The sequence below is a fragment of the Heptranchias perlo genome, chromosome 18 (assembly GCF_035084215.1).
Source record: "Heptranchias perlo isolate sHepPer1 chromosome 18, sHepPer1.hap1, whole genome shotgun sequence".
Classification (NCBI taxonomy): Eukaryota; Metazoa; Chordata; class Chondrichthyes; order Hexanchiformes; family Hexanchidae; genus Heptranchias; species Heptranchias perlo.
The window spans coordinates 26,426,866-26,571,044 of NC_090342.1; the positions used below are offsets into that span (position 1 = coordinate 26,426,866).

Consider the following 144,179-nt stretch of genomic DNA (forward strand, 5'->3'; position numbering starts at 1 on the left):
TGGGGGTGTTGGCCCTGCTGCTGACCTCCGCCGCCACCTCTGCCCATGCCTTCCTGGTGGCTGCGGCAGGGCACTTGCGTCCATCTGCAGGGAAGAGCGTGTCCCTCCTCCTCCTCCTCACGCCCTCCAGCATCAGCTGCAGCGCAAGGTCCGAAAAACGTGGCGCAGCCTTTCCCCTCGGGTGAGCCATCATCTCTAGCCTACTGATTGCAGCAGGAGGGGCTTTGGGAGACTGCCCCTTTAAGTGGAGCTCCTCCATCGCGAAAACGGTAGTGCGCATGCGCAGCCCGCCGGCACGCAGCTGGGGAGCGGAGAACCCGGAAGCAGGGCTTAAGCAGTTCAATTATCCCGCGATCGCGCGGGGGACGCACGCAATTAGCCGTCCGCGTTTTCCACGCTCCCGGAGGACCACCCGCTGGGAACCCGCAGGCCTGCTAAAATCGAGCCCCATATCTCTCTCTCTAGAGGAGACAGACTGTTGGAGAGCACCAAGGATGTCTGCTTCTGCCGCACTACATAACCATGGCTTCTAGCCCACTTTCTAACAGAGGCCCACCATTCTCCTCTAGGTGCTAAAGTCCCCTCTCCTACTCTGACACCCAGCATGGTCTTCTCGTTTATAAAAATTTGTCCCTACTAATATTTTGATGTATCATCTGTTGCTAACGAAGGCTGATCACTTCAGCCTAGAGTGCATCGCCCAGCTTGCAGATGAAACCCTCCAGAATCAGAATACAGAAGGAGGCCATTCGGCCCATCGTGTCTGTACTAGTACCTGATATAGGACCTGGAAGGCAAACATCTCAATGCACTCCTACAACTCACAAAGTATTCTATCCTTGTGCAATTTTAAAGTTTTAAGCTGGTTTGAAAAGAAAAAAAACTTGAGAAAAAAGACAAAAGATTAACTCCCTTCACTACTCCTAAGTAGTTATGATCTGGAATGCGCTGCCTGAAAAGGTTGCAGAAGCAGATTCAATCATGGCTTTCAAAAAGAAATTAGATAAATACTTGAAGGGAAAAAAATTGCAGGGCTACAAGGAAAGAGCAGGGGAATAGGACTAACTGCATTGCTCTTACAAAACACTGGTACAGGCTCAATGGGCCAAATAGCCTCCTTCTATGCTATAACCATTCAATTATTCTGTGAATTAAAATTCTTGATTTCCCCCTTTCTTTTCCCTCAGTCCCTCTCCCATCCAATTCCTGTTTTAGACATCTTCACTCTGTTCTCAGCTATACTTTCTAGTAGACTAAGCACCTAAATATCAACCTATATATACCTTTCAAACACAAACTAGTTCAACTCGTCAGTCAGCCCCCAACCACATAGTGTCTAATTAACACCTGGCTAGCTATCAACAATACTAAACAAGATTGGAAATATGCACAACCATGAAGGTATGGGTAAGGAAATAAGGAAAATTATTTTCATTGGTCAGTGGATTGACAACCAGAGGGTATAAATGTACAATCAGCCCCCAAAAGGGCAAAGGATAAGGAATTCACCACCAGAAAAAAAAGAGAGTTTTGGAGGGACTGCAACTAAATGGCTCTCAGCCAGTGCAGCTGTGGTGGCCAAATAGCCTCCTTTGCTGTAAAATTCTATAATCTCAAGAGAAACACCCTGGTGGAGTTATTTTAACCCATATAACTTAATTCATTAGTAAGGAATCATTTAGAATATTATGCTCAATTTGGGTGCCCCATCTACAACAATACAATGAAAAATTTGAGTGAGTTCAAAAAAAGAAAAAATAATGGCTAGTGGATTTGAAGCTGTAAATTATAAGGAGTGGCTTAAAAAAATTGATATTTTCTTGGAGATTGAGAATGGACATGATTTGGGAATAGAAAATACATTGATAACATGGAAATAATTTAATTAAGATGAGGATTGCAGAACTAGAGGACATGAATAAAAATTGGCCTACCTCATGTAAAACTAAAGGTTAGAATAGTTTCCTTTCTAAGCCACAAAAGTGGGATGAGCTCACTTTGAAAGTAGTTAAGTGATTCATCAAACTCCTTTTAGAAAAAAAAAAGGAGCTGGATGACTATCCAATTAAGAATTGAGTTGAAGATTATAAAAAAAAAGTAGTGAAAGTTGATCAAATTATCATTGGAATCTCCATGGCTGCAGTCTTGCCAGGACTATGAAGATGCAATTCAGAGTGAGTGTCCAAGTTTTTGACTGTATAGTGCAAATTGTGGGGCTGCCAAGGCCACGTATAAAGTTTAAATCCACCTTACCATTACTTTACATTAGAGTTTATCCATCAATGAGGCAACAGTGTTAAAACAGGCCTTTCCAAATCCCCAGGGCCATAAAATATAAATAGGACAAATTAGCAAGAAAGAAATATTAATGCAAGTAAGAATCAGTTGCCTGGCTCTGAGAGACAGATTACTAGGGCTGGGAGGCTGTATAAAGTCTATAAGCTGCATTTCAAGCACTCTGAGTTAACAACTCATTGTTGCCAAGGAATGATTGGTAATTATTTAAAACCATTCAAGCTAATAATGTTAAGAGCCTATGAAAACTGTACAGTACCTGGTGTTCCTTCTCCCTTTTTCATGATGAATTTGTCAAGTTCTTGGTGATGCACTCTCTGGGCCAATAGTATAGAGATAGCCTATATAGTTTGTTTCTTCTATCATCTATGAAGTCTGATAATTATATTTCCATGAAGCTTTAATGATCTGCAAACTTATGCACTACATTAAACAATCTTTGATAATCATTATCCACATGGCATAAAAGGCACAGGTGAAACTTTTCTACCAGCCTAACAAATACCCAGATTTCCAGTAACACTTGTGAGCAAATTAGACTACACTATGGGTGTACGGTAAAAGCCGTTTACTGTGATGAAGGCATTTTTAGGCCTGCAGGTCTCTCTGTAGCATAAAATACCTCCTATGCATTGTTGCTAAGCCAAGTGAATGGCAACAGTGGAGCACAGAAGGGAAAGAACTGTGCTACAAATGCTTGTGTTTATGGTTATGACTCGTGTGATTCCCATGCTTCGATAACCAAAACGACCTATATGGAGGATGGCTGATGGCTGAGGCAGAGATGGTGCGTTAAGGACCACTTGTGAATCGTTCCTCCTAATTTTTCATTCCTGCTCCCCACCGTTTAAAGAAGTGGTTCGCTTCTGCTTTGTGCATCCCAGCTGTGGCGTGTTTGAGATTAGAAATTTATCGTGTGGGGAATTGAAAGTACAATCCTCATCACACCCTTCAGTTGGAACTCCTCTTTACTGTTTCAAACCTTGGTGTCAATTTGCATGGAATATTGGGGGAGCAGGACTAAGTGTCGGATCTGACACTTGATAATCAATGTCAAATTTGCCTTAGCATTTGGTAATGGTGTTGCCTTCCACACTAGGGGCATAAAAACAATATATTTTCACCTTAAAGTGAGGGCCACTGCACCACATTGGTTTCCGCATAAAGCTTCTCCCAACCACATCCTAGTCCTATCGCCCTGCTGCCTACAACTCCACATAAACATATGCTGACTCCTCCTGTCAGATGTCCTTCTTTTGGCATCAAATGCAGTGATTCATTGCCCTTATTGCTGTACATTAAAATAATATTGCCACTTAGGTATGGCAGAAATTCAGTCATTCTACTGTATACAATGATAAACTCACAGATCAGGTAGCAATTTGATACCAGCAATGCACAGCCATTTAAAGAGTAAGAGCATTACCATCTCCAGTTCTCGACTCCTCCCCAACCTGGTAAACCACCAGAAAGTCCAGCATCACGCGGGTGATTATAGTTCCTACGGGTCCCACAAGAAAAGCTTAGGCCTCCCCTGCCCCAGGCTCCCCCATCTTCCCGAATGTGAAAACCTCACGACATGGAAGCCGGTCCTACCACCAACCTTGTGTCGGCAGGTGACCTCTGGGCTACATGATTTTCTACTGCTTCCCTCAGACTTCCTGCCCGTTCTGGGTGGTAAGTTGGCCAGTGGGATATAAAATAGGCCAGGACTCAGTCTGCCACTGGTGGATGTCAAATTGACTCACTAGCGCAGTTTTGTACTGGAAACTGCTAGCAGTTAAAGTCCAGGCCTGGGAGTCAGTTTAATAATTGAGTTTTTAGGAGTCCAACATTATGATCTTTTTCTATTTTTTTTTCTTAAGGAACTGTTGTGAATCATGAGAGTAAGGCTCAGTCTTTAAACATTCTTCTTATCGGTATAATGTTAAAAGGTAACAGCTGCCTGGTGTTAAATTGCAGCTATTACACGCCAGTTGAGTGATGCCACCAGCAGTTAAACTACAAAGCAGCTTACTCGGCCAAACTTTTGCATTAATACCTTTCAAAGACAAAATTGTATCTAAGAGAGTTAAAAAGAATATGATCTAGTTGTTTGATGGATGGGGTCTAATCCCTGATAAAGTCATGTATTCTACTTAATTAAAATATAGAATACCATGGGATAGAAATTGCTGTAAGTGTGTTTTCGTGCACAGAATGGGTGCCATGCTTGGAGAGCATGCCCGATCAGCTTCTTTGACAGCACCTCCCAAACCCGCGACCTCTACCACCTAGAAGGACAAGGGCAGCAGGCGCATGGGAACAACACCACCTGCACATTCCCCTCCAAGTCACACACCATCCTGACTTGGAAATATATCGCCGTTCCTTCATTGTCGCTGGGTCAAAATCCTGGAACTCCCTTCCTAACAGCACTGTGGGAGAACCGTCACCAAACGGACTGCAGCGGTTCAAGAAGGCGGCTCACCACCACCTTCTCGAGGGCAATTAAGGATGGGCAATAAATGCCGGCCTTGCCAGCGACGCCCACATCCCGTGAACGAATAAAAAAAAAGTGGCCGCAGAGATGGCCCCAACTTTGTGCCCCTCATTAATTAAAACAAAGTAGGTGGGCTGCCAGTGCTACTCGTGCTTCTCATTAGCAGCTCTCCTAATCAGGGGCATCAATTTTGCACGTTGCTGATGCCATTTAAAGGCAGCCTGCACCTCTTAAAAGTGAAGATTCTGCACAATGGCAGGCATAGCAAAAGCTGCAAGGGCCCGCACCCCCCCCCCCCCCACCCCGATTTTCTGACACTGCGAAAATGGAAGAAAGGATTGTTGGTGCTCGAGGCAGGGGAGGAATTGTTCAGGAGAATCGCTGCTCATTAAATTGGTACCTTACAACTCTGGCAGCTCGCTGTACTGCTACACAGTGGTCTTCTTCTGCATCATTCGGCTCCTCATCCCCTTTTTCATCTTCCTGCTCCAGTTCCCTCTCCTGAGGCAGGCTCATGGCAATTCCCCTTTGGAAGGCAAGATTGTGGAGCATGCAGCAAACGATAATGAATCTTGATACTCGTTCTGGACTGTACTGATGGACCCTTCCCAAACTGTTCAGACTGTTGTTTCAGAACAACAATGGTTTGCTCAATTAGAACTCTTGTTGCTGCACGGCTCTCATTATATCGGTGCTCCGTGTCTGTGCCCGGGTTCTTGACAGGAGTAGTGAGCCAGTTGGTGAGGGACTAGCCCTTGTCCCCCAATAGCCAGCCTACCACCTATCGGTCTGGGTGGAATAAAAGGGGTATTGAGGACTGACGCTGAATTAAAGCGTCATGACTACTGCCAGGAAAGCAGGCACAGACCTGCAAGTCCATGAGAGCATAAGACCATCATTGATAGGAGCAGGAATAGGCCATTCTGCCCCTCAAGCCTGCTCTGCCATTCAATGAGATCATGGCTGATCTGATTTTTACCTCAAGTCCACTTTCCCGCCCTTTCCCATATCCTTTGACTCTCTTGCTGATCAAAAATTTATCTAACTCAGCCTTGAATGTATTCAATGACTCAGCCTCCACAGCTTTTTGGGGTAAAGAATTCCAAAGATTCATGACCCTCTGGGAGAAGAAATTCCTCCTCATTTCCGTCTTAAATGGACGACCCCTTATTCTGAGACTATGCCCCCTAGTTTTAGATTCCCCCATGAGGGGTAACATCCTCTCAGCATCTACCCTATTGAGTCCCCTCAGAATCTTGTATGTTTCAATAAGATCTCCTCTCATTCTTCTGAACTCCAATGGGTATTGACCCAACCTGTTCAATCTTTCCTCATAAGACAACCCTTCCATACCCGGAATCAACCTAGTGAACCTTCTCTGAACTGCCCCCAATGCAAGTATACCATTCCTTAAATAAGGGCACTAGAACTGTAAACAGTACTCCAGGTGTGGTCTCACCAGCACCCTGTACAATTGTAGCATGACTTCCCTGCTTTTATACTCCATCCCCCTAGAAATAAAGGCCAACATTCTGTTTGCCTTTCAAATTACTTGCTGCACCTCTGTTGATTTCTTGTGTTTCATGTACGAGGACACCCAGATCACTCTGTACCATAGCATTTTGTGGTATTTCTCCATTCAAATAATATTTTGCTATTTTATTTTTCCTCCCAAAGTGGATGACTTCACATTTTCCCACATTATATTCCATCTGCCAAATTTTTGCCCATTCACTTAACCTGTCAATATCCCTTTGCAGACACTTCGTGTTCTCATCGCAACTTGCTTTTCCACCTATCTTTGTATCATCAGCAAATTTGGCCACAAGACATTGATATATATTGTAAATAGTTGAGGCCCCAGCATTGATCCCTGCGGCACCCCACTAGTTACAGATTGCCATTTTGAAAATGACCCTTTTATCCCGACTCTTTGTTTTCTGTTAGTTAGCCAATCCTCCATCCATGCCAGTATATTACCCCCAACACCATGAGCTCTTATCTTGTGCAGTAATCTTTTATGTGGCACCTTATTGAATGCCTTTTGGAAATCCAAATATACTGCATCCATTGGTTCCCCTTTATCCACCCTGCCCGTTACTTCCTCAAAGAACTCTAATAAATTTGTCAGACACGATTTCCCCTTCATAAAACCATGTTGACTCTCCTTGATTGTATTATGAGTCTCCAAATGTCCTGCTACTACTTCCTTAATAATGGATTCTAGCATTTTCCCATCACAGATGTTAGGCTAACTGGTCTATAGTTACCTGCTTTCTGTCTCACTCCCTTCTTGAATAGGGGTGTTACGTTTGCGGTTTTCCAATCCTCTGGGACCTTTCCAGAATCTAGTGAATTCTGGAAGATTACAACCAATGCATCCACTATCTCTACAGCCACTTCCTTTAAGACCCTCAAAGCCATCAGGTCCAGGGACTTGTCAGCCTTTAGACCCATTAGTTTACCTAGTACTTTTTTCTCTAGTGACAGTGATTGTTTTTAGTTCCTCCCTCCCCTTTGCCCCTTGATTTTCTACTATTATTGGTATGTTATTAGTGTCTTCTACTGTGAAGACAGATACAAAATATCTGTTCAATTCCTTTGCCATTTCCTTGTTTTCCATTATTATTTCCCCAGTCTCATCCTCTAAGGGACCAATGTTTACTTTAGCTACTCTCTTCCTTTTTATATACTTGTAGAAGCTTTTACTGTCAGTTTTTATATTTCTTGCTAGTTTATTCTCATAATTTATTTTCTCCATCTTTATTATTCTTTTAGTCACCCTTTGCTGGTTTTTAAAGTTTTCCCAATCTTCGGGCTTACCAGTAATCTTTGCCATGTTGTTTGCTTGAGTCTCACTGCCTGTGATCACAAAGAAGTTAAACATTGAGCGAAGGGAAGCCCTTCCTGTTGAGAAACAGTTAGCTTGTGATGGGGAGCATGCAGGGCTATGTGTGTGTAGTCTATGATGCCCTGCACCTGTGGGAATCTAGCAAAACGGGCAAATCCCAGTACTCTTTCTTTCTGCTTGTCAGCCTCCATGGGGAAGATAATGAACTAGTGTCACCTTGTAAATAATGCATCACTGACCTGCCCGATTGCTGTGTCACAGCAAACTGACTGACGTTGCAGATGTCACCAGAAGCTGTTTGGAAGAAGCCAGAGGCATAAAGGTTTATAGCCACAGTGACCTTCACTGCCACAGGCTGTGCAGTACATATCCAGGTGTGTGGCTCCAATTCTCGCTCCAACAGGTGGCATAAGGAATTGACTGTCTCCTTGTTGAAACGCAGCTGCTTTACACACTGCTTCTCTGTGAGGTCCAGGTATGATGTTCTGTTTCTGAATGCCCACATGCTCTAATGCCTCCTGCACCCAAGTGTCCTTTACCCTTTTCTTGCAGCTTTGTGCAGGTCTTTGCTGCAGCTCCTCCTCCTGATTTGAGAGCTTCAATGGTAAGCCCAGCAGCATTCCCATGTTCAGTAATCAAGAACAAGCAAATGCTGTGAAACAGTTCTTGCCCTCCACAAACTCACTCTGCAAAAGTGTTAAACAAAGAAGCACTGACAGAACAGCCAAAGAAATGGTCCAAAAGCACCCAGAAGTCTAAAACGACTAACCAGAGATTTACCTTGATGATGGTCATGATCCACTTAAATACCACTTGTGAAAGCTGCTGACCAACTGTTCCTGCAAATGATTTGCTGGGCAGGTTAAGGAAGTGACGTTTCAGGTGTGCACAGACACCAATTTAACAAAAGGGCCCTTATTCAGGTGGAGGACCCTTATTGTCATATTTAAATGATGCCTGCCTTTGATGCAGGCAGCCGCCGTGGATGCCCTTAGAATGCCAAGACCAATATGGCGTCACGTACACTTCTGGCGGTGTTCTGGAACGTCGGCTGCTGTATTAGATTTTGTCACGCCCGTTTTGGACAATGAAAACATGCGAAATGAATCACAATTTCCCCCATATGTTTTCTTAAAGGGATCATGTGTAAGAGCATTCCAAGAACCTTTTAAAAGAAAACTGCCTTAGCTGATAACTGATTAACCATCTCTCCTTTCTTTATTCTGGCACTGAATTGACTGGATCTCACATATTAGGTAGAGCTGTTATACCATTGCAAATCATGACTCAGTCACTTTGATAAACCTACAGCAGATTTGCCCTTAGTCTTCCATTATTACATTACATAAATCTGAAAGCAATATCAACGCACTTCGCTGTATCATTGGTTTTAGCGATTGACATCGAGTTTTAGAGGAAGAGCGAATTCAGCACATCAAAATCAAATTGAAAGTGACATTTATTCCAACAGATTCAGCTTTCTCCCCAGTTTTTTTTTTACCTTACAGTCCCATTCAACACTACATGGATACACCTATACTCTAAATACTGACATTGTATTGTTGAAACTGTAAGTTTTAGCAAACGGAAGTATCAAGACTGGTTTGATGACAATGACATAGAAATATTAACTATGCAAGAAAATAAGAATTTTGCATGATGTGGCTGGCAATGTGATCACCCTCCTTAAACCAAGGAAACCAAGCACACCAAAATACATTACAAAGTGTAGTCTAACTTTTAAATGCTGCAAGCTAAGTGCTTGGGACATCAAGAAGCTAAAATTGAAGAATGTATCTGATCAACAATCTCCTGGGCTGTGATCCTGCTAACTAGTGCTGAGTGCTTCACCCTTTGCAGATTCCTCTAACTCAGTATCTATTCCACCCAGGGTGCCGATTTCCACGCTTGTACTTGAGAAAGACAGAGCGAGAGCCAATACTTCCAGGTCATCGGATGGATCTAGAAAAGGGAAGAGGGACATGGGTCAGTACAACATGGGAAGTTTTATCAGTCCCAGATGAGTGGCAGTGCAATACCCTACCAGGTGGCCATACTGCCTGTCTGTATGATTGCTTAAGGGAAGCGAAAAGGTACGAGAAATAGGCTGCCACCCTGATAGACGTAGCCTGCAGCCTTGCCATTCCTGACCGTCCTCCTGCAGCCTGCGCCAAGGATCTGCAGAGCTCCCTGCTCCATCTGGGTGAGGGATTGAACGGAGGTGGGTCTTCCCTTGATTCAGGTCCTCTCACAACTGTCATGTACCAGCCTGTCCTGTGGAAAGAGTGAGATCAAATTACTGAGTGGTTCTTGTAAAGGGTTGTGCAGGTGTGTGAGGTGGCTTCATATTTTTGTGCATGCTAAGAGAGAGAAGCAGCTAGTTGTGTGCAAGATGCGGAAGTAATAATGGGGCAGAAATTGCTCGGAGCGGCAGGCCAACAGTGCTCGCTGCTCCATACATTTATACTAACCCACTAACTTACCACGGTCTTTACTTCAAGCACTTCCTCGAATAGGAAGCAGAGAATAGCCCAGCGTCAGTTCAAGCGAAGCTAGAACACGTGGGAGATGCGCGAGGATCACACTCTCCCCTCGACCAATCAGATTGCAGCATTTTTGACACGCTGCGTTAACTGTCTCTGCAGGCTTGGGACGTGGAAACCAGGAAGTGAAAGGTACAACATTAAAATCAGTGTAAAAACAGTTACAGAGAGTGGAAAAAAGAAAGTGAGAAATAATTGTAAGAGACAGAAGCGAAAAGTTAAAAAAAAGTTTTAATTTTTTTTTTTAAATTTCAATGATCAAAACTATTAAAATAAGGAGTAATGAGACTCTAGATTTTTAAAAGTTAATTTTTAGTTGTTTGGCAGTCATTAAGACTGTTAAAACTTAGTTTAGACCCGATATATTCTATAGATTACGGAACAGTTCCTGTAGATTGGAGGGTGGCAAATGTAACCCCACTATTTAAAAAAGGAGGGAGAGAGAAAACAGGGAACTGCAGACTGGTTAGCCTAACATCAGTAGTAGGGAAAATGCTAGAGTCTATTATAAAGGATGTGATAACAGGACATTTAGAAAATATCAACGGGATTAGACAATGTCAACATGGATTCATGAAAGGGAAATCATGTTTGACAAACCTACTGGAGTTTTTTGAGGATTTAACTGGTAGAATAGATAAGGGAGAACCAGTGGATGTGGTTTATTTGGATTTTCAGAAGGCCTTTGATAAAGTCCCACATAAGAGGTTACTGTGCAAAATTAAAGCACATGGGATTGGGGGTAATATACTGGCATGGATTGAAAATTGGTTAACAGACAGGAAACAGAGAATAAATGGGTCTTTTTCGGGGTGGCAGGTGGTGACTAGTGGGGTACCGCAGGGATCTGTGCTTGGGCCCCAGCTATTCACAATATATATCAATGATTTGGATGAGGGAACCAAATGTAATATTTCCAAGTTTGCTGACGACACAAAACTAGGTGAGATCATGAGTTGTGAGGAGGATGCAAAGAGGCTTCAAGGTGATTTAGACAAGTTGAGTGAGCGGGTAAATACATGGCAGATGCAGTATAATGTGGATAAATGTGAACTTATCCACTTCGGAAGGAAAAACAGAAAGGCAGAGTATTATTTAAATGGTGATAGATTGGGGAATGTTGATGTACAAAGGGACCTGGGTGTCCTTATACACCAGTCACTGAAAGCAAATATGCAGGATCAGCAGGCAGTTAGGAAGGCAAATGGTATATTGGCTTTCACTGCAAGAGGATTTGAGTACAGGAGCAAGGATGTCTTACTGCAGTTATACAGGGCCTTGGTGAGACCACACCTGGAGTATTGTGTGCAGTTTTGGTCTCCTTATCTAAGAAAGGATATACTTGCCATGGAGGGAGTGCAGCGAAGGTTCACCAGACTGATTCCTGGGATGGCAGGACTGTCATATGAGGAGAGATTGGGTCGACTTGGCCTGTATTCACTCGAGTTTAGAAGAATGAGTGGAGATCTCGTTGAAACATATAAAATTCTGACAGGGCTAGACAGTCTGGATGCATGGAGGATGTTTCCCCTGGCTGGGGGGTCCAGAACGAGGGGTCACAGTCTCAGGACACAGGGTAGGACATTTAGGACTGAGATGAGGAGAAATTTCTTAACTCAGAGGGTGGTGAACCTGTGGAATTCTCTACCACAGAAGGCTGTGGAGGCCAAGTCACTGAATATATTTAAGATGGAGCTAGATAGATTTCTAGACACAAAAGGCATCCAGGGGTATGGGGAGAGAGCAGCAATATGCTATTGAGATAGAGGATCAGTCATTATCATATTGAATGGCGGAGTAGGCTCGAAGGGCCGAATGGCCTACTCCTATTTTCTATATTTAAACGTACCTGTTTTGTGGCAATATTGGCTACTTTCCAGCTGGGCAGATGAGCAAGTTGGCGCTTTTCCAATGATTTCTCTAATTGCAGGGGAATGGGTGAACACATGGCAGATGAAATTTAACCCAGAGAAGTGTGAAGTGATGCATTTTGGCAGGAAGAATGAGGAGAGGTAATATAAACTAAATGGTACAATTCTAAAGGGGGTGCAGGAACAGAGACCGGGGGTATATGTACACAAATCTTTGAAGGTGGCGGGTCAGGTTGAGAAAGCGATTAAAAAAAGCATACAGGATCTTGGGCTTTATAAATAGAGGCATAGAGAACAAAAACAAGGAAGTTATGTTGAACCTTTATAAGACACTGGTTCAGCCACAACTGGAGTATTGTGTCCAATTCTGGGCATCACACTTTAGGGAGGATGTGAAGGCCTTAGGGAAGGTGCAGAAAAGATTTACTAGAATGGTTCCAGGGATGAGAGAGTTCAGTTACGTGGATAGACTGGAGAAGCTGAGGTTGTTCTCCTTACAGCAGAGAAGGATAAGGGGAGATTTGATAGACGATCAAGAGAATACCATCATGTCCAAGTTCCCTTCCAAGTCAGACACCAGCCTGACTTGGACATATGTCGTCATTCCTTCATTGGCGCTGGGTCAAAATACTGAAATTTCCTGCCTGTCATCATTGTGGAAACACCATCAGCACAAGGACTGCAGAGATTCAAGAAGGCCCACCACTACGTCTGCAGTACAACCAGGGATATATATATATATGTGTGTGTGTGTGTGTGTTACTGTGTTAAAGTCACAAAAACATGGGCCTAGAAATTTGGGTGCGCCCATTTGCCAGCATGCGGGGGTGCAGGGTGCCCAAGTCGGTCATTAAGAAATGAAAAGAAAGAGACAATAAAGCAGTTGTAAAGGAAAGCTTCAAAATTATTTGTTCTCCACAGAGTTCATTCCTCTCCAAGTTTAGTTTACCCTCACTTTGGAATTCACTTACCCATGAAGTCCTGACTGCAAGGACATTTATTATGATTGATAATAATTGTTATTTCTTTCCTTACATGAAAAGCATCCATCTTCCAAAGCTTCTAAAATTAAAACTATAAAACAGCAATTCAGGTTTCCCTTGCTCATATTATATTCTCTTGCCTCAAATGGTCATTTAAAAATATGAATATTCTGAAATCAAGCTCAAAATTATAAATTATTCCAGAGATATTAAAATTTGCCAGCAGAGGGTGCAGTTCAATTTTAAATGCCATCTGTCAGATACACTTATCTTGGTAATTCATGGGATTATAAAAGGTCACATGATACTTACATCTACATATATTTTGCAGCTCTGGATGAGTCACAGTGCAGGGGTTTAGATGAATAATACAGAATACCCTCGAGTTCTCAAAATTAAGCAGAGGATCACTTCCCTAACTGTTATCTGTGCGCCACAGCTTAATGTTTATAAATAAAGGCAACATTATCGCCCTCTAATAATGTTTTAGCAACAACACATGTGTACCCAATACTGGCAGTACTATACAGTAATTATGGAATAATGCACCAATTCAAAATTGTACAAAACGTGCCAATCTCCGGCCGAGAAATTCGTGTAGCGCTGGAAACCAGTGCAAAATGGCCATCGCGCCTAGAATGCACACCCGAAGATGTCGGCCTGAGGCTCGCTGGAAATTGGGCCTCAAACCACATTTCCATAAACCGTCGGGGTCTTGGAAAATTCGGCTAGTACCTGCTATTTGCTGCTGTGTTTAGCTTTCTCAAGGTATACTGGAACAAAGTTAATGCATGTGGCTGAAGTGAGGAATGCTTTGTAAAATGCATCCAGGACTATTAGATCAGTATGTTTCTAGCCCAACAAGGACAAACGTAGTGTTGATTTAGATAACTGATATGAGTAGGAGATCAATTGGAATATGCATGTCACTGGGACACGCACGCCATTTTAACTGTGCGCCTGACTATGGCCCGCACAGTCTCCAGCTCATCAGCATGGATCCAGGCTGAGCTAAGTGATTTTTCTGGCCCCACAAGGAAATCTTGGGCCCCGCCTGCCCTGAACTTCCTCCGTCTCCTTCCATCCCGGACTTGTCAACCACCCTCCCCACGCCCATTCTTTACTTACCTTCCTTTGTTTCCATGGGTTCCCAGTGGCAGCTTGACCCCCCCACCACTCCAGACAGGAATCAGAGTCAGGGAACGTAAAGGAGGCCCGGGACGTAAAATCCCGCACCCTGATTCCCGCCCCGAGTTAAAATCGGCCCTTTAGAATCCATAATTCAAGAGAGAATTAGTAAGCATTTCGAAATGCACGGGTTAATGTAGTGTATATGGATTTTCAGATGAGTTGATAAAGTTCTCAAATGAGGCTTGTTAGAATTTGTGTAAGAAAAATAGATAGAAAATGGTTGATGGACAGGAAACAAAGAGTAACTCAAAAATAAAATACTGCGGATGCTGGAAATCTGAAATAAAAACAGAAAAAGAGTAGCTGATTGTTGCTCAAACTGGAGGATTGAAAGTGGTTTACCGCCAAGGGTCAGTGCTGTGTCCACTTTTCTTCTTGGTATATACAGATAATTTAGACTTGGGAACACAATCTCAAAGTTTGCTGATGACACAAAAATAGGAGGTTTGGCACAAAATGGTGAAGATAACTGTAAAAGACTTCAGGAAGACATAGACAGATTAATGAAATGGGGCAGGCAGGAGGCAGATGCATTTTAATGCAAATGTATGGAGTAATACATTTTGGGAGAAAAAGCATGGAATGGGAGTATACACTTAAAGGAAAGATACTGAAGGGCATGGATGAACAGAGAGACAAACTCCACACTGAATTTTCCCTGAGATCAAATCTAACAATGTAGATTTCCTATAACTGGTGTACAGATGATAACACTATGGCTAACACAAACCAACCACTCCAGGCATGTGTGTTGTATCAGAGGGTTTCCTTCCAAAATCAGAGTACTCTCAGGTAATGATGCAGCTCAGATTGAATCACAAAGAGTGCTGGTCCTCTGAGATGAGTTTAAAGCAGATCCTGATTCCAACCCTCCCTGTAATTATGCCTTACCACCTATGCATGAAAAGTTCATACTATGATTAATCATTATTACCTCTTGCTTATTTCAGATACCATGCAAAACGACTAACACCAGACTATTGTTGGATTGCATTACTCAGTGATTGATGCATTTGTCAGGTGAGTGGATTCTGATATCTGCTTCTCTCAGGAAACAGCAATTACAGTAGGCCCAGTGTGAATTCTAACAAATAGTAGGCCTTAAAATGTCCTGAGGCTAATCAATTGTCGACAAATAATTCACTAACCACCATTCCATAACTGTGTTCTTTGGAAAAACCATGCTGTTCCTGATGCTAAATGTAAAATCACTTTTCAAAACCAGTTATTGTTTCTTCTGCTCCTCCTGTGTAGGTGGTCCTCTCCTGATGGTCCATACCAAGCTAGTTATATGCTTAACTGAGCCTGGAATTAAGATGCATGGTTGGTGAACAGCCGATGGAGCTTTGCTGCATGCTGTAACCAAGCTGGCAGTACTCAGGAGTTGCAGTGATAAACTGTTGCATTCCCCAGTTCTGGAACTCCTCACCTAATGAGTGCAAAAGATTACAAAAAATAATAATAAAATTCCGGTATTGAAACTCTAAAGTGATGAGTGGTTTTACATTGTTGACATTTGATTCTTTTCTGACTTGCAAGCTATAATTAGGAACTGCTCAACAGAAAAGCTGAAGTACTTGATAGTCACCTCTGCACACATTCTAAAACATCCAGCAGAAGTGGAGGTGGTTTAGCGTTTTGAGAATTTGGCTGCTCCTGGGACATGTTAAAATTACATTTCAATATAAATCTGAATAAATACAGCAGTGTAGGTTATGCTAAAATTAACTCAATTATTTTATTTTTGTTGTAGCTAAAGTATTCTTAATTGAGTTTGATGCAATTCACTTTGCTGACAACATCAGAATTGGGATAATTAACTCATAAAGGCTGATTGGTTTTCGCAGGTTGATAGGGGTAACAGACACATATAGGTCTGGCAGAGGACAGCTACCTGGTATTCTGATAAAACATAGCCTGCTGTGATTTGTAAAACAATTCCTTGTAATTAGATGCAGTATGCCCTTGTCTTTGTTTTTAGCAATTATCCACCTGAGGCAGCTTTGTTTTTGAATTCTCATCCTAACATTTGTGGTTCTACAATTGCAGCAAGAAAAATATGTCTAATTGAGGTGAGACTAGAGCAAAATTTCCCAAGACCAGTGGGGCCTCAAATGTTGAGGGTAGCTTATCTGGTTGCAAATGTTTTCCATGCTTTGAAATAAATATATACCCGCTAAGTGCCACTAAACACTCAAGTGCCAGAATATGTCCCCCCCCCCCCCTCATACAATGACAGACAGCACCACATTTCCCTCTTTTTGGCATTTTCACACATAATAGTGGGCTCAAATAATGGGCGGGTGTTCCCAATTTTGCTGGAATAAGTTTATGCAATATGAATTTAAAAGTAGGAATGAAAAAAAAATCTGGCTAAGCACAGTACACCATTCCTAAAAATATTACACTCCTTTGACTCTTCTCAAGCAGATAAATTGCCACTTAACAAGTATCACTGACAAATTTCCATTTGTGGGGCGGGAAAAGCTTGTATGTGATGGTTACATGAAAATGTAGAAATGCCAATCTACCTACAAGGTTTAATCTTTCTGAAAGGAAGTCAAAAATCAAAGAGGTTGCGTTCTCCCTGTTTGAAGAGATGCTGCTCTTTTTAACTACATTATAATAGTGACTACACTTCAAACATACTTCATTGCCTGTGAAGTGCTTTGGGACCTCACCTTGAGGACATGAAAAGCATTATATAAATGCAAGTCCTTTTGTTTTTACGCAAAATAATGCACTTGACTTGGCAGCAACAGGAACTCAATGGATCCCATAACACACATATTATACTTGTTTCTTCTTCTCTATAGAGTTAGTTTTGCAGTCCAGGTTAAATAGGATCGAATGCCAACTGCACAGTGAGCTGACTGCCTGCAATTTTGTGAGGTCAGTTCATTTGCATCACTATTTATAGCTGCTTGCGTAACTGTGGCCTTGTAAAGGTTCCTAGCTAATGGAGTAAATTGCAAAATAACACTTTGCCTAAAAGTTAAAGTGATGTGGCCATATTTACTGCTTACCCATATCAAGCCTTCATACAAATCTACAGATTTTACTTTACATCTCATACATACCCATACATCAACAGGACACACATTCCAGATCCATCGTACAATTCAAAGCCTTGCCATACTCACATATTTCAAGGTCATCACACTCAAGTCATTGAAATACAACCTAGCTGTATGATGTATGGTCAATTATTGGCAGCCAGGTTGTCCTGCAGATTGGGCACATGTCTGTCATTACTTCAGGATCACTTTTCTGCTTGCACAACACGAGCAGTGCGCGCCCGAACCGAGAGGCCCGAGGATTGATGGAAATTGTTCCTCGGGCCTCATCAGCACCTCCACAGGCAGCTTGCCCAAGCGGATATCAATGTCGGGCCACCTGCCCCACCAGCAGCGGCCCTCAGGTTGTCCCGGGAGAGGAGATTGGAGCGGGCTATGGGGAGGGGCCAATCACAGTTCCTGTGGAGTCAGAGGAGCACTGGACAAAGCCAAACTTTTAGAATCTTTCACCGGAAGGAGTTTTTCCATAAAAGTGTACGAAAGAGGAAGAACCAGACATTAATGGTGAGGACCAGATTGGTCTCATCCTCCAGCTGACAGTTCTTGCAATGCTTCTCAGTATCTGTGGCCTGTAAAAACATTATCTGTTTCAAAAGAAGTCTGTCAATGTCAGGGAGATGAGCTAGTTGATCGTTTTGTTTAGCAATTTCTTGTACATCAAAGTAAAGGGTTAGGTAAGCAATATCCCAACTTGAGAACTTGGGAGAAAAAAGATGGATGCAGTGGGGTAAATTTTAACCCCGAAGAACAGGTGGGTTGGTGGTGGGGCGGGTGGGGCAGTAAAAATTTTAAAAGGTTGGAGTGGGAACCAACCCGCCGAATTCCACGTTTCATCCAGATGCATCTGGGTGTGCACGTGCTTCAGAAACCCAGAAGTCCTGCCGGCTTTTAAGGTATTTGAAGTAGTTAAATGAATTAAATTTTAGTGTATTGAGGCAGATAAACGATTTTAACTCTACCTGAACATGTCTCCCGTGGCCTCTGAAATACGCCATGGAAACGGAGGCGAGTTGCAGCCGGTAGCCATTTGGATCTTGAAACCAGTGATTGACACGTGAAGAAAAGGTGAGTTTTTGCAGCAGGGCAATCAGCTCTTGCAGATAAACCTTTGGCTGGGAGTTCTTTGTGTTTAGACTGAGATTTTTTTGTTCACACTCAGAATTCTTGCGTTTACACATATTTATTTACATTTTGGACTCCCTCAAACTAATACCTTCAGGATGGGGGGGTGCAATGGATGTATTCAGCAGTACATCTGAGGAGGAGGCACATCAGCATCCGCGACAGGCACGGCGTGCAGTTCTGGGAGTTGCAGGTCCACAAGACAGTGTTGCGCCACAAGGACCTGGAGAAGAGCAGAGAGGGGACCAATGGAGGGGCCAACATCACAGGATGCATTACCCTCGCGAGAAAGTGTACAGGTAGAAGCTGAGCTTCCTGGAGCAGTGCCCACAAAGGCTTGGATTAAGTTGCTAGGTGGTTGCAGACATCTGCAGGCTCCTTCATGCAGAGCTGCTTCCGGATGGGCCTGGTGGGCATGCATTGCCCCCGTCACAGTTAAAGTCACCACTGCCCTCAACTTCTTCGCCTCTGGATAATTCCAAGGTGCGACCGGTGACATCTCCAGAGTCTCTCAGTCACCTGCACATAAGTGTATACGACAGGTCACGAATGGCTTGTTTGCCAGGGCATCCCACTACGTCAACTTCCCCTGCAACGACATCAGCCAGACTGAGAGGGCAGTGGGTTTCCACTCTCTGGCTGGCTTCCCACGGGTACAGGGCACAATTGATTGCATACACGTAGCAATCCAAGGACCTGCACATGAGCCAGGACTGTTCATCAACCGAAAAGGATACCACTCCATCAATGCGCAGCTGGTTTGCAACCACCAGAATTCCCTGGTAGCTGCCAAGATTCCTTCATTCTGTGTGAATCCAACATCCCGGTCCTCTTCCATGCACAAGACAGCTTTAAAGACTGGCTCCTTGGAGACAAGGAATACCCCTTGCAGACGTAGATCATGACACCTTTGAGGAACCCCACCTGCGAGGCACAGCAGCGTTACAAAGACAGTTACATCACCACCAGGTCTGTCACAGAACAAGCCATAGGAATGCTGAAGATGTGCTTCCGGTGCCTGGATGGATCTGGGGGAGTCTTTCAGTACGCACCAGTGAGGGTGTGTAGAATAATCGTCGTGTGTTGCTTCCTGCATAACATCGTTCAACAGAGAAGGTTACTGGTGGATGAGGTCCATGAAGCAGACACATCTGCATCAACATTGAGGAGGAGGAGGAGGAAGAGGGGGTCAATGGGCGAACTATCGGCAGAGCAGCATCTCACCTGGCTGCTCCTAATGCCGGGGAATCACTCATATTTGATAGATTCTCATAGGGAGATCCGCAAAGTGACGATAGTGAAGTACTCAGACCACTTGGAACGACCACCATCACCACCACCAATAACACCAACATGGCCCTCCCACCACTTCCAGGTTGCACAAAACAGTCCTGCAACTACTCATACACCCATTGTAAATGTACCCAATGGGTGGTATCAAGTCTCGCCGTTCATTTTGAAGCACATGAAAGGATGCTATCACAAAAGGGAGTCAAGAACGGACAAGACATGGCAGTGGTGGTGAGAATCATAACATTTAATGTGCATTTAACATAAATTAAATATGAATGAAAAACATAACATTTTTTTCAAACACCCTTGTGCACACAAGGGTGATTACAAAACCTTAGACTTCCTCTTCCTATCGCTTCTACGTGTTGCATCCCCTGTGGCTGCAACAGAAGTTATGGCAGGTTGCTCAGATTCATGCCTGGACTGCTTAGATGCTTTTGGTCTATGACCTCTGGGTTTTGGAGCCCATGAGGGCCCCGCCAAAGACTGCTCCACCTGCACCTGTGCACGGGCAGACTCAGCCATCTGGAGAGGAGGCAGCATTGCAGGTATTGGTTGAGGGGGGGGGCACCAGGTGAGATGTGGGAACGCTTTGAGTGGAGTCCTCACTTCCATGTCCTCTTTCACCATCATCCCTCTCCTGGCCCAGGGCCACATCACTCCTACCACTCTGCTGGACAACAGCTTAGAGGACATGCGGGATGCTTTGTAAGGCCTGTGCTAATGTATCTGTCTGCCTGTTTAAGGTGGCAGAATGTTGTTCACCCTGAGTCTGCACAGCCATTGCCAGGGCCTGAATGGACTCATTTGTGAGCCGTGCTTGAAGCTCAATGGAGGCTGCCATTCTCTCCATCACAGGCATTCCCGCACTTACCTGCGTCACTAGTCCACTAATGCTGGAGGTGAACTCCTCCATCCTCTCCGCTGTTGTAGAGAGTGTGCGTGGCATGTCTTCCACTACATCACAAAGGTGTGTCTGTACCTCTATCATTCTCTTTTTCAAGGATAACCCCCGGGATTCAGCATCAGTGCCAAGCTGAACAGAGCTTGGAGAGGAATGCACCCACTGACGCGGACTCTCCACTGCTGCCCCTGCCTCCAGTGTCTGCTCATACTCACTTGTGTGTGGTGACTCACCAGGTGACAACCCAACCTCCTCTCTAATAGTACCCACCAAGGTGTGAATATCTACGCTGGTGCATGGCTCACTCATGGCGCCCTCAGAGGCAGGGAACTCCTCTGAGTAATCACCCTCGCCCACGTCTTCAGTCCTTGATGGCCTAGAAAAGAACATGATGTGGAGATGCCGGTGATGGACTGGGGTTGACAATTGTAAACAATTTTACAACACCAAGTTATAGTCCAGCAATTTTATTTTAAATTCACAAGCTTTCGGAGGCTTTCTCCTTCGTCAGGTAAATGTTCAGGAGCTCCTTGAAGCCTACGCATTTATACATATAGAACAATACATGGTGTTTACAGACTGCCCCTGCAACTGCCCGTTGCCAAGGCAATCACCGTGTTCAGACAGAGAGGTGTCACCTGCAGAACCCCCGAATACACATTCAACAAAAAAACAAACAGGAAAAAAAAAACAGAGAGAGGCAGAGACATCCGGAAGGCAGAGAAAGCCAGCAAATGACCCATTATATTAAAAACAGATAACATTTGTTCGCTGGTGGGGTAACGTGTAGCGTGACATGAACCCAAGATCCCGGTTGAGGCCGTCCTCATGGGTGCGGAACTTGGCTATCAATTTCTGCTCGACGATTTTGCGTTGTCGTGTGTCTCGAAGGCCGCCTTGGAGTACGCTTACCCGAAGGTCGGTGGATGAATGTCCTTGACTGCTGAAGTGTTCCCCGACTGGGAGGGAACCCTCCTGTTTGGCGATTGTTGCGCGGTGTCCGTTCATCCGTTGTCGCAGCGTCTGCATGGTCTCGCCAATGTACCATGCTCTGGGGCATCCTTTCCTGCAATGTATGAGGTAGACAACGTTGGCCGAGTCACAGGAGTATGAACCATGCACCTGGTGGGTGGTGTCCTCTCGTGTGATGGTGGTATCTGTGTCGATGATCTGGCATGTCTTGCAGAGGTTACCGTGGCAGGGTTGTGTGGTGTCGTGGACGCTGTTCTCTTGAAAGCTAGGTAATTTGCTGCGAACGATGGTCTGTTTGAGGTTAGAAAAGAACATACAGCAATATTAAGATTCATCGCAGAAGTAATGTTGCAATGAACATACTGAGGTCAATCCATGTTGTGTGTAAGGGATGTTAAAGTTTTGTCACAAGACGTTTGCGGGGTGCCAGTCTCAGCATCCCCAATGGCCAAGCACGCCACCGTTTGGCTTATTTCCAAGGCCTCCTCCTCCGCCTCTGTGAGGGCCACGATTTGTGGAGGCCCCCCTCCAGTCCGACTCCTCTCCCTTGCATTTTGTGCACTCTTCTCCTACGACGGGAGACTGTGCAGACGTGTGAGTGAGTGAGGGTGACGGGGTCACCCAATGGATGCATTGTTCCGGGTCAGGCTGACAATGAATGAGATGCATCAGAGGGTGACTATCAGACTGATTGATCACATTGCATTAGGATTGGGGTGAGTGAGAGAGGTGGGTGCACAAATTGGGGGGGTGAAGAAGTGCACAGAAAGAGAAGGTAACTTGACACTGAGCCTTAAATGGGTGTGAGGAGTGATGTGATGGAGTAGGCTTCACAGGGCAGTGAGTGGGGATAATGTTCACAACAGAGTGCAGGTGAATCAGTAACTGTACGCACTTTTCCTGACCTGGTTAGGTCATTAAATCACTTCCTGCACTACAGCCACAATCGGGGCATTGCGCTCCTGCTGCTGACCTTTCCTACCACCTCCAGCCATGCCTTCTTGGTGGCAGAACCAGATGTCTTCTTCCTGTCAGGTGGATATAGCACCTCCCTCCTGTTTCTCACAGCAGCCAGTAGTATCTGCAGGACGGCGTCCGAGAACCTGGGTGTAGGCTTTGCTCCATGACGTTCCATTGTGCCTTTTTCCCCTTTCACCTTTGAAATGCATTGTTGCCATGGCCCTTGAAGTAGTGGGCTTTAAATCGCGTCAGGCGTGTGCGCAGTACGCCCGCTGCGCAGCTTGAGGATGCGGAAACCGGAAGTTCAGTTACGTGGCTTCATTTGAGTCACGATCGCTCGAGACTATGCACAAAAATTATTTCCAGGTTTCGCACCTGCTTATTGACCTCCCTGCTGAGGTCCCGTCTCATTGTTAAAATTTAGGCTAGTGTCTCAGAATGCAGCTGCTTTCAAAACTGTTTTTATTCTTTGATCTCTATTCAGTGATTAAATAACTTAGCAATCACTGTGAGAAGTTAGCAGTGTTGGGTGTTTTGACCGTTTTAAATCAAAAGTTACATCTTATCTTCATGAAGGATGGTTAAAATATAAATGATTAAACCAGTATGTAATTATCCCTTTTATCTATCGTAGTAAAATCAACCAGTAAATGTAAAACTAAAACAGTAATGTAAAGGGGTATACAGGTGATGCTTACATTTTATTGAAAATTAGTAAAAGCTTCAATTAGGACATTATCCCTTTAAAACAGCATAAAGCTTCTTTGTTCCATCACTGTCTATTATGGAGATGTGTATATTTTTTTAAGAGAACAGGTCAATTTTATGAATTTAGTTAATGTAATGCTGCTGACCTCTGCTATTTGACTTTCAGTTCTGGCTCTGTGATTGAGAGGAATGCAGGGTTGAAGAGTAGAGGCCATCTGCATGAATATATTAGCTTGAAACTGGCAGGGCTGAATTTAATCGCTGATGCAGTGTACACTTAAGAACACTGAGTAAAGCGCCAGTCTTGCCAGGGAAACAAAAATAAGACACCCTTGGTACCTGGGCATTAGTGACATAAGAGGAAATTTGGGCACATTGTTATAGCTTAGAGACAAGCAAGAACATCGAGATTCAAAATCATAAGTGTGCTAGTGTCATAAGGGCAGAAGGCATTTCTACATCCCATAAATAAACCAGTTGTTTTCACATGGATAGTCTGAGTTTCTGCAACTGTTTTAGTACCTTTCTTTATATAAAGCACTGGCGTGTCTCTCTCTGCCACTCACACACAGATTAAGAATGGGAGTCAGCTAGGTGTCGTTAAAACAACTTTTATTTAACCACAGAAGTGGTTTCATTGAGGCCAGACCAAAATGGGCAGCTACAAAACTCAAATGGGCAAAAAATTCCATTGGATTAGTGGCTGGATTTTTTTAGTGAGGATCAAAACGATAAAAGTTAAGAAATGATTAACCTAATTTGCATATTTCCTTCTTTACCAGATATTTCCACAATAGGGTACACTATTATTCAAAATGTTCTGCTTATAAAACATGCTTAAGTGCCTTGGGATGTTTTACTACGTTAAAGGCAAGTTGTTATTGTTAAATTCAGGTCTTTTGTTCAAAACTCTTCCTGCAAACCTGAATAATGGGTGAGTCTTTCATGATTTTCCAACTTTAAGTTAACATTTTGCTGCTGTTCTTCTTTTGTGTTCCATCCCAGATACCATATTTACAGAATTAGTTTGAACCAATTTTTGTTGGAAAGATTAGAAATTTAAATAAAGTGTTGATTCACTCAGCAATGTGGGGATAGTACATGGAGAAAAAGGAGCTCAACAGTAAAAACACATTTTGTTACTTTGTAAAAAACCTGACACTCAAAGTCTTTTTGCTGTTGAATGCACCCCATCTTCACCTATATCAATTTTTAGCAATAATACGGTGTATTACAATGTCTTTGTCACGTTTATAATAAGCCCTGGAGTCTTAATCCACACTTAGTATTCAAAGGTTGTGCTTAGGGTTTCAGTGGAGCTACACTTTTCACATTGCTAGGCAGCTTAATTGAAAAATAAGTTTCTGTCCTCCCACATCTGGATTTAATTTTCATTAAAAGTTTTCACAAACTCTTTTTTATTTTGGGAAGGAGACAAACCAGAAGAACCAGAACATTTTCATTATGATGATGTTACTCACACGTTATGATGATTCATTGCAGCAGGATTTCCAATATCACCTTGTGCCTATGTAAACAAATGTACAACAGTTTTGCCAAATTCTGCTTTCTGGAGACAATGTCATTGAAAAAAAACCCACATATATGTATTTTTGTAACTTTTTAAATTTTACTTTTAAGTATACCAGCAGTGGGATATGAGAGAGAGACTGCTGCTCGCAAGGGGGGAATGGTAACAGGATGGTGGAGAATGCAAGAATTCAAGAAGCAAGTCTGCCTGCCAGTTTACACTAGTTGCTAGCTGTATGTCTCAAAACTGATCTCGGCATCCTGTTGAAAACTACAGAGATTTCACTGACCCACAGCTGATTTTGAACTATTGTAAACAATTTTACAACACCAAGTTATAGTCCAGGTGACGAAGGGGGAAGCCTCCGAAAGCTTGTGAATTTAAAATAAAATTGCTGGACTATAACTTGGTGTTGTAAAATTGTTTACAATTGTCAACCCCAGTCCATCACCGGCATCTCCACATTTTGAACTAGGTTGCCTATAGTATCAACGTGAATTCAGAGAACAGGATGAATTTACATTAGGCAATACAGGCAACTGAATATATTTCTTCTTTTTCATTTGATAAGCTAGGCAGCAATGTTAGCTTGTGCAGTACATTGTTGTTTTATGAAGCAAGAGCAGTGATGCTTTGCCTATGTCATACAAATTATGTGATTACAGATTCTGGTACAATGATAAACTCTAGCAAGCAACCAGAATATACAAATATAAATTAGATTAATTTGGCATAAATAATGTTTACTATTGTGACAATGATCCAAGATATGACTCAATTGTGAATCTAGTTTCTAATTAACCTAATTTGGTCAAAGATGTGGGTTTAAGGAGGCCTTAAAGGAAGAGAGGGAGATGGAGAGGCAGAGGGGTTTAGGGAGGCAATTGTTGTGTGGGGCCTAGATGGCTGAAGTCTGACATGATGTATTTTGGCAAGAATTGAGCACAGGCTGATTAAATAAAGCCCACAACAAGATTTTATCCTTCAATTGCTTTCCTCATCTCCCCGCTAAAATAAATATATATGTTAGTTATTGGTATTTGATCATATCTGGAAAAAGCACTAAAGAAAATGGCACCTTTGAACAAACTGAGACATTTATATATGAGAATGACACTAATTTGTACCGCCCGACATTTGCTGAGTACTGAACAGGCAGTGATCATGCATGTTCATTTGAAATTTAAGATTGTTGTAGCATGACTTCCTATTGCAGAGAATAAACTTGTTACTTGTTTGGGGCAATTTATTTGTATAGCTTCTGCCAACTTTGTCCAGCTTTCAAGTTACTTTTCATCTTTTGAACAAAGATCTGCAATTACAAATATATTAACAGAGTCTGCAGAGATTAGCTGCATGGATGCATTAAGTGCTGGCACAACAGATACAATGCAGAGTAATTAAATATTGAAGGTTCAATTAATACCAATTAGCAGCATCTCATGCATTACAAAGTAAGAAAAATAACTTAATCTAAGAAATCAAGCTACTGTACATGAAGAGTGTTTAGTGGCTTCTGTTTCAATTTAGAATTGAGGGGGAAACAAAGGTTTTTCTCTCACAATTATATCAGTGAGCTGCCAGTGCTGAATTATGATTGACAGGCAGCTTACCAATCAGATGGGTGGAAAATCCGGTGGCTCCTCTGCAGAGCTGGGCTGGAAGTGAGTCCTTAAAAGTGGGGAGAGGCAATCCCTCCAGGGAGAGTGGGGGGATCACATAGGGACCAGCAATGGGTGGGAATTCAGGATGAGCATTCAGGTATTGTCAGACTGATTGTCCGACAAAGGAACAGGAGTAGGCCATTCAGCCCCTCGAACCTGTTCCACCATTCAATTAGATCCCTATCTCTATAACCTCCTCCAGTTCTACAACCCCCCTCCGAACTCTCTGTTCCTCTAACTCTGGCCTTTTGTGCATCACCTCCTCCTTTTGCCTCACCATTGACAGCCGTGCCTTCAGCCATCTAGGCCCCACACAACAATTGCCTCCCTAAACCCCTCTGCCTCTCCATCTCCCTCTCTTCCTTTAAGGCCTCCTTAAACCCACCTCTTTGACCAAGCTTATGGTCATCTCTCCTAAACACCTCTTTCTTTGTCTCAATGACAATTTTTTTCCGGATTATGCCTCTGTGTAGCACTTTGGGACTTTTTCTAAATTAAAGGCACTGTATAGCAAGTTGTTAGTGTTATGTAAAGGGACACTACGATTCAAGGGGAGCAGGGCTCGCTAACAGCAGTTGTCTTTGGAGCTGAGGGAAAAGTTCGCTAAAAGTCTAAATCATAACGCCAATCACCTCCATATATTGTTGCATCTCCACACATTATTGTCGACATTTTTAAGTAAAAAAACTCTGCCTTGTTTTGCCGATTTTCTCGCAGTGTCGTTCCTCCCTCTTCAGGAAAAGTGAGGTGTTGAGTTCTGCTCAGGTTCGATTAACGCTGATCTGCGATTGTCCAAACACAGATGTTTCTTCCTGCAACAAGAACAACTTGCATTTATATAGTGCCTTTAGCACAGCAAAACATCTGTCAATTTTCTCTTAGATACAACACTCTAGTCAAGAACTGTCCAAACTGGCTCAATGAGGAAAGGGGAGTTTGAATAGTCATCAGGACCAGGGTCGAAAATCAGATCTCCTTGTTTGAAATTCATTGTCATACTGCTAGAGCTATTAGTTCAACCCTCTCGGTAGTGAATTTATAATGCCTAAATTTATAATATAGAAGTAAAAATACAACTATAGGACTCAGAGGACTTTACATCAAATAAAGAAATACTGCACCGATACTTAGAACTACGGTAGAAAATCTCAAAATGTGAGAAAGTACATGCTGGATAGTTTTGTGCCCAAGGCACATCTATTTGAAATATGTTCACATGACAGGCAGCATAAAAATACATAGGAAACTGTTTTTGTTAGTTTCCATTTTTTTTGGAAGAAAAATTGCCCATATTATTTCTGTGCACAATGTTTCATGAATCAACTCACCAGATTAAATTCTGGCTGATTTACTCCAGAATGGTTTTAAATAAAAACTACAGTTTATGTGAAGTAAACAACTCACCTGGAATACTAAATTATTTCTGTCATTTTGTCAGACTCAGTTTCCTTACTTTATCCTTTACTTTTTTCTCCTTCACTTCCAACCTCCAATCAGAACAAAATAAGTTCTACTGTTTTCAAATATGTCCAATATGAAGTGTATCTTCCAATTGCAGATGAACATTCTTGTTACTTTCTCTTCAAAGACAGAAAAAAGACAACTGTTTTTAGTTGCAGGTATGCACCTGCTTGTAAAGACAAACGTGATCCTCTTCTGATTTATCTCCTTTGCTAGTACTCTCAAATCATTCAAATCCTGGGCTGGATTCTACTCTGTGATCCAACAGGCAGGATTGCCAACAAATAATGAAGAAAAATGCAGACAGTGAGGTTGACCGCTGTATTTCCCTCCATTTTCCTCTGTTGGGACCGCTGTTGGCATCTCCTTTCCCATCCACCACACGTACATGGCAGGTTGAAGAGGCAGGGCCCGGAGCCCATTGAAGGATCAGAGACTCACTGAAGAATCGGAAACAGAGGGAATGACTCAGTGAAGGATCAGAGACAGAGGGAGAGACGCACTGAAGGATCAGAGACAGAGGGATAGACTCTCAGAAGGATCGGAGACAGAAGGAACGACTCAGTGAAGGATCAGAGACAGAGGGAGAGACTCACTGAAGGATCGGAGACAGAGGGAGACTTGCTGAAGGATCGGAGACAGAGGGAACGACTCACTGAAGAATCGGAGACAGAGGGAATGACTCAGTGAAGGATCAGAGACAGAGGGATAGACTCTCAGAAGGATCGGAGACAGAAGGAATGACTCAGTGAAGGATCGAAGATAGAGGGAACGACTCACTGAAGGATCGGAGACAGAGGGAGAGACTCACTGAAGGAGGAGAGACAGAGGGAGACTTGCTGAAAGATTGGAGACAGAGGGAGAGACTCACTGAAGGATGAGAGAAAGAGGGCAACTCACTGAAGGTTTGGAGACGGAGACATAGACTCACTGAAGGATTGGAGACAGAGGGAGAGACTCACTGAAGGATCGGAGACAGAGGGAGACTCACTGAAGGATCGGAGACAGAGGGCAACTCACTGAAGGTTTGGAGACGGAGACATAGACTCACTGAAGGATTGGAGACAGAGGGAGAGACTCACTGAAGGATCGGAGACAGAGGGAGACTCACTGAAGGATTGGAGACAGAGGGAGACTCACTGAAGGATTGGAGACAGAGGGAGACTCACTGAAGGATCGGAGACAGAGGGAGAGACTCACTGAAGGATTGGAGACAGAGGGAGAGACTCACTGAAGGATCGGAGACAGAGGGAGACTCACTGAAGGATTGGAGACAGAGGGAGACTCACTGAAGGATTGGAGACAGAGGGAGACTCACTGAAGGATCGGAGACAGAGGGAGACTCACTGAAGGATTGGAGACAGAGGGAGAGACTCACTGAAGGATTGGAGACAGAGGGAGAGACTCACTGAAGGATGGAGACAGAGGGAGAGACTCACTGAAGGATTGGAGACAGAGGGAGACTCACTGAAGGATTGGAGACAGAGGGAGAGACTCACTGAAGGATCGGAGACAGAGGGAGACTCACTGAAGGATTGGAGACAGAGGGAGACTCACTGAAGGATTGGAGACAGAGGGAGAGACTCACTGAAGGATCGGAGACAGAGGGAGACTCACTGAAGGATTGGAGACAGAGGGAGAGACTCACTGAAGGATTGGAGACAGAGAGAGACACAATGAAGGATTGGAGACAGAGGGGGACTCACTGAAGGATTGGAGACAGAGGGAGAGACTCACTGAAGGATGGGAGACAGAGGAATACTAACTAAAACAAAAGGACAAATTCTTTTGGATTTCTGAGCCTTGTTTTGTGGAGTACTTGTGTTTGGTGGGGTTGTTGATCTGATGAGGTGTGACACCTGTGGCTGATAGTTGGTTAATTGTAACATTTTATTGTAACATTAAGTTCCCAAGTGTACTGAGCATAAATTTTTAATATTATTTTGGTACAATGCACCTACTGTAAGAGAGAAGGTCCTCTGTTTACGACCAGAACATGTCTCTTCTAATCTCTGTCATGCCGATGTAATCCGAATTCCGTCTGTGTCCTTTCGCATGTACATTTTGGCTGCTACTCTGAATCTGAGCTCATTACTTCTATCTGCCTTTTCATACCTCTTGGCTATAACCAGGCCCTTCTCGCCTGTCTCCTCCCTTTCCTGTCACCCACACTTCCTTTCTCCCCTCTCAGGTACTTTGCCCTTCCTCCACCAATCCCCACCCCAACCCATCACTAGTCTGCTTTCCTACTCTTCTGCCGCCATCCCAGGCTTGAATTCCCCCTTGAATAAGCCCACAACTACCATAGGCACCTGTCGACATTTTCCAAAGGGCCTGTAGAGGCACCTGTCGCTTACAAGCAGCAACCTCAACAGCCCAAACCTCTTTCGCCAATCTTCCTTTCCAGTGCATCCGCTGGCGGCTAACCTCCTTCCTATTCTGCCCACTCCACTCACAACTACCCGTTTGGACTCAGCCAGTGGGTCAACAATCACTGCCCCTCTCCAGAATGTCTGTTCACTCGCAAATAAGGCCCTTGCCATCCATGACCTCATTGTGGATAATTACATTGACAGTGTGGCTTTGACTGAGACTTGGCTCTCAGGTGGCAACAACTTTTCCCTTAACATAGCCTCCCCACCTGATAATACTTTCTGCCCAAACCACCCTAGTGGTGGTGTGGCCCTTATTACCAAGTCACATCTTGGTCTCTTCTCCTATTCCTCTGGAACCTGCCCCTCCTTCAAACACCATGGGCATCATTTTAGCACCCGCTATTGGGTGCGTTCCTGGCGGGGGGGCTCCGAAAATTGGAGAATCCCGGAGCGGGACCGGAGCCTGGCTCCAACCCGCCCACTTTCGGGTTCCCCACTGATGCGCCGGCGTGCGCGCGCAGCCCGCGCTGGTGGGAATCCCGTAGGCAATTAAAGCCAGCGGGATGCCACTTGACAATATTTATCTTGCTTGTTCATGTCATTAACTGACCTGATTAAGGGATTATGTGAGGAGGGGTGGGATTTTATCGAAAACTAGGATTGTTTCCCATACTGGGGGAAACACTCCCAGTTCAAATGGACTTGTTGCAGCTGTCAGCCTGTGGCAGCTGCAAAGGTCCATCTGACAGGTGGTGGGGGGAGACCCTCACTCATTGCAGGAGGCCACTCTGTCACTTGGGACAAAGTTTGGCCTCCACCACCCTCCTCCTGACAATCAAAGTCACCAACTTGCACACTTACCCCGGGGTCCAGAGACATGTGCCTACCTTGCGGACCCCCTCAGATGTACATCTTCTGGATAGGGGCCGGCATAGCTGCAGTCATGACCTCCTCGGAGGGCGAACAGCCTCACCAGCCTCGCCATCCACGCCGTCCACCTCTGACACGTGGAGCTCCACAACAGAGTGCTGTGACACATCCACCTGTACAGCAGGAGGGAGGGCAACCGCAGAGAGAGATGCGTCTCTCAGCCGTCTGCACAAAAGAGCCCTGCAAATACACCTACACCCACTCTGCAGTGACACAATGGGTGGCATCAGTTGTGGGTCTTCATAGTGATCCTCAGGAAAGGGCATTATTGCACAAACCAGACAAGATTCGCAAAGACATGGCAGTAGTGGTGCCAATATAATATGTAATGTGAGTTGGTCAGAAATTCAATATAAGTAAAAACCATGACAAACCCTCAAACACCCTTGTGCATCCCCTTCATGCTCACGACACGTTTGCCTTACGCTGCCTGATGCACATATCTGATGCGTGCCCTGTGGTTGAGTGAGGCTGACCGTGAAAGAGATGCACGAGAGGGTGAGTATGAGATAGAGCCATGAGATTGTATGAGGATTGGGTTGAGTGGTAGTGGTGGGATGGGTACTGGCGAGGTGAGTAAGTGCAGGTAAGATGAGGATGAGGTTTGAGTGGGTATGAGGGGTGATGTGACAGAGTAGTGTTGGCAGTGCAGAAGGAGATGTGGGTTGGGGGCGGTGATGTGGCAGATGGAGTGTAGGGGAATGAGTAAGTGTACTCACTTTGGCTGATCTACTGAGGTCATTGGAGCGCCTCCTGCACTGTATGCAGGTGCGTGATATGTTGGTGGTGCAGGTGACCTCCTCTGCCACCTCGAGCCAGGCCTTCCTGGTGGCAGAGGCAGGCCGCTTCCTCCCACCCACCAGGGGGAAGATCTCTGTCCTCCCCCTCCTCCTCACCCCATGTATTGATACCTGGAGTGAGGCATCATTAAACTGGGAGTAGCCTTCTCCCTGGGCTGCTCCATGCTGTAATTTTTCCTATTTGTTGCAGCATCTGTCAGTGGAGGACTGCCCCTTTAAATAGAGCTCCTCCAGCTGACAGATCTTACTGCGCATGTGCAGCCTGCCCGACGCGCAGCTCAGCAGTGGGGAACCCGGAAGACAAGGTAAGTGGATCCAACTGCGCTGCGATCGCGCGGGTGGCTGACTAATTTCACCGGGCGCGTTACCCACGTGCGCAATAGCCCCCCCCCCCGCCGCAAACCCGCAGCCCTGGTAACATCGAGCCCCATATCTTGTTCCATCCCTCTTGCCTTCCTTTAAAATTCCTGTTTTCTACTACCCCCCCCAAGACCCACACCGAGTTTCCACCTGAGATATCCTCCCTCCTTTCTCTCAGCCTCTGCACTGAGCTACTCCTCATCCTCGGTAATCAAACCTGGAGTCTTGTGATCTGTACGACTCAGCTACTTAACAGCATAACAAAAATTTGTAGATGGACATAACTGTAATAAGGACTGATCTCTCACAAATATGACCCTGGTGGTTGCTTGGAGAACAGAAAGATAAGGACATTGTAATGGGTATCAGTAAACAAGTCCCTTTCTTAAATTAAGCACATTTAAAGCCATATATATTTATACCTTTCTAAGTACAGAATGTTATTATTCTACATAAATGTAAGCTCTTTTTTTCTATTAGTTTGTGACAGTAGCACTTAATGCCTGTAGATGGCACTGCATTCCATACATGGCTGATCTTGAAATCAGTAAACTCCACCCTGTGACCATTGCGTAGCTGCTAAGAGCAGACTATTGCCAACAGCGGGTTCTTATGAGAAAAGGGTAACCAAGGTTCTGTAAGTGAAAACTTGGCTGCACAGGTCCTTTTTGGCAAATGCCAAGTTGTATTTCTTGGTAAAGACTGCAAAATGTCAGTTTATTTAGCTTTGTATCTCTTGAAAAGTCCTACTCAATGGAACAGAACGTACATTAATATGGTGACCCTTACCTGAACTAACAGTAATCTTCAGTAAACTAGCCACCAATGTTAATGAATCTTACTAATTCATCGTTATGTTAGAAACAATTCAAGAGAATAAAGAAGTAGATATTATTTTAATCTTTTAAAAGAATGTTTTCCAATTTCAAAAATGTCTTTAAAATCTGCCTTAATTAAAAGATGAACTTAACCAACATGAATGAATAACCCATGAAATTAGAACTACGTTATTTTTGGTGATTTTTCAGCACAGACTTTGCAAAGGCCAGCATCCGCTTCCCACCCGTTCTGCGAAAGTAAAAAAACATAGTTGTTTTTTGTCTTCTGGTCCCAAATCATCTTCCCTGCCATCTTCACCTTGCGGGAAAGACACTGCGGCTTCCCGCTCAGGCCGCCTAGTTAAAATTGCAATCAGGTTCCAATGATGTAATGCACATGTAAAAATGGTCGCTGTCAGCTTTGACCAGGTATCCTTGTCGCCTGCTCAGCAGAACAGGTTAAAATTGGCAACCGTCAGCTCCCGGCGGATCCAGGGCAGTTAAGCTTCCCTTGTTCCAGAACTTATTCCAGTTTCCCAGGAATGTGAACCTTTCCCTCCTGCACTGGTTCTGAAACCAGGCAGTGACCTTCCTAATTCTCCTCTCCTTAATCTGTCCAGCATGTGGCACAGAAAGCACTCAGGAAATTATCGCCTTTGAGACCTTATTTTTCAATTTAGTGCTCTGCAAGACCTCAAACATACTTCTATCCACATCATTATTTGCAATATGGACCACGACCTTCGGCTGCTCTCCCTCTTCCTCTTCCCCCTCCCCCCACTTCCCAGAATCTTTTCCACCCATTCCATAATGTCCTTCACTTTGTCACCAGGGAGGCAATATATCATTCGGGACTTCTGGTCAGAACTACGAAAGAGGCTGTTTATTCCCCAGACTATAAAATCTCCCACTACTACCACTCTCCTATTCTTGTGATCCACCTGTTTTTCAACCCTTTGGGTAGTCCCTTGCTCCATGGTGCCACAGTGTTGCTCAGAACTACCTTCCTCTGAGTCACTGTTACTTTGATATTTTGCATGTGGAGTATGGTTTGGGATAGATTTACTCGTCCTGTCAAATCAGTGGGTCCAATGGATCCAGCAAATAATTTAGAGTAATTGGTGCTTTGGGAGTTGCTACTGTAATACAGAAAATTTCACTCAACATTTCTCACACTGAGTGGAGTGTGCTAATATATTCATAAGAACATCTAATCCAGACTGAGAAAAGGCTATTTGACCCATCAAGTCTGCTAAATCCAGGGACATTATTTGATTATTGATTATCTGAGACCCTCCAAAACCACCACAACCTGTGGACCCCCTACTTTAAGAAACATTAAATTCCTTTACCTACTTGCCCTAAAAAAAAATCAAACAATACTGCTAACATCTCTATAACCTTCAATCTTCGTTCTAAACAATTGTTAGTCCAGCACCCTTTAAAGTTTCAGCTGAACCGGAATCACATACTTTCTCTTGGTAGCTGTGCCATTAAGTTTATTGTAATTGAAGAAACAATTCATGAATTACAAATGCTTGATACCTATTTTTTGTAAAAATGAAAATACTAGTTATTTGCCTGAAAAAACTGAGCATTATTACAAACGCCACAGAAATGAGTTGAACGACAGTGGCTTGTACCTCAGGTGGATTTTGAATCAGTAGCTGTATTATCTTTGCCTCAGAAGAGACATGCCCGCTAATGTGCCATCTGTTAAATCCTCTCCTTTAATCGTCACTGCATTACCTGTAGCTGTGAAAGTAAATGCAGCAAAAATTTCTACAGAACATGGTCCTTCCAGGCACCATTATCCTGGCATCTTGCAGCCACATGAATTAGGACTTCCAGATTTATTCTCCTGCAGAAGAAAGACCGGTTCTGGAAAGACCTAAGAGGAAAAAAAACCCTGAAGTTTCATGCCCTTTGTTGGAATATAAATACTGACAGAGAAAGAAGGGGCAGAGGTTAACCTTCAGCCTGCTTTACCTCTATCTACTTTATTTTTAAAAAGTTAATTGGATGATGATTTTATAGCTTCAGAAACCTGAGACTATCCCACATAATTCCCTATTATCAGGACAAATGAACTGTACTCAGGGTACTGAGAGAAACAAAGGGGGAGAATTGTGAAACGCTGGTCGTCATTTTGAGGGAATCAGTAAATACTGGGGAGGCTCAGCAGACTGGAAACAGGCAAATGTAGTTCCCATATTTAAGAAGGATGCCATAACTCACAAATGCAAATCAATTAACCTAAACTCATGGGATTGTCAGTATCTCCGGTAAGGTACTGGCAGCTGAATGTTCTAACTGTGGTGTACTAAACTTTACAATCCGTACTATTCACATTGCAATACAAGTCCTCAGGAACATTTTCCCCCAAAGGTTTATTATGGCCAGGGAAGCTGTTGACTGGTAAGAGCAATGACTCATGTGGAGAGGAGACCAACACAAAACTGCCGCCAGACATGGGCCGACCAAAATAATTCAAATTTATTTGCCACCTTCAGGGAAATGATGATTTAACAAACAGGGATCCACATCTGTCAATCTGTATTAATAATAACAATTCACAGCCCTATTGAACACATGTTACATTCTTTACGATGAGGGAAGAATTTGTTAGTGGTATTCCAGGATTGATCAGTAAACTTGTGTAAATCCAGCCCTTGATATGTCAAATTCTATGAGTGCCATACTCACTGGAATAGGCCATATAAAATTTGAATACCATTGTGATCGTCTGTTAATTAAGTTTCTGTCAGTGCCGTTTCTGCCAGAACGTGATTAATTCATCAGTACAGCGCGATGATTGGCCCAAATGATAATGTGCAATTCAATAACAGATTCTGGTGCCCCATAATGAAAGAAAAGCTATCAGAAATAAATTTCAGTCAGACAGAAACCTGTAGATAGACAGATCCATCAAACCATAGATAATAACATTGCGGAACCTCTTGGCTATGATTGCTCTACAATGGACAAAGGTAGGCAGGAAATTATTTGGATATTGAAGAACAGTTTAAATTAATTGTCAAACAAGCCTCTGCCAAAGTACTGGAAGAAAATGATTTGTTGAAACTCTTGTGTGAATTTCCAATGTATTTTCTGGCAAACCAGGAGGAACTGATATCATTACATATTACACAGGGGTGGCTGCTCCCATCGTGTAACTCCGAATCACTGGTCACTGGTAAAAAAAGATATTGGCAAACAAACATATTGGGGCAGAAATCGAACCTGAAGTAACGGAGAGCTCAACACTGCTCTCCGTTGTTAGTGGTGAAATGGAGGAGCAAGTTCACATATGTGCAGTGAAATGCGGAAATCCGGATTGAAGGTATACCGCACGCTGCAATCGGAGAAATCATTGAAAAAGTGCAAACTCGCTTGTCTGCCCAGCTGGAAAGTAACTAATTATGCCACCAAACAGGTATGCCTAAAAATACAGGTCTAAACTAAGTTTTAACAGCGCGGTCAGTCTTAATGACCGCCAAACAACTAAAAATTAACTTTTAAAAATGTGGAGTCTCATTACTCCTTATTTTAATAGCTTTTGGTCATTTAAAAAAAAATTTAATTAAAGAATTAAAACTTTTTTTTCACTTTTCCCTTCTATTTTATTTAATTCAATTATTTCTTACCTTTTTTTGCTGTCTATAACTGTTTTTACATTGATTTTAATGTTGTACCTTTCACTTCCTAGTTTTCATGTTCCAAGCCTGTGGAAACAGTTAACGCAGCTTGTCAAAAATGCTGCGATCTGATTGATCGAGGGGAGTGTGTGATCCTCACACTTCTCCCAGGGTCCTAGCTTCACTTGAACTGACGCTGGGCTCTTCTCCGCTTCCTATTAAAGGAAGTGCCTGATGAAAAGACCGCGGTAAGCTAGTGGGTTAGTATAAATCTATGGAGGGGTGAAAAGAGTTGGTTCGTCGTTCCGAGCAATTTCTGCCCCAGTGAGAAGGTGGTGCTGATGATGCCACCTTCCACACCATGCATCTGATATGTCTCCCACAGCTACCTTGAATACACTTCCTCCCACCCTGCTTCCTGTAAGGATTCTATTCCATCCTCCCAGTTTCTCCGTCTCCGTGGCATCTGTTCTGACAATGCCATCTTCCACACCAGTGCTTCCAATATGTCTTCCTTTTTTCCTCAACCAAGGATTCCCCTCCACTGTGGTTGACAGGGGACTCGACCATATCCATCCCATTTCCCGCACTTCTGCCCTCACCCCTTCCCCTCCCTCCCAGAACCATGATTGGGTTCCCCAACAGAAACAGCAATTTACTTGTACTTCTTTCAATTTAGTATACTGTATTCACGATGCGGTCTCCTCTACATTAGGGAGACTAAACACAGATTGGATGATCACTTTGCTGAACACCTCCGCTCAGTCCACAAGCGTGACCCTGAGCTTCAGGCCGCTTGCTATTTTAAGTCTCCATCCCATTCCCACTCTGACCTCTCTGTCCTCAGCCTCCTACACTGTTCCAATGAGGCTCAACGGAAGCTCAATGTCTCATGTGAATGACTCTTTAGACTTTGTTAAAAGCTAAGTATATTAGTACACCAAACCTGGCTTCTGGATATTGACAAGCAGCTGTATATCCTAACAGCGGGTCCAAGGCAACCTTTCCTTCCAGCCAAGGAATGTTCCAGGTACTACCAGTTGGGCTGTGTGATGCCCCACTACATTCCAATGTCTTAAGACAAGGTGCAGCCTGGTCTGATTTACAATTGTTGTGTAGTGTATTGGGATGGCATTGTTATGGTGTCACCTGTGTCAATGAATCATTATGTGGGGATCTGATGTGTTATGTATTGACAGGATATCAGAGACTGAATATGGAAGGGGGATGTAGCAATTCAATGTAGCTGGGCTGTGGGAAGGTGGGATTGTGGCTCCTTCAAACCTGGGGGAAGAGAGGAAGAGGAAGCTACAAGGCAAGACCTGGAAAGTTCTTGGGGAGAAGAGAGAGAAAGAGAGGTGAACAGCATAGACATTTACCAGCAATATCACTGGAATATTGTAATTCAATATGCTTTTAAAAAATTAATTGGACATAAATTGTAAATTGAAATGAAGCATATACAAGTTAATTTCGCAAAAAGCGGAAGTATTTGATGTACAAATAGGATTGAATCAATAGATGCAGGGAGCAGTATCTTTGAGCATTGTCTTTGCAGGAATATTTGCAGTCATCACCATAAACGCTCAAAGCACTGAATGCTTTCAAAGCTAATCTCCTGGAATATTAAAATAACCTAGAGCACCTAGATCTTTGTGTTGTCTGACTGATTGTTTTTCTTTATTGTTGAAGCCAGTTCCAGTCTATGTAAAATATCACAATGAAAGTAAAAGAAAGTAGCTTTCAGGTGAGATAACATAATAAATTGTGGACTTGATGCACCAGTAAGGTTATTAAGCTCCTTCCTTTGTAGGTAGCAGGTTCTTTTTTCTTGAAAGAGTTTTAGGCTGAATGAATGTTAATTGTATCTGTGGGATACTCAGCAATTCATTTCCAATGGGGCTTATGTAACATGCACATACTTACACGAAACAAAACATGCACTGAGTTTCAATTATAAGTTACAAGTCCTTTCTAAGTTCTAAAAAAAAATCAATTTCTTAGACAGGTTAAGAATAAGATTATTTGTTACAGTCTGGGAAGTTATAATGTACAATGTACAATCCATCTGTTCCTTTTACTACAGATTATTTTCATGTATTTTATACAAATTATATCCTTTTATATTTCTGGGTGCACTTTATATTCTGCTTTTATTGTCTACCAATATTCTGGATCATTTTGACAAATATTTGAAATTTGATAGAATAGAAAAACAAATGAATGATTGAGCCCAGAACAACATATAAATCCTTTGTGGCCTGCCACTCAAATTGTCATCCAAAGAATAATTAAGCTCAGAAAAAATGTGTTTCCTAATCTTGATCTCAATTACTGAAATTTGTTTTGTCTATAACGGTGGTTTCACTCACTGACTGAAACATGTCCAACATCATGAATCAGGTTGCTCCACAGTCCTCTCTCTCTCTCTCTCTGTATCATGGATATTATGGTGCAATCTGTTGTGAAGGTTTTAGGCTCAAGCCTTCAGACCTATGATAAAACTGTAAATTGAAAAATACATAGCAGGATCTCTAACCAATCAAGGGAGGATAATGACATACCTGGCTAAGGACTTATGTTTTTATACCAGCTTCTTGCCATCAGAGTAACACACCTATATGGGAGGGAACAAAAGCTGCTGTAATTTACATGTTATACATTAAAATGACCGCATGAAAACTACACACACACACACACACACACGTATATACATATACACAAACCAACCAACCTAACTATATTCTAACAGGTCTTTTCAAAAAAGGACCGCGATAACAAGATTGTATACTCATCTCGTGTGAAAATAAAACAAATGAATCCAAAAGTACATGCTGATTGGGCAGTAGAACATGGTTTATCAGTTTATTAATGTATAAAAATTGAAAAGATCGGTCAAGTATAGGAAATATACAAACTAGACGAGAATTAACGGGGCAATCACAGGATGTATAATAATATGAGAATACCTTAGTTTACAATATTGTAGTGAACAGCTCTTCAACTGTTGTAATTCATTCTCAGGATATGGGCGTAGCTAGCAAGACCAGCATTTATTGCCCATCACTAGTTGCCCTTGAGAAGGTGGTGGTGGGCCTTCTCCTTGAACTGCTGTGATCCAAATGGTGAAGGCACTCCCAAAGTGCTGTTAGGTAGGGAGTTCCAGGATTTTGACCCAGCAACGATGAAGGAACTGTCCAATTCGGGATGATGTGTGATTTGGAGGAGAACTTGGAGGTGATGGCGCTTCCATGTATCTGTTGCCCTTGTCCTTCCAGGTGGTGGAGGTCGAGGTTTTGAGAGGTGCTGTTGAAGAAGCCTTGGCGAGTTGCTGCAGTGCATTCTGTAGATAGTACCCACTGCAGCCGTGGTGCGCCGGTGGTGGAGGGAATGGATGTTTAAGGTGGTGAATGGGGTGCTGATCAAGTGGACTGCTTTGTCCTGGATGGTGTCAAACTTCCTGAGTGTTGTTGCAGCTGCACCCGTTCAGGCAAGTGTAGATTATTCCATCACATTCCTGACTTGAGCCTTGTAGGTGGTGGAGAGGCTTTGGGGAGTCAGGAGGTGAGCCATTCATCGCAGAATACTCAGCCTCTGACCTGCTATAGTAGCCACGGCATTTATGTGGCTGGTCAGGTTGAGTTTATGGTCAATGGCGACCACCAGAATGTTGATGGTGTGGGATTTGGCAATGATAATGCCGTTGAATGTCAAGGGGAGGTAGCTAGACACTCTCTTGTTGGAGATGGTCATTGCCTGGTACTAGTGTGGTGTGAATGTTACTTGCCACTTATCAGCCAAACTTGGATGTTGTCCAAGTTTTGCTGATTGTGGGCAAACATTGCTTCATTATCTGAGAAATTATTAATGGAGTTGAACACTGTGCGATCATCAGCGAACAGCTCCATTTCTGACCTTATAATGGGGTGAAGCTCATTGATGAAGATAGTTGGGCCCAGGACGCTGCCTTGAGTAACACCTGCAGCGGTGTCCTGGGGCTATTAATTTACAGCAATAAATATTGCTTATATTAAATCAATCTTTTGTTCAATAAGTTTTGAATTCAATTTGTTCTTATAATTGCCAATGGCCCAGAAATTGCTTAAAAAAGATCGGTGAGCTCACCTTTGTTAGAGGCAAAATCGAGGAGCAAGTTCCGGCATTTGCACGTGCGCAGTGAAACGCAGAAATCCGGAACTTGCTCCTCCTCGTTCACCAGCAAAAGGACAGCTTCAAATTAAAGGGATATCGCCGGCTGTAATCAGTGAAATTATTGAAAAAGTGCCAACTTGCTCATATGCCCAGCTGGAAAGTAACTAATATCGCCACTAAACAGGTACGCTTAAAAATACCAGGTCTAAACTAAGTTTTATCAGCGCGGTAAGTCTAAATGAATGCCAAACAACAAAAAGTTAACTTTTAAAAATGTGGAGCCTCATTACTCCTTATTTTAATAGTTTTTGGTCATTAAAAAAAATGTTTTCAATTAAAAAATAAAAAATGATTTTTTTTTTTGCTTTTCCCTTCTGTCTCTTTGATTTAATTCGATTATTTCTTACCCTCTCTTTTTTACGCTGTCTGTAATTGTTTTTACACTGATTTTTGTGTTGTACTTTTCACTTCCTGGTTTAACGTTGCAGCCTGTAGAAACCATTCGCAGCATGTCAAAAATGCTGTGATCTGATTGGTCGTGGGGAGAGAGTGATCCTCTCGCTTCTCCCACAGGTTCGCTGGAGCAAACGCTGGGCACTTCTCCGCTTCCTATTGGAGGAAGTGCACCCAGTAAAGGCCACGGTAAGTTAGTGGGTTAGTATAAATCGATGGAGCGCCGAGCAGTGTTGGTTCGCCACTCAGAGGGAATTTCTGGGCCATTATCACTTTATCAGCTTTTGTCTAGGTGCAGAAGTGTCAACCGGTAAACCCAGTGATAATCACTTCAAAATAATTTGTGAGTTGTAATAAATTATTATAGCAACTGGTGGCCTACCTAGTGTTTTAAGAGGTGTCATGTTCTTTGGTTGCCATGGTAATCTCTGTGCTCTGACCTTTGTCATTTGATATGGATATATTGTAGTTGCTGCTTCCCTCCCCTCACTCTGTGACTCAGCAGCACATTATGTTTTGTGAAATTTTTGCAATATTTGAAATTTTAGATCGTCACTAATGGATTTCTTGTGACATTGCTTCCGGTGAATCACTTAGAGGTTACTCTGTGGCAGTATGGTGGAGGGTGGGGCATGGGAGTATTTGAGTGATCCAGGGTGGGGGAGAATTTGGGGGGGCAGTGTGGTGGGGAACACGGGGGGCAGGGACGGTGTTAGGAGTTCAGAAGGATTGGGTTGGGAGGATTTAAAATGGACTGGGCTTAGGAACACTGTGGAGGAAAATGATGTAGGGTCTGTAAATTATGGACATGAGTTGATGTAAACTGTTCAGGACATTTGGGTCTAGAAATTCAATCATGCCCAAAAATGGGCAGCAGCGTGATTTATTGCTCCTCGATCTGTTCCTTGAAACATATTTCCAACGCTCTCATAAATTACTTATCACCAGCTTCAGCGACAGCAGTTGGGCCGGGAGAATTGTATCTACGGCTACAAAAAAAATCAACGTGCCCTCAGAGGAGCAGTTAAGAATGTTGGGCCGGATTCAGCTGTAAGAATAGCAGCGAGGCTAACAGCGCTCATCGTTATTTATGTGCAAATCAGACAGTAAATTCTGGCGACCGCAAATGCGCAGTTAAACACGGAAATCCGGAAGTTGCTGTTCGTGATGCGATGCTCCTCCAAAAGCTGCACGAAGATAATATTACAGTTCTACAGAGGGGCAATATACTAGAGGGTTCAAAGACTGAATCTATTTAGTTGGAGTTAAGGAACAGAAAAGGAGCTGTTACATCGTGGGTGTTTACGAGAGACCCCCAAATAGTGAGAAGGAGATAGGGAAGCAAATCTGTAGGCAAATTTCAGGAAAATGTAAAAATAATAGAGCAGTAATAGTAGGGGACTTCAATTACCCGAATATAGACTGGAGAAAAAAACAGCGTAAGGGGCAAGGAGGGTGAAGAATTCCTAAAATGTGCACAGGAGAACTTTCTTAATCAATATGTTTCTAGCCCAATGAGGGATGAAGATGTGCTGGATCTAGTTCTGGGGAATGAATTAGGGCAAGTGGAGTGTGTTTCAATGGGAGAAAATCTGGGTAATAGTGACCATATTGGACCGGATTTGGCTGTAAAAATAATGGTGAGGCTAAAAGTGCTCGCTGTTATTTATGTGCAAATCGGACAGTAAATTCCGATGACTGCATACGCGCAGTTAAACACAGAAATCTGGAAATTGCTGTATGAGATGCGATCTTCCTCCCAAAGCTGTGCGAAAATGGCATCCCACTGTCTGACTTCCCCCTTCAAATGTATTGAATGGCATGAAGTTCCTGTACTTACCTGATAGATACAAACTAAACTCGCCAAAAAAAGTTAAGTCAAGTCATTTCAAGTCCAAGTACCATTTTAACAGCGTGGTAAGTCTTAATTTTTTTTTTATTTGTTCATGGGATGTGGCCTCGCTGGCAAGGCCAGCATTTATTGCCCATCCCTAATTGCCCTTGAGAAGGTGGTGGTGAGCCGCCTTCTTGAACCGCTGCAATCCGTGTGGTGAAGGTTCTCCCACAGTGCTGTTAGGAAGGGAGTTCCAGGATTTTGACCCAGCGACGATGAAGGAACGGCGATATATTTCCAAGGTGGGATGGTGTGTGACTTGGAGGGGAACGTGCAGGTGGTGTTGTTCCCATGTGCCTGCTGCTCTTGTCCTTCTAGGTGGTAGAGGTCGCGGGTTTGGGAGGTGCTGTCGAAGAAGCCTTGGCGAGTTGCTGCAGTGCATCCTGTGGATGGTACACACTGCAGCCACAGTGTGCCGGTGGTGAAGGGAGTGAATGTTTAGGGTGGTAGATGGGGTGCCAATCAAACGGTCTGCTTTGTCCTGGATGGTATCGTGCTTCATGAGTGTTGTTGGAGCTGCTTTCATCCAGGCAAGTGGAGAGAATTCCATCACATTCCTGACTTGTGCCTTGTCGATGGTGGAAAGGTTTTGGGGAGTGAGGAGGTGAGTCACTCACCACAGAATACCCAGCCGCTGACCTGCTCTTGTAGCCACAGTATTTATATGGCTGGTCCAGTTAAGTTTCTGGTCAATGGTGACCCCCACGATGTTGATGGTGGGGGATTTGGCGATAGTAATGCCGTTGAATGTAAAGGGGAGGTGGTTAGACTTTCTCTTGTTGGAGATGGTCACTGCCAGGCACTTGTCTGGCGCGAATGTTACTTGCCACTTATCAGCCCAAGCCTGGATGTTGTCCATGTCTTGCTGCATGCGGGCTCGGACTGCTTTATTATCTGAGGGGTTGCGAATGGAACTGAACACTGTGCAATCATCAGCGAATATCCCCATTTCTGACAATATGATGGAGGGAAGGTCATTGATGAAGCAGCTGAAGATAGTTGGGCCTAGGACACTGCCCTGAGGAACTCCTGCAGCAATGTCCTGGGGCTGAGATGATTGGCCTCCAACAACCACTACCATCTTCCTTTGTGCTAGGTATGACTCCAGCCACTGGAGAGTTTTCCCCCTGATTCCCATTGACTTCAATTTTACTAGGGCTCCTTGATGCCACACTCGGTCAAATGCTGCCTTGATGTCAAGGGCAGTCACCTCACCTCACCTCTGGAATTCAGCTCTTTTGTCCATGTTTGGACCAAGGCTGTAATGAGGTCTGGAGCCGAGTGGTCCTGCCGGAACCCAAACTGAGCATCTGTGAGCAGGTTATTGGTGAGTAAGTGCCGCTTGATAGCACTGTTGACGACACCTTCCATCACTTTGCTGATGATTGAGAGTAGACTGATGAGGCAATAATTGGCCAGATTGGATTTGTCCTGCTTTTTGTGGACAGGACATACCTGGGCAATTTTCCATATTGTCAGGTAGATGCCAGTGTTGTAGCTGTACTGGAACAGCTTGGCTAGAGGCACAGCTATTTCTGGAGCACAAGTCTTCAGCACTACAGCTGGGATGATGTCGGGGCCCATAGCCTTTGCTGTATGCAGTGCACTCAGCAATTTTTTGATATCACCTGGAGTGAATCGAAATGGCTGAAGACTGGCTTCTGTGATGATGGGGATATCGGGAGGAGGCCGAGATGGATCATCCACTCGGCACTTCTGGCTGAAGATGGTTGCAAACGCTTCAGCCTTGTCTTTTGGACTCACGTGCTGGACTCTGCCATCATTGAGGATGGGGTTATTTACAGAGCCTCCTCCTCCCGTTAGGTGTTTAATTGTCCACCACCATTCACGACTGGATGTGGCAGGACTGCAGAGCTTTGATCTGATCCGTTGGTTGTGGAATCGCTTAGCTCTGTCTATAGCATGTTGCTTCCGCTGTTTAGCATGCATGTAGTCCTGTGTTGTCGCTTCACCAGGTTGGCACCTCATTTCTAGATATGCCTGGTGCTGCTCCTGACATGCTGTTCTATACTCCTCATTGAACCAGAGTTGATCCCCTGGCTTGTTGGTAATGGTACTGAAAATTAACTTTTACAAGCATGGAGTCTCATTCCTTCAGATTTTAATTATTGTTCGGCATTAAAATAAATGTAAATAAGTTTTTAAAATTCTTTTTAAAAATCTTTTCTTTCTGTTTCTTTTATCTCTGTCTCTTAATTCAATTTTTCTTTCCCTCTATTTCGTTTTCTGTACCCGATTTAACATTGAATTCACTATTCTAACTTACACTTCCTGGTTCTGACTGCGCTGTTATTAACGATGCTTCAATCTGATTGGTTAAGGAGAAACCTGTTCATACAGGTCCCAGATGCCTTGTGGAGGGCGCCGTGATTTTTGGATTTCTAATTTTCCAAAACGTGCCGTGCAAAAGCTCATAGAAAGTCAATGGGTGTGTGCAAATGTAACAAACGGCACAGCAAAATCTGGCCCACTATAATTAGTTTTACAGTAGTTACAGAAAGGGACAAAGAAAAATCAACGGTGAAAACACCCAACTGGCGGAGAGCCAATTTCAGTGATTTGAGAAGGGAGCTAGCACAGGTGGACTGGAAACAAAGATTGTTCACGAAAACAGTAAATGAGCAATGGCAGGCCTTCAAGGCGGACATAGTTCGGGGACAAACCAAACATATTCACATAAGGAGGTCATAAACCTCCTTTTTCTTTTTTATTTTAACCTCTATTTTCTTCATCATCCAAAGCTAAAGCTCCCTGGATGATGAAGAAAATAGAGGTTAAAATAAAACAGAAAAAGGAGGTTTATGACAAATGTCAGATACAGAATACAGTAGAAAATCAGACAGAATACAGAGAGTGCAGGAGGAACTTGAAAAAGGTTATAAGAATGACAAAGAGAGAATATGAGAAAAGATTAGTGGGTAACATAAAAGGGAACCCAAAAATCTTTTATAAACATATTAAAAGTAAAAGGGTAGTTAAAGGAATGGTGGGACCGATTAGGGACAAAGAAGGAAATCTTCTTGTGGAGACAGAGGTCATGACTGAGGTACTGAATGAGTACTTTGCATCTGTCTTCTCAAAAGAAGAGGATGAAGTTTATGTCGGAGTAGAAGAGGGGGGAGTAGGGTTATTGGATAGGATAAAAATAGATAGAAAGGAGCTGCTAAATAGGTTGGCATCACTCAAAGTTACCAAGTCACCTGGTCCAGATAGGATGCATCCTCAGTTGCTGAGGGAAGCAAGGGTGGAGATAAAAGCTCTGGCCACAGTCTTTCAATCCTCCTTGGATATGGGAGTGCTGCCAGAGGACTGGAGGATTACACATGTTAAACCCCTATTCAAAAAAGGGGAGAGGGATAAACCTGATCACTACAGGCCAATCAGTCTAACGTCAGTGGTGGGAAAACTACTAGAGGCTGATGTCAAAGACAAAATTAATTTTCACTTGGAGGAGCATGGGTTAATAAGGGACAGCCAGCATGGATTTGTTAAAGGCAAAACCTATCTGACTAACCTGATTGAGTTCTTTGATGAAGTATCATAAAATTACATAAAATTACAAAGCGATATTGATAGATTAGGTGAATGGGCAAAACTGTGGCAAATGGAATTCAATGTAGACAAATGTGAGGTCATCCACTTTGGATCAAAAAAGGATAGAACAGGGTACTTTCTAAATGGTAAAAAGTTAAAAACAGTGGATGTCCAAAGGGACCTAGGGGTACAGGTACATAGATCATTGAAGTGTCATGAACAGGTGCAGAAAATAATCAATAAGGCTAATGGAATGCTGGCCTTTATATCTAGAGGACCAGAGTACAAGGGGGCAGAAGTTATGCTGCAGCTATACAAAACCCTGGTTAGACCGCACCTGGAGTACTGTGAGCAGTTCTGGTCACCGCACCTTCGGAAGGACATATTGACTTTGGAGGGAGTGCACTGTAGGTTTACTAGAATGATACCCGGACTTCAAGGGTTAAGTTACGAGGAGAGATTACACAAATTGGGGTTGTATTCTCTGGAGTTTCAAAGATTAAGGGGTGATCTGATCGAAGTTTATAAGATATTAAGGGGAACGGATAGGGTGGATAGAGAGAAACTATTTCTGCTGGTTGGGGATTCTAGGAGTAGGGGGCACAGTCTAAAAATTAGAGCCAGACCTTTCAGGAGTGAGATTAGAAAACATTTCTACACACAAAAGGTGGTAGAAGTTTGGAACTCTCTTCCGCAAACGGCAATTGATACTGGCTCAATTGCTAAATTTAAATCTGAGATAGATAGCTTTTTGGCAATCAAAGGTATTAAGGGATATGGGCCAAAGGCGGGTATATGGAGTTAGATCACAGATCAGCCATGATCTTATCAAATGGCAGAGCAGGCACGAGGGGCTGAATGGCCTACTCCTGTTCCTCTGTTCCTATGTTCCCATCAGAGAGGGTTGATGAAGGTCGTGCAGTAGATGTATATATGGACTTTGATAAAGTACCACATAACAGACTTACTCGGAAAATAGAAGCACATGGGATTAAAGGGACAGTGGTACCTTGGGTACGTAATTGGCTAAGGGATAGGAGGCGGAGAGTAGTGGTGAATGGATGTTTTTCAGATTGGAGAGAAGTTTGGAGTGAGATCCCCCAGTTATTGGTATCAGGGCCATTGCTTTTCTTGTTATATATAAATGACCTGGTCTTGGGTATAAGGAGTACAATTTCAAAGTTTGCAGATGATAGAAAATTTGACAACGTAGTTAATAGTGAGGAGGATAATAGCAGACTTCAGGAGGACATAGACAGACTGGTGAACTGGGCAGACACATGGCAGATGCAATTTAATGCAGATAAGTGTAAAGTGATGCACTTTGGGAGGAACAACATGGAGAGGCAGTATAATCTAAATGGTACTATTTTGAGGGGGGTGCAAGAGCAGATGGACTTGGGGGTGCATATTCTCAAATCTTTGAAGGTGGCAGGGCATGTTGATAAGGTGGTTAAGAAAGCATATGGGATACTTGGCTTTGTAAATCGGGGCACTGAATACAAAAACAAGGAAGTCATGCTAAACCTTTATAAATCACTGGTTCGGCCTCAGCTGGAGTAATGTGTACAATTCTGGGCACCACACTTTAGGAAGGGTGTCAAGGCCTTGGAGAGGGAACAGAGGAGGTTTGATACCAGGGATGAGGGACTTCAGTTATGTGGAGAGATTGGAGAAGCTGGGATTGTTTGCCTTAGAGCAGAGAAGGTTAAGAGGAGACCTAATATAGATATTCAAAATAATGAGGGGTTTTGATAGAGTAAATAGGGAGAAACTGTTTCCTCTGGCAAGTGGGTCGGTAACCAAAGGCCATAGATTTAAAATAATTGGCAAAAGAACTTGAGCGGAAATTAGGAGAATTTTTTTCACACAGAGAGTTGTTAAGATCTACAGTGCACTACCTGAAAGGGTGGTGGAAGCAGATTCCATAGGAACTTTCAAAAGGCAATTGGACATGTTCTTGAAGAGGACTAATTTGCAGGGTTATGGGGAAAAAGCTGGTGTGGGACTAAATTGGACAACTCTTTCAAAAAGCCGGCAGAGGCACAACGGGCCAAATGGCCTCCTCCTGTGCTGTTAGTTTCTATGATTCTATAAGAAAATCACAATAGCAAAGTTACTGTGAAATATAAAGCTGGAATTTGGTGCAACAGAGAACTATCTTACAATTTGTATCCTCATTTGAATATCTGTCAGGATCGTTCATCACACACTCGGGCACCGAGCTATAAGGTTTATAAGATGTTCCTCATTTGTGAATTTCAATGAATTATTCCGGAAGTGTTCGGGGCAAACCTTGGAAATATATTAACATTCTCTTTAAGTGGATAAATAACGCAATGCTGTTCAAGATGGGAATTGATGTAGCAAAGATTGGCTATTGGCTGCGTCACTTCTGATTCACCACCATCCTTGCCCTTATTACAAATTCTAAATGCAAATGCATGAAAATATCGAGGAACTTATCAATGGTGAGATTGGTGCGCTAGACGGCTAAAGTTACAGTCTAAGTTGCCGATCTTGACACTACAGGAAAATCTGGTCCATAATAAAAATATTGCGAAGACATTGCAGTGAAGTTCTTAGAGAGTGAAGCCAAAGAGCTAAGCACTGTTCCTCTCTTACCAATTTGTCCCCCAGTATGCTGCTGAAGAGTGCAGGCTGCACAGAAGTTTCCAGGCAGTTCAGTTCTTCACCTGTTTTATATTGGTTTTACACCAATGACTGCACCAATGAGAAAGCAAATGAGCAGGCCCAGGAAACCGGCTGCAGGCCAATGGTGGGAGCAAATATTTTTTTAAATGGTGCAGCAGTGACATAACTCACTACGATAGAATTTTAGGCTAACATTCCTTCTCTTGTATTGGAGGAAAAAAATAAATGCATGAGCACTGAAAGGGGAAATCTAAATGTTAAAGGCACAACATTGGTAATGCATTTTGAGGGTAGACGGGCAAGGGGACATATTCCCTTGGAAATTTTACATTAAAAATTATGCATTTTGGTTCATTTTAACTTCACAATTAATCGATTTTTATCGAGGAGAAACAAAGCACCATTGGATTTTCAGCAGACGTAGAAATGAAAGAAAGAACTTGCATTATGGAGCACCTTTTGTGACTTCAGGATGTCCAAAAGCGCTTCACAGCCAATGAAGTACTTTTGAAGCTTCGTCATTGTTGTAACGTAGGGAAATATAACATCCAATTTGAGCACAGCAAGGTCCCACAAACAACAATGAGGTAAATGACCAGATAATCTGTTTTAGTGATGTTGATTAATGGAGAAATATTGGCCAGGACACCTGGAGAAGTTATTAAGTGAGTGAAGGCAGTCTCTGGGAGAAAATGAATAATTCAGAAGAAGTTCCATGGCATTAGGAGAAGTGTTGGTATAAATGTAAAGTACCTTTGGATACAAGTAGATTCTTCCTTCAGATGAGGCATGAATCCAATGTAAACTTTCAACTCCTGCATCCTCAGACCAATAAGCTGCAAGGCATGCACTTAGCAGTGGCTTTTTTTTTAAAACACCACTCATACAGCAGAAGCTGCATGATATATTTGGTGTGGGGGATTTTTACGTTCTTGGGTCTTTTCTAGTCTTCTCACCCTAAATTATTTGTTTATCGTATCTTAGATAACTCTCATGGGTGAGCCTCAATTCCTCATACCTTCAAGAGTGTTTATTCGTGCCTGGAGATTTAGACAAGCTTTTGGTAATATTCGTAGGTAAACAATCAGCAAGCACTGTTTGATAATGGCTTTTAGGTACTGGACTATCTTATGTCTCCAGAAGGTCTCACGTCAAGCTTTGAAAGTGGGGTAGGTGGTGGTCCAGCCATACTGAAGCAGCTGTCTGACTTTGAGGAGATTCTTCCTCTCCTTTTCTGAATGTGAATCCAAAGAGGACATTGGTGAAGTCAGGTTTGGAGACGTGGTGCTATCACCCAGCAAGTATCCTCCATTAGTTACATTGCTTCAAAGGCTGACTCCCTGTTGAAATCCTCCCAGCAGGAGCTGCATTTGTGAAGCAGCTGCATGATACATGAAAAGTCTTATGATCTTGCTTGGGGTATGCATTGTAAACCTTACTCTTTTCTCTTCCTTTAGGGCATTGCCCAGATGAGGTGGCCAGAAGTGCTCCAGGTACTTCACAGCATGTTGCATGAAACAAAACATTTTAAATGATGTCCTCTTCTCTTTCCAACATGATTTGGGCAAAATTTTATTTTTTGGGCTGGTGGTGCTTTTTTTGCATTCGTGCAACAATTCTTTCATGGCACATACTTGGGGTGTGTTTTAATGATATGAATCCAGAAAATTCATATATTTTTAAAAACTGGTAAAATGGGGTTTTTTATCCACTTAAATAAATGAATAAAACTAGAAGAGGGATCTTTCAAATTTAATCTATTCTAAAAGATACAAAGGCCTAAGAATTTAGGAGTGAATCCAGCGCTGAGGCTGAATGGCAAGAAGACCACATAAAAATTGTTCCTCTTGCATCATCAGGAAGTGACCAGCATGCGAGGGGCACTGGTTGCACCCCAAGAGGCAGTGCACCGGTCACATAGAGGAGGGAAGTTGTCCATTGTGGCATCAGCACCAGGCCTACGGTTAAACCGGGGAAGGAGGGAAGAGATCGGGGGTGGTGGGGGGAGGTGGTTGAGGTGGCCATCAGCAGCCCACAGTTTTAATTTTTTCACTTACCTTGTTGTTGGCAGCCTCCAGTACTCCATTTAAGGACTGCTGGTTTGACTGCTTTAGGCTTGAGAAAACAGACCCCAGCATTTAGCATCCACAATCTCAAGTTATGTAACTAGGTTAGATGTTAGGAGGTGGTTCTTCTCCCAGAGAATAGTGGACTTGTGGAACAGGCTGCTGGATCATGTGGTGAACACTGGTATACTGAATTCCTTGAAGCGAGGGGAATGTTCCAGATTTTTTTCCTTAATTGGCATCTGTTTTTATCTGTTTTCTCACCTCTCCCACAGGATTACATAGCTATCAGGTGGGGCGGGGCATGCCTGTATTGTGATGCACAAGGCATCGCAGATGTATGAACAGGCTCAATGGACCAGTAGGTCTTTTCCTATCCCTCATTGTTCGTAAGCCACAATCAGTCGCGTCTTAATTCCCCAAAGAGGCCTGAAATGGGGGTTAGGCCCTCCATTATCATAGGCAATGAGCCTATCGATAGTTTCAGGTGCGCATCCAGCACAACTCCTGAGCACCCTAACCAATTTGGCATGATGCGCTCTCTTGGCATGCACTGGGCACACGCACGCCACACACCATATTAGATCCTGTTTGTTCACGTGAAAAATGGGCACCACATGATCCATCCATCTAGGCCAAAGATTTTCTGTTTCAAGGTAAATATTTTAACTTTTTTTCATTTTAAATTTAAACAGCAGCATATTGGGACTGACCCCTCTCAATTTGTCATTATTGCTGTTAACTGTTCTTGCTGCAACTCTTTAAATTGTTACATAGGCATCTGTTCAAGCTGAAACGTGTGTTCTAATGTAATTTATGTCCATGCTGATTGATTAGACACAATTCCGCAGCAAATTTCTATACTAATACAGTTTTGTAACAGTGGATGATAATATTGCAGTTGCAAAGACTCATGTACAACATGAATAAGAGTCTTCAATACTTCTGAACAACACTCCAGCCATAATTGTATGCAGAACAGTGTTTAATAATAAGCATTATCTGTGTCACACATCAGAGTACAAAAGCACTTTGCCGTTTCCTCCCCCCATCCTGGGGATCGATTGATTACCTTATTGCATTAAAGTTATGTCAATAGGTGTGAGTTCCATTGAAGCCTTTGAGGGGCATAAAAGATGGAATGTTCAGGACAGCCCAGGAAATTCCCTTGACACGCCCCTTAACGCGGGGAGACAGGCAGGAGATCCACCCGTGGCTCCCTCCAACAGAAATGGTTGGAGCAACCTGATTCCTTCCCATTTTTCAGTCCTTGATCAGAGATCCACCCCAGTTACACCTTGGTCCAGACCGGAATTCCGAGCCTTAGCAATTATATCAGCAATGTTCCAGTTATGATCTTGTTGAGAAGTAATGTTGTAAATGATGGATAAGGCAAGTTTTATCCAATTCAATGGTCTTACTGACTTTGGACTGCACCCTACGCAACATAGCTTCAATATTCTGCTATTGAGTGGACGTAGGCTTTGTCGAACGTTGATGTTGCGGAAAGTGTTTCAGGTTTCTTGAGAAATCTAACTCTTCGACCAAATTTTTCCACCATTGTTTTGCTCCAGCCAAGGTCAGGTGTTCGCTAAACTGAGAAGCTGGATGTTTTTAACTAAATAGAACTTGTTATCCTTGTATGTGAAAGGGAGGACAACACAGCAATTAAACTATCCTGACGAAGTTATTGACTTAAGTGCTTAAAAACTTGGCCATTCTCTGCTCACATGCCTGCATTGATTCAGTTGGTACCTTTTGTCCAGATGGAAAGTTGACCAGTGATGTGATAGGGTTAGTAGAAACATTAAAGGGGGAATTTTAACTCTTCTTGATCGACGGGAAATGAGCCTGGGGGCAGGTAAATGTAGCGGCTCCATATTCCCGCCAATTCCCCATTTTTAACGCTGCTGGTTTTGACAGAGGATGAGGCTCCCATCAGACTCTGGCAGGAGCCTCATTAACAAATGCAAATCGAGTCTGATGGTATTTTAACCCGGTCTTGAGTCAGTGCCCATCGCAGCCACCTCTCAAGGTTATGCTATCGCAAAGCCAGCGAGGCCCTCTAAGGTAGCTTTAAAAACTTTCCTTAGTGCTCCTCTGGATTCCACAAGAAAATTCTGGGCTTCTGCTGCTCTGGGCTTCCCCTTCCTAGCCGCAAGACCTTCACAACACCTCCTCTCCTGGACTTACCTAGCTCCTGGCCACCAACTCTTGGCGGCAACAGGTGGCTTCAGGGCCACCCAATCTTCATCCCCCATATGCCACTTTCCACCCTAAATGGGCGAGCAGCTCAGCGGCGACATTCAAATAAGGCCCAGCAATTAAAATCTGCTGGGCATCCAACGATGACTGCCACAAGGGATTTCTGTCCGCTCCCGCCGGCTTCCTGCTGGCACTTCCAATCGCTCCTTAAGTGCCAAGCCATCCCAATGTTGCAACTTGGGCATGGTCACAGAATGTGGACAAAAATAAAAGTGTATCAGGATTTAGAATGGCAAACCGCTTTAGTACAGGTGGCACATGTTTTGTAGCTGGAATGCATCATGAGGCACCAGTTAATCTGTCACATGTCCAAATCATTCCTTTCTATTTCACTGCTTAATATGGAACTGGTGAGCAGCAATATATTGGAATACAGAATAGACTGCTATTCATAACATTATACTTTCTCATTGTTAATGTGCATTAACATGAATTTTGCAACTAATGCCAATAGTGTGTGAATCATGTAATCCATTTTTCGTGACTCTGATCCATGTTAGCCTATATTTTTTTTATTCGTTCATGGGATGTGGGTGTCGCTGGCAAGGCCAGCATTTATTGCCCATCCTTAATTGCCCTTAGGAAGGTGGCAGTGAGCTGCCTTCTTGAACCGCTGCAGTCCGTGTGGTGAAGGTTCTCCCACAGTGCTGTTAGGAAGGGAGTTCCAGGATTTTGACCCAGCGACGATGAAGGAACGGCGATATATTTCCAAGTCGGGATGGTGTGTGACTTGGAGGGGAACGTGCAGGTGGTGGTGTTCCCATGAGCCTGCTGCCCTTGTCCTTCTAGGTGGTAGAGGTCACGGGTTTGGGAGGTGCTTTCGGAGAAGCCTTGGCGAGTTGCTGCAGTGCATCCTGTAGATGGTACATACTGCAGCCACGTTGAGCCGATGGTGAAGGGAGTGAATGTTTAGGGTGGTGGATAGGGTGCCATTCAAGCGGACTGCTTTGTCCTGGATGGTGTCGAGCTTCTTGAGTGTTGGTGGAGCTGCACTCATCCAGGCAAGTGGAGAATATTCCATCACACTCCTGACTTGTGCCTTGTAGATGGTGGAAAAGCTTTGGGGAGTCAGGAGGTGAGTGACTCACCATAGAAAACCCAGCCTCTGACCTGCTCTTGTAGCCATAGCATATATCTGGCTGCTCCAGTTAAGTCTCTGGTCAATGGTGACCCCCAGGATGTTGATGGTGGGGGATTCGGCGATGGTAATGCCATTGAATATCAAGGGGAGGTGGTCAGACTCTCTCTTGTTGGAGATGGTCATTGCCTGGCACTTGTGTGGTGCAAATGTTACTTGCCACTTATGAGCCCAAGCCTGGATGTTGTGCAGGTCTTGCTGCATGCGGGCATGGACTGCTTCATTATCTGAGGGGTTGCGAATGGAACTGAACACTGTGCAATCATCAGCGAACATCCCCATTTCTGACCTTATTATGGAGGGAAGGTCATTGATGAAGCAGCTAAAGATGGTTGGGCCTCGGACACTGCCGTGAGGAACTCCTGCAGCTATGTCCTGGGGCTGAGATGATTGGCCTCCAACAACCACTACCATCTTCCTTTGTGCTGGTATGTCTCCAGCCACTGGAGAGTTTTCCCCCTGATTCCCATTTTACTCGGGCTCCTTGGTGCCACACTCGGTCAAATGCTGCCTTGATGTCAAAGGCAGTTACTCTCATCTCACCTCTGGAATTCAGCTCTTTTGTCCATGTTTGGACCAAGGCTGTAATGAGGTCTGGAGCCGAGTGGTCCTGGTGGAACCCAAACTGAGCATCGGTGAGCAGGTTATTGGTGAGTAAGTGCCGCTTGATAGAACTGTTGACGACACCTTCCATCACTTTGCTGATGATTGAGAGTAGATTGTTGGGGCGGTAATTGGCCAGATTGGATTTGTCCTGCTTTTTGTGGACAGGACATACCTGGGCAATTTTCCACATTGTTGGGTAGATGCCAGTGTTGTAGCTGTACTGGAACAGCTTGGCTAGAGGCGCGGCTTGTTCTGGAGCACAAGTCTTCAGCACTACAGTTACATGGGTAAGATCGGTATAGAGGGATATGGGACTAGCTTAGTGGTATAAACTGGGCGACATGGACATGTTGGGCCGAAGGGCCTGTTTCCATGTTGTAACTTCTATGATTCTATGATTCTATGATGTTGTCGGGGCCCATAGCCTTTGCTGTATCCAGTGCACTCAGCCATTTCTTGATATCAAATGGAGTGAATCAAATTGTCTGAAGACTGGCTTTTGTGATGGTGGGGATATCGAGAGGAGGCCTAGAGGGATCATCCACTCGGCACTTCTGGCTGAAGATGGTTGCAAACGCTTCAGCCTTGTCTTTTGCACTCACGTGCTGGACTCTGCTATCATTGAGGATGGGGATGTTCACGGAGCCTCCTCCTCCCATTAGTTGTTTAATTGTCCACCACCATTCACGACTGGATGTGGCAGGACTGCAGAGCTTTGATCTGATCCATTGGTTGTGGAATCGCTTAGCTCTGTCTATAGCATGTTGCTTCCGCTGTTTAGCGTGCATGTAGTCCTATGTTGTAGCTTCACCAGGTTGGCATAACATAGGTATTACATTTATTTTGCTGTCATGTTATTTATGTTTACTGCAATGAGAAAATATCTGTTTGAATGATGTTTTTAACTTGACTGCCTTCAATGGCTTTTAAGATTGTAAAAGTACAGAATAGACTGCAAGTGCAAACTGATTCATAACATTATACTTTCTCATTGTTAATGTGCGTTAACATGAATTTTGCAACTAATGCCAATAGTATGTGAATCATGTAATCCATTTTTTGTGACTCTGATCCATGTTAGCCTATATAGGTATTAAGTTTATTTTGATTCAGAAGTCTGCCTCCTATTAAGGCTGTGGTATGACACATACTTATTTTGAATGAAACATAAATGTTTTAATCAATTTTTCCAACTAAAACATTGATTTTTTTAAAAGTGTATTCAGATTGAATTATTGCACTGATTAATATTTATATTTTTCTATTAAGTGCAGTATGTGATGAAAACAGGATATATGTTTGAAATTGTTTGCGTGTGTGGGATATGCTGTAACGTAATTTGAGGACACTTGATCAATGACACAAGAATTTTGTGCACTGTGCCACAAATCTATTGATTAAACAAATAATGGCCTCAGGGCAGCAGCAGTAATGATTGCTCTTCTGTCTGCTTATCACTTTAGGAAGAAACAAATTACGTGTTTGACTCAGTTAAAAATATTTTACTGGCAGACAGTCTTGAATGAAATATAAGCAGGAGTGGCAAATAAAAAATGTAGATGTCAGCTTGGCTTAGTTGATGGCAACTCTCACTTCTGAGTCAAAAGGTTGTAAGTTTCAGCACAATTCCAGAACTTGAACATTTAATGTAAGCTGACACTGTTGGATGTGCTGTCCTTTGGATGAGGCCTCGTCAGTACGTTCGAGTGAACGTTAAAGATCCTATGGTATTATTGAAGAAGAGTTGTGAATTCTCTTGGTGTCCTGCCAATATTCCTACCGTCACCAACACTACTGAAAAACACATTGGCTGGTCATTCATCTCATTACTGTTTGTGGGACCTTGCTACGTGCAGAATTGCTATTGCATTTTCCCACATAATAATAGCTGCACAACGTAATTCATTCTATGTGAAGCAATTTTGGGCAATTCTGAGAGGCGTAATTAGGCACTATATAAATGCAAGTTATAAAGGCAAATCGTGTTTAACTAACTGATAGAGTTTTTTGATGAGGTAACAGAAAGGGTAGATGAAGGCAATGCAGTTGTTGTGGTGTATATGGACTTTCAAAAGGCATTTGATAAAGTGCCGCATGGTAGGCTTATAATCAAGATTGCGGCCCATGGAATAAAGGGGGCAATAGAACGTGGATACTGAATTGGCTAAGTGACAGGGAACAGAGAGTAGTGGTGAACGGTTGTTTTTCGGACTGGAGGGAGGTGTACAGTGGAGTTCCCCAGGGGTCGGTGCTGGGACCAATGCTTTTCTTCATATATATTAATGACTTGGACTTGGGTGTACAGGGCACAATTTCAAAATTTGCAAATGACAAAAAACTTGGAAGGGTAGTAAACAGTGAGGAGGATAGTGATAGACTTCAAGAGGATATAGACAGGCTGCTGGCACGGGCGGACACGTGGCAGATGAAATTAACATAGAAAAATGCGAAGTGATACATTTTGGTAGGAAGAACGAGGAGAGGCAATATAAACCAGAGGGCACAACTCTAAAAGGGATATAAGAACAGAGGGATCTGGGGGTATATGTGCACAAATTGTTGAAGGTGGCAGAGCAGGTTGAGAAAGCAGTTAAAAAAGCATTCGGGATCCTGGGCTTTATAAATAGAGGCATAGAGTACAAAAGTATGGAAGTTATGATGAACCTTTATAAAACACTGGTTCGGCCACAACTAGAGTACTGTGTCCAGTTCTGAGCAATGCTCTTTAGGAAAGATGTGAAGGCCTTAGACAGGGTGCAGAAGAGATTTACTAGAATGATTCCAGGGATGAGGGACTTCAGTTATGTGGATAGTCTGGAGAAGCTGGGGTTGTTCTCCTTGGAACGGAGACGGTTGCGAGGAGATTTGATAGAGGTCATCAAAATCATGAAGGGTCTAGACAGAGTAGATAGAGAGAAACTGTTCCCATTGACAGAAGGGTCAAGAACCAGAGGACTTAGATTTAAGGTGATTGGCAAAAGAACCAAAGGTGACATGAGGAAAAACTTTTTTACACAGCGAGTGGTTAGGATCTGGAATGCACTGCCCAAGGGGGTGGTGAAGGCAGATTCAATCATGGCCTTCAAAAGAGAACTGGATAAGTTCTTGAAAGGAAAAAATTTGCAGGGCTGCGGGGAAAGGACGGGGGAAAGGGACTAGCTGGATTGCTCTTGCATAGAGCCGGCACGCACTCGATGGGCCGTATGGCCTCCTTCCGTGCTGTAACCTTTCTATGATTCTATGATTCTGAGTTCATCCTTTTGTAATAAAGCCATTATTTTATGGAGCAGTTATACTGCACATCTTAAGTCAATGTAAAGCTGTTTTTTTCTTCGAACTGATGTAAGTTGAGTAATATAATTATACTTTAGCTTTGGAGAAGTCATTTTGGTTTGGCGGTTTTCTAGCAGTGTGAGACCACCTGCAAGAGGTGGGCTGACTTGCACCACTTTGATTTCACACCTGTAGCAGCATATCTGCAATCAGTATAAATCCAAATTTTTAAACTTTTTCCAATGATCAACACTAAATTTATGGTTTATCAAGTTGAAGAAAAACGCTGTTACGACATTCAGCTTTTTTTCCCCACAAATGTCGCCACCAGTTGGAGGCTGGTGGAGCAGAATTCTGTGTGTGTTTAAAAGTGTATACATAGTTCTGCTTTGCCTGAATCGAGAATAATTTCTACACTGCACCAAAAATGGCACCAGTGTCAAACTTACATTAATGTAAGGCGTACACCAGAAATGGTTCAGTATGTTAGAAAAAGTGCTGGATATAGAAAGGGAATCTGTTGTCACAAATCATGTAATACTTCACTGTAGTATTTCTGGTGTACAACTTACAATAATGTGGAGTGATGCTGGAATCCTTTTGGCCATAACTGAATTTTAGAACCAACATTAGTTCTAACATAACTTTGCGAAAGGGGAATGATTGTCCAAAATTACTTTTTGTGTCTGAATTCTAAAGTAGTTCGCATCATTTATGTACCATTCATTCCTTTATGTTTGGAGGTTTGGATGAAGGTTAACATTTAACATGTCCAACTCATTTTATAATTGCCTCCTAAATGATATTTTATTAGCAATGCTTTAAAAATATTGTGTACCCAATGCAGTAACTATTGGCTGCAATGTATGTGGACCTCTGTGTTAATATTTTTGTTATGTATGTAGTTATGTCTGCAGCACATATTATTAAATATCACTTATGCAAATAGTGTTAAGTTTTACAAGTTATGCTAACAGAATAGTCCCTGCACTTCAAAAGTAATTCAATGTGTAAGATATTTTGAGACAGTTTAATATGATTAGGCATTATATAAATGCAAATATTATTAAGGTTATTTATTAAGAACATTTTTTGGTACCAATTTTCCACTCTCCTTTCCTGAAGGCAAAGAGCTTGGAATTCAAGGAGTCCTGCTCCACCAGTTCCCACTTCCAGTTAAAATCAGGCCTTTAATGTGTGAACCCAGACAGCGAGTGTTAGGAGGCTAATTAATGGTAGAGGGCATTACAGATGAACTCGAAACTGCCTTCACCCAACATCATGTAAACTTTCCAGTAGAAATCAATGAATAGCAATCAGGATCAGAAACCCCGGTTGATTTTTTTTTTCCCCATCCTTTGCCCAGGTTTGATAAGATCAATCATAGTGCTCCTAACGCTGTAAAGGCTGAGACTATTAAATTTAGCACAGACTAGGGTTTGGATTTTGACATGTATCCATGCTGGCTTGGTTTATAGGCAGATTAACCAGGCTGCAGCTTGTGGTTAACAGAAAATAATTTGAATCACACAACAAAGCTTCCGGTTATGCATATAAAAAGGGACCCTGAGTTTAAGTACTTTGCTTGATGGAGCACAGTCGTGTGGTTGCTTACAGTGCAAGATTTATTTTAGATGGCATCATGCTCTCAACGTCATTTGTCTTTGTTTGTTCTCAGTGTTGCGAGGTTACAACGCATAAAGTGGTAGTACATTGGAATTGTAATTTGGTTTTTCTTGCTGTTATGGAAATGAAACTTGTACATGATCTTTTTTGCTTGCATTATCACACCTCTTGTCTATATCTAGAGTACACAACCTATTAGGTGGCCTATTTATCTGGATGGACAACACAGACTCAATTACTTTGGCTGGCTATCCATTAAAGAAAGTGGCACCAATATGTCAGTTGCTATTGCTCTCCTGTTACTGGCTCAGTAACATGAGAATTCTCTTAAAATGTAAATGTTATGTGCCATTTACATCATTCCAAAGCAAAATAAATAATGGTACTGAGTATAAATAGCTACCATTTCTGACTTTGTTGCTGATAAAAAATTCTGGGCAGATACAGGTGACACTGTCGCAGCCATAAGTGTTAAAAGAGAGGCATGCCTCAGGATTTCCAGATGTATTCGTTTTATGAACTGTTTTCAGAAATTCAGCCTTGATAAGCAAACGGTGTCAGGTGTGTATGAAGCGTTAAATGAGAAATGGGGAATGTTGCACTTACATGAACTACATATTTTAGTACCAGTGAAAGTGACTGAACACCTCACTTCTTATCTTCGAGCACATTTTTAGAACCCAGACATAGCAATCAAGGGGGAATCAGTCACTCAGCAGTGTTTAAAGTCATTTCTGAAATTGCTGCTTTACTTCCCAGGGCACACATTAGCTTCTCAATAATAGGGATCTAAAGACACTTTCTGCCAGTGAGGCATTCCTCAATGTCATGAGTGCCGTTGACTGTATGCATATACCTTCCATGCTGACAAGATTGGCAGCTACTTTAACAGCAAAGGCAACAGTAACAGCGGTCTGTGTTTGGACTATCACTGAGACGTTTGTTGATTTCCATATCTTCACTCACAGCTCATTCTGGTCTCCCCAGAAGGTTTACAGAAGGAGGATTGGCTGTTTGGTAGGAGATCAATCTACGGATGCCAGTAACTGTCCTCGGTATCTGTGTTCCTGTACATGATTGCATTTAGTCTTTGGCAAGTGACAGAGGCTATAGCCTAACAATGTGTTACAATGACAGGAATATGATGGTGGCAGACAATCAGGCTGAGTGTCAGAACAAAACCATTAGAAACCACAGTCACATATAATATAAGGGTCACTGAGTACAATTGTGATATGCTCACATGTGGCATGCTGTGACGGCAGTTATTGAATTTGTGAAAAAGATGGCTTTTTCGACACAGCAATAAAAATGTAAACTTCAAATCTGTAGCAGACATCGCTGCAAGTAAAGACATAACATGGGTGAATAAACCTCACTTGTTTTAAGATCTAGTCTGTGTGTCTAATTGACCATTGGGTCCTGGGCCTGCATCAGCTTGTTATACCAACTTTAATAAAATTAAGTTAGTTGTTTCACTATTGTGTAGTAATTCACTTTTGTTTAAGAATAGGGTGCAGCCTATTCCTTTTAGTTGAGTCCTGACAAAGATTCTACTTCTGTCATCTAGGCAGTCTTATCAAGGGCACTTGGGTCATTGTTAATGTAGGTATTAGCACACAGCTTGAGAATGTGAAAGATGCAAAAGATGTTGGTTTCTAGATTATAGCATGAACCAAAGCCCTCATACAGTTATCTTCCTCCCTCAAACAAACTCCTGCCAACCTCTCTCATTCCCTTCACTACTTTTTTCTCATATTGTCCCTAGCTTTCACTATGTTGTTCCCAGTCCCTCTTGTCAGTTGCTTTTTTTCTTCCACTTGTGTATCTTTATTGACAGTTACTAAATCTCAAGGTCTCTGCATAACACTTGAGGGTAAATTCAACTTCAGTGGGGGTGCAAAATGAACATTAGTGGATTGGCTGACATGTTATGCCCGATTTTCCTTTCCATTGACTTTAATAGTAGGGAAAATTAGGTGGGGTGTATATCGGCGGGCTGATCTGCTACTGTCTGTTTTGAATCTTTGCTGAAGTTGAATTTTACCCCACTTACCCAGTATGGATGTTGTCAGCTGGGTGGATAGCTGGTTGAAAGATTGGTGTCATTTATCCCCTTGTTCCCTGCTCAGCCTGTGACTGCTCGTCATAACAGCACCTATGGGTGTACAGTATCGCAACCATTCAGAGATAGTTCTGCTTAAATTGTTATAACATCACTGTTAATCCTACAAACCGTTTGCTAACTTCCTTTAATTCTTTCATTAAAGAAGCATTATTCAATGAGGACTATAGAGTCATTGGTTGCAGAAATTCTGTGCCCATGAACTAAGTAACTTGGTGTCGATAGTCTAGGTCCTCAGTTCATGGGCACAAAACTGTGCCCATGAACTGAGGACCTGGACTATCAACAGGCAGCTAGGCGTTCTGTGCAGGTGTTCCTTCAGTGCCTGTTTCGAAATGGGCACTGTGCAGCTGGAGTGCTAATTAGGCACTCCAGTTGCATTATGGGGAAGCCCCTAATTTGAATGGGATTTGGGGCCTTAATGTGCAGTTTATGCACAAGCTCTCAGGATTCTGCATGCTGGCTGGGCTCACTTGGGCATGCTGAGTGCTTCGGGCATATTGCAGGCCTCTGGCTTCCATACCCCATAAGACAGGGCACCTGTTATCACACCATTGGCCCCTTAATCCTGCACACACGATAACAATTCAAATTGATTTGCATTAGATTATTTCAGTTTATATCTACTTGTCATAAATGGTTTTGACTGCAAAAGCCATGGCAGTACCATATTTTCTCTGGAACTTCAAAATTATGAATGATTACTTCTAAACACAGGAAATTGTGATAAAGATGACACTATGGATGCTTTAGCTTAGGGAGTCATTGTTTAAATCCTGAAATGAACCTCATCACTCCTCTCTGAAACTGTTCTTAACGTGTTAAATCTAATTTTCAAAGTAGGGTGCTCCAAAACCACACAATATTTCACATGTGATCACACCAAAGATCTATTCAAGGTCAGGATAACTTGTTTCGATTTATAATCAAATGCCCTTGAGATGCAACCCAGCACTTGATTAGCTTTGTTAACAGCTTCATATTGACTGAATACTTTCGGTGAATGGTCATTAATCACATCCAAATCACGTTCCCTTTCGAGCTATGCTACTTTCATTAAATATCCTGCTGCATTGTCTACCTATGATTTTTGTTCCAATATGAATTATGTAATGTTTATCCACGTTAAAATTCATGTGACATAATCTGTGATGTCTTGTTTTGGAATGTGGTGCAGAAATTTTCCTGTAGTTTTTAAAAGGATATAATATTTATATTTCATTTCAATGGGCCTGACAAGGGATTCTTTTTGTATATTTCACCCAGTGAAATACAGCAGGCGTATAATGGTGGCAGACAATCAGGGTTGAGTGCCTGGTATTGATCAGGACCCTTGCTGTTTGTTTTATTTCACCTGAAGCTACACAATATTTCATTCATAGAATCATACAGCACAGAAGGAGGCCATTCAGCCCATAGTGCCTATGCCGGCTCTTTGAAAAAGCTATCCATTTAGTCCCTTTCCCCTTAGCCCTGCAAATATTTCCTTTTCAAGTATATATCCAATTCCCTTTTGAAAGTTATTATTGAATCTGCGTCCACCCACCCTTTCAGCCAGTGCATTCCCGATCAGAACAAGTCACAGCGTTAAAAAAAATGTTCCTCATCTCTCCTCTGATTCTTTTGCCAATTATCTTAAATCTGAGTCCTTTGATTACCGACCCACTCACCATTGGCCACACAATTGTTATTTCACGTATATGAAAATCAAAGGTACTAATTCAGATATAAGAAATAAAACAAAACCAGCATGCATTGTTCCAGGATTTATTCAAAGAGGCACCATAGGTTGTTCCTAGCGCAATTCCTCCATGAAAAAAAGAGAAGGTACTGATGGTAAATTTTCATATATATCATTCATTCCACAATTGAGTCAGACTTTGTAACTGCAAGCGTAAATATTATTTCATTAAACTTGCTACCAAATAATCTGTTTATATGACAAGTTATTTAAAATAATTGGTCAGGAGATGTTGGCCCAGATTTTCTTGCAGTGGTGAGATTGACGACATACACCGTAAATTTAGCTGCCTAGTGTGCCAATTTTTCCTTACATAAGTTCCTCCATATTTTCCTGCATTTCTAATTAGAACATGCCACAGCGAGGGTGGCGGTGAATCGGAAGTGGTATTTTTCTCCAATGACTGGACGAACCGATAAACAGGTTGACAATGTCAAGTCTTAAAACCGGCTTTTATGCGAAGCCAAAGTATGGCACTCATCAAAAGCGCTACTCCCACCTGGCCGATCTTTTCTCAGTGGAAGTGGTCAGCCTGCTTCCATTTAGACCACATTGTTAAAGCGTTATGAATTTGAGTAAGGAGATTCCATGTGTATGCTGAGCCAGTTCTGTTCAATTGTGCGAGCAATTTATTAATAAAACGATCTGTCAGCTATAAATCACACCATCAGGCCATCAGCATGTTATTTCTAAGTTTAAGTGGCAGTGCTGTGGAAACTGGCAGGAATCCAGCAAAATCACAATCGCCAGTGTTTTTAATGCGGAGGTGGAGCTATGCAAGTTACCTTCCAACTGTTTTCGGTGAGGAGTGACAGCAGAGCAGCACAAAAGATTGAGGGAAATATGGAGTGCCATAAGTCAGGTGTAAGTCACTTACTGAGTAATTTCCTCTTCCTTTTGCGCCATTCAAGGGTCCCAACGATGTAGTTGCGCCATTGTCCCCAGGAAAATCTGGGCAAATGACAAAAAGCACATAATTCATTTTGTTTGGGTTAAACTGGTGGCATATATTTCCTGCAACAAGAACAACAACTACTTACATTTATATAGCGGCTTTAATGTAGAAAACCATCTCAAAAAGCTTCACAGAGGTGAAATCATGGGCTCGAATTTAGCAGGCCTGCGGGTTCCCAGTGGGTGGTCCTCCGGGAGCGTCGAAAACGCGGACGGCTAATCGTGTGCATCCCCCACGCGATCGCGGGATAATTGGACCGATTAAGCCCTGCTTCCGGGTTCTCCGCTCCCCAGCTGCGTGCCGGCCGGCTGCGCATGCGCAGTACCGTCGACGCGATGTAGGAGCTCCACTTAAAGGGGCAGTCTCCCAAAGCCCCTCCTGCTGCAATCAAGAGGTTTGAGACGATGGCTCAGCCAAGAGGAAAGGCTGCGCCCCGTTTTTCAGACCTAGCACTGCAGCTGATGCTGGAGGGCGTGAGGAGGAGGAGGGAAACGCTCTTCCCAGAAGATGGACGCAAGTTCCCTGCCGCCGCCACCAGGAAGGCATGGGCAGAGGTGGCGGCGGAGGTGAGCAGCAGGGGCAACACCCCAAGGACTTGGGAGCAGTGCCGCAAGCGCTTCAATGACCTGACTAGGTCTGGCAAGGTGAGTACACCAACGCACCCTCCCACATCCCGTCCCCACCATCACGCCAAACAGATCACAACCCCTCCTGCACAGCCACCACTGCGCTCCATCAGCAATCCTCACAGCCACTCATTCACCATCCTCGCCGTGCACGCAAGTACCCACCGTCCCTGACCCCACCCGAACACTACCACACACCCCAATCCCCATGCAATGGGATGGGCACGTGGCCCATGCATCCTCCCATCCATCTGCGCCACGCTCAACCCACCCACACCGATGCTCGATGCGTCTCACGATGCAATACGCACCCACTCACACATCTGTGTTTTGCCTTCAAAGGAGAAGAGAAACAAGAACAATCGCGAAAGGACACGCACCGGAGGTGGCCCGCCGCAAGTGGTGGAGCTGACCGATGCCGAGGTGGAGGCGCTCGACCTCGCCCGCACGCGACATTGCCTGTCGGTGGCTGATGGCGAGTGTGTCGCTGCCGAAACAGCCGGTAAGGGAAAGCTGACACTCATCACCCATGATCGCGAGTGACCGTATCATCACCTGCCATCAGGCGCACTGTCAAGTTGGTCCACATGCCTCAAAGTGCCCTCTGTTCTCTTGCAGGTCCGTCTGTGTGTGAAGCGCTCGAGGAGGGCGATTCCTCAGAGGACATGGCGGTCTCTGAGGGTGCATCGTCACATCAGAGCCAACCATCCACCAGCGCAGAGACACGCACCTCGGTGGGTCCCCCTCGCCAACTAGTTGGGGTAGCACTTGGTGAGTCACCGCGCACGAGTGAGCATGAGCAGACCCTGGTGGCAGGGGCAGCCGCGGAGGGTCCGCGACGGAGGGAGCACTCATCTCCAGGCTCTGCTCAGCCGGACCCAGATGCTGAACCCAGGGGGCCACCAGTGAAAAGGAGAGTCGTCGAGGGGCACCAGCTAATTGCTGAGGTACTGGGAGAGGTGCCGCGCGCATTGTCCACAATAGCGCAGGCGATGGAGGAGTCCAACTCCTGCATGCGGGCATTGGTGGCGCAGGCACAGGAGGGTACCGGCGACACAGTGTCGCAGGTAGGTGCGGGACTGTCTGCGGTGGAGGACAGGCTGGCCTCCCTCGAGCATCACACACAGCTCCAGATCGAGTCCTTGCAGGCCCTGACAACGTCTGTACGGATTCAGGGTGAGCAACATTCCGCCGCCATCAACAGGCTGACGGATACACTAGGGGTGGCCTTGCAAGGCCTCACACATGCCATCCAAACTGCCGTCCAGCAGGGTGGAAGGGGTGATGTGGGCCGAGGCCAAGAGAGGGATGATGGTGACCGGGGACATGGAAGCGGGGACGCTTCTCAAGGCGCCCCCACGTCCCACCCGTCGCCCACCTCTCAACCAGTACCCGCAATGGTGCCTCCTCTCCAGGTGGCCGAGTCTGCCCCTGCCCTGATGCAGGAGGAGCAGTCTGTGGAGGTGCCCTCACGGGCACCGAAACCTAGGGGCCGTCCGCCAAAAGCATCTACCCGGTCAAGGCGAGAACACGAGCAACCTGCCACTACCTCTGCTGGAGCCACAGGGGTAGCACCACGTAGGGGTACCCGGAAAAGAAATCCAAAGGCGTTATAATCACAAAGGGAATACACCAGGGTGTCTATTAATTTGTACATTTTTTTTTTATATAATGTCACATTGGAGATATTAAATACTCTATTCTCACCACTCCTTCCACCTCTCGTCCATTCTTCCGCGGCCTGTGCAATAGGTGCGTTCCGTGGAGGCCATCATGACGGCGAACACCTGCTGCCACCCATTGGGCACACTGCTGTGGGTGCAGGATTACTGGCAACACTCTTCAGTGGAGGGGGCTGGTATGGCCGCTCGCCTGTGCAGGTGAGGAGATGCGAGCGCCTCGCACTGTCTGACTCTAGGAGAACCGTTGACGTATGAGTGCCTCCCTGGCCCGGCGACCATCCCGGTGAGTCGTGGTTCGGCGCATGGGTCGTCCACTATCCTCTGGCGCGTCCTCCTCCTCCGCCTCCTCCTCCTCCGCCTCCTCCTCCTCCTCCTCCTCCTCGCCCTCGCCTTCCTCAATGTGGGTGGCGGGTGTGGATTGGGCCTCCTCCAGCGGCACCCCTCTCTGTAGTGCCATGTTGTGCAGGGCACAGCAGACAACTATGATTCGTCCCACTCTGAATGGTGTGTATTGGAGCGCTCCCCCAGAACGAGCAAGGCACCTGAAGCGCATCTTGAGAAGCCCTATGGTCTGCTCAGTTGTAGACCTGGTAGCAGTGTGGCTGTCATTGTACCGACGCTCCGGCTCGGTGATGGGTTTCCTCAGAGGTGTCATGAGCCACGTGTGTAGGGGATACCCCTTGTCGCCGAGGAGCCAGCCGTTGCCGGCGTTGGGTGCCTGCAGGATGGGCGGGACGGCGGACTCCCTGAGGATGAAGGCATCGTGGCAGCTGCCGGGGTATCTGGCGCACACGTGTAGGAATCTCTGGCGGTGGTCACAGATGAGCTGGGCGTTCATGGAGTGATACCCCTTCCTGTTGATGAACAGCCCTGGCTCATGCGGAGGTGCCCGTATTGCGATGTGGGTGCAGTCGATTACACCCTGCACCCGTGGGAAGCCGGCCATGGCATGGAATCCAACCGCCCTCTCCATCTGGCTGCGCTCGTCCATGGTGAAGTTGATGTAGTGCGAGGCCCTGCGGAACAACCCATCGGTGACCTGCCTTATGCACATGTGTGCAGAGGACTGACAGACCCCGGTGATGTCCCCGGTGGCACCCTGGAAGGAACCGGATGCAAAGAAGTTGAGGGCAGTGGTGACTTTGACGGCGACAGGTAAGAAGATGCTGCTTGGTCCATCAGGGAGCAGCTCGTCGTTAAGGAGGCTGCAGATGTCGGCGACTTCCTGGCGATTGACTCTGAGCCGACGTATGCACTGCTCCTCGGAGAGGTCCATGAAGCTGAGCCTCGCTCTGTACACCCTGTGCGGAGGGTAGTGCCTCCTGCGACGCATCTCTCTCTGCGGTTGCCCTCCCTCCTGCTGTGCAGGTGGGTGTGCCGCAGCACCGTGTTGGGGGGCCCCACCTCTCCGAGGCGGACGGCGTGGACTGCGAGGCTGCTGGGGCTGGTCATGCTGTTCGTCCTCCGACGATGTCAACGCACCACCCATCTGGCAGGTGTTGGTCTGAGGGGTTGTGCAGGGTAGGTGTGTTTTTCCTCGGACTGGGGCTGCGGTTTCGTGTCGGTCTGTCCTCTGGCTTGGCGGGGGTTGGTGGAGGGCAGGGGTTGCCCTATGTGACGCGGTGGCCTCCTGCGTGGGTGAGGGCTCTCCCCCGTGGAGCGCACCTTGGCACCTGCCACAGGCTGCTGGCTGCAACACGCCTGGTTGAGGAGGGACTGTTTCCCCCAGTGTGGGAAACTCACTGCCTTGAACCGAAAATCCCACACTTCCTCTTTTGACAGCTGCTTCAGCTCATTAACTGACCACAACGAGCAAGGTAAGTACTCTCAAGTGGAACCCCGCTGGCTTTAATTGCCTGCGGGATTCTCACCAGCGGGGCTTGCGCGCGCAGCCCCGCACGTCAGCGCGGTACCCGGAAGTGGCCGGGATTTCGTCGCGATCCGGTCGCGTGACCGGATATCGGGATTTTCGGGGCCACCCCGCTGGGAACCCGCCGGAAACACGATCCCAAAATCGAGCCCCATATATTTGAATATTGAGCCAAACAAGGAGTTATTGGGGTGGGGTGACCAAAAGCTTGGTCAAAGAAGTGGTTTTAAGGAGGGTCTTAAAGGAACAGAGGTAGGTAGAGAGGCGGAGAGGGAATTCCAGAGGTTTGGGCCCACACAGTTGAAGGCGCGGCCACCAATGGTAGGGCAAAGTGGGGACAGGATGCATAAAAGTCCGTGGTCAGAGGAACAAAGCATTTGATGCCATTATAGGACAGAAGCAAGTGACAGAAATAGGGAGGGGTGAGGCCTTGAAGGGACTTAAACACAAGTATAAACATTTTAAATATGAAGTACCAGGGGACTGGGAGAAAATTTAAATCATCGAGGACAGCGATGACTGTTTGGGACTTAATGCAGTATAGGATACGAGCTGCAGAGTTTTGGATGAGCTGAGGTCACCAGATACTGTCTAGAAGAAACCAGTTGCAAAGAAATTCAAGGCAGTGGTGACCTTAATAACACAGTTCTCCTGGTGGAACTGGGCATCAGGTCTTCAGCTAGCAGTCGACATATCTCCCCAGAGATAAGTAAAACCTTCTCAGTCTGTCAACTTTGGTGAGTGGTTATCAAATGTATAGGGAACATAGGTCTTCTGTGACGCTTCACTCTAAGGGCTTCCAATCTAGCCTCTTCCATCTCCTCATCTTCCTCCTCCTGAAAACATAAGAATAGAGGTATTCCCATTGGAAAATCCATGTCCCCAGTTCATAGCTGTACTTTCTCTATTAAACACGGCAGTATAAGTCTTGACTATCCTTCAGAGCACCAAACAGCTAGAATCAATGTGCAGGCAAAGTAGAACCAACCTTCAGCTGCTGCAACCAAGATGGCCTTCTTCGCAGCTTGTTATGCCACTTATTGTGGTAGAAGTTGGAGAAAATGGAACGGAGGGGTTAGCCACATCCACTTGACCCCATATGGTGGGACAGTCTACTGGCGGGTGTTCAAAGTGAAAGGTACTATTTTAGGAGGATTATTCTGATGCAAATTTTTACTGATGTAGTTTAGTCAGTAGCCATTACCATTGCATTTTACTCAGTTTTGTACCTCTAAATGAGCATCCGTCCCAATAATGGGCATTAAGTCAAAGAAAAATCTAGCCTCTTGTTCAGAACAGAATTGGAACTTATGGGAACAGGTAAAGACTGAGACAATTGAATACTCCATGGGATGCAATGCTTCATTTGCTGTTGAACCAAACCAGGTGGAAGGATTGCTTCATTATATTTGGCATCAGTAAATATTTATGAGGAATGTTTCCTTATTAGATTAAATGGGTGGGGTTTTTTATATTCGTTCATGGGATGTGGGCATCGCTGGCAGGGCCAGCATTTATTGCCCATCCCTTATTGCCCTTGAGAAGGTGGTGGTGAGCCGTCTTCTTGAACAACTGATTGGCTTGCTAGGCCATTTCAGAGGGTGATTAAGAATCAACCACATTGCTGTGGGTCTGGAGTCACATATAGGCCAGACCGGGTAAGAACGGCAGGTTTCCTTCCCTAAAGGACATTAGTGAACCAGATGGGTTTTTATGACAATCCGGTAGTTTCATGGCCACCATTGATAGGGCAGACTATACAGTGGAAGGAGCAGACTCGATAGGCCAAGTGGCATTTTCTAGTTCCACACTATTTTATATTCTCATCAATATTGTCATTAATAATTCAAAACAATGTGAGTTCCAACTTCACAAAATTTGGGAATTGGAGTTGTTACAGCTTTGGGGAAACATAAGAGCAAACTTACATCCGCTCCTTCGAATCTGCCCCAACCCTAGGTTAGGGGTCATTAGAAATGCACAGAGAGCCTCTGGGATGATTCCCACTGCTAAGGAGTCCACCCGTGCAAAGAAGGCAAACCCAATGCCATTGCTGCATCGGAAGATCTGGCAGGGAACCTTAAAGGGGCAGAAGCACCTCAAAGATTGGAATTGATGTCCCACTGAAGGCCTCAACTGATACAGGAGCCTTTAGCAGATAAGTGTTGGGGGTGGAATAGAGTGAGAGGATGGCACTACCAGCCCTTCCCAATTCTCTTTCCCCAAGGTGGCACCAGGAAGCAGGGTAACACAGGTGATGGGAGAGAAATCTGTGAGGGACCCAGGCCATGTGACCCCGCTTCCACTTACATGTGGCAGGTAGGGAAAGAGAGGCCAGTGGCGGCCTCGCCAAGGGCAGGGGAGAGAAATACAAATCAGGCGGTGAGGCAGTGATAGGTCTTATGGCCTACATTTTTTTTCCTTCTCTGCCACCAACCCGGGATTGCAGAAGAGAATCCTGTCCAATGTATTAATAAATTATATGAATTAGATCTCCAATAGATACGCATCTTAAATTAATCAGGAAATAAGTTTTTCATAATTAATTCAAAAGTTTCTACCTTCAGATAATCTGTAGGGTATAATCGATTTTGATATTAAAAGCATGTTATGTATTGTGCTATTTAACTGTGGGTTACAAGTACAATTTAGATTAATTATGAAAGTAGACAATCTCATAGAATCCAGGACACCATCCAGGACAAAGCAGCCCGCTTGATTGGCACCCCATCCACCACCCTAAACATTCACTCCCTTCACCACCGGCGCACTGTGGCTGCAGTGTGTACCATCTACAGGATGCACTGTAGCAACTCGCCAAGGCTTCTTCGACAGCACCTCCCAAACCCACAACCTCTACCACCTAGAAGGACAAGAGCAGCAGGCACATGGGAACAACACCATCTGCACATTCCCCTCCAAGTCACACACCATCCCGACTTGGAAATATATCGCTGTTCCTTCATCGTTGCTGGGTCAAAATCCTGGAACTCCCTTCCTAACAGCACTGTGGGAGAACCTACACTACACAGACTGCAGTGGTTCAAGAAGGCGGCTCACCACCACCTTCTCAAGGACAATTAGGGATGAGCAATAAATGCTGGCCTTGCCAGTGATGCCCACATCCCATGAACGAATAAAAAAAAAGAATGCAAAAGAACAGTTCTAACACTGAAACTTAAAGGGCACACATAACTATTAACCTAACTAGGGAACAGTAAAGATAATACTGATGATTAAATAAACATTTTTCTTTTCTATATTAACCTATATCTTATAAGAGTAAATCACTATTTGTCATCTTTTCACAGAGTAGAAAGTTTACCTTTCTGTTTACGCCCTGCCTGAAATAATGTATGATATGAAATTATAACAATCGATATTTTCATTATTATATCCATAAAACTGATGGTTTTTAAAATGATACACTAATATGATACAGCATTATACACAGACAAAAAATACATTTAAAAACTGAGGCAAACATCAATTGTACCTTAAATACGATGAATAACTGGAGTAAGCAGAAGAAAAAGTGAACCTGTGTTCTGTAACTTGACTCTCAAAACTCCAGGGGTTGAAATTTGTTAGCTGGTGCTATTTGGCTGCAGGTAACGATCACAAATAGGTCGGCCTGAGGCCTGATCAATATTGTTCCTCGGGCCTCATTTTAATAAGTCCGTTGAGGGTGAGCTGTCAACGTTTACCACGTATTCCCAGGCAGATTGCTGACGAAACAGAGGTCAATTTTGGGCTGCTAACCAGCCTCAGGTAAGTGCTGGGGGGAGAAGGAAAACAGAACTTGGATAATCGTGGGCCAGTAGCGGCCCTCAGGTGTGCTGTGGTGCTGTGGAGTGGGAGGAGCACTCCAGCTCCTCTTAGCTCCATACGAAGAATTTAAAAAAAAGAAAATCTTACTTTTTTGGTGGCAGTCGCTTGTTAGACTGCATCTACTCCTGGAAAATCTGAGCACAAGAACATAGAAACAGGAGTAGGCCATTCAGCCCCTCAAGCCTGTTCCGCCATTCAATTAAATCATGGCTGATATGTATCTTAACTCCATCTACCCACCTTGGTTCTGTAACCTTTAATACCCTTGCCCATCAAAAATCTATCAATCTCAGTTTTGAAATTTTCATTGATATAGCCTCAACAGCTTTTTGGGGGAGAGAATTCCAGATTTCTGCTACCCTTTGTATGAAGAAGTGCTTTGTGACATCATTACTGAATGGCCTAGCTCTAATTTTAAGATTATACCCCCTTATTCTGGAATCCCCCACCAGAGGAAATAATTTCTCTCTGTCTACCCTATCAAATCCTTTAATCATCTTAAACACCTCAATTAGATCATCCCTTAATCTTCTATATTCAAGAGAATACAAGCCTAGTCTATGCAACCTGTCCTCATAATTTAACCCTTTTAGCTCCACTGTCATTCTGGTGAATCCTGGTGCCTGCTCCTCTCAGGGCTGCCCAGTTTTAGGAAGGAGTCCCTAAACAGGCATTAGGCTCATCATTAACATATGCAAAGCACCTAATGACTGTTTTAGGCTAACGCCAGGGACGCCTTTAGAGCTTCCGAACCAAAATGGCATTGGACGAGATTCCAATGCTGTTTGGGTATGGGAGACGGGCCCCCTAAATTGGACCTCTGCGTCCTGTTTTCCACCTATAAAATGGGCACAATGAGGTCCAATTTCTACTTGACAGTCTCAAACTATCAGTGGAAGAATGAGCATCACCTGACCTCACCAAAGATATACAAATATACAAAAACATTGGGCAGGAAAATCTCAGTTTTGAAATGTTCAGCTGGCCCATCTAGCCCATCCCAAACATTGTGACTTATCCATCATTCAAGAGACTCCCTACCTCCTAGGTGCCATATCAAATTAAAAAACAGCAACCTGTGACAATACCATAGCTAGAAGGAGTGCAGAGGGCAGAGAATGGCTCAGACAACGTCATTGCAATCCTCCTGGAAGAATTGAGGCAGAAGAGGGGACCTCTTCAGGACAGAGTGACACAGTTCCCTATGAGGAGCTGCTCATGGAGAATGGGAGGTGGTGGCCACCATTGACCTTAGCATGCTGGTCAAGAAAGGAGAATCACCATGACCTTCCATTAATGCAGTGTACTAAGCTTGTCACACACTTACAAATTACTTCACACTATTTTAAAGTACTTTCAATCCTTATTATTAGTGTCCATGAGGCAGTGGAATGCCTCTTCTACCTCTAGCCTTCACTTGGAAATGTTCATTCACTCACATCCATACATGCATTCAGCCTCACAAGAATTCTCCCATCTATTGTTGCTGACTGTTGCATGTGCATATCATCACACCCACCATGGGCTGCTTGCTGGCATGTAGAAATTATTGCATTTCATTGTAACAACTGCAGCTTCTCACTTCTTTTACTCTTTCTGAAGGAAGCAACAGTCCGTACAGAGAGAGAGAGATGACAGTTGACAGCTCCTCTAACAACCAGCTTCCATCTCTGTATGAGGAAGAAGCCCTTAAAATCACACAGAGCAAAGTCACTGAGGGTGTTGGAGATGGGGAAGTAAGAAGGCAACTGACAACTCAGGATTTGTTAATAACTTCTGCTGCTTTTCCTCCTCATCCTACTCCAGCATTCACCAACTGCTAACACAGCATATGCTGAAGCTGTATACTATGTCACATCTTATACGTGTGAAGACTGCTCATCAGGACATCATTGTAACCTGTTTACAGCTTCTCTTTCTGTACGTGTGCCAGAGGAAGAAGAACCGGGACCAAGTCTATCCAGTCATGTCAGCACCTCACAGCATATGCTTACTCTATCCCTCCCAAGCACCAGCTCAGAAGCAATTAGCCAAGTGGAGTTGGAGAATGAGCCAGAGAGGCATTTGCTGGGCGAGACACAGCACAAATGGGCAGAAGCAACTGAGAAAGTGGAACTTGCTGTCCAGAAGTTCAGCTTCGGCTGATGAAACTGAGGAGTTTGGATTTTATGGGCTGTGCTTTTAAAAGAGGTTTGTTTGTAGAGCATCAAGCATTGGTGATGGCATTTGGGGCCAAGCCAAACAGTGTACTGCAGATGGCAGCTTGGATGGAGAAGTCCACTAAATATATGTTCTGGGCCTTGCAGAACAGTTTCACAACAATGCAATCCACAGTGGAGATTGTGGCAGACCTAAGGAGATCTGCAGCTGATTGTCCCATGCCAAGGCCCTAAGGGCATTCAATGCTTCTTTCATGGGTGCTCAGATTGCTACCAAAAAGACTGGGGTGCCAAATTGGAAAGGGCTATCTCTTCTGGTTTCAACAGGATTGAGGATTGGCTGCCAACAGGGCTGCAGTGATCTCAATGAGACCGTGGAGGTAATTTTAACCCCTAAGAATAGGTGGGTTGGGGGCGGGTGAGCAGTAAAAATGGTTACTTTTTAGAGCGGGACCGCATCCCTGCTCCAGCACGCCCACTTTTGGGTTTAACCCAGGCACGTTAGGATGCACGAGCGCAACAGGAACCCAGAAGTCCTGACCCCACTTGAAGCTGGTGGGCAGATAGTTGAAGGGGCACTTTAGGTACTTTAAACACTTGAGGTACTTAACTTTTTGTGTATTCTGCAACAGAAACTGATTTAACTTCTCCTGTGTTTCCAATGGCTTCTGAAACACACCATTGAAACGGAGATGAGTTGCAGCCGAAGCTCATTTGGCCCTTTAAACCAGTGATTGACACATCTCAATAAAAGGTGAGCTAGTGCAGCTGGGCATTCAGTTCTCTCAGGCAAATATTTAGCTGGGAATTCTTTGTGTTTAGACTGAGAGTTCTTTGTTGGGACTGAGAATTCTTCTCTTCACACAAATTTACCAACATTTTGGAGCCTCTCAAACTGACAAGATCAGGATGGGAGGGTGCAATCGATCTATTCCACAGTATATCTAAGGAGGAGGCACATCACCATTCACGGCAGGCACAGCATGCAGTTCTGGGATCTGTAGCTTCGCAAGACAGAGGTGTGCAACAAGGACCTGGAGAAGAGCAGAGAGGGGACCAATGTAGGGCCCAACGTCGCAGGAAGCACTACCCACATGAGAGGGTATACAGGCAGAGGATGAACTTCCTGGATCTCTCTGAGGAGCAGTGTCTATGGTGAGATTGAGTTGGCAGGTGGTCGCAGACATCTGCAGCCTCCTTCAGGAAGAGCTGCTCTTGGCTGGACCTGGTGGCCACACATTACTCGTCACAGTTAAAGTCACCACTGCCCTCAATTTCTTCATCTCTGGATCCCTCCAGGGTGCCACCGGTGATATCTCCAGGGTGTGTCAGTCATCTGAACATAAGTGTATACGACAGGTGACGGATGGCTGGCTTGCCAGGACATCGGACCACATCAACTTCCCCCGCGACGACATCAGCCAGACTGAGAGGGCAGTGGGTTTCAACTCTCTGCCTGGCTTCCCACGGGTGCAGGGCACAATTGATTGCACACACGTAACAATCCAAGGACCTCCACCGAAAGGAATAACACTCCGTCAGTGCACAGCTGGTGTGCGACCACCAGAAGAGATTTCTGCAGCTGTGTGCCAGATTCCCTGGCAGCTGTCATGATTCATTCATTTTGCCCGAGGCCAACATTCCGGACCTCTTCCACACAGGAGATAGACGTAAGGGCTGGCTCCTTGGAGACAAGGGATACCCCCTACAGACGAGGCTCATGACACCTCCACCAACGAGGCACAGTAGCGTTACAACCAGAGCCACATCACCACTAGGTGTGATAGTGAACAAGCCATAGGAATGTTGAAGATGTGCTTCAGGTGCCTGGATAGATCTGGGGAAGTCCTTTGGTATTCGCCAGCGAGGGTGTGCAGAATAATCATTGTGTGCTATGCCCTGCACAACATAACACATCAGAGAGGGTTACAGGTGGAGGAGCTCGAATGCCCTCATCAAGTATCCTCAGTTGGCAGCAACATTGTAAAAGAGGAAGAGGATATGGAGGAAAATGAAGTTAGGGAACCCATCATCAGAGCAGCCATGCACATTCATCTATCATAGGTTCTCATAATGAGATGTGCAAATTGAAGACTTTGAGCTACCCAGGCCGCCTGGAACAACCACCACCACCTCCTACACCATCAACGCCCAACCCCAACCCCACGCCCACCGCCCCTCCATTTGCACAAAACAGTCCTTCCATCACACATACACCCATTGCACACCCGCCCAATGGGTGTCGCATGTCTTGGCATTCACGATGAAGCAAATGAAAGGCCAAGACATGTCAGTGGTGGTGATAATGGTTAAATTTAATGATTAAATTTAATGTGCCATTACAAACAAAATATATAAATTAACAACATGACAGCTCGTCACACACCCTTGTGCATACCCTTGGTGAATTACAATTGCTTAGCCTTTCTCTTTATACCGCTTCTACATGATGCATTCCATGACTTCAGCGGAGGTAGTGGCAGGTGCCTCAGATCGCTGCACTGACTGCTGAGATGCTCTGTTGGCCTTTGGGTTCTGGAGCCCCTGAGAGCCCCGCCAAAGGACTGTTCCACCTGCACCTGTGCAGGTGGTGACTCGGACATCAGGAGAGGAGGCAGCATTGAAGGTATTGGTTGAAGGGAGGGCAACGGGTGAGACGTGCAAGTGCTTTGAGTGGAGTCCCCAGTTCCACGTCCCCTTTCTCCATCACTCCCAACGCTCTGCTCGCCAGCAGGTTGGTGAGCAGATGTGCCATGTTGTAAGGCCACAGAAAAGGTATCTGTCTGCCTGTTTAAGGCGGCAAACATGTTGGCATCAAGAATCCGCACAGCTACTGTCATGACCTGCATGGACTCATTTGAGAGCCATGCTTGAAGCTCGATGGCTGCTGCGACTCTCTCCATCGCAGATATTCTCACACTTACCTGCGCCAACAATTCACTAGCGATGGAGTTGGGCTCCTCAGTCCTCTCCGCTATTGCGGAGAGTGTACGTGGCACGTTTTCCAGTACCTCGCAAAGGTGCAGCTGTGCCTCTATAATTCTCCTTCTCGAGGTTGTCCCCCGGGGTTCAGCATCTGTATCCAGCTGAGCAGAGCTTGGAGAGGAGTGCACCCCCCAACACTGACACTCCACAACTGCCACTGCCACCAATATCTGTTCGTGCTCACTTGTGAGTGGTGAATCACCGGATGACAACCCAACTAACTGTCTAACAGGACCCACCCAATGGTTGCACATGAATCAGAAAGTGCGCTGTCCCCATGAGTTAGTGGAAATAGCTGTCAAGCTTCTTTTGATGTGGAGATGCCAGTGATGGACTGGGGTTGACAATTGTAAACAATTTTACAACACCAAGTTATAGTCCAACAATTTTATTTTTAAATTCACAAGCTTTCGGAGGCTTCCTCCTTCCTCAGGTGAATGTCACGAAATCCTCGAACCTCTCGCATTTATAAATCACAGAACAATACCTGGTGATTACAGATAGTCTTTTCAACTGCCCGTTGCCAAGGCAACCAAAGTGTTCAGACAGATAGGTGTTACCTACAGGGCCACCGAACAGGAGAACAGCGTCCACGACACCACACAACCCTGCCACGGTAACCTCTGCAAGACATGCCAGATCATCGACACAGATACCACCATCATTAATGACTTATCAGGGGAAGGCAGCAGCAGCCAACTTCCTGGCACCACGGGTAGCTCTGCTGCACAGGCTGGGAGGAAAAAGAGTGGCAGAGCTATAGTGATAGGGGACTCAATTGTAAGGGGAATAGACAGGCGTTTCTGCGGCAGCAACCGAGACTCCAGGATGGTGTGTTGCCTCCCTGGTGCAAGGATCAAGGATGTCTCGGAGCGGCTACAGAACATTTTGGAGGGGGAGGGCGAACAGCCAGCTGTCGTGGTGCACATAGGCACCAACGATATAGGTAAAAAAGGGGATGAGGTCCTAAAAGCAGAATATAGGGAGTTAGGAGGTAAATTAAAAAATAGGACCTCAAAGGTAGTAATCTCAGGATTGCTGCCAGTGCCACGTACTAGTCAGAGTAGAAATAGGAGGATATTTCAAATGAATACGTGGCTAGAGGAATGGTGCAAGGGGGAGGGATTCAAATTCCTGGGACACTGGAAACGGTTCTGGGGGAGGTGGGACCAGTACAAACCGGACGGTCTGCACCTGGGCAGGGCCGGGACCGCTGTCCTAGGAGGAGTGTTTGCTAGTGCTGTTGGGGAGGGTTTAAACTAAAGTGGCAGGGGGTTGGGAACCTGAGCAGGGAGAGAGAGGAAAGCGTAACAGGAAGGGACAGAAGGTATGGAGTAATAGGTAAAGTGTTAAAAAAGGAAAAAGCAGGAACTAAGCGTCACAAAACAGATTTGAAAGTTCTTTATCTGAATGCACGTAGCATTCGTAATAAAATGGACGAGTTAACGGCACAAATAACTACGTATGGGTATGATCTTGTGGCCATTACAGAAACATGGCTGCAGGGTGACAACGACTGGGAATTAAATATGCCAGGGTATTTAACAATCAGGAAGGACAGGCAGGAAGGAAGGGGAGGTGGGGTGGCTATGTTAATAAAGGAAGGAATCACTGTAATACAGATAAATGATATTGGGACAAAGCATCAAGATAATGAAACAGTTTGGGTGGAGATAAGGAATAATAAGGGAAAAAAAACATTAGTGGGCGTAGTATATAGGCCTCCTAATAGTTGCAACTCTGCTGGAAGAAGTATTAATCAGGAAATAGTCGGGGCATGTAATAAGGGAACAGCCATAATTATGGGGGATTTTAATTATCATATTAACTGGACAAATCAAATTGGGCAGAGCAGCCTTGAGGACGAATTCATTGAGTGCATCAGGGATGGATTTCTTGAGCAGTATGCAACTGATCCTACAAGGGGGCAGGCAACCTTGGACCTGGTCCTGTGTAATGAGTCAGGATTAATTAATAATGTCCTAGTTAAGGATCCACTTGGAACGAGCGACCACAACATGGTTGAATTCCATATCCAATTAGAGGGTGAGAAGGTTGATTCTCAAACAAGCGTACTGAGCTTGAATAAAGGAGACTATGATGGTATGAGAGCGGAATTGATTAAAGTGGACTGGGAAAATAGATTAAAGGGTAAGACGGTACATGAGCAGTGGTGTTCATTTAAGGAGTTATTTTACAACATTCAAAAAAAATATATTCCACTGAGGAAAAAAGGGTGTAAAAGAAATGACAGCCATCCGTGGCTAAGTAAAGAAATCAAGGATAGTATCCGACTAAAAACAAGGACATATAAGGTAGCCAAACTTAGTGGGAGGATAGAAGATTGGGAATTCTTCAAAAGACAGCAAAAAGTAACTAAAGGATTGATTAAGAAAGGGAAGTTAGATTATGAAAAGAAATTAGCAAAAAATATAAAAACAGATAGCAAGAGTTTCTATAGTTATATAAAAAGAAAAAGGGTGGCTAAGGCAAACGTAGGTCCCTTAGAGGATGAGACCAGGAAATTAATGGTGGGAAACATGGAGATGGCAAAAATGCTGAACAAATATTTTGTTTCAGTCTTTACAGTAGAGGACACTAAGAATATCCCAACACTGGACAAACAGGGGACTCTCGGGGGGGAGGAGCTAAATACGATTAAAATCACTCAGGAGATGGTACTCAGTAAAATAATGGGACTCAAGGCGGATAAATCCCCTGGACCTGATGGCTTCCATCCTAGGGTCTTGAGGGAAGTGGCAGTAGGGATTGTGGATGCTTTGGTGATAGTTTTCCAAAATTCCCTGGACTCAGGAGAGGTCCCGGCAGATTGGAAAACTGCTAATGTAACATCCTTATTTAAAAAGGGTAGTAGGCAGAAGGCTGGAAATTATAGGCCAGTTAGCTTAACATCTGTGGTGGGTAAAATTTTGGAGTCTATTATTAAGGAGACAGTAACGGAACATTTAGATAAGCATAATTTAATAGGACAAAGTCAGCATGGCTTTATGAAGGGGAAGTCATGTCTGACAAATTTGCTTGAGTTCTTTGAGGATATAACGTATAGGGTGGATAAAGGGGAACCAGTGGACATAGTGTATTTAGACTTCCAGAAGGCATTCGACAAGGTGCCACATAAAAGATTATTACTTAAGATAAAAAATCACGGGATTGGAGGTAATATTCTGGCATGGGTGGAGGATTGGTTATCGAACAGGAAGCAGAGAGTTGGGATAAATGGTTCATTTTCGGACTGGCAACCAGTAACCAGTGGTGTTCCACAGGGGTCGGTGCTGGGTCCCCAACTCTTTACAATCTATATTAACGATTTGGAGGAGGGGACCGAGTGCAACATATCAAAATTTGCAGATGATACAAAGATGGGAGGGAAAGTAGAGAGTGAGGAGGACATAAAAAACCTGCAAGGGGATATAGACAGGCTGGGTGAGTGGGCGGAGATTTGGCAGATGCAATATAATATTGGAAAATGTGAGGTTATGCACTTTGGCAGGAAAAATCAGAGAGCAAGTTATTTTCTTAATGGCGAGAGACTGGAAAGTACTGCAGTACAAAGGGATCTGGGGGTCCTAGTGCAAGAAAATCAAAAAGTTGGTATGCAGGTGCAGCAGGTGATCAAGAAAGCCAACTGAATGTTGGCTTTTATTGCTAGGGGGATAGAATATAAAAACAGGGAGGTATTGCTGCAGTTATATAAGGTATTGGTGAGACCGCACCTGGAATACTGCATACAGTTTTGGTCTCCATACTTAAGAAAAGACATACTTGCTCTCGAGGCAGTACAAAGAAGGTTCACTCGGTTAATCCCGGGGATGAGGGGGCGGACATATGAGGAGAGGTTGAGTAGATTGGGACTCTACTCATTGGAGTTCAGAAGAATAAGAGGCGATCTTATTGAAACATATAAGATTGTGAAGGGGCTTGATCGGGTGGATGCGGTAAGGATGTTCCCAAAGATGGGTGAAACTAGAACTAGGGGGCGTAATCTTAGAATAAGGGGCTGCTCTTTCAAAACTGAGATGAGGAGAAACTTCTTCACTCAGAGGGTGGTAGGTCTGTGGAATTTGCTGCCCCAGGAAGCTGTGGAAGCTACATCATTAAATAAATTTAAAACAGAAATAGACAGTTTCCTAGAAGTAAAGGGAATTAGGGGTTACGGGGAGCGGGCAGGAAATTGGACATGAAGCTGAGTTCGGATCGGTCAATGCCCTGTGGGTGGCGGAGAGGGCCCAGGGGCTGTGTGGCCGGGTCCTGCTCCGACTTCTTGTGTTCTTTAGATTTGTGGTTGGGATCAGATCAGCCATGATCTTATTGAATGGCGGAGCAGGCTCGAGGGGCCGATTGGCCTACTCCTGCTCCAATTTCTTATGTTCTTATGTTCTTATCACACGAGAGGACACCACCCACCAGGTGTATGGTTCATACTCCTGTGACTCGGCCAACGTTGTCTACCTCATACGTTGCAGGAAAGGATGCCCCAAAGCATGGTACATTGGCGAGACCATGCAGACGCTGCGACAACGGATGAACGGACACCGCGCAACAATCGCCAGACAGGAGGGTTCCCTCCCAGTCGGGGAACACTTCAGCAGTCAAGGACATTCAGCCACCGACCTTCGGGTAAGCGTACTCCAAGGCGGCCTTCGAGACACACGACAACGCAAAATCGTCGAGCAGAAATTGATAGCCAAGTTCCGCACCCATGAGGACGGCCTCAACCGGGATCTTGGGTTCATGTCACGCTACACGTAACCCCACCAGCGAACAAAAGTTAACTGTTTTTAATATAACGGGTCAATTGCTGTCTTTTCCTTCCGGATGTTTCTATGTTTCTGCCTCTCTCTGTTTTTTTTTGTTCTGGCCGTTTGTATATTCGGTGGCCCTGTAGGTAACACCTATCTGTCTGAACACTTTGGTTGCCTTGGCAACGGGCAGTTGAAAAGACTATCTGTAATCACCAGGTATTGTTCTGTGATTTATAAATGCGAGAGGTTCGAGGATTTCTTGACATTCACCTGAGGAAGGAGGAAGCCTCCGAAAGCTTGTGAATTTTAAAATAAAATTGTTGGACTATAACTTGGTGTTGTAAAATTGTTTACAAGCTTCTTTTGGGCATTGTTGCAGGTGCTCCTATTCATGTCAGTAGTAAGTATTCCATCGCACTCAGGATGGTTCTCTTGGTGTCCTGGCCAAATTTTTCCCTCAACCAGCCCCACTAAAACAGATTATCTGCTCATTATTTCATTATTGTTTGTGGGACCTGACTGCAAATTGACTGCTGTGATTGCCTACAGTGCAACAGTGACTACACTTCAAAAGCACTTCATTGGCTGTGAAGTGCTTTGCAATATCCTAAGGGTGTGAAAGCACTGTATAAATACGAGCTCTTTCTCTCTTTAAGTGTTGCAACACATTTTTGACTTGAGTCGTATAGCATTGTGGAGAGGCATTGAGGGGTCAGGAGGTGAGCCATTCATTGCAGAGTAACATTTTCCATCCATTCATCCAGGGCTATCAGTTAATGGCAAAACCCAATACTATTACAAAGGGCAATATTATAATTCATCACTTAACTACATTTGCCATAGTCTCTGAATTTTACTGATAAGATTACTGCTGCAGTGTGTAGATACAGATAAGAAAAATATCATGTTGTTCTGTTCACCACCTCTGTTTTAATTACCACCGACAATGGGTCGAAAATGGTAGAACTTCTACTTATGAGATCATTCATTATTGAGTGATCAGGCTAATCTACGTTACTCTTCAGGGCAAATATGACACAGTAAATCTTATTTATGTGACTGCCCATGAACCCAAGGGATCTCCACATGATGATGTAAAGTCTTTTTAAGCAAGTTTCAATAGATAAAGTTAATGGTCCTTTTTGAGGCTGGTGTCTCATGGATCCATTATATGTTAATTGTTCCTATGAATGTGTTTTGAAGCTAAAGGTTAGAGCTGTAGTCATGCTATATAATAGATTAAATCTGTCATATCCTGTGCTTCACTTGTCAGTGTATTTTAGCGTTAGTGTACTATTTGCTTAAGGCATCCAAGTTGACACAAGTAATAAAAAGACATTAAACAAAAGGATAAGAAGTGATATAATAACTCCTTAAAGCCTTGAAGATTTTCTAGTTTTATATAATTCACGTTAATTTATCCAACATTTTGTGCTCTTTAGAATAACTATCCAATATTATGCTATTTTAATTAATTGTTGGAATTCTAAAGGACTTTTTTGGGTCACATTCTATTCTAGCAGAGTTTTTAAATTATGTTCGGCAGCATCATGCTACTATGTCACAACAGAATGGGTTTCTTGTTCTAATCTGCTCTATTTAAATGGAAAACTGTAATCTTGAACACTGCAATTAATCCCATCAATTTACTGTAATAAAACTAATGGGAATATTTCCTTCCAAAGGATAATTTTCTCATTTGTCAATTGACTTCCATTGCACTTAAGCCATAATTTTCCTGATAATGGAAAATGGGGGCTGAATTGACCCATGGTGCAGGCTCACCAGCAACAATAAAACAGAGGGCAGGCTGTGCCAAATTTTCTGACAGGAGTCCCTCTCCTTAATTTGAATAAGCTAGGGGCACAAGGAAAGCTTTTCAGTGAGCTCAGTCTATAGCACATTTGGCTGAGGAGTGCAAAATCTGGCAAAGCAGCAGCTTTGAAAGGGTCACAGCTTATCATTGAAGAGGACATTGTGATGGTAATAGGAAAGTTGACAGATTGTTAACAGTGGTACAGCAGAAACATGTGGGCCGAACTGGTACTTTTGATGCTGGAAGTTTGGACATCCTGTCAAAGGAGGTACTTCAAAGGAGGGTGGCCCTATTTGAAGGCCACAAAGGCACATTTCAAACAGAGCTTGCTGGATGGGAATCAGAATTGGAAATCCTGGGTGATTTTCACATCCCTAATCCAGAGACACCATCCTTGACAGAGATCAGTTGACACAGCCAGAATGAGGATTGATTTGAGATCTTTCTGGTCTCAGTGGCTGAGCTAATTGCTAGATAAACTTGCTGAGTTATCAGGGAAGCCCAAGACAGACTAATTTGGCAGTAATGCTGGATACATCAACAGATTAAAATTAATTACTTTTGTGTCAGATTTTCTGCTCTTGTAGGCCTATAGTCTGCCAACAACCAGAAAGGAAAAAGAATTGGCCAAGATAACCATTAGCACCAATCTGTCCAACAAGATACACAATTTAAACTAGGTGAATTAGTTTTCCTGCTCCTCTGAAAGTGGGCCTTACTTTGAGCAGAACTCTATCTCGTGATCTTATTGAAAACTGGCAAAACTGTATCACTAAATGAGCTAAGGTGTAGGAAACCAAGTGAAAACTCCTGGCTAGGAACCAAGCACTTAAGCAACAGGACTGCTTACTTGCAACATTTACTAATGGCCTTTTGTAAGCTAATCAAATGTGTTTACAAGTAAGCCATCAGTTGCTTAAGTAGTAGACTGCGTGGTTCCTAGCCAGGGGTTTTTGCTTGGTTTCCTATCACTAGAGCTCACTTGGTGGTCTCTTGAAACTGAAGTAGGAATCATAAAATGTTTTCAAAAATGTAAAAGAAGGAAGTAAAATTTGGAAATCACAAAAGTAATTAATTAATAATACTACTGCATGACCAAACTGTAGATTAAAGATAGAAGGTAATGCTTTCTCACCACACTACTAAATAAACGAATGTGCTCTTATTGTTAATAGCTTTGTTGTAAACATTACACTACACTGATTCCTTATATTTCTGATTTCCAAAATTTTTATTATTAAAAAAATAATTCGCCCTTGTACACCTGTGAGTAAATCAGATTATATATTAGACTAGATTGGGCCTTGCTGTGAAGGCCCTCCCTACCCTTTTATAATTGAGTGTCAACCAACATTCATTTCTGGCATCCCACATGACGAATGGCCACTTGTCTCCTGATGTCTCAGCTAGTTATCGCATGGAGTAATTGAACCATGGAATACCCCACTTTCACCCATGGTCCTCGTTCTTGTTTACAAATCTCTCCATAGCCTCATGCTACCTTATCAGAACAATTTTCTCCAGCTGCGTATCCCAATCTGAACCCTCAGCTCCTCCGCCATTGGATTACTGCTCATGTCTACTTCCTCTAATCCACCATTGGTTGATCTTTTTGTCTCTACGCTCTTGCTTTTTGGATATCTCATCCAAAACCACTCTTCCAATACCATATGTCTCCTTTCTTTCAAAAGCCTCCAACTGTGTTTTTGGTTCTCCTCTTTAATTTTCTATCTCCTGCTCGATGTCCTCTTATTATGTTTTGGGGGTTTTACTCCAGACATTTCTCTCTGTTCAGTATCTCAGTCCACTCCCATAAGTGAGCCTTTGCAGTGTACAAGTCTGTGTGTCTTTATCTGCCTGATATCTAGGTAATTTCTAGTTAGCCAAGGATGCCTTTATGTGGTGGCTTGCTGCTGACTTCCCTAAAGTCTCTTTGGCCAACCTTTATCTCTCTGATAGCTTTAGAAGGACTACTCAATAGGGACAAGACAGGCTGGGATATATACTACCAAAATTTGACCTGAATAAAGAAAATTTAAATATATATCTCTTAAGCTCAAAGGGCTGCCAATCATTCAGACATTCAAACAAACTCTGATACTTTCCATGTTATATTAGTAACAATTATGGAGATAATTTTATAGCTTGAGCAATTGGTAAAATGCACTATTACCAGATTACCAATGTTATTCGTCTCAGTAGAGCAAGTGGTATTGCTATTGCTGAGCCCAAGGGGAGGGGATGAGTCGACACTCACAGCAACCCACTACCTGATTTTCTTCAACTGTAGACTACATAGAATTACATGGAAACAGGCCATACGGCCCAATCAGTCCATGTTGGTGTTAATCCTCCACAAAAGCAGAAGGCTTGTGCCCACTCAATTCCCATATCCCTTTGTTCCCCTTTCCATCAACCACCCATTCATAAATGTTGACATGGTTTCTACTTCAATCTTTAACTCTGGTAGTGCATTCCACAGCCACATAATCATCCATGTAAAAAAGTTTCTCCTGCTCTCCATCCTAAATCTCTTACATTTAATTTTGTATCTATGTCCCATCGTTCTAGACCCCTCAACAACTGAAAACAACCTGTTTCTATTTACACTGTCCCATCAGTTCATAATTTTAAACACCTTTATCAAATCATGCCTTCATCTCCTCTGTTCTACCGAAAAGAACTTCAAATTTTCCCATCTGTGGTACTGTTGGCAGAAACAAGAGCAGTTAGAAGCCTAGTGGATTAGTCATATAGGGGGAAAAATTGGATAAGGGTCCGTTCTGGGCGATGGTACCTTGAGCCCAACGGACCCTACGCAGGCAGCACGTGAACATCGTGCTGCCTGATACTTACCATGAAATCTCCGTGCAGCCAGCACAGCCCTCGCTGCTGAGAGGCTGCACGGAGAATGAGGAAGTTGAAAATGGGGTGTGGACAGCGCACGTCAGCAGCTGCCTGCACTACTTAAAGGTGCAGGCACATTTCCAATGGCAGATACGCAGCCAAGTAGGAGAAGGGAGAATGGCAACACAAATAGCTGTACCAGCAAGACAGAAGGCACCAAGATTCTCGGACGATGCTCTGGAGGCCCTGGTGGAAGGGGTGGACCAGAGGAGGGCAGCATTGTACCCACAGGGTGGCCGGAGACCCTCCAGGCTACAGCTGCGTAGGCATTGGCAGGCCATGGCACAGGAGGTGAATGCGAGGAGCATTGCAGCACGCATGTGGGTGAAGTGCCGCAAGAAATTTAATGATTTGACATGAGTGGTCAAGGTGAGTGAATGCAAGTGTCAAGTGGCACATCCTACTAACTGCACCAATACTCCATGCACAACACCTCCCGTCACCCACCCACCCACCAACAAATACTGCCATCCATACGCAATGCTGCATCTCACCCGCACGTAATACCACACTTGCAGGCCACACAACCACCACTCAAGTCACATAAACCGGCAGCTATTCGATCATGACAGGCACATCACCCACACACCTTGCAGGACACCTTACTACAGGAAGGATGTGATCGCTTTGGAGAGGGTGCAGAGGAGATTCACCAGGATGTTACCAGGGCTGGAGCGCTTCAGCTATGAAGAGAGACTGGGAAGATTGGGTTTGTTTTCCTTGGAGCAGAGGAGGCTGAGGGGGGACATGATTGAGGTGTACAAAATTATGAGGGGCACAGATAGGATGGATACTAAGGAGCTTTTTCCCTTCGTTGAGGGGACATAGATTCAAGGTAAAAGGCGAGAGGTTTAGAGGGGATTTGAGAAAGAACTTTTTCACCCAGAGGGTGGTTGGAGTCTGGAACTCACTGCCTGAAAGGGTTGTGGAGGCAGGAACCCTCACAACATTCAAGAAGCATTTGGATGAGCACTTGAAATGCCATAGCATACAAGGCAACGGACCAAATGCTGGAATATGGGATTAGAGTAGACAGGGCTGATGGCCGGCGCGGACACGATGGGCCGAAGGGCCTCTATCCGTGCTGTATAACTCTATGACTCTATGACTCTATGACACTCACTGACACACTGTCCTCTGTCTTGCAGGAGAAGGTGGCGCATAACACCCGCCAGCAGGAGGGACCTGAGGCTGGACGGACATGTCTATACTTCCTCACCCCACTAGAGGAGATGGTGCTCAGGATCATTGGGCGGGCCATCGCTGCAGCCATTACAACGTGCTGCGCTGGAGGTCTCGGTCAAGGGGGTCTCTGCATATCTAATGATCCTTCTCCTTTTCTACATCTCCCTCCTCCCATAATCTTTTCCGACTCATGTGCTGCACATGCTGCCAGCACGCACCTCTTACTTGCTCCTCTCCCCGCTCCACAACTCAACCTGTTTCCCTTTTGTCATTGCAGATACCCAAGAACACGTGCACCCGAGGAGGAGGGGGAGGAGGAGGACACTGAAGCCATACCTTCACTCAATCTGACACTTGCTTCCACCAGCTCAGAGACTGACACTGCGTGTCCTTTAGAGGTTAGGTTAGAGGAGGAATCTGCACTTGGTGAGACACCGAGCACCAGTGCGCAGGAGCCGGGGCGGAGGGAACGGATACCACAGGAGCCAAATCGCCGGAGGGCGAGGTTGCTCACTAGTTCTGCTGCAGAGGAATCAGATGATGACTTTGATGGGCCAGCTACAGAAGACGGCTGATAGGCGTACACCAACAAATGCTTGGGGCACTGGAAAGCCTGCCAGAAAGCCTGCGCATAATGAGAAGGGACATGGAGGAGTCCAGCTCCAACTTGGCACAGGGCTTTGTGCAGAGCTTGGAGCCCATCCTTTCCAACATGGAACGGGTGGTCACCTCCATCAGCGCACCCGTGGAACCCACCATGATGCAGCGTCTGATGACTGATGTCACAGCATCCATTGCAGCACAGACATCTGCCATCCAAAGTCTGACTGCTGCATTTGCACTGTGGAACGGGGCTTCCAGGGTATCACAGCACTGCAGCAATCCGTTCTCCAGCCGATCACCAGGAGTGCTGAGGCGCCGCCCCGGGATAGTGGCGCCATGGTAGTCGGACCTGCTGTCCTCTCTCAGGATGACAGCATTCCTGCTCCCACCCCTGCCACTCCGCCAGTGCCCATGTTGTTGCCTGCTGACCAGCCAGGCCAGACTGCTGCAGCCCATGCTGAGATGGTGCAGTCTGAAGCCGGGCCCTCCAGGCCCAGAGCTGCTCGAGGTCATCCATCAAGGCCATTTGGACGTTCCTCCTTGAAAGCCAACAGCCTTCCACCACCCATGCTCCAGCCATAGGGGAAGCACCTTGTAGGAGCACGAGGATAGGTAAAGGCACATGGACAACAGGCACTAAAGGAATGCACAAGGGTGAATGGTTCTGTTATGTTTGCATAATTTCATTTATTCATTGATAAATGAGACTTTGATTTTGCATTTGGTGGTGGTTTTTATTCATGCAATGAGCTGAGAGGGACACCAACGTGTAATGTGATGGAGGGCGATTTGATTGTCTGGTGTGAGGGGAAAGGTCAACCGAGAGGGCTTCCACTCCCTCACGCATCGCATCTTGGAGGTCGACGCCCGCTACTCTGGGAGCAGTCACGACGACTTCGTCATATGGCAATCCAACGTGCCAGCTATCTTTCATCCAACTTGGCAAGTCAAAGGAATGTAGGACTGTTGGTGAGTTGGGGGATATAGTTCCAATTATTGATAGGGGGCACGGATCAGGTGAGCACGCATAGCCCTTGCAGAGAAGGCGTGTAGTTCCTGCTGCAACCTTGCGTCTTCCTCCACCTCCTCTTCCGGCTCCACCCTCTCCTCCTGCTCCTCCTCAGCCTCTTCCTCCTCCTGCTCCTCCGCCTCTTCCTCCTCAGGCTCCTCCTCCACCTCTGGCTCAGGATCTTCTGCAGTCATTGGCAAAGGCTGGCGAGATGTTGCACATGTCGCCAGCAGAGGCCTGAAATGCGCCTGAGCTGTCGAAATTCAGTGCCACGGTGACCTTCAAAGCCACAGGCTCCTCGCCCTGCTCTGAGGCAGCAGTTGTGGCCGCACCAGTTGACAGATCTCGGCGACGGCTTCCTTGGTGAACCTCAGGCGTCGGATGCAATCCTCCTCGGCCATGTTGAGGTAAGAGAATTGATCCCTGAAGGCCCTCATTGGGTATGGCTTCATGCTCAGTGCCCTGCACCTCCTCGCAGCTTGACCTGCTATGCGTAGCCTCTCTGCATGCTCCCAGTCATGCTCAATGCCCAATGGGAGTCCATGGTTTTCAGGAACGTTGTTCCACCAGGTTTGTAACTTTCCATAAGGCAATACCTGCCAAAGCAATCTCAAAAGTAGTGTAGATACTCTCAATAAGAATAGGGAGCTTTAAAAAAAACACTTCCTACACCTCCAACAGCCAGAAGCAATAATCCAGCAACTAACCTGTAACACCTGCATGGCCCTTTAAGTGAAGTAATTTGCTACACTAGGCCACACTGTATTGTACAACTCTTTACCACCACATACAACCTTGCCATAACACTATAGACTCATTTGGCACTGTTTAATTTCAGTGTCCCCTACTGTTGGACAGTTGGAGGGTCCTTCAGGCACTGTAAGAAACGTTTAGATGGTCGGGGATAAGACTGTGCGTTGAGTTGAGCGTTAAGGTCCAAAATTGTGTGTATCACTTTAAATCAGCATTGCACACTGATTGCAGCTATTTTCTCCCTATTTTACATGCTTCCAGTGTTCGGAATTAGCGCATGCGCTAACTCCTATACCAAGATGGCGTCTGGCGCACGTCACGCAGGAAATGTGCGTGCGCATCCAAGACGCCATCTTGGATGTCAGAGGGGCCATGTAGCACCAAAACAATGGGAGCTACACGGCCCAATTTAGCGCCCGTACTCTTTTTATGTTTGAGGTGAGCACTGAGAGAAATGTGGATTTAGTGTGGAACCTTATTATCATAACTTCTTCTCGAGGAAGATGATGTTAGATGGCAGTCCAACTTCCCTTTAGCCCCTTTTTTTGCCTGCTGTGAATTGCAGTGCGCAATGACTTAGGTGCGTGCTCACATTCCCAAAATCCCAATCTGAGCTTGCCCATGCTGAGGCCCCATACCACCAGAAGATCTTTGCAATTTTGAGGCTATATTGTGCTCCATCTGAGGTATTTAGATCAAGGAAGCTACTTGTTGGAGAAAGATGTCATTAACAATCTTGTAAGGTGAAAGAATTTTGCAAATTTATTGTGTCATGTTACATACTGTCAGATTGTACCGAACATATCCAGACTATGAAGGGATGTAGAAACTTGTTTCTCTAATGTACTGAGTCAGTAGAAATTACTACTCAACTTGCTAAGTCTGACTGAATGAATAATTTGAAAAAGTAGACAGTCAATGGATGACCCAACTATCCAACAGTAGGGGACACTGAAATTAAACAGTGCCAAATGAGTCTATAGTGTTATGGCAAGGTTGTATGTGGTTGTAAAGAGTTGTACAATACAGTGTGGCCTAGTGTAGCAAATTACTTCACTAATTTCAACTAATTGCTTAATTTTATGTCATGTTTCAGCAATAATATACATCACTACAATATTATAAAAGACTAGAAACCATTCATGTTGATCTACGATAAAGACTGTTAGACCTTGTCAAGGTCATAGCTTAGTTTAAGACTGCATGGATCCAACAAAATGAGAATAACCTGTTAGAATGAATCATGGTTTGAATATACTTCTCCAGGTTCATTACATTCTCTTCCAGAGGAAAAGAAATATGGATAAATAACAATACACCCTAAGAAAGATAAGCTGTTACTGCTTGCTTTCTCGTGTCTCAAGGAAAATAACTGTCCCTATCATTGCAATTGGTTGAAGAGTAATGGTATCTTGACGTAACAATCCCTGAAACAGTGAATAGTAGATATTACTTTTTTTTTCTTTGAAAATCTTCAGCCAATCAAAGAAAACATAAATTTTCTATAGAACTGGAAAACAGATGAACCTAGTCAAACCACATTCTTGGCTCCTCAGATGTGGACAATGCAAAGCAAACTTAATTAGTAAAGATGCTGCCTGACCCGCTGAGTCTTTCCAGCTTTTTCTACTTTTGTTTCAAGAACATTCAATGTTTTGATATGTGTCACAATTCTGAAAAGGTACAAATAGCTTTTTAAGAGGTGCTGATAATCTTACAGAATGCACTGACCCTGAAAACGTCTTTTCCACTAAATCCACCAAACACATCTTTATAAAATAAATACATTAAATTCTCTTTTCTAGAAACTGTAATCTTCTTAAGTTGCACCTCTGCCATAGGGCACTGGACTGCAAACTGGAAAACAATAAGATTGGTAAGATGGAGTTAGAAGGTAGTAACAAAACGAATGGGTTCAGATGATCACAAAAAAATGACGAGTTTATACATAGTGGCTTTGATTTTTCGGGGGGGGGGGGGTTGGGCCGGAAGCGTGCGTGGAAGCCCAGTAGCAGGCGGCGCATCCAGACAGGTCAGGGACGTGGAGGCCCTGCCGATCATTTAGATAAAACTTCCCGGACTCCCACTGGACACCTGGCCAGATTCACTACCTGGCAAAGTGACATTATCCACCAGAATTCCCATCTACATAGACCCCAACACCAAGTATGCATGCAGGTATGCATAGGATGCCAGGAGAAGATTGTGGCGGAAGTGCGTGAATGCCAGTCCTCGAACACAATCGATCACGAGGAAAGCAGAAAGTCTAAATTTGTGGAAATCGCCTCAGTTCCAAGGCATATTTAGCAAATGCATCCACCCGCTTTATGCGATCGACCTTGACACCAGGATTTGGGATGAGGTCAGGGGTGCTCCAGATTGACAACTGCAAGCTCTTCTTGCAGCTGCGATTTAGTATGCAGGCTCCCAGCACTCTTTGCATAGGCCAGCTGCATTGGGCTGTGCTGAGTCCAATGGGGGCATTGAAAGCCTCAGGTATCTGCATCACAGTATACAGGTACGCCTGTCATTGCATTATTGACTCCTATATAGCAAAATGTATACATTATTTACTATGATTACTCACCATATCGATAGTAATAGGACAGAGGAATATCCAGCTCTGTATAAGGCACACTGAATCTCAAAATAAAAGTGTCCCAAATTTCCACACAGCATACCGCACCATCTTTGTACCAATGGAAAAAGATTTGAGCTTGCCGGTGGTCTGGAGAGGCATTTACACGAGGGTTTCCTACGTCAACTGCGCTAGTGGCCTTCATTATAATAAATTAAATAAGGTCACAAGAGCCAAAAAGTGCAAATGAGTTTGGGAGGATCGATTCTGGGAACGGAAACCAACATAAACAGCTTCTGCCCCATTTTGCTGCCAAAAAAAGTTACATGCCCTGATTCTACTCTGAAATTATACCAAAATTCTCCCTCTAGGTATTTACAACCTGACTATACAAAACATTTATTTAAATATGAAACAATTTAATCCCATTTGGGAGTCACAATATATTTTACTTTCAATCAACACACAAAGCCACTTTTGTCACAGTGGTAAGTTTGATTTGAACGGGGCTGCAGATTCAATTGCTACAACGCTTACTTTAAATCAGAGATGTTTTGCTTGAAGAGATTTTGGATGGCTTAAATTACCAAAATTTATTTTGGTCCACTTTGATGTGTGGCTGTTGAGTGCAATGGAGGCATCTTCAGAGAGATGCGTCAGAGGAGTGACTGAGGTACACATGTTGAATAGGGGAGAGGGTACACATGCATTTTAAAAATTATTTTATTTATGGTGCTGAGTGGCAGCAATAATCATTCAGTGACAAGAACAGGTTCTGATCTTCAACAACACTATCAGTATCATGTGGAAGTAGCCTTCAAAGTGCTGACTGTGTTTGGAATTTTGTAAGGATCCTTTTCCCTTGTTTTAATAGACCCCATGTACTTTATTATCATTTGTCCAGCTCTGATTTCCCTTCAGACGCTGTCCTTTTTGTCCTGCATATACCCAATCTCAGCACTTTCCTTTGGCTCTATTCCTATTTAATTTTCTGGCAGAAAGCTATTTTTAATTGTGCTGAAATCAGTCTGTCTGTACTTTGTAGTGAATCATTGACATTAAAGTCCATCGGCTTTTGTTAAAACTAATTCATCTGTAGCCAATTGAATTGTATAGTTGTAGTAATTTAAATTGGCCCTTTTCATGAAAATCAATGAACTATTTCAATTTACACTTTGACTTGCAGTAACAGTGCAAGCAATGGCAGACAATAGGCATAATTTTTGTCTTGGCACAGGAATACAAATGCAATTTGCACCAGGACGAGTCTATTTTTCTATAGGTTAATCGGTGCAATCTGTTGTGCAGTAGTTTCTACTTGTGACTCCAATATGTGCTGTCCTTGTCTCTGAGTGAAGGTGTGTCAGAGCAAAATGCTTTCTTATTCTGAAGTATCCTTAGCTGGTAACATCAGTTGGTTATTTGTTTTAATGCAGAGCAAATTATATAAAGGGGGAGAACAATATCAATGTAGAAGCAGAGGTGGCCATGAAGATAGAGGAAAAGAAGCTACTTGAACATTAGATCTCCCTCAGAGTGATCCACCATGCCCACAGACTAGCATTTCAGCCCTCACTATCTACATATGAAAACTCTCTTGAATATCTAGGAAACATGCAGGTGGATCTTAAAGCGTTTCTATTTTTGCAGAATCCCAACGCATCTTTTTATGTTAGGGTTTCCGCCTGCCCCAGTGACATGCCCCTGACCGTGGACACTTTCCCAGGGTCAGGATATTATGCAGACCAGTTCCCTTATGATTCTTGCATTTCTCACCATCCATCAGGTTAGACCACCACTATGTTTCTCAGACAGCTTAATGGCAGAGAACACGGTGCCCATAAGTATCAATGCTGTCATAAAACATACATATTATTACCCTATCCAATAATACAATTCCTAAAATTAATAACAAAAGCAAAATACTGCGGATGCTGGAAATCTGAAATAAAAACAGAAAATGCTGGAAACACTCAGCAGGTCAGGCAGCATCTGTGGAGAAGGGTTTGTGGAGAAAGCCTGACTTGCTGAGCTTCTGTTTTTACACCTAAAATGAATTGTTGGTACATTCATGTTGATTGCAGCCTGTGTAGTCTTAACTAAATTGATAACTTTTCTGCGATTGTGGTGATGTCATCACCCATATGGCAGCACCTGAACTATCTCTTTAATCTATTTCTATCTAGGCTTCCTTGGAGGTTTATTTTCATTCTGAATGTTTTGCTCATTGCTGACCGCCTCAGTCTGGTTTGTTTCATGTCTATATTTGGTGAAGATCTAGTTTATTAAGAGCTCGCTTGTGGCCCTCCTGCTGCTGATGCTCCCATTGCAGCCTCGATCGTTCTGTTGACCCTTTGCCTGGAAATTGGTGCAAAGTTTTATATGAATTAGCAGATCTCCCATGGTGTTGCTCACATTCAGAGGACACACTGTTTCATAACAATAGGAGTGTTATTAACAAAGTGTGATGGGGAAAGTGTGACATGAAAACTGTCAGTGATCTTGGATCATGGTGCAACCTCCTTCACATTTGGTTCTTTTTCTGAGAACATGAAGTCTCCTCAATAGAGAAGAACAATAAATTGCTGTTTGACCTCAAAATAATACAAAGGCTAGTGGTTCAGTGGCCTCTGAGGCATCCTCATGGAGAGTTCTCAAAGCAGTAATGTGGGGGGCATTTTATAAGCTAAGCTTCAGCTAAAAAGGAAGAGAAAACAGAGAAATTGTCTATGCTATCAGTTCTACCAGATGGAAATGCAACACATAACTTTTCACTTGGAAGAAAAACTTAGAGAGCTTTTCACGAACAGAACGAACAGAGTTCATGCAGTTTCAAGCGAGTCAAAGATTCTTTGACCGGGCAGAAAAAACAAGAAGCCTGCTGACTAGACAGCTGAAATAAGCAAAAGCAGCTGCAGCAACCCCAGGGGATAGGGAAGCTGTAGACAGACCCAAATGTAAATTAAAGGAATTTTGTATTTTAAAGACTCCTGTATCAGTCTGGAATCCCAGACAGCAGTCCCAGTTTGTGACTGATTTTTAGTCGGTCTTAAAATTTTGAAACTGGACCAATCCCTAGCTGATCAATTAGAATGCCCATAGAGCTGAGTTGAGGTGTAAAAAGGGTAAAGAGAACATTGGGGGGAGGGAGTGGGGGGTTAGATGGGTACACAGTGGAATTCTGTAAGCAATTCACAGTTGGCAAAGAGGAGGAACCCTACCCACTACTGTAGTTACAGTCACATCTTGTTGTTAAATGTTGTCTGCAAGGTACTGGTAAAGTGCTCGCACAGCATATGGAATTGGTGCTTCCACATATTACAGACAGTGAACAGGTTAGATTTGTAAAAGGCCATTACATCTCAAACATGCAGCAAAAACCCACACTCCATTGGACACTGAGAAGGCATTCGATCATATAGGGCTCGAATTTAGCAGGCCTGCGGGTTCCCAGCGGGTGGTCCTCCGGGAGCGTCGAAAACGCGGACGGGTAATTGTGCGCGTCCCCCACGCGATCGCGGGATAATTGGACCCATTAAGGCCTGCTTCCGGGTTCTGCGCTCCCCAGCTGCGAGCCGGCCGGCTGCGCATGCGCAGTACCGTCGACGCGATGTAGGAGCTCCAGTTAAAGGGGCAGTCTCCCAAAGCCCCTCCTGCTGCAAGCAAGAGGTCTGGGAGAATGGCTCAACCAAGGGGAAAGGCTGCGCCCCGTTTTTCAGATCTGGCACTGCAGCTGATGCTGGAGGGCGTGAGGAGGAGGAGGGAAACACTCTTCCCTGAGGATGGGCGCAAGTTCCCTGCCGCCGCAACCAGGAAGGCATGGGCAGAGGTGGCGGCGGAGGTGAGCAGCAGGGGCAACACCCCAAGGACTTGGGAGCAGTGCCGCAAGCGCTTCAATGACCTGACTAGGTCTGGCAAGGTGAGTACACCAACGCACCCTCCCACATCCCGTCCCCACCATCACGCCAAGCAGATCACAACCCCCTCCTGCACAGCCACCACTGCGCTCCATCAGCAATCATCACAGCCACTCATTCACCATCCTCGCCGTGCACGCAAGTACCCACCGTCCCTGACCCCACCCGAACACTACCACACACCCCAATCCCCATGCAATGGGATGGGCACGTGGCCCACACTTCCTCCCATCCGTTCCGCGCCACGCTCAACCCAACCACACCGATGCTCGATGCGTCTCACGATGCAAGACGCACCCACTCACACATCTGTGTTTTGCCTTCACAGGAGAAGAGGAGCAAGAACAACCGCGAAAGGGCACGCACCGGAGGTGGGCCGCCGCAAGTGGTGGAGCTCACCGACGCAGAGGTGGAGGCGCTCGACCTCGCCCGCACGCGACATTGCCTGTCGGTGGCCGATGGCGAGTGTGTCGCTGCCGAAACGGCCGGTAAGGGAAAGCTGACACTCAACACCCATGATCGCGAGTGACCGTATCATCACCTGCCATCAGGCGCACTGTCAAGTTGGTCCACATGCCTCAAAGTGCCCTCTGTTCTCTTGCAGGTGCGTCTTTGGATCAAGCGAGCATGGAGGGCGATTCCTCAGAGGACATGGCGGTCTCTGAGGGTGCATCGTCACATCAGAGCCAACCATCCACCAGCGCAGAGACACGCACCTCGGTGGGTCCCCCTCGCCAACTAGTTGGGGTAGCACTTGGTGAGTCACTGCGCACGAGTGAGCATGAGCAGACCCTGGTGGCAGGGGCAGCCGCGGAGGGTCCGCGACGGAGGGAGCACTCATCTCCAGGCTCTGCTCAGCCGGACCCAGATGCTGAACCCAGGGGGCCACCAGAGAAAAGGAGAGTCGTCGAGGGCCACCAGCTAATTGCTGAGGTGCTGGCAGAGGTGCCGCGCGCATTGTCCACAATAGCGCAGGCGATGGAGGAGTCCACCTCCTGCATGTGGGCATTGGTGGCGCAGGCACAGGAGGGTACCGGCGACACAGTGTCGCGGGTAGGTGCGGGACTGTCTGCGGTGGAGGACAGGCTGGCCTCCCTCGAGCGTCACGCACAGCTCCACTTCGAGTCCTTGCAGGCCCTCACAACGTCGGTACGGATTCAGGGTGAGCAACATTCCGACGCCACCAACAGGCTGAGGGATACACTAGGGGTGGCCTTGCAAGGCCTCACACATGCCATCCAAACTGCCGTCCAGCAGGGTGGAAGGGGTGATGTGGGCCGAGGCCAAGAGAGGGATGATGGTGACCGGGGACATGGAAGCGGGGACGCCTCTCAAGGCGTCCCCACGTCCCACCCGTCGCCCACCTCTCAACCACCACCCGCAATGGTGCCTCCTCTCCAGGTGGCCGAGTCTGCCCCTGCCCCGGTGCAGGAGGAGCAGTCTGTGGAGGTGCCCTCACGGGCACCGAAACCCAGGGGCCGTCCGCCAAAAGCATCTACCCGGTCAAGGCAAGAAGACGAGCAACCTGCCACTACCTCTGCTGGAGCCACAGGGGTAGCACCACGTAGGGGTTCCCGGAGAAGAATTCCAAAGGCCTTATAATCACAAAGGGAATACACCAGGGTGTTTATTATTTTGTACTTTGTTTCTTAAATGATGTCACATTCCACATATTAAATAGTCTATTCTCACCACTCCTGCCACCTCTCGTCCATTCTTCCGCGGCTTGTGCAGTAGTTGCGTTCCGTGGAGGCCATCATGACGGCAAACACCTGCTGCCACCCATTGGGCACACTGCTGTGGGTGCAGGATTACTGGCAGCACTCTTCAGTGGAGGGGGCTGGTATGGCCGCTCGCATGTGCAGGTGAGGAGATGCGAGCGCCTCGCAGTGTCTGACTCTAGGAGAACCGTTGACGTATGAGTGCGTCCCTGGCCCGGCGACCATCCCGGTGAGTCGCGGCTCGGCGCATGGGTCGTCCAACATCCTCGGGCGCGTCCTCCTCCTCCGCCTCCTCCGCCTCCGCCTCCTCCTCCTCCTCCTCCTCCTCCTCCTCGCCCTCGCCTTCCTCAATGTGGGTGGCGGGTGTGGATGGGGCCTCCTCCAGCGGCACCCCTCTCTGTTGGGCCATGTTGTGCAGGGCACAGCAGACAACTATGATTCGTCCCACTCTGAATGGTGTGTATTGGAGCGCTCCCCCAGAACGATCAAGGCACCTGAAGCGCATCTTGAGAAGCCCTATGGTCTGCTCAATTGTAGACCTGGTAGCAGTGTGGCTGTCATTGTACCGACGCTCCGGCTCGGTGATGGGGTTCCTCAGAGGTGTCATGAGCCACGTGTGGAGGGGATACCCCTTGTCGCCGAGGAGCCAGCCGTTGCCGGCGTTGGGTGCCTGCAGGATGGGCGGGACGGCGGACTCCCTGAGGACGAAGGCATCGTGGCAGCTGCCGGGGTATCTGGCGCACACGTGTAGGAATCTCTGGCGGTGGTCACAGATGAGCTGGGCGTTCATGGAGTGATACCCCTTCCTGTTGATGAACAGCCCTGGCTCATGCGGAGGTGCCCGTATTGCGATGTGGGTGCAGTCGATTACACCCTGCACCCGTGGGAAGCCGGCCATGGCATGGAATCCAACCGCCCTCTCCATCTGGCTGCGCTCGTCCATGGCGAAGTTGATGTAGTGGGAGGCCCTGCGGAACAACCCATCGGTGACCTGCCTTATGCACTTGTGTGCAGAGGACTGACAGACCCCGGTGATGTCCCCGGTGGCACCCTGGAAGGAACCGGATGCGAAGAAGTTGAGGGCAGTGGTGACTTTGACGGCGACAGGTAAGAAGATGCTGCTTGGTCCATCAGGGAGCAGCTCGTCGTTAAGGAGGCTGCAGATGTCGGCGACTACCTGGCGATTGACTCTGAGCCGACGTATGCACTGCTCCTCGGAGAGGTCCATGAAGCTGAGCCTCGCTCTGTACACCCTGTGCGGAGGGTAGTGCCTCCTGCGACGCATCTCTCTCTGCGGTTGCCCTCCCTCCTGCTGTGCAGGTGGGTGTGCCGCAGCACCGTGTTGGGGGGCCCCACCTCTCCGAGGCGGACGGCGTGGACTGCGAGGCTGCTGGGGCTGGTCATCCTGTTCGTCCTCCGACGATGTCAACGCACCACCCATCTGGCAGGTGTTGGTGTGAGGGGTTGTGCAGGGTAGGTGGGTGGGTCCTCGGACTGGGGCTGCGGTTTCGTGTCGGTCTGTCCTCTGGCTTGGCGGGGGTTGGTGGAGGGCAGGGGTTGCCCTATGTGACGCGGTGGCCTCCTGCGTGGGTGAGGGCGCTCCCCCGTGGAGCGCACCTTGGCACCTGGCACAGGCTGCTGGCTGCAACACGCCTGGTTTGAAGGGTCCTGTTTCCCCCAGTGTGGGAAACTGACTGCTTTGACCGTAAAATCCCACACTTCCTCTTTTGACAGCTGCTTCAGCTCATTAACTGACCACAACGAGCAAGTTAAGTGCTCTCAAGTGGAACCCCGCTGGCTTTAATTGCCTGCGGGATTCCCACCAGCGGGGCTTGCGCGCGCAGCCCCGCACGTCAGCGCGGTACCCGGAAGTGGCCGGGATTTCGTCCGAATCCGGTCACGTGATCGGAGATCGGGATTTTCGGGGCCCCCCCGCTGGAAACCCGCAGGTAACCCGACCCTAAAATCGAGCCCATAGAGTGGAGGTACCTGGATAAGAATTCTGTTTGTGCTTCAGTCACATTAAACAGTGTCTATTACCCTTCTTTTGAGTTGGAGTGGCACAAGACAGGGATGCCTACTTTCCCCGTTACTATTTGTAATGGCAATGAAACCTCTAGAAATTGCCATAAGGAACAGATCTTTCATTTACTTTTTCATTCATTGTTTCTTGTCTCTGTTTATTGGGTTAATTAAAAAAGAGGATGATGGGGTAGAACAATGGTTGAATTTGTACCACATTATAGGATGCTGATGTTATACGTGTTGCATTAGATATCAGCTTATGATTCTATTGTTAAATGTTTCTTATTATAGCTTAAGACTCATTATAAAATATTTTTAATAATAAAAAATAAGTTGTTTCCTTTAACAAAGCTAAATCTTATACAGTAACACTAGACAAAACAATTCTCTTATTAACAAGGATATCTCTGACTATGGTGAAAACTTGCAGGAGCAAGAATTTATTTCTCCAAAAAGTTATCGAAGTTGTAGGTTACATTTGAGAAAAAACAGTGAGATTCATCATAACAGCATGAATCTATTTTATCGCTACTCGCCATGCATAGCAAACAACTTAGGATGATAACCTGCTCCCAGGCCTTCACCAATATTGCTATGAACGAGTCTTTACAAGGTGCAAAACAATGGTGCTGGGATATGTCTGTCCTTTAGGGAGGGGACTAATTTTTAGTCAGTTTCTCTCCACTGTAGTACAGCTGCTTACATGATCCTGGGGTATTTTGAAAGTATACTGTATTGGAGCACTAAGATGTTGTTGCATGGTTTTGAGACTGTTTTGGCCCATAATTTGCTAAATTACTGGCAATCTCAGCTGTACTGCTGTGGAGAGAAGCTGAATAAAGACTAGCTCCCTCCCTAAAGGACAAAGTTATATCCCAGCACCATTGTTTTGCACCTTGTATAGGATAGTTCATAACAATATTGGTGAAGGCCTGGGAGCAGGTTATCATCCTAAGCTGTTTGCTATGCATGGGGAATAGGAATAAAATAGATTCATGCTGTTATGAGCAATTATTAAATAAACATAGTCATTATCATTGACTCATTTTCTGGTGGTTCTATTGCAATATATAACACAATAAAGGATACATCATCCCTGTGTTAAGGTTTATTTCTAATCATTTTATTCTATATGGATTTATTTTAAATGGAATTTGATTTACATTGCAGCAGTTCTCGTTACCGTTCATCCCTGCTTATAAATCAAGCAAAGTGCACAGACTGTGGCTATATTCCAGAAATTGATTTGCAGATTTTTTTGAAGAGGAATTATGTAGCTTTAAACATATATGTTTGGAATACCAGTATTCTTAAATTGTAAGCTTTACCATAACATATATCAACAGGGGTGTTAATACTGATAGGCCTTCTGTTTCACAGGAACTGAATTTCTTATTAGAGAATCTTAAGTTCATAGGTGCAATAAATACAGCTACCAAACATATTCAGCCTCTAAAAGGATATTAAAATATTGATGGCAAACATGTATTCTTATAGATATTAATCTGACATTCAGCTCATAAAGGCTTAATGTGTCATTGTTAGCATTGCTGAATGTCATGAAATTTTTAACTGTACCTGCGGGAACAATTGTGCATCTGTTGCTACTCTTGAATACTTTCAGGACTACTACTCTTCACTTTTGCGATAATGGACATTAGCCTTTTGAAAACACCTTAGGTCAAACAAAAATTAAATTAAAAAAATAAAAAATATTTCTTCCATGTTGCAATTTGTTCTATGGTTTTGCATATTTTTCTACTTTTACTTAATAATCATCAGGAGGAGGGGGCTGCTCTTTCTACTGATGGGAAAAGAGTTGCCAGACAAGTTGGCCGGCACCAGTTGGCAGATGGGGCCGAGGAGGTCAATGCAAGGAGTATTGCGCCCAGGAACTGGTTGCAATGCCACAAGAAATTCAATGATCTGACTACAGCTGCTAAGGTAAGACCCCTACTTACATCTCTCTTATGCTCTCACTAGCACTGTACCATCTATAACCCCAGCAGTCACAAGCCTTCCCTCCCCCACTTTTCATCACTCTCCATCAATCACAGCAGCACACTTCACTCAACCTCCTTCTGCTGCCGGTGCCACACTCTGCACCTGCTACTGACCTCACAATTACTTCCCTCACTTCCCCACACTTGTGCCATCTTTCACACACCAGCAACACTATTCTACTTTGACAGGCACAATTTCACAACCTTTCACCAGGCCACAAACTAACACATTTCCTTTCTTTTTGCAGGACAAGCTGGCACACAATCAGAGAAAGCAGGCACAGACAGGGTGGGGTGGGGGGGGCACCATCAACCCGGTCCTCTCCCCATTGGACGAGGCAGTAGTGGAGATCATTGGCATGAGGTGAGCCAGGAGCGTTGCAACTGGTGAAGCTGGAGGACATAGTGTTTGACTATCTTAACCTCTTTTTCTCTTCTCACCGAAATATCTTCCTAAACACACTCTGCATGACAAAGTCGTGCTGCTTTGAGCTGCTACTCAACTGTCTCTGCTTATCCTAACTGCTAGCCCTTGTCCCTCTCTTCCTTTTATAGATCTAGCACAAGTCATGGGCCCAGCTGCAGCAGACAGAGATGAGGACAACCCTGCTGAGCACACGCTGTCACTGGGATTTTGGATGGGGTCTGTGTCCAGGCCAATTGCCGGGTAGAAGTCCTGCTCCACCATATATCTGGCAGAGTGGTGGCCTAGCAGGATGTTCAAGGCTTTCATCTCTGAGCAAACTTTTAATGAAGATGATTAAAGCTGCTATTGAAGATCTAAGCAAAATAGAAGAAATCATGCACAAAAATTCCAACTTTATCAAAACCATTTTAGGGACTTTAAATAGGTGTACACAGAATGAGCAATGACATTTCTCCTTCAATGTGTCCCAATGTATGTAGTGGATTTTCATAAAATAGATTTTTCTGCGACTTTGTAAAACCTTATTTTCACCAGGTGGTGGAGTAAATTCTAGTTTTGTGGTACAAAATCATTTCAAATGTGAGCCTGTTATTTGGCAAATGTTTGTGTGTATTTTCACAGTTGCAGAGAGTATTTAGTACTCAAGGGGTTGGTGTCTTTTTGTAGTGTCCATTATATAATTGTTGAAAACATTGGTTGTTCATTTTTAACCAGGATGGTTCATTAACATGAGTCCTAAAAATGGAAGCTTTAAAAGCTTACCTTCCTTGTAATGTGGCTTTGTTTTGAACAATTGATCATTTACCATGCTCCAACATACTTGTCTGGACTGATGGAATTTGACAGTTTAACTAAATTAATGGCATGATATGAAACATTTATATAATAAATTTGCTTAAAATTAAAGAATTAATCATCATTATCATTTTGTGTTGAAAATACTGGCAAACAATTTATTAAAGTACATTTTTTTAAATCTGCAAAAAAGGAAAATATAAAAGAGATTTCTATATGCCCTGTACAGACAAATATTTAAAATCCTTATTCAGACATATTTTAAATTTACTGGCATTGTGAAATGTTAATGTGAAAAACTGAGAAATCAGAGTTTAAATTTGGAGTGTAAAATATCATCTCCCTCACCATCAGATCCTGTCTCTGAATTGTAATTTTAGCATTGCTGTAGCAGAATAATGTAAGAAATTACAGTTTTAGCTTGCAAATAATGCAAATAAATATAATCTGATTAGAACTGCCTAATTCTACTATGATATTTACTCCTTGCAATTTAGCAAAATCTTTGCAACATTTCATTATTGTTGTGAGGTAGAACTTGTCTACAATTCTAAAGGCAGAAAGGAAATTTATTGACAGCCCATAAAAAAACAACTGCAATTAGTTTGCCTTGGATTCAATTAGGCAGAAAGCAAAATGAATAAAATCGTATATCACTAACAGAATGACTTTACAACAATGCAAGTATTAAGTAAGTGAAGGAATCATTGTTTATTCCTTTATTGCCTCTGTGCTGCCAACAGCACAGTCCTCAGCCTGAAGATAAACCATATAATAAGATAAAGTTAAATCAAGTGATGATAACATCAAATGGAGCTGGGGGGGGGGGTGCCTACATGGAGCAGCTGGCTAAAGACATTTTTAAAACAAGGTTGTTAATTTTGATCAAATCTAAATTAAAAGCTATTTAGATTTAAGGACTTGATGTAAAAGGTAAAAATGTAGTCAAATCTGAGCAAATTCCAATTAAATTTGCTTCCTATAAAATACTTGATATATTCTCAAGCTCTATTTATGTTGCAGCAATAAATTCAGATTTATTCTAAATTGACTGCTGTTTTGATTTTAACGCTCTATGTCATTTTTATCTAGCTGCCAGCATCCAACTGTGTTACACAGAAAAAAAAACAGCTGACATATTTAAAACTAAACCCAAGTGATCTCATTGTTCATTGTTTTTCAAACTTTCCTGGGTGGGGGCCTTCCTGCAATTATTGACACATTCCTCAGGACCCCTTGTCCTAATTTCTAAAAAAAGATAATGTCAGCTACCCAAAGGAAAACAGCTTTATCATATCAGAAAACAATTTTCTTAGTATATATAAAGCAAATAATGTGATCATAAGTCAAAAAATGCATAAGATACAGAATGAAATACAAAATTCTCAAGACATTGTGCCTGACCCCAGACAGAAAGAAATCTGAGGGTCTTGTGTCCCCCTCCTGAGATAACTTCTTAGACATCCTAGGGTCTGTGGACCCCAGTTTGAAAACCTATGCCATATCTGCAGTCCTTCCTGTATTTTATTGGATAACTTACCTGTAAACAGATATGGGCAGCAAAATAAAAACATAAGTTATTTGCAGGGGTAAGACAGAGTACATCAGGCCTATTGAGGAAATGACACTTGTGAGTTAATGAGGTCTCAACATAGTGTAACTATTTTATTTCTTTACCATTTTACAAAATAAATATCATAGCAGTTCATTATTTCTATACTTTTCTTGGGGCATTTTCACTGAAGTAAGCATGTAAGAAACTAGACTGTAAATTAAATGTAGGAAAATTCAGGAGAAATGTTAGTGTACATGAGATGTCCAATCATGATCTTGGAGCAATGCCACGTAACTTATTCACTGCTCAAAGCAGTTCCTATTTATAGCTGTTCTGAAGTTGCAGCAGTTACCCATTGGCTAACTCATTGGACCCCAGTTATTAAAGAATACTGTACTTTTAACACATTCTGCAAATTTTGGATGTCAGTGAGTCTTAAATGATGCAGTACAGATCATTTTTATGGTTTCCACAGAACTTTCAAAGGAATTCTCAGTCACAATATTTGAAATTTAAAATAAATATTTGTTTCTGTAGTGGAGACTTTTCCAGCAGACTCAGTCAAGTTTTCAGCAGTCTGCTTCTAAGCCTCTGTATCCTGGTAAAAGTCAGCATATAAAGTTAGAGCTTTTCTTTCATTAATTAGGTGGCACAGCAACAGAGTGTAGCTGGAGGCTACAGTGCCAAGACTGTCCCATGAAATTGACCATCATAGCTAATGGGAGCACAGAAAGACTTTGAGAAATCTGTACTGGTATCTAGTGGGGAAGTAAATTTCCTATAGTCTAACACATTTTCCAAAATCTCTGGTTTAACCAGTTATGATTAGCTCCATGTTTGAACCAGGGTCAGAGATCCAGATGAGTGAGAGGGAGTTGTACAGGCAGGAGAAACATGTGTGAGAAGCTTTATTGTTTGTATTTGGTGCATACTTTTTGGATAGATACAAAATACCATGCTGACTTTTACCAGGATACAGGGGCTTAGAAGCAGACTTGACTGAGTCTGCTGGAAAAGTCTCCTAAAATTTTTATTTATGTAGTATCTGCTGTAGTGCTAAGTACAAAACACTAAGTGAATAAACCTGATGATTAATATTGTTCATAATGTTGCTGACCCTTATTCAGATCCTTGGTTTAGTGACCACATCTGATTGGAAAATGCTTGAAGAGCAGAATCTTCAAGAAATGCTAGCCTTATTTGTCATCATCAGCGTCCTGCAAAGCTGCAGAAAAAAAAACTTTCCTGGAAACAGTATAGTCCAAGGCTATTCAGACTAGTGGTTTGGATGAGAATATCATGTTCAATGCTGGAATCCATTCTTTACAACATCAGAGATTTAATTAAACTGTCAAGTCTCCCACAAGATCATGACTGAAGTAACACCAGAAATTTCTTGGATTTAAAACAGACCTTCAACCCACTGCAACTGCACCATTTTTATTTTTAAGAATTGCTCACCTCAATGATATTGGTGACACAATGATGTCAAAAAAATATAATTGTGCTTCCATCTGTGTATAACCATGATATAGTGATTTATAAGATGTATTTTCATGGCAATAATATGTTTTTAATCTGAATAAATTTTATAAATTATCTATGTTGCTCTTGGTTCTTTCTAACCAAATCCAGATTTTGCTGTTCACATTCGGTGGATGGTACTAAAGGTGTTTTTGAAACTTCTCCAATCAAACAGTTTAATATTATTACTAAGTGTCATGAAACAGTATAAATTCTGTTCAGTATACACTTGGATGAAGTTTATATAAATTCTTAATCTGAATTAATACTGGGCAGATATCACATAAAGAACTGCGATGCCAATATAACATGAAACTAAGAAATGAGGGGGGAAATTAGGCCGTTTCAGGCAGTGGTAGCGCGATGCGTGAACTTCGTGCTGCCTGCTACTTACCATGATATCTCCATGCAGCCAGGGCAACATGCACTGCTGAGAGGCCACACAGAGAATGAGGAAGTTGGAAATGGGGCGTGCACAGCGCACGTCATCAGCAGCCTGCATTTCTTAAAGGTGCAGGCAAATTTCAAATGGCAGGTACACAGCTTACTTGCAGGAGGGAAAGATGGCCACGAGAATAGCTGGACCAGGACGAGAGAGGGCTCCACGCTTCTCGGATGATGCTCTGGAGGCCCTGGTGGAAGGCATGGATGAAAGGAGGGCCAACATGTACTCATAGGGTGGCCGGAAACCCTCCAGACTGCAGCTCCACAGGCATTGGCAGGCTGTGGCGCAGGAAGTAAATGCCAGGAGCATTGCACCACGCATGTGGGTACAGTGCCAGACGAAGTTCAATGTTTTGACAAGAGTGGTCAAGGTGAGTGAATACAAGTGTCAAGTGGCATATCCTACCAACTGCACCACTGATCCACGCATGACAACCCCCCGTCACCCACCCACCAACAAACACTGCCATCCATACGCAATGCTGCACTCACCCGCACATAGTACCACACTTGCAGGCCACACAACCACTACTCACAAGTCACACAAACTGGCAGCTATTCAACCATGACAGGCACATCACCAACACACCTTGCAGGACACTCACTGACACACTGTCCTCTGTCTTGCAGGAGAAGGTAGCGTATAACACCTGGCAGCAGGAGAGACCTGAAGGTGGACAGGCACATTTACACGTCCTCACCCCCCTAGAGGAGACAGTGCTTCGGATCATTGGGCGGGCCGTCGCTGCAGCCGTCACAACATGCTGCGCTGGAGGTCCCGATGAAGGGGGTCTCTGCATATCTAATGCTCCTTCTCCTTTTCCACATCTCCCTCCTCCCATAATCTTTTCTGACTCACATGCTGCACATACTGTCAGCACACACTCTAACTTGCTCCTCTCCCCATTCCACAACTCAACCTGTTTCCCTTTGTCATTTCAGATATCCAAGAACACGTGACGGTAACCTCCGAGGAGGAGGAGGAGGAGGAGGACACTGAAGCCACACCATCACTCAATCTGACACTTGCTTCCACCAGCTCAGAGGCTGACACTGCACATCTTTTAGAGGTTAGGTTAGAGGAGGGATCTGCACATAGTGAGACACCGAGCACAAGTGAGCAGGAGCCGGGGCAGAGGGAACGGATACCATGGGTGCCAGCTCGCCGGAGGGCGAGGTCGCTCACCAGTTCTGCTGCAGAGGAGTCAGATAAGGACTTCGATGGGCCAGGCTACAGAAGACAGCTGATGGGCATACACCAACAAATGCTTGGGGCACTGGAAAACCTGCCAGGAAGCCTGTAGACAATGAGAAGGGGCATGGAGGAGTCCAGCTCCAACTTGGCGCAGGGCTTTGCGCAGAGCTTGGAGCCCATCCTTTCCAACATGGAACAGGTGGTCACCTCCATCAGAGCACCTGTGGAACCCACCATGATGCCGCGTCTGATGACCGATGTCACAGCTTCCATTGCAGCACAAACATCTGCCATCCAAGGTCTGACTGCTGCATTTACAGCTCAGACTGCTGCATTGGAAGTTCAGACTGCAGCTATTGTGGCTCTGGGGACCACCGTGGAACGGGGCTTCCAGGACGTCACAGCACTCCAGCAATCCGTTCTCCAGCTGATCACCAGGAGTGCTGAGGCGCCGCCCCGGGAGAGTGGCAGTGCCGCCATGGCAGTCAGACCTGCTGTCCTCTCTCAGGACAACAGCATTCCTGCTCCCACCCCTGCCACTCCGCCAGTGCCCCTGTTGTTGCCTGCGGGCCAGCCAGGCCAGGTTGCTGCAGCCCATGCTGAGATGGTGCAGTCTGAAGCCGGGTGTTGCCAGCCCAGAGCTGCTCAAGCTCATCCTCCAAGGCCTTCTGCACGCTCCTCCATTGAAGGCCAGCAGCCTCCCACCACCCATGTTCCAACCACTGGGGAAGCACCTCGTAGGAGCACTAGGATAGGTAAAAGAACACGAACAAAAGGCTCCAAGGGAATGCACAAAGGTGAGTAGTTCTGTTTTGTTTGCATAATTTCATTTATTCATTGATAAATGAGACTTTGATTTTGCACTTGGTGGTGTTTTTTATTTAGGCAATGAGCTGAGAGGGACACCAATGTGTAATCTGATGGAGGGCGATTTGATTGTCTGGTATGAGTGGAAAGGTGGGGAGTGTAGGACTGTTGGTGAGTTGGGGGATGTAGTTCAAATTATTGATAGTGGGCACGGATCAGGCGAGCACGCAGAGCCCTTGGAGACAAGGCGTGTGGTTCCTGTTGCACCCTTGCATCTTCCTCCACTTCCTCTTCCGGCTCAACCTCCTCCTCCTCCTCCTCCTCCTCCTTCTCAGCCTCTTCCTCCTCCTGCTCCTCCGCCACCTCCTTGTCCTCCACCTCTGGCTTAGGGTCTTCTGCAATCATTGGTGGCAAAGGCTGGTCCCTCATGATGGTGAGGTTGTGCAGCATGCAGGAGACCACCATGAATCTGCCCACCCGCTCAGGGGAGTACTGCAGGGCTCCTCCAGACTGGTCCAGGCAGCGGAAGTGTTGTTTGAGGAGGCCTATGGTGTGCTCCACGATGTTGCGTGTGGCAGCATGGCTCTCATTATAGGTCTGCTGTGCACATGTGCGTGGGTTCCTGACCGATGTCATGAGCCACGGCATGAGGGGATAGCCCTTGTCGCCAGCTTTTGACTTGCCGAGTCAGGTGAAAGATAGCTGGCATGTTGGACTGCCGCATGACGAAGGCGTTGTGACTGCTCCCAGGGTAGTGAGCATTGACCTCCATGATCCGATGCACGTGGTCACACACCAGCTGCATGTTGAGGGAGTGGAAGCCCTTTCGGTTGACGAAGACGGCTGAGTTGGTGTGCGGGGCACGCAGGGCAATATGCGTGCAGTCAATGGCACCCTGCACCATGGGGAAGCCAGCAATGCAGGCGAACCCCCGTGCTCGCTCGATCTGCTCATCTCTGTGGAGAGGGAAGGTGATGAACCTGTTCCTCATGTGATACAGTGCGTCTGTGACCTCCCTTATGCAGCAGTGCACTGCATACTGCACGATGTTGCACATGTCGCCAGCAGAGTCCTAAAATGCTCCTGAGTTGTAGAAATTCAGCATCACGGTGACCTTCACAGCCACAGGCAGTGCTGTCCTCGCCCTGCTCTGAGGCTGCAGTTGTGGCCGCACCAGTTGACAGATCTCGGTGACGGCTTCCTTGATGAACCTCAGGCATTGGATGCAATCCTCCCCGGTCATATTGAGGTAAGAGAATTGATCCCGGAAGGCCCTCATTGGGTAGGGCCTCCTGCTCAGTGCACTGCACCTCCTCGTCCTCTGTCTCCTCGCAGCTTGACCTGCTGGGCATGGCCTCTCTGCATGCTCCTAGTCTTGCTCAATGCCCAGCGGGAGCTCTAGCCGACCACCCATGGTTGGCAGGAATGTTGTTTAATCAGGGTTGTAACTTTCCGACCCGTAAGGCAGTACCTGACAAAGCATTCTTAAAAGTAGTGTAGGAACTCTCAATAAGAACAAGGAGCTTCAAAAAACACTTCCTACTCCTCCAGCAGCCAGAAGCAATAATCCAGTAACTAACCTGCAACACCAGCATGGCCCTTTTAAATAGCGCTAGTGGGGGGGTCTTTCAGGCACTGTAAGACACGTTTAGATGGTTGGGGATAAGACTGTGCATTGAGTTGACCGTTAAGGTCCAAAATAGCGTGCATCACTTTAAATCAGCATTGCACAGTGATTGCACGTATTTTCTCCCTACTTCACATGCTTCCAGAGTTCAGTATTTGCGCATGCGCTAACTCCTATACCAAGCTGGCGTCTGGCGCACGTCATGCAGGAAATGTGCGTGTTGTGCCAAAACAATGGGCGCTACACGGCCCAATTTAGCGGCCGAGGTATTTAAGAGGTGATCTTATAAAGATATATAAGATTGTTAAGACTATAGAAAAAGTAAACCCAGAACACTACTTTAAATTAGACCCAGGGGACACAGGTTCAAACCAGTAAAAAGCAGGGAGAATTAACTCTGATTCACATAACTCCAAATGTTTTGCCAGTTCATGTCACTCACTTCATTTTTGAGGTCAGATTTGCCTCCAGTCCTAATCAAAATTATACACATCTGCTGACACTGATCACTGGTAAGCAGTATGATTGAGCGCTCACAGCCATAGTATAGCCTGCAGTGGCCATTGCAAACAACTATGTTTGTGCAGATGAAGGCCAGTTAAAGCTAGTTTATTGGGATAATGTGGAGGCAAGCCTAATTTTGCTCTGACCTTTGAATCCTTGCCCTGGGAGAACATGAGTTATCATCAGGTATAAAACTGGCTACTTCTTAGTAAGGTTTGCTGGCAGTTAACCATTTTGAGCTCTGTTTCACAGCTGCTGTCTGAAGTCACATCACTGCCAGACAGAGCCTTACTGCTACATGTCTAATTCTTGATGACTGATGAGTTGTGTCCCCAGCAGCACATTTTCGGTTGATATCTAGACCAAGGTCATAAAGTAAAGGGAAAAAAGCAGCCATTCAATGAGCTCCCACATGATTTTGTGATATATTGCATATCAGGAATTAAACGCAATGAAACATAGAAGGAAGAATTTGCATTTATATAGCGCCTTTCACATCCTCAGGACATCGCAAAGTGCTTCATGACCTATGAATTATTTGAATTTGTAGTCACAGTTGTTATGAATGCAAATAATGGTTTGCACACCCAGTTGATTCACTGCATGAAATGGTAGGATGCAGATTTTCCTCCACAATCACGTGGTGAGTTCATAAACTCAATTGGTTTTGAGGAAGATGCTAAGCACAGCTTCTGTTCCAGCAAGGGAAAGTGAAAATCAGGGTGTAAACTAATTCATAACATCCTAATACACCTCTTAGCTAATACTTATGGAGCATTGTTTACATAGGCCCAGAACAGGTTCTTTGCCTAGTTTCACAGTTGGGAAACAGCACATTTTCTGTAGGTTTCTGTTTTTACAAATTGTACTGTAGCAGCAAACAGTCATGTAAAAAGAATGTGATTAACCCATGAGCAAGGGCGGATTAACACATTGGCCTATCAACCAATTATTCCAAGTACAACATGTGCATTCTCCAAATTAATTGGGATGGAGCAAGGGAATGTAATTAATTTCTCCATAGAAATAAAGTAAGTTGGTCCTTACTTTCTGCTATGCATGTTCGAAAAAACAATTGCAGGAAGAAGCTTCCTTTCTTTGATGCAACCCCCGCTGGACTTTTTGTGGAAGTCCCCTTAGTGAATGCACCTCAGTATAAAACTGTCCAGCTGCTATACAGCCACAGTCCTGTTACTGATAAAATAAAACTGACTGAAGTATTACAGTGCATGCAGTAAAAATATTGATTGACAACAACACTGCTGAAAGTTGTAATAAAACATGTACCTGGGCCTAAAGTCGTGGTATTGAAAATAATGGTGCAATTCCTTTTTTTGAAAAGAAATGGCAGAATACCTGTTTTTCTCTCTAATTAACTATCCGCTGATGAAATTAAGGAAATGCGTGGTTCTTAAATGTGTAATTTCAAAGAATCTGATTAGCAAGTTTATTGTTAGTTTAAGAGTAAAATAGGCATGCTGTCATTTTTTGTTAAAAGAAGGATTTCACCACTAATATTATTAAGCTTGTACTAACAACCTGGGAATGACAGGTACAAATTAATTTTAACATCAATGTAGCACTGACACTGAAATTCGATCTCTGCATTATTTTTCACATGCATACCATCCAGCCGTTGTTAGTTTTTTACCCACCTTGTTAAGCATATTTAAAGACGGTACCATTTCATTGCAAATTTGAACACATAAATTTTCCAGAAATAAAAGACTCCCTTTCTAACAATAGAAATATGCAGTGATGATGGTTCCATCCCAATTATTTTTGGAAGCGTACAAAATCATCAAGACCGGCTCTGAAAAAAGTAAATCTCAGCCACATGTTAATGATCTCTCTTCAAGCTGACCATTAAAAACATTAGGAATTGCACTCAGTGTTTAAGATTGCTGCTAGATACTCAAAATAACAAATGAAGGTTAGCGTAAGATTAACCATTCAGCTCATTTAGTTTAACCTGCTGTTAAAATCTACTGATAGAAGTCTTCAAAATTATGAAGTGTTATGGTAAAATATCATATATCATAAGATTGTTTCCACATTGTTGGTGAGATGGTAATGAGAGAGCACAAATTTAAGATAATCACAAAAAGAATAAAAAGGAAGGTAGAAAAAAATTCCTTACACCCAGGGTGATTAGAATGTGAAATTTTATATCATAGACTGTTGTTGAAGGAGAGTTCATAAATTATTTTAAAAGAGACTTAGTTATTTGAGAAAGAAGAACATTAAAGCATATGGGAAGTGAGTAAGGATAGTGACATTAGACTAGGTAGCTCATGTGGAGAAAAACAGCAGTGTAACTTGATGTAACTTGAATAGTCTGTTTCTGTGCTGTAACATTTTATGATTGTGTGGTGTGAATTTGCATGTATCATTTTACTTTCTCCCTCCTGGCTACTAAGCCCATATCCCCCTACCCCTAAATGGATTTAGAATTTGTCCATTTCTTTTTCAGTGCTTCAACTAAGTCTAGCTGGGAAAATAATCTCAAAGTGCTTCACTTTAAAAATAATTACATGTTAAAAAGTTTGGATAACCACTACCTACAAATTCATTCTTAACTGGTTAAGCCAATATAGGGAAGAATAAGGAGCTCTAGTAAAATTGAAGTCAATGGGAATCAGGGGGAAAACTCTCCAGTGGCTGGAGTCATACCTAGCACAAAGGAAGATGGTGGTGGTTGTTGGAGGCCTCGGGACATTGCTGCAGGAGTTCCTCAGGGCAGTGTCCGAGGCCCAACCATCTTCAGCTGCTTCATGAATGACCTTGCCTCCATCATAAGGTCAGAAATGGGGATGTTCGCTGATGATTGCAGTGTTCAGTTCCATTCACAACCCCTCAGATAATGAAGCAGTCCGTGCCTGCATGCAACAAGACCTGGACAACATCCAGGCTTGGGCTGATAAGTGGCAAGTAACATTCGCGCCAGACAAGTGCCAGGCAATGATCATCTCCAACAAGACAGAGTCTAACCACCTCACCTTCACATTCAAAGGCATTACCATTGCCGAATCCCCCACCATCAACATCCTGGGGGTCACCATTGACCAGAAACTTAACTGGACCAGCCACATAAATACTGTAGCTATAAGAGCAGGTCACAGGCTGGGTATTCTATGGCGAGTGACTCACCTCTTGACTCCTCAAAGCCTTTCCACCATCTACAAGGCACAAGTCAGGAGAGTGATGGAATACTCTCCACTGGATGAGTGCAGCTCCAACAACACTCAAGAAGCTCGACACCATCCAGGCCAAGGCAGCCCGCTTGATTGGCACCCCATCCACCACCCTAAACATTCACTCCCTTCACCACCGGCGCACCGTGGCTGCAGTGTGTACCATCCACAAGATGCTTTGCAGCAACTCCCCAAGACTTCTTCGACAGCACCTCCCAAACCCGCAACCTCTACCACCTAGAAGGCCAAGGGCAGCAGGCACATGGAAACAACACCACCTGCAATTTCCCCTCCAAGTCACACACCATCCCGACTTGGAAATATATCGCCGTTCCTTCATCGTCGCTGGGTCAAAATCCTGGAACTCCCTACCTAACAGCACTGTGGGAGAAGCTTTACCACACAGACTGCAGCAGTTCAAGAAGGCGGCTCACCACCACCTTCTCAAGGGCAATTAGGGGTGGGCAATAAATGCTGGCCTTGCCAGCGACGCCCACATTCCATGAATGAATAAAAAAAGGATTGATTCAAGAGTCTAATTAATTATCAGTTTTGTCAAATTCCCAATGCTTTTTAAAAATGTTTCACGAATCTGAGAGATAATCATCATGGGGAAATACAACACTTCTCTGATTTTTACATCTTTTGTCAGCATCAAGCAGCCTAAGGTCAGCTGTATCATATTTGAGGCAACATAACAGTTCCTCCTAGGCCTCAGTTTGGGGGAAAGATGTACAGATCAGACTACATTACGCAGTAAATTACAAGACAACTTACCATCAGTTTAATTATACACGTGGCTTGCTTTCCCAAAAATACACTGCACTGAATAAGTTTCTTTCACCTTCTCTACTGGAATCGATTCCTTCTTCTGTGTGCAATATTGCAGTTGATTTATACTGATGGATTGCATATCTATGGTATATCTGGGACAATATAAGTCTGTTATTTCTAACTATCGTTCCATTAAGTTCAACAGTAAAATAATTGATCTGTAAGAGAAGACACTTAATACAAATGTACTCAGGCAAACTGGTAAGATAGCAATTACATTCGTATTACAGGAAAGTAAAATTGAAAAGTCTCAAAGCTTGGAAAGGAACAAGTTATTATGCAGTTTTATTTACACATTTAATCTCAATATTTTGAATCAATGTTTGTCTTCAGATGGTTCAATCCGTCTTGTTCACTAAATGTTCACAATATTGCTCTTGAAGTTAGACCCTATACCTATCAGCTCATTTATTGCACATTAAAAACCATATCGTAATAGCATATGCATAGTGTCTTTTTACTTGTCTGATTAAGTGATAATCCTGCCAGACTATAATGTATTACCTTTGAAATGCATGTGATTTTATTTTGTATTGAGTAGTGTGGGTGCGTGTGGCTAGAGAATGTGGATGACTAATCTTATATCTTATTTTAGTCATAAATGATCTCCATGTTACAAAGAAATATGACCTGTTCTACTCTGAAGCTGCATCATTTAGTCCAAACCCTATTTTTATTGTATTTATTCTCAAGCTGTCTGATGAAAATTTATATATGAATACAGCAACCCATGAAGAGCCTCAGGCTCAATGCAACAGAGCATTTGTCTCCATATCTCCCGGACTGTAGAATAAAGACTCAATTCATATCCAATGCAGATTTGCACAATCAAATTGATTTGTTTTTGGTCAGTTTGTGCTGGAAGGCACAAAGATTGGAAAGTCCAGTCAAAATAAAGCCAAGCTCAGGTTAACTGTCTGGCTGTGTCGTAGTTCTGGATTATTGAACAAAAAAACAACCTACATACAAATAAAACCCAAGGAGACTAGAATTGCTTTGTTGACGTTTAGCTTTGAACGTACTATATTATAAATTCTGATTAAGCCATGCTAGTCATGTCACGAAGAAAAAACATAAACCTTCCTTTTTTAAAAATAATTGTGTAAAAGAGGATTTTGATGGCTGACTATTCAGTCTTACCTAAATCTTAATAAAACAAGTCAGCATGTTCATGCCATGTGAATGGACAGCAATGTTGAAGATGTCATGTGCAGCTATTTAAAAAGTTAATTTCCTGCTTCTCATAAGAACATAAGAAATAGGAGCAGGAGTAGGCCAATCGGCCCTTCGAGCCTGCTCCGCCATTTAATAAGATCATGGCTGATCTGATCCTAACCTCAAATCTAAATTCATGTCCAATTTCCTGCCCACTCCCCGTAACCCCTAATTCCCTTTACTTCTAGGAAACTGTCTATTTCTGTTTTAAGTTTATTCAATGATGTAGCTTCCACAGCTTCCTGGGGCAGCAAATTCCACAGACTTACCACCCTCTGAGTGAAGAAGTTTCCCCTCATCTCAGTTTTGAAGGAGCAGTCCCTTATTCTAAGATTATGCCCCCTAGTTCTAGTTTCACCCATCCTTGGGAACATCCTCACCGCATCCACCCGATCAAGCCCCTTCACAATCTTATATGTTTCAATAAGATCGCCTCTCATTCTTCTGAACTCCAATGAGTAGGGTCCCAATCTACTCAACCTCTCCTCATATGTCCGCCCCCTCATCCCCGGGATTAACCGAGTGAACCTTCTTTGTACTGCCTCGAGAGCAAGTATGTCTTTTCTTAAGTATGGAGACCAAAACTGTATGCAGTATTCCAGGTGCGGTCTCACCAATACCTTATATAACTGCAGCAATACTCCCTGTTTTTATATTCTATCCGCCTAGCAATAAACGCCAACATTCCATTGGCCTTCTTGATCACCTGCTGCACCTGCATACTAACTTTTTGATTTTCTTGCACTAGGACCCCCAGATCCCTTTGTACTGCAGTACTTTCCAGTCTCTTGCCATTAAGATAATAACTTGCTCTCTGATTTTTCCTTCCAAAGTGCATAACCTCACATTTTCCAATATTGTATTGCATCTGCCAAATCTCCACCCACTCACCCAGCCTGTCTCCATTTATAGAAAAAACAGGATGCAGTTGCATTCACAATTTTAATTTGGCGCGGTTCTAGTTCTGAATTGTCCCTAGCTTTACATAACCCACAAGGTAAGTCTGGAGAACACTACTGTACTCGAACATTCCTCCAAAAAAATGATTACCCTTATGCCTACCTGCCTGCCAGAGTTGCTGGATTTCCCAGTTGGGAACTTAAATGGGCACAGCACACCATTTTCTGATTTGCATTCTTACCTTTTGCACAGATGTTTTTAGAAGAGAAACAGATTCAGTAGACACACTAAAGAAGATTAAGTCATTGAAGGAAAGCCACTTCAGAGACAAAAAGATGTTTGTGCAAGGAAGGAGCTGGAAAGTTGAGAGCACTTGAGAGTTCAGTTTGGAGAGACATCTAGCAGTTGTTGTGATCAGTTAATTCAGTTACAATTAAACAAACAAAGAAACAGAGAAAAAGATGCCTTATGATTAGGAGTGAAAACTAATCATGGAGGACTCACTGAAGGCATAAATAAAACATGATTCGCATTACAAAATCAGAGAAATGGGACCAGATCACTGGCAGAGGGTATTCAACTTGAACCAGACAGTGCCACTATTTCTGGAGGAAAAGGTTGTAAACCATTTTACTAATGGTATAATCTGGAATGGAAAGCATATGATTACTATCAGTTATACTGCTACGCAGCTGCAAATGACTACATGATTTCCTGCAGGTTCGCTACCAGTGGGGAGCCTCATCTGCCAGCCTGCATGCATTGGGAAATCACGGGACACTACTATAATAACAACATTTATATAGCACTTTAACGTAGTGAAACGTGCCAAGGCGCTTCACAGGTACGTATTCAGACAAAAATTGACACTGAGCCAAAGAAGTAGATATTAGGACAGAAGACTAAAAGCTTGGTCAAAGAGGTAGATTTTAAGGAGCATCTTAAAGGAGGAGAGAGAGATGGAGAGACGAAGAGGTTTGGGGAGGGAATTCCAGAGCTTAGAGCCTAGATGGTTGAAGACAAACAATGTGGGGGATGCACAAGGAGAATGCTAAGTTTTCAGAGGGTAGTAGGGCTGGAAGAGGTTATAGAGATAGGGAGGGATGAGGTCATGGAGGGATTTGAACATAAGGATGAGAATTTTTAAATCAAGGCCTTGGTCAGTGAGCACAGAGGTGATGGGTGAACAGGTCTTGCTGCGAGTTAGCATACTATGCTCTATTAATTTTAATGGATGGAGAATTATGGGCAGCACACTCATAATTTCCCAATAAGCATGGGTAAGGTTAACTGTCAATCGTGCCAATTTGTAAAATTAACCCTGTGAAAGAAAGAAGAACTTGCATCTATGCCATGTAATCCTCAAAACCAAATTCCGAATTAAGCTATATTATGTTATATTGCTTTCCAACCTCTACACATGGAAAGATAACATGACTATCGGAGTGATCATCACAAATAGTACAACAACAGGGTTTCAGAATTACAACATCATTACAGCATTATCTGATTCAACTTAATATGATGCCCTAGGCTCTGTCTGCAGTGTCAGAGATACAATTCTGTACTACTGTTCATTTCTCGATTTCTGGTAAGCAAAGAATTGAATGGTTTTCAATCAATGCTGTACTTTACTCAGGCTGTTAGCAGAATATGTTTTTAATTCATGCTATTTGGGTTGGTCCTCATGTAGAGCAACTGGAATGAGCTGAATATCGTATCCTATATTAAACCTTAGACATGCAAAGGTAAACTATGATATATTTCTTGCATTGATTGTGCGCAGGATTTTCCAGTTTAGTATCATTACATTAATGGGTGCTAGGATGCAAAATTTTAATTTCCAATAAATGGTGACATGGGTCCAAGGCATGTACAAATCATTCTTACATTGTATAGGATACTTACAGCCTAATTTATGGCCATTCCATGAGATTTCCCCCAAACTTACGGGGGGAGTCTGCTGGAACAGTCGTGCATTTTCGGGCCATAAAATTTATCCCAATGTATGGCTCCAGCTCAAGAGTGTGATAAATTCCATATTCAACTTTACTGTTACACTCATTTTGAATATTTAATCTAAATTATTGTAAATATGGCGGTCACTTTAATAACTCCCATGTATTTATGGGAAGCAGCTTCTCACAAGCAAATTGTAATCAACGTGAAAATCAGCAGGGATTAAAATGAGAAATTATGGACTGTCATTGACATGTTGCTCGATTGATAAACAAAAAGCTATCACTTTTTGATTTATTTACAGATAGTGAAGCTTGTAATTAATGCTGTATTTTTTGCTAATAAAGAGGGATAGAAATTGGCTATATAAAGGAGAGTGTTATACTTTATAATTTAATTCTCTTCAGTTAAAGGAGCCATGCTCTTTAATTTGCCAGCTACCTCGGGGCAACTCCCTCCCACTCTGCATGCCACAGTGACAGACAATGCTGTAGATTTGGAGCCACAGTAGAAGCAGATGTGCTTGTCTGGATCAAGAGTTCAATTCTTAATTCAAAAATATGAATGGAAAATACTTTTAGATTTATGAAAATTATATTCATTTTTAAGTATACTGGCTGTGTATTCTACTTGCATCATTATCTGTTAGATATGAATACTCTCCCATACATTACTAATGAATAATACCCACCAAATTGCCTTTGATAAATAGTCAATAACATTGTTATCTCAAGATTATACTTTACTGAGATTTTAAAAAATCATGAATTTAAAAAAACCTTTAAAAAAAAACCTTGCATTTTCTTTTGATCATGTAGAACCTTATGAGGATGTTTCAATGGATTAAATGCGATTCACTTCTAGCAAATTATTTTCAACTCATTTAATCTTCCTTGTACCTTATTGCAAAGTTGTAAATCATATTGCACTAAATTATGAACAGCAATGATGCAAGGAAACATATTGGGGTAGAAATTAGTATGTGTTGCGCCCACTTTTCGGAAGTAAAACGAGCGCAGAGCATACCGATTTAGCAGTGGGATGGCCTGTGCCCAAATCCCGGGCAGATGCCTAAAATAAGTGTTAGGCCCCTGTTAACGGACCCCATTGACAAATTGGTCACCTAATGAGCAGGGCAGGCGTCAGTCCTGCCCCACTCAGAATTCTTCAGCGTCCGCCAACCAAAGGTTGGTTTTTGAAGCTTTGTTTTTCGAAAACACCTTCCTATGGAGCAGGGTGCTCCCCCCGACTTCCGCCCTGCCTCCTCCCCCCTCCCCACAGCTTGTTCCAACCTCCTTACCTGAGGGCCAGCGAGGCCCGAAATTGGTTTCTCGCATCGGGCAAGCTGCCTGTGGAGGTGTGACCTGTGCCGGCAGCTCTTCCCGAGCATGCTGATAAGGCCCGAGGAACAATTTCTATCGATCCTCGGACCTCATGCTTTGGGTGTGCGCTGCCTTCGCAGGGCTGAGTCTGGGCCCAAGAAATTTCTACCCCTTTATATTTATTAATCATTTTGTATACTTGTCATTACCTTTGTTTTATTGTAGAATGCAATATATATTAAAATGCCAGATAGAGGCATATGACTGCAATCTCCAGAAAAGATTTTATTCCGAATCCTGTAACAGAGGCAGAACTGTGGAATCCTATTTGATGCAACCTCTGTTTGATGCTCTTAGATCATTCTAGGCTGAAGAAGTAAGGTCAGTAGTTCTACTATCCTAACTTGTAAAATAAAGAAATTGAGCAAGGACCCAAGCACATGCCTTTTATTTGCAGTCACCTTCCATGCACTCCCCTGAGAGCATACATTAATCAAACACACCCTTCTCCTTCCACTAGATGGTAAACACCTGACAAGAGAAGCCTGAGATCATCCCAACTCCAGCCAAAAATATATTGACTTTTTCCTGTAATGGATGGGGCTAGCAAGATGAGGGTAGTGGAATTCAGAACCTGAACCTATCATTTATCACATGTAAAGCTCTTCAGATGGAAAAGGGCTAAGTAATTGGATCGAGCTGTCATTTGTCAGTGTGCCATCACAGATTTGAGAAATTCACAAATAGGTTAAACTGAGAGGAAATCCCATTCTGCTGGAAAGAAATTACTTGGCCTTTGACATATTGATGCAACGGTGTATTAGCACAGTCTGTGATTTAGAACCTTGAAAAACAGTAGAATTGAAAAAATAGAGTACCCTTTGAATTGCCCTGGCTTCTTCAAAAAGCATGCTTTAGTGTATTAAAATGTGTCATGAATTACTTTTGAAACATCCATTAAATGGAAGATTGAATTATGAAGTACCACCACCAGCATATTTGACAAAACTTATTATAACACACCAAAACTGGGGTAATGTGATTGCTTGTACATTTCATTTCTGGCAGTTCTAAAATCCAGGCAATAGGAACTATTTGATTTTTTCATGTGAGCAAACTTGCCATCTGGTTTGAGTAAAATGCCTCCAAATCAGCATGAGCCTGGATTTTAGATCCAACTATTACCTTCGTTTGTGTGACTCATGAATTATGCATCTGTTTGTGATTTTGCATGTGAGGGACATATGGAGTTGCTACAATTCAGTACACAATTTGTACAAAATTATGAAGTTCTTTCAACAGTGGAACTGAGAATTACATGCCTCCAGACACTTTCAACAGCCTGCAGCTAATATTATTCCCTGAAGAAGATAGTATTGAGTTCGGGCACATCTGAGGTCGAGATGGAAAAGCTTTCGGTACTATAACAGTACAGCATTTTATTGGCTGAAAATAAAATGTTTGTGCAGGAATGTGACAAAAAATTCAGTCATGTTTGCTTGAAAATAAGTAAATGATCAATGGTTGATCTTGTTACATACATTCTTATTTTTGGCATGTAAAAAAAGGTTTTCTTTATTTGAAAACCAAGTTTATTCGAAGTAATCAAGACGTCATTACAATTTCCTCTCCAGTTTATGTAAATTTTCTTCCTGAGGACGGAATGAATGTTATTTTGAGCAGCATTCCATCAAATTTGAAAATGTATGTATTTTAAATATGTTAATGACTGGATGCATGTGATGACTATTTAAGTGTGGAAGATATTTTAATGCTCCTTATTAATTCAGTGGGCTGATTTTTCACACTAGTCATGGGTGGTGGGGGAACACTGTGATGAGGGCTTTCCACTTGCTCAAGTGGCGCACATCCAACCCCAACTAATCCTACAGGATTACACACAATTACCTATTCATAGTGAGCTCTTGGCCATTTTGGGTCTGGTGCTGATAGCTCATCAAAGAGGATGGGACAGGAAATTACTTGTGAGGGCCTATAAATAGCTGCTGGCAAAATAAACCGGATGCAATCTCTTAAAGGTAAGTGGACGCATCTCATGGTCCCTTTTCTTGTTTGTTCTTCTTTTACTATTTTCTTGTTCTATTGAACTCATGTAAATGCTTTAATTACATTGGTTTACTGGGGATTTTACCAAGAATATTTGATATTTTTCTTGCTACCATGTTCTAACCATATTCTTAGCAAAAACAAAATTAGGCAAAAAGTGGGGGAAAAAAATCACAAGTGACTGTCCTTTTAAGAACTCCTTTGCACGCAGAGTTTCTGTTGTGCCTTAGCAAATGAGTAGGCTGAGTACGCAGTGGGATATCATCACTAACAATGGGATATTGCATGCACTCCAATTCGTATACGTTTAGGCCTTATTTAAATATTAAAATTTAATTGTCCCAAAATGTGCATCTGCTGTCTATGTGGGCCATAAACCTGAGCAGAAAATCACACATGGCAGGATTCAAGTGTAGATTGGGCAGGATCATATGGCACCATCTTCCTCAGTTCCCATTTGCCTGAACTATGCCAGCAATAACAATCTTGTCAGACTGTGAAAATGCCCCCATCTGAATTGGTTTTCACTCCTCTCCCAAGGTGTTTCATTGTTATCTTGGAATATCTCTTTGCATTTATGCTAAAAAAAAAATCAGGTTGGGGTACAGCATGTCAGAACTCTGTTCTTTAATCCCTGGAACCGGTACAAATTTAGGTCCTGTAAAAATCTGAAGTGAAATGAGTTCATGCAATCTTAATTGATATCCTCATTGGCTTTAGTTTAAAATACAAAACTGGCCATAAATTGCAATTGGCACTAAATTGACAATCTTACCAATATAGGATGGCTGGTATGGAAAATGGAAATATACGTGGTGCAATAGGTAAGATTGTGGCTTTTTACCTCTGGAACCTGTGTTCAAATCCAGCTCAGACCAATAGGATGAAAGTCTTCTCTGTCTGTTGGCTGTAAGGATCTTACAGGAAATGAAATTGGGCAGTCTCAATCCTAAAATAGATCCTAATCGATATGGACCTACAGCAAAAAACTACTCCTAATTTGGCACTGTTTAGTAATCTTATTCAGAGAGGCCACTGGATGGCTGGTGTCAGAAATGAGAAAAATATCACACATTTAGTAAGTCATGATATTCTGTAGTTGAGGTTGTGGCATGTTGTCGGGCAGAGTAGAGGGAGCTTTTCTCTGAAGCTGGCTGACCCAGGAGAGTTTGATGCTTGAAGTGTTAAGCATTCCATTTATACTAACACTCCTTATTTGAATCAGCAAAATTTGTTTAAAAACACTCCAAAGCAGGCCATACCCATCTCCCCATCGTGCACCCATTTTATGTGGTTGAGTAGCGTACTGTGGACAAAACTAATTTGCATAATTAACTGAGGGTAATACAAGTTGAGCATGGTTACAGCAAAAACCTCTCCCCCACCAAAATTGCTTGTTGGAAAATCAGGTACTTTGCGACTTAGGTGCGTGAGATTGGGGTCTTGATGTTCCAACACCAGCAAGGCTCTGCACCATGGGAAGAGCCTTTGAAAATCTGGGCTTATGAGAACTTAGATTTTGTAGCACTGCTGAAGATTTTATGAGAACTACTGCTGAGTTACAGAGCTCTGTGACAATGCATTAAATTTCAATATACTCTGGGGATGCAAAATTACATTTTTCTTTTAAATATGTATTCCTGTCTTTGATCATGATAACCAAACAGTGCCTGAAAGAAGTTAAACGTAGCTTTGATTGACAGATTATTCCACATTTTTCATGTGGAGTAATCTGTCATTTCTGCTCATTTTTATTGTATTTGGCATTGGAGGAGTTAATAAGTTGCATGCAAATCAACCAGCTAGTTAGAGTACAACATATTGATACTGTGCGAGTTTATTTCACTTAGAGGAGAAAGAACTATTGGGTTCAGTATAGAATAATTGTGACAAATTGGAGACAGAGTAGGGAATGCAGTTTAGAGGTTTCTATCGAATCATATGGATTGAATTAAATTGGCATAAAGTATTCAAATATTTGCCTGGAACTATTTTTTTTTCATGAACCCTGGTGTTAATGTGAGAGTCCTTTTCTGTATTGCTTTATGTGTAAAATGAATATACAGTCTACTCCTGATAATTTGAAGTCATGTTGTGCAAAAAAATTTCAGTTGTACAATAATTGAATTAAGCAATGAAATTTCCAAAGTGGGAATTTTGTGCCAAAAAGTTCAGCTAGTTTGAATTAAGAGAAGTAGAATGTACATGATCTCTTTTGGTAAACAATTGAGTAAATCTGTCACAGACTGCAAAATTACAGCATATGAGCCAGCATAGCCCTCAGGATAATAATTAATGATAACCAAATGCAAGAATGGTTTATTAACCCCGCCCAAGGAAGTTTAACAATTTAAGATTTTATTGGAGTGATGAAATGCAAAATATGTGAAATGCAAAATGTAAATGCATACACCAGGTACAAAAGCTATGCAGTCGTGATAACGGGGGTCTTCAACTATCCTAATATAGACTGGGATAATAATATAAGGGGCAAAGAGGGGCAGGAATTTTTGAATTGTGTTCAGGATAACTTCCTTGACCAGTACGTTTCCGGCCCAATGAGAAAGGAGACATTGCTGGACTTGGTTCCAGGGAATGAGGTGGGCCAAGTAGAGCAAGTGTCAGTGGGGGAGCATTTAGGGAGCTGCAATCATAGTATCATAAGGTTTAGAATAGCTATGGAAAAGGACACGGACCACTCTAAAGTAAAAATACTCAATAGGAGGAGGGCCAATTTCAGTGATTGAGAACAGACCTGCCAGGGTAAATTGGAATCAAAGATTGGCAGGCAAAACTGTAATTGAACAGTGGGTGGCCTTTAAAGAGGTAATGGCTCAGGTATAGTCTAGGTACACTCCCACGAGGGAGAAAGGTAGGGCAACTGCCTGAGGGGGTGGTGGAGGCAGATTCAATCATGGCCTTCAAAAGGCAACTGGGTAAGTACTTGAAAGGAAAAAATTTGCAAGGCTACAGGGATAAGGCGAGGGAGTGAGTCTAGGTGGATTGCTCTAGCATAGAGCCGGCCTGGATTCGATGGGCCGAATGGCCTCCTTCCGTGCTGTAACCTTTCTATGATTCTTATGATTCTACCTACCCATGGTCAGTATGCAGTCACCGGATAATCCTCTCATTAACTGCAATCTTTGCAGGAAAATCTTTGCGTGCTTTTTAATTAAAAAAACACACACAACTGTCTCTAAGAGCATTGCAAATATATAGAAAGTCAACATCAGATCAAGATATTGCAACAATTCTACCATTGGTAAACCTATCACTCTCCCAGCTAACTGTGAAAAAGCAGAATTGATTTTAATTTTTTCACAGTGTTGGTACAAGGAACCATTATATCATGAATAAAACCTAAATGTAGAATTCTTTCAAAGACAATTGTAACTGTTTAAGCAATCGAATAGCACAGAGGATCACAAACTGAGTTGGTAAATATCCAGACGATTATCATGCTGAACTCTGAAACTACTCGGTGTCTAATGATGTCAACACATGGTGCACAAGTTTGAAACAGATAGTGTTGAAGCTCCAGCTTGGGGATGGCAGAGTATTACTACAGGAAGAACAACCAATAGCATCTGCCTCGAGCATTTACACCAACTCAGTGCAGGTAAGCCCATATGGAGAAAGAACTGCAGCTGTCGTAGCTGGGTGCAAAATGTTCCACCGATATATGTACGCACGAAATATCACAGTGAAGCTTGCTCATAAACCTTTTGAGACATGGCCTAGAAATTCGATGGCACGCGCCCATTTTTCAGGCAGCTAAACGAGCGCCTAAGCCTCCAATATGGTGGGCAAGAAACGTGCACTCATTACGAGCCAGAAGTGTGCCGCCAGCCATATTGGTATCGGCGTCCAGTGCCCGCATCTGAAACAAGCATTAGGCTCTTTGTATATGCAAATAAGGCACCTAACGCCTGTTTGAGGCCACCTGCACAAAATTGAGTTGCCAGCCAGGTCTACATGCGGCCTAACCAGTAGTCCTTAAAGTGATTGCTGCCAGCCGCTACCAAAACGGTAAGTTTTTAAAAATTACTAACCTGAATGTGGGGTTGAGAGATCCAGGAATCAATCTCACGGCTCCACTGCAACCTATCCCCAATCGCCCCCTCCCTCTCCTGGATTCCCCCCTCCCGATCGCCTCCCATTCCCTTTTAATGGCCTACTTGAGGGCCGTTGCCGGCAAGCTGCCTTGGGACACCCAGCAGGTGTTCACAGTCTTATGTAAATGAGATCCAAGGCCCAATTCTAGGTGCACTTTGGGCTTTACTCGTTCCGGCATATGGATTGTACCAGGCCAATTACTAAAAAGCCACTTAATAAAATTCCACCAAGACTACAGAGTATGTTACATAAGTTGCAAACATACAGTTCTGTAGCAGCACTTACATATTTTTTAACAGGTTGGGCCAGTTCTGCAGCCCCATTTATGCTTTGCAAGGCTCCCCAGCAAAATCCCTCCCCCAACCTGAGGTAAGGCACTCCATTGGTGCCACAATGGCACAGGTGCCTGCTTACAATATGTAAATACCCTTGGCCTCAGAATATGGGATGGGGTTAGGGACACATTTATGGATCAGGCAGAAGTTCTAATCCCAAAAGTCCTCCCCTGGAATTTCTGGTCTCATTTGTTCAGAGTAGGAAGCAGAAAGTTTGAATAAAGCTTGAGACATGCTTTAGACAATCTTTTGAAAGTGTCGTTCAAATAGGCAATAGACCTTTACAATGTCCATGAAACATGCTTCCTGTCAGAAAGCATTGAGCAGTGTTAATGGTGCAACGGTTCTGGAACAGTCAGAGGCCTAGACCGTAATAGCTGAAGAGTGTGGAGATGTGAAAAGCAAAAAAGACTGGCAATTGATTAAAAAACACACACTCTGTGACCTCATAGTTGCAGGAAGCTCTATAATAAAAGTCTTTGCAAAAAATGTAATGAACAAATGAAGGAAAAATGCATCGAGGTAAGAAAATCTGCTGGATGTTCATCAGAATTAATAATGCTTTAATTTGGTAAAAGTATGATTTAACTTTCCTAACTGGTTGGGACAAAACCTTTGTCAGGTTGGAGGAGAGCTGTGTGTAATATTAAACGAGTATGCGTGTTGTTTCTGGAGTTTGTGCTGCTGTTGGCATTTTAGCAAATAGGTTAGAGACATTTTTTAAAACAACATATTTATGTGATTAATGGTGCAAAGGCAGCTCTTGCTCCCTGAGCTTTGAGACTGAGTTTGCAGACATCACATGATTGTTTTGGGGTTGGGGGGAGGGGAGGAGAAGGAACAGGCATCATTCAAACTACTGCTGTGCTGCACTGTTCGGAATACATATATACTTTATTTGCATATTGTTGTAACTGTTTCTAAATATTTGATTATGATTAGGGATTCTGGTTTAAAGCATTGATAACACTGGAATGAAAATTTTCAAATTGTTTTTGATTAAATGCTGGAAAAATGAAAAATATTCTGTTTACTACAAAATGTCTCTTTTCAAATAGAATTTAGAGAATTTCAGATTTCTTTATATTTAAATATTTTCTTTAATGAATTAATAAGTAGAATGACTTGTAATAAAATGCAAAAGTTCTGAATGGCTCAACAAAATAAGTTTGTGGTTACATAACATGACTCAGTTATCACAAATGTAAAATTGTAGATAAAAACAGCCAGAGACTGTGTTGCAGGTTTCAGGCCTGCTCTGCACTTCTGCCAGCCTAGTGATGCTGACAGACAATATTGCCACCAGTTCATTCATTTTTAATGTGTGTCCAGGAAGCCCCCTTTATAATGGGGCCAATATGACTATGCTGCTGGCATTGTTATGGGGGTCAGGCCAGGACCCATGCCTGGACCCCCAGATGGACTTCATTTGTCACTGACCCAATCTGTACAGTGAGTTCTTCTTACAGTTCAGGTTGTTGGGTGATAGGGTGGAAAGTCCCACCCACTCTGACATCAGTGGCCATGTTTGCGGTGGACAGAAGTTCTGCCTATCCACCTCAGGCCTCTGCATGAATTGGGAAGCAGCAGGAATCTGAGCAATCCCAGGTTCCCCTCCGAATTTCAGCCTGCAACAGGCCTCCTGAGACTAACAGGCGCTCCAAGGATTTTCAGCCCCCACACTGTCTGGAATTAGCTATGGGGTTCAAAAGAAGGCAACCTGCCTCTGTTTAAGTTGTTACCTGTGTACAACGTCCTGGAACTCCCTACCCAACAGCTTTGTGGGAGCACCTTCATCATCCGACTGCAGCGGTTCAAGAAGAAGGCTGACTACCAGCTTCTCAAGGGCAACTAGGGATGCGCAATAAATGCTGGCCTTGCCAGCAATGTCCACATCCCAAGAATTAATTTTTTAAAAAACCATCAGGTCAAAGTTGTTTGGGAAAATACCCCAGACTTGTGAAATCAGAATATATGCACGTTTTCCACTGAAAAGAATGGGAGCTCATTGTCTATGATTGCCACATGTATTAAAGGGGCATCATGCAAGACAAATTCTGAAAGGCTTTGGTTCAGATCAAACTATTATAAATCTATCCAGACACTGCTGGAGCTGTATCTATGACCCCAATCATTGTGGTGATTAAAAATAATTAGTATTATATAGCTATAGGTCTGTGGAGAAAGAACCAGGTGCACTTCAAAGAAGCTGGACCCATTTTAAAGGAAATGAGAGGTATATCTAGGCAGTCACCTTAGGAAGTTTAATTCAACCATATTTCCATGGGTGTAGAGGAATGAATGTATGTAAAGGATCATCAAAAGACTCAGTTTAAAGATTCTGAAAAGGAACTGTGAGATTCTAGAGAGCTTTGTTATTTTACAGACAAGAAATAAGTTGTTAAAGTCTAACATTTTTCTGCTGAATTAATTTTGCTTTTGCATGTATATCTTTCTTGTAATGAATTTGACCAGTAGTTTAGCCTAAATTGTAAGGTCTGGCAGCATGGTGTTTTTCTGCTATTGATGAGGATAGGAGTGCATTTTGGCCATCTGTAAGTTATTTTGGCACAAAATATCTTGGTAAAAGAATGAGTATTAATGTAGCAGCATGCAAACCCATTCACAATCTGTAAGGTTATAAGTTTTGCTTCATAAGAGGCTTGGGACTGCCAGTGGAAACTGCTTAGTTGCTGTGAGCATGGATAAAGAGTGTTTAGAGAAAGCCTGAACCATAACTGTTCAAGGGTAGGAACTCACTTAACAACATTTAATTTGACACCCTATTTGGGTAGCAATTTATTGCACAGTTATACACTGAATACTTTATATCATTTCAAAGCAGTTTCAATTTCATGGTGGTGTATTAATTTTAATATTATTTGCAATCAAATTAATATCAATTCACCGTTTGATGCCAGATGTGAGACCCCTTGATAAGGTTGTCTTACATTGTTTTGATTTTGCACTGGTTGCAAGTTTATTATACCATTGCAATGCTTACACTTTAAACACCCAAACTGACATTTTTTTAAAAATGTGCCGACTAGACTGGTTTAAACTTGTAATGTTGGAATCGATGGAGGAGTTGGCTCTTTCCTAATATTAAAAATGCCACTGACTAGTGAGAGAATTCATGCATGCACAGTGCTCTGTTTTCCCCTGACCTGCTGTCTCTCACATGATTCTTAAAGGTAAGTACAAGGTTCTGATGAAGGATTATACCCAAAACATCAATCTGCCTTTTCTTTTTTACACATGCCAATGGGCCTGCTTTGTATTTCCAGTATTTTCTGTTTTTGTTTCACATTAAAGGTAAGTACCTGGTTTCTGCAGAAACATAAAATACTGTGGTCAACCTACAAAGATTTTTTTAAAACATCAGTAATTACTGCTTTGGCAAGTCTATGGATCAAAATGGGGTAAGGGGGGGAAGGAAACATGAGTTTTGTGACTGACTTCAATTGGGGTACCACAAATAAGCTGTCGTTAATAAAGCAAAGGGATATGAGAAACAAACAGTTTGTTTCATGATTGGGGGAACTTTTTGTCAACATTGCAAAGAAATCGCTAACTAAATTAGTATTCATGTTTTCAAATATTTTCAGTCAAAGCCATTCCGTCAATGCAATTGTCCACAATAAGGTTATGGATGACAAGGGTATTGTTCGCAAATTAACAAACCTTCTGGAAGGAAATGGAGAGAAGGGCAGAGAATTTTGATCTGCTGGTAGAGTACAAGAGAGCTGTGGTGTGTGGAGTAAGCGGAATGGGCAGCAGGTTGGTGAGATTATCCTCCGGTGGATGCGTTGGGTATGGAGGTGTGAAGAGAGGAGGATGGCGCAGTTGGACCTGCTGTGTATGGTAGCCAGCCTGACCATCTACAGCTCTGTGTGGCCTCCCTCTGCCAATAATGCCGATGGACGCCTAATCCATTGGCATCCGAGTTGGCAGCGTAGCGGACCTCCTTTCAGTTGTGTGCCAACTTCTCCTACAAGAGTCGCCGCAGTGGGTTAGTGTTTACCCTTTTGAAGGATTTTGAAGGTGTATGAGGCAGCTTAACACAGTGTGCACGCTGAGAAGAGTAAGCAGTGAGTATGGTCAAGAGGGGGAAGTAATGTGTGGGTCATAACAGTTGATGAGTGTGTGAGTTCTAGCAGAATGAGGTGTAGAGAAGTGTCCCATTGTGAACAAATGGAAAATGGGGGAGGGAAGTGTTTATGGTGCTGAGGTTAAAGTAGGGTTGTGCAGAGCTGGACATAGATGTGAAGGGGAGTCTTACCGTGGCAGTCCTGATCAGGTCTTTAAATGTCTTCCTGCACTGCAGCCAGGTCCTGTTGCCCATCAGAGGGGAAAAGGATCTCCTTCATAATGCCACTTGCTCTATGAGCACCTCCTCAGCTGTATCAGAGAATTAGGGGGCCCTGCATGATGTCAAACTGCTTGCGGCTTCATTAACTCCCTCATCACTGACCACCTTTGAAAAGTGCAACTCCCATTTAAGGGGATACAGGCTATCTTTAATTAGTGCTGGCAGCTTGCCTATTCAATGTAAATGAGTGCCAACCATGAAAATTGATAGGGCCTCACGCCAATTGCTTCGGGCGGGCGGAGCTGACACCCTGCCTATCGCACGTCCCACCGCCTGTCTAATATATGCTGGAACTAAAAATCGCCCCCACTGTCTCCAGTGTACATATTGATGATAGACAGGTTTATTGTTCACCCAGTATACACTACACCCCAGATTTTTTCACATATCATATTACATCTCAGTTCATACAGAATGTGCACTTGTCTTTGGAAGCAGACTCTTACACGGGCACAAGAAAAAGTGTCTGGAGTGCATCTGAATCATAACAGGATCGCTGTCATCTCTAAACATTAAAGAAAACAAGTTTAAAGAGAGCTCTGCATGAAATTTTTCTGTGTTTGTTGGTAAATGATTTATTGATCATAAAAAGAACATCTTCTGTCATTCCAATTTCACTTGATGCGGAGAAGAACTTCGACCAAGTGGAGTGGAAATCCTTGTTCTATATGGTTTGTTCATGGGGTTTCAGGCAGATTATCTTCAACTGGATCAACATACCTTGAAATTTTCAACTGACAGTATTTATAAATAGGTGATTTGCTTTACCTTAAAGCTGAGCAGAGCAGGTTGCAAGGTAAGTACTCTGAACTAAATACTGTATGAGACAGTTTTAGAACTGTTGGAGAGACACCAAGAAAGTATGCACTGATGTAATAAATTAGGAAAGTGGCAGACAGTTATTGTTATATTTGGATGGTAGTTTTGCTACATCGAATTAGTTCCCTTTTTATACTGCTGGACCTGTTGTGATTTCCCTCATAAATAATGTTTTGTTTACTCTCATCATTACAGCACCACACCCATGCTGTGTAGACAATCACCTGCACAAACCTGCCTCTGACTATTTCATGTCCAAGAGGATAATTGTAAGGAATCTTACAACACCAGGTTATAGTCCAACAATTTTATTTTAAAATCACAAGCTTTCGGAGATTATCCCCTTCGTCAGGTGAGTGAGTGAATAAGAGGTTCTCAAATCGCATATCTTATATTAGGCTGGGACACCATCACACCAATCAAAAGGTGTCGTTGGTGTTCAGACAGGTCAGCCACGGAAAACAGTAGGTCCCAGTATGCTGAATACACATTGTGTCAAATTACACAGACAGAGAGAAAGAGACCCAAAAGACAGAGAGAGAGAGAGAGAATATTAAAAACAGATAACTTTTTTTCCCCTTGCTGGTGGGGTTACGTGTAGCGTGATATGAACCCAAGATCCCGGTTGAGGCCGTCCTCATGGGTGCGGAACTTGGCTATCAATTTCTGCTCGACGATTTTGCGTTGTCGTGTGTCTCGAAGGCCGCCTTGGAGAACGCTTACCCGAAGATCGGAGGCTGAATGTCCTTGACTGCTAAAGTGTTCCCCGACTGGGAGGGAACCCTCCTGTCTGGCGATTGTTGCGCGGTGTCCGTTCATCCGTTGTCGCAGTGTCTGCATGGCCTCGCCAATGTACCATGCTCCGGGGCATCCTTTCCTGCAACGTATGAGGTAGACAACGTTGGCCGAGTCACAGGAGTATGAACCATGTACCTGGTGGTTGGTGTCCTCTCGTGTGATGGTGGTATCCGTCTCGATGATCTGGCATGTCTTGCAGAGGTTGCCGTGGCAGGGTTGCGTGGTGTCGTGGACGCTGTTCTCCTGAAAGCTGGGTAATTTGCTGCGAACGATGGTCTGTTTGAGGTTGGGTGGCTGTTTGAAGGCGAGTAGTGGAGGCGTGGGGATGGCCTTAGCGAGGTGTTCGTCGTCATCGATGACATGTTGAAGGCTGTGGAGAACATGGCGTAGTTTCTCCGCTCCGGGGAAGTACTGGACGACGAAGGGTACTCTGTTGGTTGCGTCCCGTGTTTGTCTTCTGAGGAGGTCTATGCGATTCTTCGCTGTGGCCCGTCGGAACTGTCGATCCTTACATTTGTCCACCCCAGTCCATCACCGGCATCTCCACATCAAGAGGATAATAACAGCCCACCTTAATTAGGGAATGACTGCTGAGCTATAAACCTAGAAACTACTGTTAGTGGTACAAGCAGATGAATGCTTAACACGCTGGTATGACATTCTTCTGTCAGTTATTTTAATGGAGACATTAACCCATTCAAAATAAATTAATGCCAGTGTTAAAATAGCAGAGAGGAACAATTGTCTACGAACATAGTCAACAGGAATTTCTAAGCTATAAAGTCACTCAGCTGTAATTCTTCATTCAATCACAGCTGCCAACTATTGACAGAAGAATTATACATAAATAACAACTAAAATTAGAATACTTAGATGTCATGAGCATTGATTAATAGCCACATTTAGTGTTGGTACTTTGCACAATGCAATATTCCATCCCTTGTGTTGAAACTGAAACTGCTATTATATTGTATTATGCCATGTCATATGTGGCATTATTTGCACATTTAAATTATGAACTAATGTAGCTTCTGGCATTCTAATATGCCAGAGCTCACACTTCTATAATTATCAATAGGACAGCATGCCAGGTAAGTTCAAGGACCATTCCTGTCATTCAAGGACAAGAGGCCTTACTGTTTTTTTTAGAAACTATCCTTGCTACATTGTGACCTCACTATATCACCAAAAGCATTATCCAATGTACACCATCTCAAAAATACATTTTCAATGGACACAAGCACAAAAAATATTTGCAGTGCAAACAAAAATGAATCGTCCCATCACTGAAATCCCATTACAGGCAACAAAGAAAACTTCTGACCTTTTTAAAACCAATCAAATTGTGCATTTTATTCCAAGGTTCCAATTAGGAAAAAAATGAACTTCAGTGAGTAATTTGATCAAAAGATATCCCAAGCCAGATAATTATGCAGAAGGAGGAGAAAGTAAAGGCTGTAACCTTATAGTCCTTGATCAGTTGTGATATTTCGAGTAGGTTAAGAAGCAAACCCCACTATTGAACACTTGAGAGATATTTCAAACACCAGCACAACCATTAGTAGGCAAGGGAAAATTCAGTGTTTGAGTAACAACTTCAAAAAAACAAAAGCATACTTCTGAGTCTGAAAAAAGCTTTGAACTTTGAGTGAAAGTTCAGACAGAATGAACAGAGACAGCAGTATGAATCCTATAAAAGTACATATTCCTCAGGGAAGCACCTCATAATTTTAATGATTGTGGTCAACATTTCTTAGTCAAGTTTACTGATGTATAGTGATGCTTGAAATCTTGAAATCCTGTCAAGTGACAGAGCTACAAGAGGCCTCTGATGTAAACAAGAACACCGTTGTATAAAAATTATCTTCCATAGCACAATCAGAAATTCTGCAATTGTGTGGGTGTTTTCTTTTCAAGGGGACATAGTTCAGATGTTTCAGTCTAGGGCCTGAAAATTTTAAAATGAAAATCAGCTTGTTTTGCTCCATAATTATTGATCTTCTAATGAAATTGTCAGAATATACAGTTTTGAAATGGTGTGATTTCCATGAATGCAATTTCGTTAGTGAATTATTGATTCTGGAGAAAACAGTAATTCTATTTTTTTGTCAAAAGTGACTTGAAGTAATAGGGGTGACTCTCTGATCTGACTCGCCCAGAGGGAATTATGCTCACAGGAACTGCAGGTTGGAGAATCAAGACAATCTCCAACCCACACTCTCTGCGAGCACAGTTTCCCTGGCGGGAGTATGGGACCACAGAATCACCCCTCATATACAAGAGGATTCTTTTTATCATGACTTACTTTGTGTGACTTTTTCTGCTTCGTGCTTTCCAATTTAGGTACCCAGTGTCAACATCAAGCACTAAATCACAACAGGCTTTGATAAAGATCAAAACTCTTTCTACACTGCCCCAATATTGTACCTTGGCCCAAGTATCAGAAGAACAACTCTTACTGCACCAGTGTGACATTATCTTTTTCCCAAGCTTTTGCTTTTCTGAGTGAGATTACTTAATTATGGAAGAAACTGGATTGAGACTGTCTAAATTCATTTCACATTGGACTCGTATAGCCAGCAGAGGAAACTTTCATCCCATCAGAGTCTGCTAGATTTGAAATCAGCTTTTGGAAGTGAAAGCCCATTGTCTACCTGCTGTGCCACTCAGTCTCCCTATCAAAATTATATTTTATGTATCTATATATCCCTATATAGATTATATTTCTGGAGCTTTGAAAGATTAAATATCACGACCAAGCTTTTGGTCACAACTCCTAATATCTCCTTCTTTGCCTTGGCATTCATTCTTTTTCCTCCTGCCTCATAAAGCATCTTGGGACATTTTTTCTATGTTAAAGGCTCTATACAAGTTGTTGTTCTATTGTCATTGTTGTTGTTTCATTATTCTCTCCTAACCTACAGAACCTGACTTGTCTGTAAATATGATTTATGCAAAGGAACAAAAGCTTTATTTCATTTGCTATTTTTGTCTCAAAACTCCAATTACACAGTCCTCTTTTAGTCTTCTGCTCATGGAATGAATGTACTGCTACTTAAATACATGCTTTGTTGCAACTTATTACAGAACTGTCTTTCACCAAGCACTTAAAGCACGTTGCCAGAGAAACAAATTTGTAATTGTACATTAGTTTTAACATTCAAGCACAATTTTTTTCTATTTGAATAATCTAACTGCATATAATATTGCATAGTCCATATTTTATCACATTCAGTGTTACCCAGAGAAAAATATACAATATATAATTTTTCTCAGTTATGCTACACGATGACACTGTCACATTCATGACAGGGTTGGTTCATGGCCTTATATTAAAATGCAATAAAAGCCAAAACTATATTGAAAAGATTTTTTTAGGTTTGAAATGTTATTTGACAGGTGCCACAGACATACTATAAGATGAAACTTTCATCATTAGAGCAAGAATTAAGGTACATTCACATCACTCTAATTATGTTTGACAGTTCTACACAATATGGAAGTTAGCTGACTTAGGAGTGGAAATCTTCCAGTCATTAAGGCTGTTAAACAAGCACTGGGGGACAGAAAAATCTGGATCAAATCCATATGGCTGTATCCTCACTACTTCAACTGAGGATGATTTTTTGGCAGATGGCTCTAATAGTGGTTTTGTCAAAAAAAGAGCCTCAGCCTTGTGCAGGATTGGGCTGAACACTTCCTTCACCCATATGTAGTAGGCCCAAGGGAAGCTTCATGGATGATGGGGCTCTGAAAGATCTGAGGCTTTTTAGCCTTTTTTTTATTTTCCCGTTTTTCAATACATTTTAAGTCCTAGCCCCTGTTCATTTTTTAATGAAATATATTTCACATATGCTTTTTAATTTTTTTTTAGATTTTTTTAATTCTTTCTTCCAACAGCACATAATATTTGTGTGGTACTTAAAACAGTCTGCTACTTAACTAAAAGTCAACTGTAATGGAAGCAGTTCCAAAACTTCAGCAGAACAGGAAGTTCTGAAAAATGAAGGAGGTAAAAAGGAATTCTTATGTATGAAATTGTTATGAATATTTACAAATATAGACAGACAAGAAAAGACCAGCTGGTCCTTCGAGCCTGACCCAAACAGTCACAACGCAACTAAGCACCATAACCCCCAGTGTTCCTTCCCACCAGCAGCCATGTAATTTCCTACAGTGTAAATTTTCATGGGAACTCAAGGAAGGTCAAGGAGCTAAGCACAAAGACCCATGGTGATCGACAAGTTGTTGAAATTAATGATGGCGATTAGTTTTGAAGCACCACAGATTTCATGTTGATATGGTTCAAGATAAAAGAAGGCATGCCAGGGAGATCAGCAGGCATCAAGGTCAGACTGCCTACAACCTTCATTATGCGCCAACCATACCTGCAGGCTCTGCCACACCTACCTGGCTGCAGGCTCCAGGTCAGCATGGAGGCAATTGGAGAGCTATAATATCTTCTGTAAGGTCATTTGCAGCCAACCTGCACCATAGGGACAGAACTGAGAGTGGCAGTAAAGTTCACCACCTCCCTTAACCTTTTGCCTCCACCTCTTCCCATCAGCAATATCAGCCAATGTGATGAAATCAAATAGATGAGTACTGCTAAGGTCAATGTTTTTTTGTCTTTTCTCACTGAATAGCGATGGACTTGGAATGTACCTGCAGTAAATATGGAACAGATTGACACTTTGTGGCATACATACTTGGGCCATGTACCTGGCAAATGGTATTGGTGGGTTGTCTTACCTTGGCACCTTCCTTAAAGTGTGCGATCTTCTGCATTTGTGCCCAGGTCCTTTGGGCACAGTACATAGCATTCAACCTGGCCAGCATTCTGGGAGAGGTGTCTTGTAGTGCCAAACAGGTCAATTGTCCTTGCTCCCATTTCAAGCAGAGGCACCACATTTCCAGTTTCTGTGTAAATTGCTACCACGTGCAACTTTTATGCCACAGGGTATTTTAAACTGCATCAGGGATATTTATAATATCAGTTAATAGGGCGGTAAGTTCTTCCATGCCATTTTCATGGTGCTACCATCCCATTTCCACTAGATGGGGGGGGGGGGAGGGGCTCAAAATCTCCACCAGTGGTTTTGCTGTAGCAGAATGCACTGTTTACTGGTTCATTGGAGGCTTTCCATAAACAGTAACCACCACCAGATGCCATTTAAATTACTGTTGGTTTTTACTAACAATTAAAACAGAAAATGCTGGAGAAGCTCAGCAAATCAGACAACATCTGTGGAGAAAGAAACAGAGTTAACGTTTCAGGTCAAAGACCTTTCATCAGAACTGGAAAATGTTAAAAGAGTTAAAGTTTTTGAGCAAGTACAGAGCCAGGGAAAGGGTGGTGGGGGGTGGGGAGGAGAGGAAAGAGAAAAGGGAACGTCTTTGATAGGGTGGAGGGCATGAGTGATTAAATGACAAAAGAGATGATGGTGCAAGGCAAGGAAGGTGGTAATGGGACAGGTTAAGAAACAAAAGATTGAACACTAGCAGCTGTAAATGGCAGCAGGAGAACCATTACCAGCACCTGCTGACCGAAAAAATGGGAGCAGTGGTTATGATCTGAAGTTATTGAAATCAATGTTGAGTCCGGAAGGTTGTAAAGTGCCTAAATGAAAGATGAGGTGCTGTTCCTCGATCTTACATTGAGTTGGAACAGTGTAAGAGGCCGAGGACAGAGAGATCAGAGTAGGAGTGGGAAGGGTAATTAAAATGGCAAGTGACTGACAGGACAGGGTCACGCTTGTGGATAGAGCGGAGGTGTTCAGCAAAGTGATCGCCCAGTCTGCGTTTGGACGATTGGTAGAATTGGTAGAATTGAGCAAACCAACTCGAAGACTGCTTAAGATAGACACTGCCAAATTACTTCTGTAGATCTACTTTTACAAATGAATTATTGACTTGAGTTCTTTTGCACTTATAGGGCAAATTACTTGCAAATAGGCTCAATGCAAAACCTTTAATGGTACTTGTTGAATAGGAGCAATTAGATAAAGTGAATGTTTTGCATGCCATGGGACATTTCTATTAAGAAGCTTCCACTGCAGCTCCCCTGATGGTTCAGTCAGTTTATCCAGTTAGCAGCTGAGCCATGCAGACTTTGATGGTTTCAGGTTCAATCTTCAATATTTGCAGTTAGCTGGTCTCAGTTTAGATGGTGGTTGGTGCACTACACTTGGCTTCAGCACCTCTAGATTCAGTAAGGAAAAATCAGCAAGAATAAGAAGAACAACAATGTGCATTTATTTAGGAAAACATCCTGATCAAAAAGGAATACTCAAACATTGGACGCCAAGCCAAGAAAGAGATATTAAGAGGGACATTCAAAAGTTTGTCAAAGAGGTGGGTTTTAAGGAAGGCCTTAAAGGAGGAATTGTAAACAATTTTACAACACCAAGTTATAGTCCAGCAATTTTATTTTAAATTCACAAGCTTTCGGAGATTTTCTCCTTCCTCAGGCAAATGTTTAAAGGAGGAAAAGGAGGTGGAAAGGCAAAGCGACTATTCTGTCACTTGTTTTTGCGTTGGATAACCATGTAAGTACTGCCGAGGTCCCTTCTTAGTTTCTTAAGTTCCTGACTGTATGCTTCAGACATGAACTCATAAGCCCTGATAGTGCAGACTATGATCTTGTATGATTATCAGCAGGATTTAACATGAGAAAAAAACCACAAGCACTTTTCAATTGGTGACGTTGTGAGTCGGCTATGGTGTAGTCACCAGCTAAGAATTCAAAGGCCTGGATAAAACTATTAATATCATCACCCTCTTTAAAACTTGGAATATGATTTGATTAATGAAATGGAGGCCCTGAGTCTGTGACACCCACCCCGCCCCCCGACTTAAGGGACTCACTGCTGAGAGCGTGTTTTTCTGCCAGTTCAAGAACGTGACAATGCTCTTTTTCCCTTTCGTCAGCTTCATGCAGGTGCAGCCCCTTCTTATTTTCTGCATCAAGCTGTTGCTGTTTCTTCTTGTGCTAACTAATGGGGCGGTCTGGGAAAGCTAACCTCTTCTAGGCAAGTTTTTGCTAAACAACACAACTATACATATCCAAGTTCGTTTTGTTAAAAAAATGACCAAAGAATCACAAATGGGACACCACCACCTCCCACAGCACCAAAGCAGCCCTAACCAAAGCCACAAATACAAATTGCATTCTCAGTGATTGTGGTGCATTAACCCTCCTTGTCCTCCTCAATCTCTCTGCAGCCCTTGATATAGTTGACCACGTTATTCTCCTTCAACCTCTCTCCTCCGTTGTCCAGCTCAGTGTGATTGCCTATGCTTGGTTCCACTCTTATTTACCAGAACATCTCTAACAATGGATTCTCTTCCCACTCCCGTATAAGAACATAAGAAATAGAAGCAGGAGTAGACCACCTGGCCCCTCGAGCTTGCTCTGCCATTCAACAAGATCATGGCTGATCTTCTACCTCAACGCCATTTTCCTGCACTATACAGAATCTATCGACCTCTGTTTTGAATGTACTCAATGATTGAGTCTCCACAGCCTTCTGGTGTAGAGAATTCCAAAGATTCACCATCCTCTGAGTGAAGAAATTTCTCCTCATATCAGTCCTAAATGGCCTACCCCTTATTCTGAGACTGTGACCTCTGGTTCTAGACTTCCCCTTGAATTTTGTATGTTTCAATGAGATCACCTCTCATTCTTCTAAACTCTAGAGAATACAGGCCTAGTCAATCAATCTCTCCTCATATGATAATCCCGCCATCCCAGGAATCAGTCTGGTGAACCTTTGTTGCACTCCCTCTATGGCAAGTATATCTTTTCTTAGATAGGGAGACCAAAACTGCACATAATACTCCAGGTACGGTCTCACCAAGGCCCTATATAATTGCAGTAAGACATCTTTACTCCTGTACTCAAATCCTCTTGAAATAAAGGCCAACATACCATTTGCCTTCCGAATTGCTCGCTGCATCTGCATGTTAGATTTCAGTGACTCATGTACAAGAACACCCAGGTCTCTTTGAACATCAATATTTTCCAATCTCTCACCATTTAAAAAGTACTCTGCATTTCCATTTTTCCTACCAAAGTGGATAACTTCACATTTTTCCACATTATATTCCATCTGCCATGTTCTTGCCCATTCACTTAGCCTGTCTATATCCCCTTGAAGCCTATTAGCATCCTCTTCACAACTCACATTCCCACCTAGTTTTGTGTCATCAGCAAACTTGGAAATATTACATTTGGTCCCCTCATCCAACTCATTGATATATATTGTGAATAGCTGCGTCCCAAGCACTGATCCCTACGGTACCCCACCAGTCACAGTCTGCCAACCTGAAAAAGACCTGTTTATTCCTACTCTCTATTTTCTGTCTGTTAACCAATTCTCAATCCATGCCAGTATATTACCCCCAATTCCATGTGCTCCAACTTTGTTCACCAGCCTCCTGTGTGGGACCTCATCGAAAGCCTTCTGAAAATCCACATACACCACATCCACTGGTTCCCCCTTATCTATGCTACTAGTTACATCCTCAAAGGACTCCAATAGGTTTGTCAAACATGATTTCCCTTTCATAAATCTATGCTGACTCTGCCAAATCCTATTATTATTTTCTAAGTGTCCTGTTATCACACACTTTAGAATAGATTCTAGCATTTTCCCTACTATTGATGTCAGGCTAAGAGGTCTGTAGTTCCCTGTTTTCTTTCTCCCTCCTTTCTTAAATAGTGGGGTTACATTTGCTACCCTCCAATCTGCAGGAACCATTCCAGAATCTATAGAATTTTGGAAGATGACAACCAATGCATCCACTATCTCTATAGCCACCTCTTTCAAAACTCTGGGATGTAAATCATCAGGTCCTTGGGATTTATTGACTTTTAGTCCCATTAATTTCTCTAGTACTATTTTTTTACTAATACTAATTTCTTTCAGTTCCTCATTCTAGCCAGACCCTTGGCTCTCGAGTATTTCCGGGAGGTTTTTTGCGTCTTCTTCCGTGAAGACAGACACAAAGTATTTGTTTAATTTCTCTGCCATTTCCTTATTCCCCATTATTAATTCTCCTGACTCTGTCTGTAAGGGACCCACATGTGCCTTCACTAGTCTTTTCCTTTTTACATATCTATAGAAGCTTTTACAGTCCGTTTTTATGTTTCTCGCTAATTTACTCTCATATTCTATGTTCCCTTTCTTTATCAATTTCTTGGTCCTCCTTTGCTGAATTTGAAAATGCTTCCAATCCTCAGGCTTACTGCTTTTTCTGGCAACTTTACATGCCTCTTTCTTTGATTTAACACTATCTTTAATTTCTCTTGTTAGCCACGGTTGGACCACTTTTCCTGTTGGGTTTTTGTGCCTTAAAGGAATATATATTTGTTGCAAATTATATATTAATTCTTTAGATGCTAGCCATTGCCTGTCCACCGTCATACCTTTTAATGTAGTTCCTCAATCAACCATGGCCAACTTGCACCTCATACCTTCGCAGTTTCCTTTCTTTAGATTTAAGGCCCTAGTTTCGGATTGAACTACATCACTTTCAAACTTAATGAAGAATTCTATCATATTATGGTCACCTAATGGCTCCTTTACAACAAGATTATTAA

The 144,179-nt window shown here is 43.7% G+C and overlaps 1 long non-coding RNA gene across 1 annotated transcript; it reads left to right on the top strand.

The window, feature by feature from the left end:
* Nucleotides 1–24,071: 24,071 nt before the first annotated feature.
* Nucleotides 24,072–108,102, top strand: LOC137334691 (uncharacterized). The gene is made up of 4 exons (XR_010966208.1): nucleotides 24,072–24,186; nucleotides 103,546–103,707; nucleotides 104,015–104,130; nucleotides 107,671–108,102. It is a non-coding gene; the product is annotated as an uncharacterized lncRNA (long non-coding RNA).
* The last annotated feature ends 36,077 nt before the right edge of the window (nucleotides 108,103–144,179 follow it).